Raw genomic sequence first — 129,817 nt, 5'->3', positions numbered from 1 at the left:
TCCGCTTGTTCGTGTAAACTCGGAACCTACGTCCAACATTGCGGTTTCCCGATCGTCAAGCGGAAAACGCAACTGTACTGTTCGCTACCTTCTGGGAAGAGGAGTTCTACCGGAAATGTACGAACTACACTTCGGCGGTTTCGGCGACAAATCGCCTCCTAACACAGAAGACTTCAGGACTAGTTCTTAGGTGAAATGGAGTCGCCCACAGCGGATTTTGGCGCTGACCATTATTTATCATCTTAAGGTACGTATTAGAATTGTTTATGGCATGCACCTGCGAGGAAATGCATACTCTTTCCAATGGTATTTGATTAATATTTAAAGTTTCTTCTCCTTTAAGCAGGAATAATGTGGCTATTACATATCTGATTTCAGGTTTAATATTAAATATTTGGCAGGTTTAGCGTGCAATACCCATCAAATAGTAAATTACGGTTCTTAATAAATTTATTTTGAACGTTTCTTTATTTTTGCAAAAATCACGGGTTTGACGTCCATACGTTTCAGTACGTCATATAATTAATGTATGCATTAAAAGGCAAACACAAAAGCGATGAGTACGGTTATTAAATAAATTTATAATGAAGGTTTCTTTATTTTCGAAAATAATAGATTTGACGCGCAAAGTATTAAAAATTAATAATTAATATATTTATTAATAAGAACACCTCGAATTTCTACATAGTATTCCAGCTGCTGTTGGGATCAGGTATCAAGTGTCATTTAGCAGTATATATGAGCATTTTTAACTTGAAGAGCAAGAGTGTGACTATAATATTAATATTACGAATATTCATGTTTTGTGGCAAATGATGTTTCGGCGTTTATATGTAAAAGACTTTATTTGGAGATAATCATTTTGTTATATTTTATGCCATAAATTGTGGTTTATAATAACTTTGCAAAATCACAAAAGTATATTACAGGTATATTAGGGGCGAAATATATTGATGTTGCTGAAAAGTTTACAATGTGTTCCAAGTAGCGTGGATAGGTACAGCACCAAAGTACTAAAGCACGCTAAATATGGGCATATAAACGCAAAGAATAGAATACTTTTTGACATTGAAACATTAACGCGGAAGACTAAAATGGGATGCTTGTAAGTTAACCTTAAATGCAAGGCACAGTTTGAGGTATATTGTAATGTACAAACACCGTTGTAAAAGACTGGGGTAAACTATATATATATATATAGTTTAGCCCAGTCTTTTACTTAGCACTTGGCATAAATACTTCTCAGCAGACGGCTTTTGTGATCGCCTGTTAAAGTGCTAACTGACTTGGGTACTTAAGCAGCACAATACCTCCCCCTTTCACATCCATCCCTAACACGACTATCTCTTTGAAAGTATTTTGATATATATATATATATAGTTTAGCCCAGTCTTTTACTTTATACCTAAAGTAACGGTGAGACCGTTACTTTAGGTATAGAAAAGTGAACTGATCACTTAGCCTCTCACCAATCTGGTCGTTCAGCTCATGCTGAGGTTCTTGTTTGCTCGCACGTGGGAAGGGCTTCCAGCAACTTGCAAATGGTCGTGGATTTCCCCCGGGCTGCGCTGTAAAAGTGAAATATTCTTGAGTATGGTGTAAAACACCAAACAGTTAAAGAAATAAAACAGCACAATTTATTCTGCCAGTAAACTTTAGGTATAAAGTAAAAGACTGGGCTAAACTATATATATATATATATAACTGTTATCAAAATACTTTCAAATAGACGTGTTCGCAAGGGACTTGCTTGAATGATAAAAAAACTTTTATGAGACTATTATATTTTTCCGGCCCAAGTCTTTGTGCTTATTGTCAGTGTGTACTGTAAGGATGGGTGTGAAAGGGGGAGATATTGTGCTGCTTAAGTACCCAAGTCAGTTAGCACTTTAACAGGCGATCACAAAAAGCCGTCTGCTGAGAAGTATTTATGCCAAGTGCTAACGACTCTCAGCTACATATTTTTCTACCATACTAAAACCAGCCACCCCACCCCAACTCTTCTGTTAGCTATTTTGTCCTAATTAAGGTTACTAAATGTTAACTATAATTATTATTTAAATAGTGATTTAATTTTTTTCATACTGATACCTGTCTATATAACATGTAGTTGTCCATGCATTGAAAAGCGTAAACTGGATTTAATTTTCATCTTATTCTTGCGGTTTATTTTTGACCGAAACAATTAGTCAAATGTATCTGGATTTATTGGCCACTGATGAGGAATTCTTATGAGTTTAATTTGGCGCACGTCAAGTGTTGCCAATCACTGCATATTTAGATCTAAATCTCCCACCACATCCTATCATATTCTCAGAAGAATCTGCGACAGCTACAAACTCACGTGATTTTAACCGTATGATATGTTGGCTCAAAAAACGTGAATCGATAGTGCCTAATTCTGGAAAAGGCCCAAACCTATACAGTTTTCGATGCAACTACTCGGATAAATGCGTAATTTAGAAGGGTGGTAAAAACAAGCGACATTTCCTACGTATCTAAGGAAATAAAATTCAACTATATTTGCCACAGCAAATAATCCAGAATCTATTACATTTGTATGTTGTTGTATTTCAGGTAATTTGACTATGAAATTGTTTCTACTTTGGCCCTACACGGCAGATAGATGCAACTGTACACATTCAGGATAGTTTTCGGGTCTCTTAGTTTATTGTCCAGAAGATAAATGCACTCATTTTGGTCTTTTTATATTTGTCACCCAGTGGAAAACTCAAGCGTGATGGATTTGTACAGATGGAGCTTGTGAAAACTGTCTATTTCAGAACGATAAATCCAACGACCAGAATTGTGGGCTCAAAATCATTTGGACTAAGAGCATTATGCCAGGATTTAAACCCTTATTTTCTATAATGAATTTATCCTGAAGGGTTAAAAATAACGTCCATTTATTATTCAAATTTGGGACTGATTGAGTGGTTTGTTACATGTTTATAGATCGTATTCGTTTTGATTTATCAGATTGCATAGCAAGATTATATCATGATTTATCAGCTGATTATAATTATCTGGAAGTACGCTTGAAATTAAATCTTTACTTCTACTTTCTATTGAATCTGGGGCAAACTTTAAGGACTTGTCACTATCACAAGTCCAAGGCTGTTTTCTACCGGAAGTTTTTCATGTTCTTTTTCGGCTTTTTTTTTTGTTAGTTGCCGTAAAGTCACCTGGTTTGACTTAGTTTGAAAAAGATTTATCACCTACACTCATTTTAAAAGCTATAATATGGTATCAGTGGGTTCTTGAGTGACACTGGCAGGGTGGTTTGGGATAGAGTTGTACGGTGCATTTTACCATCATTGCTTTCGACCAAAAAGGCTTTAACTTCGGAGCAAGAACAACGCGATAATTGTCTAAAGCCAGTTTTGCCATAGCCGTCTGACTGATGTTTTTTTGAGACGATATCATTAGGTGGATGATTTTCTATATTTTCCACATTGACATTTCTTTTAATAGTTTTATCATCTACATCAGCGTTTCCATTTACAGTTTCTAAAGTTTTCTCATCTTCGTTGTTGCTAAGCTGACTTCTGTGTCTGTAAACTCATTTTGATTCTCATCAAACTTAACTATTTCGTCTGGATTAATAATTGTATGAGGAGTTGTCAACTCATCAGAGGGAACTGCGACAATCTTGTGCTTTGATTTTAAGCAGGAGTTTCCAACCCCGCTTGGCCGCGTTGTATTTCCACCAAAATAGTAATTTTACAGGTGGTTCAAGCTGAGAAACATAGCATCTAAAGGGGCTTATTTCCCAGCCACAGGATTAAAACCAAACAGAACTTTTGAAAACAAAATAGATAAGTGACTTAGCAGGTAAACACTGACACGTGTGAACTGCAATGTAACTTTTTCATGGTAATAATACAAATGTATAAATGTTATCAACGGCAGACACTGTATGCTCAAGAGCTACACAGAATACAAAACTATGAATGTACATGCCAAGGTAAAATTCATGGCATGTACAGAAAATGAAATGGAAAATACATAACAATTAATACATTTACTGCACTTTTGAAATAAAAACCATCCAGAAATTACCATTTCCACGTTTATACATGTAAATTTTTTATATAAAAAAAGTACTGTCAATAAATCCAACCAAGACAAGTAAAACGTGTAGTAAAAAAACATTAAGTTATGAACAACATATACAAAGATTCTGCCATACAACGTTATATCGAAGTTTAATATCAAAAAGACACATTTAAATAAATAGTACATGAAAAAGAAGTTTGGCACTTAACAGAATCCCAACGAACGATACACAACGCCTGTGTTGAAGTTTTTAATTCGCATGATTTCCGTTCATGGAATAACAGTTTTATTTTTTTCAATTTTTTTTTTGACACATCTGGTAACTTTCGACAACAAATGAATTAGTGGAGCAACTGGAAATGATTTTTGGATTTTTACATTTAGAGTTAATGTTTTAATGTTAGCATTTGTTTTTTACATTCAGGATTAAAGATATTAGCATCTGTTGTGATTTAGATACTGAAAACGCTCATGGCTGAAATTTTCCATTTTTTTTAATACATACTGGCGGCTATTTGAATCTCCATTTTCTTATCTTTCCTCAAAGTTAAAGATGAAAAACAAATTCTAATTATAAATACTGCATTTCACTCAAAGTTTATGGCTACTTTCATGTATAAAAGGGATTTTTGTGAAGTTTGATTACTGTTTTATCAGAAAAACTTAAGTGTTGCATCACATGTTTCATTTTAGCTCTGAGAGTGAATTTTAAAGATAGATATTCAATACCTTAAATTTGACAAAATGCATAACTTTTTGTGAGCAAAGAGAATCAAGTTTTCTTAGTTCCCTCAGATTAGGGGATTAACTCACCCAGGGGGATTAGCTGCTGTGAGTACACATGCCTCTGCTAAATGTTTATTGCCTCCTACTAACATTTGTCTGCATACTTTAAGCCACAAGTAACCCCCCATGGTGGCATCAGGGAAGGACTATATAAAAGCAATGCAGCAGGTTTTGCACAGACCTTTCAAGATAAATCATTAACACTTTTATGGAGCATTATATTTTGTTCAATTTTATACATAAGTAGGTTGATCTGTTCCAATTGAACTGGAAGGTGGGGACATTGAATACTTGACTAAAATTAATTTGCAAACCAATTAATGACATAGTTTGTTACGCATGAGGCTCCTCCAGAATGTTTGTTCTTGGTTCCTTTCTGTTTTTGAGAAAGTTGTCACGGTGTGGTGAAAATACTTTCATTTCTCACTTTTTTGCCAACACAGTGCTATGAAAATTTTCACACATGTAGTCGCATAATTGAATTTTTCTGAAATTACATTTTGTGAAGTGCGAACCAATTGGTCAAAGGTTTATACTCCAGTAAACCGAAAATTAATCAGAATTATGATAATATTTACGAATGTATTCAAACTATAAAAATATAATAAAAATCCAGGTTGAAACACATTTGTTAGCTGAAAGACCAAACTCTAGTGTAAATATATTTATTAAACATGTGTTACATTCTCATTGATAACATAATTTTAGAAAGACAATATACACCAAGAGATGATCCCAAATGCCAAGCATACAAAGATTATTTTCAAGTACCCTTTTCTCTGCAAAGAAAAATAAAAAAAAGTATTGAAGACACATTTACAACTAGCTTTTCGCTCTCTTTCATCTGAACTTGTGTGATTGCATAATTACGTTTTCTCCACTGTAATCTTTCAGTGAAAAGATATGCTGAAGCTTTGTGTTCGTGTGAACGCATGCAGTGAATTCTTTCTGAAGTTCTTAACCGTTTAAAATCCACGATGCTCTCCTGATGACTGAAGCTTTGTTTTTTGAATTCTAGCATGTGGCAAGGGGAGGTGGTATTGATTCTACACTGCATGCATGCTTCACCTCCACCCCCCCCCCTCCCGCCCCCCAAATTATCAGGTGAGTGGATTCAATGTTTGTTTTCTTTCTCCAATCATGCAGAGTGTAGTTAATGTGTGGTAATGTAAACAAACCTGTGCGTAATACCCTGTTTGTAGTTTTGTTGTTTGACAAGCAATTGTCCTATTTTCTATATCATATATAGATATTCTTATATTTATATCTTCTGTATATATAGGGGAAGGGGGGGGGGGGGGGGGCTTCCGTTGCTGGATCGCTTAGCACGTCCAGCGCGGAGCAATGACCCAGGAGTCTCTCACCAACGAGGTCGCAGTGAGTTCATGTCGACCTCATACTGGCTTTTTCTTCCTCCGTAGGTGGGAACATCTGCCAGCAACTTGCGTATAGTTGTAGGTCTCCCTAGGCTCAGCCCCGGATTCCTCCCACCATAACGGTGGCCGCCATCGTATATTCTTGAGTACAGCGTAAAACACCAGTCAAATGCTTAATAAAATTTTGTACATGAATAGAAATATATGTTTGATTTCATAAATCTGTGATATCTGAAAATATTTTTACTTTAAAATAAATTATTGTCTTTGAAAAAATATAATTTGTTCGCATACAAAATAAATGCTATAAATATTCTTTCGGATATGTAGGTGTTGAAGCGGTTATTATTTACTTATCACTTAGACTTAACTGGAAATAATGGCAAACTTTGTAAGGTGATATGTTGTCTCCTTTCCATTATATATATATATAATAGCCAGTGAAGTATCTGGAGTAACCATTTTGACATTTATATATCTGAAAGTATGTTAAACACAGGAATCATAATATACTTAATATATTCAAAGACGGGAACATCTCCACGTCAGACATCTTCTAAGATTAATTTTAGCAGAAAAGTGAGGCATGGACTTGAACCAGAAAGTGACACTTTGATTTGTTAACTTTTTATATATTCATATTTAATGTCCTTTAATCGATATTGAACGACCAGTTATATATTTTGTATGCGCTCTCATAATGTGTGAAATAAAATGAAATGTAAACATAGTAGCCTAAGCCTAATATTTAAATATTATACCTGAAATCCGATATGTAATTGCCACCATTATTCCTGCTATACAGACAGGCCATTAAAGTCCGTTTCCTTCTTCATGAACGACCCGACTCTATGTTTCACATTAATCGCCGGCCGCGAGCGGTCGTCTTTAGAAATTTGGCAATTTTCGGCAAATAATGGTATAAGGTTTTATATGGTTTAACATATAAAGTATGTACAGACAGACTAAGTCACTCTACGCACCCAGAAAGTGGTTTTTATATCGATTTACCCCGCCCTTATACCCTAAATTGACAGGCGTCATTAGGCCGTCCTGTAAAGCCAACTTGTATTTTGTAATGTATTGTGACTGATTACAACTAACAATAAGGACATGGATATCAAAGTAGAAAAAAATGTGCTGTATAAATCCGAAAGTTTTTTTTTTCGAATTGTGACGAAAATCCTCTATATATCATTAAGTTCTTATTTGAGAGTATATCAAGAGCATTTGGGTAACGGAGAAAGTTCTGTTTTACAGGGTTGTCCCCCCTTAACTCCATCAAGGCGTAAACAAATCGCGCCAGCGGAGGACAAAATGTCGCAATGAGAAACAACACAAGCTGACTTGTGCTGGCTGACTTGTGCTGGCTGACTTGTACTAAGCTTAGTGACTTGGGAGATAAGTTATCGGTATATAAGTGCAACCGAAAATGGATCGGATACAATTAGAGGATCACAACCTTACCTCGGTGGAAAGTGGCCCCGAATCAATCTTTGAACTGTTCAAAAGTGAAGGTAGCATGCTGTTGTTGTTGTCGTGTTTGTTGACGTTTGTAAGGATATCGTCAACATGACTGTTTTATACTTATGCTGAAGTTAGTGAGAATTTCCTCCTTATAAAAAATCTTAGGGTTTCCAAATAGCGTTGTTAATGGTGAATTATGGTCGTGTTTCACCTACATTCAAGCGCACAATATAGTCCTTCTCTTAGATATTGTACACCTATAACAACAGGGGCTGCTGTAGATGCTGACTTTTCCCGTGAGAATCATTGTGAGCCTGCCGACCAGTTTCATCATTTTCCTGTCAGAACTTTTAACTGTTATAAATTCGGTGTGCTAACATTCCTTGGCATACCTGCTCTGCTCTGCTCTGCTCTGCTCTGCTCAGCCGGGAGTACAGACCGTAACTTGCAGTTTTGCCACGCAAGTAGGCCTAGTTTGGTAATCAAAACTTCTTACCACGTTGCTTAATTGGACGTGATTCTTATCATGGCCACTTTGAAATCGCTGAAATGTACTACTCAAAACTTTCTGTATTCTTTTAAGGCAATATGTTTGAAAATTACTGTTGATAACTTTGAAATCATCTATTCAGAATTGACTGTTTCGTGTCAGTTGCATTGTTTTAGCTGTTCTATGGTATAAAATATGATATTTTCATAAAATACAGGTGTAGTGCCCTGGCTGGACACATGATTATTGTTGTACATGATAGTGATACAGTACAGTATATGGGGCCTCCGTGGCTCAGTTGGTTAACGCGCTAGCACAGCGTAATGAACCAGGAGTCTCTCACCAATGCGGTCGCTGCGAGTTCAAGTCCAGCTCATTCTGGCTTCTTCTCCGGCCGTATGTGGGAAGGTCTGCCAGCAGCCTGCGGATGGTCGTGGGTTTCCCCTGGGCTCAGCCCGGTTTCCTACCACCACAATGCTAGCCGCCGTCGTATAAGTGAAATATTCTTGAGTACGGCGTAAAACACCAATCAAATAAATAAATAAATAAGTACAGTATATGAGAAGTGGAAAGAGAACTGCACATTTCAGTTCATGTCAATGTCTTACTACATATCTAAGTTAATCGTTTTATATAATTATATATAATGCATACATTTGCTGTTTGATAAGGATTATTTTGAGCCTTTCATCATTGTGGTACAACTTTGGTTGAATACAACTTTGCAGAAATTTGACACCCCTTAATAATGTTGTACAGTTATGGTTTTTTAACTTCTTTATTTTGAGGACTCATGGTTATCAAATTTTAAAAATATTTCGTCTTATAGTCTCATGATATGTCAGTTCTTGTTTTTGCTTGTATTTTTTAGGTCCTTGAAGCTGTTAATATTGCAAAGCACATTTCAGTAGAGCACAAAGGAGCAGCATGGCAGTTCTGGAATGATGTGTCGTCAACATTAAAAACTGTGACTGGAGCTGATGCTGTGAGCTTCAGAGTGGACAGAGCAGACTTTGCTTCACCTGGGACTCACTTGGACCATACCTACATTCCGACGGTTGTTGGTGCGGAAATCGTTGCTTCCACACCTGATAATGATTACGAGGATAATGAATCGCTGTATCACTCAGAGAGCATACCTATGCAGAGATAACAATGTCGTCAGAATCTAAGCAGAAGATTGAAAAGGGAACAAATGTAGATGATAGTCTGTTATCCACATCCAGAGAATCACTTGTGAAACCAAGACGGACTAGAGGAAGGCCAAGAAAAACTATCCAGGAAAATAGTAATGATCAAGTGCCACATGTCACAGATGTGGATAAGTTAATTGAGGCCATTGCAACAACAAAAGTTGAAATAAAGAGTCAGAAAGAGTCAGAAAAATGCTACTTATGCGGACTAAACATTGAACCTCAAGCACAAAATCAGGAAGGTAAGAGCAGAAATCTTTACCATGTATACTGATGTCTAAAGTTATTTTAGTTACTGGTAAGAATGTGGAGATATTAAAAAAAACTGGACATTTCAGTGGCAAATTACGTGCATAAATGTCTTGTCTAAAAGGTAAACTTTTGATTTAAACATGGAAACATGTCTATAATGAAGGGAGTTGACATCGTTTGTGATCATCAGAGGGGTAATGCATGTTTGCTGTAAAGTCTACCGGTCAACTGCCTTCCATTTTTTGTGGAAGGCCCGTTGGTCGAGTGGTCTAGACGGTTGACATGTATTGCTGGCAGTTTGGTGCCTGACTCTGAGGTCGCCGGTTCGAAACTCGCAGTGGTCTTAGCCAAATTTCAGCACTAGAATCTGTGCTATATTCAGAAAGTGTAATCCCTATTAACGATAATACTGTTACTTAATCCACTTTCTAAATGACATCTATACCTATTTCTAGATAGCCCAACATAAAAAATATGTTGCTTGCATGTATAACTAAAAGGATTTAAAAAAAAAAGAGAAATATAGTTCAGTTTCCAAATGATTATGATGATAAGTTATTCATGCTAACCATTTTTCAATTCATTATTAGTTTATACTGTCTAATCTGATGTTGCCACATTATCCAATGTCAATATCTACACTCATTCTACAATAAAATTAACATGCTTTGTGTGAGTGTGACCCGTTTATGCAGAGGGCTGCTTTTGTGATACAAGATTGTATAAACTGTAATTTTGAAAACAAGAAATTTTGTTTCTGTAACATGATTATCTCTAACATTACAGATGTTGGAAATAAAGTGTAGCAAAACATGCTTTTAAATCAGTATGTGGGATTTATTTTTATTATTTATACATCAGTGAAATCCAGTATTTCCCTCACTGATAAAAATGATATCTTCACTGGTTAGATATCACTTTTGTTATTACATTTTGCTATTACGCTGCTTGACCCATGACATGATGCATCTCAAGGCCGTGCACTTCCGTGCAATATATAGTTCACCACAAAAAAGGTAGAAATTATTCACGTGCTTAATTTACATAAATACCTATATTGCATTAGCATTAAGCACCTTTGTAGAATGTATAATTACTTACAGACAGCGTTTAAGACTGTACAAGGGTTTTGTGAGCGTGGACAGTAATGAAATTGCAGGGTGTATTAATAGAATCAGGAAAACAACAAAGATGGCACATTGCTTATTTTTTTCACGGATGCAACAAATAAACTAATATGCATTTGGTATACCTGCAGAGCTTCGCATCTCGTGGGTTATCATTTCCACCTCACACTCAAACAATATTTATGGTATTCAGCCTTCACTGTGCAGTACCTCTATTAGAACATATATTCATTGGAATGTTATACAAATGCTGGACTGTGTTTATGTTTGCAGTGATCATGTAGTTGAGCAAAATGATCAACAGAAATTGTTTCAAAGTTTACTTTAATAGATACTAATTATGTTGTGTTTCAGCTATTCCTCATCCAGAAAATAAAGACACTTGTAGTGCGTGTGGTAGTGTTGTTCCTGTTAAACGAAAGCGCAGAAGAAAAGCTGTGAAAACTTCAGACACAGAGGAATTCCTGTGCTCTGTATGTGGTGTGAACTTTGTGTGTAAGCAAGATCTTTCTAATCATCAGTCATCGACCCACCCTGACCATAACAAGTAAGTATTGAATGGTGGGAATGATTTTGTGCCACATTAATGGCAAATCAGAACATAAAACATTTGCATGATTCAACATAACAGTTATTATTAGATTGCAAAGCATGCTCCGTTCTTTGTACTTTCATGTATACTCCAGCATCAAACTTCCTGGCTATTGCCAAAGGGAACAGCTGTAATGTCAGTAGCATTCTAACAGACCCCTTGCCCCTCTTAAATATCTCGGTCATTGTTTCACAGCCATATGTCCATCACTGTTTGACAGCCGTATCTCCACCATTGTTTAACAGCTATATCTCCATCATTGGTTCATAGCCATATCCATGTCAGTTTCACAGCCATATCTCCTTCATTGTTTCACAGCCATATCTTCATCATTGTTTCACAGCCATATCTATGTCAATTTCATGACAATATCCATCTCAGTTTCTCATCTATTCTCCATCATTTCACAGCCATATCTCCAGCCTTGTTTTCACAGCTATATCTCCATCATTGTTTCATAGCCACATCCATGTCAGTTTCACAGCCATATCTCCATCATTGTTTCACAGCCATATCTCCATCATTGTTTCACAGCCATATCTCCATCATTGTTTCACATCTATATCTCCACCATTGTTTTACAGCCATACACTGCCATCATTGTTTCACAGTCATATCTCCACCATGGTTTCACAGCCATACACTAATCTCCACCATGGTTTCACAGCCATACACTAATCTCCACCATTGTTTTTACAGCCATACACTGCCATCATTGTTTCACAGTCATATCTCCACCATGGTTTCACAGCCATACACTACCATCATTGTTTCACAGCTATATCTCACTCAAGGTTACATGGTAATATCTCAGTGACTGTTTCATAGCCATGTCTCTGTCACTGTCTCACAGGCATATCTTTGTGTACTACAATTTCATGTCGGAAGATGAGAAGTACAAGTGTCTGTGTCATTCGGCCTAATTGTGAACTAGCCAATTTAGTACATTTCTAGTTCCTTTTCTGTTCATGATTACATGTATCAGAGGAATTATTGAGACCTTAAGAACATTTGTTATTTTGTTTTTTGTCAGAGAGGAAAGGTTTGATGATTCTGAGAACATCAATACAAGTGATCCTGACTGGAGAGTTAGCAAGAGAAGAAAACGTTTACGTAGTAAGAAAGTTAAATCAAGCTCCCACGACACAGGGGAGTCTCCGAAGAAAAGAGGACGAAAACGATTAAACAACATGATACCGGGGAAAACAGCCTGCGATGTTTGTGGTGCTAATCTCAGTAATGAGTCAGCCTTGGAAGGTAGTTAATTTACACTAAGACTTGTTAATGTACCATTACATGTTTAAGGGTTTTGTTAACTTCATGAAGACATCATGATTAATTTGCTACTTCACCTGGCTAATATATCATGCTGCTCATAGGTCAAGCTGATATTTATGTAGGCAGTTAACAACTGCAAAAGTTATTGAATAAATATTTATTTTTTTGATATGCGCAAAGACTCTGTTATATGTCTATTTTGTAACTTCATTAATTTCAGGGTTTCTATTCCTCTCAGAAGCATTGTAGAAATGTACGATTTGTTTTGGTTTGTTTATTTTCACAGTGCACATGAGAAAACACTCTGGGGAGAAGCCGTTTAGTTGCAAGGAGTGTGGTAAAAGTTTCACAACGAAGTGTAATATGCAGCGTCATGAGAAAACACATTCCGGTGCAAAACCATACAAGTGTGAAGAATGCAACAAATGGTTTACAGAGAAGAAAAGTGTCAAAGTTCACATGAGAAGTCACACAGGGGAAAAACCTTACAAGTAAGGCATTTATTCTAGCATGTTGCGTCCATCATTAAATGCCACCTAAAACATATTGCCTTTTTAATAATTCAAAATTTATGTAAAAATAGAAACCTATTGATTGGTGAAAATTAAACTGAATATTTGGTCATGTGTTCGGATGTCGCTATTAAAGTCTTCTAGTTAAATTGTCAGATAATAGTCACCATATTTTGTGTTGGAAGTTGTGATGGACTATTCAACAGAGATTAATGTTCTTGCCGTGTTGTACGCTTCTCTCCCAACGGTTGAAGGATTATGTCGGTAGCAACTTCTGCGAGAGGAGCATAGCTGTGATGTTGAAGAACCATGTATCTGTCATGTTTCAGATGTAAAATATGTGACCGTAGCTTTGCTCAAACAGGAATTCTACAGTCCCACATGGACCTGCACACAGGTCACAAAGGCCATCTGTGTGATTACTGCGGGAAGGCCTTCCGCCAGAAATGCCAGCTGAGGATGCATCAGAAGAGGCATTTTGATAAACGCTCATATAAGTGTGAACATTGTGGCGCCTGTTTTGTTACCAAAGGTAACACCGTGAAATATTCTGAGATGGTTTTGTTGTAATTTGAATTCAAACATAAACGAATGTATAACAGCAGCTGAATTTTCCTTGTGGATTGGTGATAAGTGAATGAACCAGAATCATTGACTATATGTACATGTATAGTACACGTGTGATCCTCCTTCTGATCTTCTACATATGTACGTTAGAAAGCATGGGCACATAATCCATGTACATGTATCTATAGTATTGTTTAATTCTCCCACCTTTATATGACAAACTATCTCTTGGTGTGGTTTCTGTTGCGTTGGTTATATTAAATGTACATGGCTCATATGATTAAATGTTTGTGAAATCAGCAGTACACGTCAAATATATGTGTACATATAGAAATGGTGTACATGTATATTATTACTCCTTTATTATCTGTGTTATGTAGGAGATATGGATCGACATCGACTGAAGCATACAGGTGAACGTCCCTTCCTCTGCACCCACTGCCCAAAGAGCTTCACGCGAATGCAGTATTTACGGGAGCATGTGAACCAGCACACTGGCACCAAACCTTACACCTGTAAAGTCTGCAGCTCCTCCTTCCATGATCTATCCACCTATCACAGACACCTGAGAAAACACAAACTGGAGGCCGAAAGAAAGGTAGCTGTGCTATATTCTGGTGGAGAAAGTGAACAAGAAAAGTCTGAAATAACCACGGTATATTTTTCCAGTGAAGTTGATGTAGGGAGTCAGTTTGACTCCACTAACACCAGTGTTCACTCCCACATGCCACTCTCTCACAGTCTGCTGACGCAAAATTCATCTGGGGGATTTGAACTTGCATGTATTCCCCAGAGGATGCTGGATGAGGCGACAGGGCAAGCAAAAGAGGTTAGAAATGTTACCCAGGTTGAGGATTCGTTAGCTGGTGTTGGTGACACCGGCGACCTAGGTAACGTGACTGTGGTAGTGAAAGGGGATCAGGGCTCTGCCAAATCTGACGTCACAACTTTACTTTTGTCCCCTGAAGACTTGAACCATTTGCAGGGTGGGCGACAGGCTTCAGAGATAGGCCTGACAAATGTTCGAGAACAAGTGGAGGATGCAAGTTCCCTCCAGCATATAAAAGTCACAGACATTTCTCAGCTTCCACCTTCAATGCAGAACACACAACTAATTACGGCAACTAACAACGGACAGACCTCCTACCATCTTGCCTATGTGGAATCTGGTACTCATTATGTAATTACAGAGGATGATATATCCGCCATGAATCTCCTTGCATCTGCATCAAATCAGCAGTTATCTACACAAGCATTAGAATAGCGCTGTCCATCTGCAGATACCTACTAACAATTAAACAAAACATTTCCATTTGTGCCAGATATGTACTAGGGGGAATAGAAGATCTGTGCATGCACAAACTTTATAGCATATCGAAATACCTGTACTCCAAAACATTTTATCTGCCTCAGATTTTTATATTTTAGGAAAAAAATATTAACAAAGCTCACTATTTTGCTGGTTCTCTCGGTATACCCGAAATAGATGCATCAAGCTTATGAACCAATAAAGTATATTAGGTCTTGCCTCTATGTTGCCAATACATTTGCTCAAAATTCCACTTTAGAGCATGTCAGTATTTTTAAGTAACATGTAAATAAATATCTGACTGGCAACAGAATATGCTTGTTATTTATCTCAATTCACTGTAACTGCCCTGAGTAGAGGACAAGTCAGGCACAGGGAAACCTCTAAGCTTCCAGCCCAGTGGCAGCCCTGAATACTGAACAGCCTACTACGGGTATATGTATTAACAAATTAACAATAGTTAATGTTATGTATTGGTTCCTACCCTTTATAAAGAGTTACCAAGGTCATAAATAAATCTCCAGTCATAATTTGTTATTAAAAAGGTATGAATTTTAGGGAAACTCGTCCAGAAAGGCTATTGTCATATTAAATTCATTGCATGAATGGGTCATAGGTGATGACTGAACTACTTCTTTGTTCACGTCTGTATTCCAGTCGTGTTATGAGGCAGTCGCAAATAGCGCCTGACAAAACTTGCATGACAGTATGAAGTGTGGTCATGGTGGTAGTCACCAATTATTGCCAAGTTTGGAATTCTGTTTTTAGACATGTTTGAAATACCAATATAATTTGGATTGTTGTACAGGAGACAGTTCATGAGCCATAATAGCCAGACCTTGCACATTGTAACACTTTCTTATTGGATTTAACAACTAAACATCACATCTTAGGCCCTTAAAAGTGAAATTTACACTACAGGAGATACTTCTCTGATGACAGCAAATCTTGGTTTCTTTACCAAAATGTATGTTGTATTCGCACATTAGGTATGTTTCTAACCCTCTTATATTGTACAGTAACTCTTGAGCAGGTACACATTTGAGCGAGAGGTGAAAATGATAAAAGTGTCTCGTGGGTTATCATTTCCACATTTCATAAGAAAAATATTTATGATATTCAACCTTCTCTGTGCAATATTCTGTTTATTATTTGAATTGACATTGTCATGATTTTGTGTATTTGAACAAGTTTAACTGAACATGTTTCTAGCTGTTGACATTCACAGACTTGTGTATATAGCATGACGTTGCACAGAACGTCTTGAATATCAAGTCGCAGTCTTGTTGTGTGACATAAGAATGTTAAAGTTGACTGAATTTGTAATATGACGTCATTCTGCTGAGCTCCAATTGGGACATCATAAAACAAAATGTTTTTTTTTTTCTGATGTCCTGGTGTCTGGGTGTGTAATAACAAAAGTGATATCTGACTGAGCCAGTGTGAAATCACAGTGAAGGAAATCTTGACATTTCACCTTTTAATAGATAGTAATAAATAGTACATATCCAACAGTATGTGGAAGGACAGACTGTATTTCATACAAATATACAAAAGAATATTAAGAGAACCAGCATAACAATGAATACACTTGTTTGACATTAAAAAAATGACTGATTACAATTTCATTCTTTTGATCAAAATTGCCAATTTAAAAACACTCTCAACAACATATTCACTAGCCCCCTCAAAAATGTATATATTACTGTTAAATCATTTTGACTGAAAACAGAATATTGCATAGATTCTCGTTACATCAAATGAGATGTTTTTAAATGATCTTTCAAAATACAGGGACCCATTTTACAAAGCTGTTGAAACACCATGCCAAGGGCATTTACCACGGAAGTTATGTCGTGCAATATTTGAGTCTGCATTGAACAGGCTCCCGATACACCTATTAACAGGTAAATGAAATCTTAGTTAAGATTAACAAGACATACATTTGCTTCATGAGAAGTAATGTATGAATACAGCATCTTGTATTTGAACAAGTCAGAGTGAATACTCAATTATAACAAAATGATCACAATGTAATATCACAGTCAGTCTCAAATTTTACTAGCATATAAAGCCGAACTTAACAAGAAACAGGAAATTAGAGAAAATCAGTTATGACCAGTTACCCACAGACACAACTGCTTAAAGTAAAATATAATGAAAATAGAGTGACCTATTATCCTTTATTTAAAACTATACTATATAATATAGTCCAAATAATTACCCTCTGCAAAGTGTCAGCCTCGTGTGTACATATGTTATGATGTAATGTTCAAAACTGGTAATGCAGTTCCTCAAATACAGAACTTGCACACTTCTTTTAACAGTATAAATAGGACATGTATGACAGCAATTCTAGGTAAATGCAGAAAATTTGGTTCAATTATTTACCAAAAATCTCTGGTACAGCCGCTCTAATACAACCAACCAAGTTCACTTCATGTACAAGGTACAAGTATAATATTACCCCATTAGCAGTCAGCAAGTTTGGTGGTTTACTCTAGATACTCCTGTTTCCTTAACCAATAAACCTGATGCCATCATTTATGGCCAAAATTTCCGAGTAGGGCATTAAGCAGATGGCGTGTCGTTGAAGGTATTGTGTGAACAAAAACAATACAGTGACCCTTTTTTAAAGCTGCTGATAAGTTAACATATACATGTAGCATACGATCTACTACTTGAACACAAATTTGGGTTTTACCACGTAACATGTACTAGGTCGAACAGTAGGCCTATCCATTCCACAACTGTGAGCCGTACAAACTTCATCATGGAACTTAGTAATGAATCAAGTAATATTGACACCAATACTTTCTGAAAATAATCATTTGGCATTTTAGTATCACAAATAGAAGAGTCTGAGTTGATGAACTGCCCTGACTGGAAGTCTATCACCAATAGAAACCGGGGGAAAAGCAGCACCAGATTCATGACGATAGGTCTCAAAACAGAGAACAAATCCGTACCCAAAGTAGACCGGGACTGGCTCTTCACTGCACTTAACTTCTGCTACAATAGGTTTCAAACAGGGAATGAATCAGTACCCAAAGTAGACCGAGATCAGATCTGTGCTGTGATTAACTTTTGCTACAATAGGTCTCAAACAGGGAATGAATCAGTACCCAAAGTAGACCGAGATCGGCTCTGTGCTGTGATTAACTTCTGCTACAATAGGTCTCAAACAGGGAATGAATCAGTACCCAAAGTAGACTGCGAGCGGCTCTGTGCTGTGATTAACTTCTGCTACAATAGGTCTCAAACAGGGAATGAATCAGTACCCAAAGTAGACCGAGATCGGCTCTGTGCTGTGATTAACTTCTGCTACAATAGGTCTCAAACAGGGAATGAATCAGTACCCAAAGTAGACCGAGATCGGCTCTGTGCTGTGATTAACCTCTGCTACAATAGGTCTCAAACAGGGAATGAATCAGTACCCAAAGTAGACCGCAATCGGCTCTGTGCTGTGATTAACTTCTGCTACAATAGGTCTCAAACAGGAATGAATCAGTACCCAAAGTAGACTGCGAGCGGCACAGTGCTGTGCTTAACTTCTGCTACAATAGGTCTCAAACAGGGAATGAATCAGTACCCAAAGTAGACCGAGATCGGCTCTGTGCTGTGATTAACTTCTGCTACAATAGGTCTCAAACAGGGAATGAATCTGTACCCAAAGTAGAACGCGATCGGCTCTGTGCTGTGATTAACTTCTGCTACAATAGGTCTCAAACAGGGAATGAATCAGTACCCAAAGTAGACTGCGAGCGGCACAGTGCTGTGCTTAACTTCTGCTACAATAGGTCTCAAACAGGGAATGAATCAGTACCCAAAGTAGACCGAGATCGGCTCTGTGCTGTGATTAACTTCTGCTACAATAGGTCTCAAACAGGGAATGAATCTGTACCCAAAGTAGACCGCAATCGGCTCTGTGCTGTGATTAACTTATGCTACAATAGGTCTCAAACAGGGAATGAATCAGTACCCAAAGTAGACCGCGATCGGCTCTGTGCTGTGCTTAACTTCTGCTACAATAGGTCTCAAACAGGGAATGAATCAGTACCCAAAGTAGACCGAGATCGGCTCTGTGCTGTGATTAACTTCTGCTACAATAGGTCTCAAACAGGGACTGGATCAGTACCCAAAGTAGACCGAGATCGGCTCTGTGCTGTGCTTAACTTCTGCTACAATAGGTCTCAAACAGGGAATGAATCAGTACCCAAAGTAGACCGAGATCGGCTCTGTGCTGTGATTAACTTCTGCTACAATAGGTCTCAAACAGGGAATGAATCAGTACCCAAAGTAGACCGAGATCAGCTTTGTGCTGTGATTAACTTCTGCTACAATAGGTCTCAAACAGGGAATGGATCAGTACCCAAAGTAGACCGAGATCGGCTCTGTGCTGTGCTTAACTTCTGCTACAATAGGTCTCAAACAGGGAATGAATCAGTACCCAAAGTAGACCGAGATCGGCTCTGTGCTGTGATTAACTTCTGCTACAATAGGTCTCAAACAGGGAATGGATCAGTACCCAAAGTAGACCGAGACTGGCTCTGTGCTGTGATTAACTTATGCTACAATAGGTCTCAAACAGGGAATGAATCAGTACCCAAAGTAGACCGAGATCGGCTTTGTGCTGTGATTAACTTCTGCTACAATAGGTCTCAAACAGGGAATGAATCAGTACCCAAAGTAGAACGCGATCGGCTCTGTGCTGTGATTAACTTCTGCTACAATAGGTCTCAAACAGGGAATGGATCAGTACCCAAAGTAGACCGAGATCAGCTTTGTGCTGTGATTAACTTCTGCTACAATAGGTCTCAAACAGGGAATGAATCAGTACCCAAAGTAGACCGCGAGCGGCTCTGTGCTGTGATTAACTTCTGCTACAATAGGTCTCAAACAGGGACTGGATCAGTACCCAAAGTAGACCGAGATCGGCTCTGTGCTGTGCTTAACTTCTGCTACAATAGGTCTCAAACAGGGAATGAATCAGTACCCAAAGTAGACCGAGATCGGCTCTGTGCTGTGATTAACTTCTGCTACAATAGGTCTCAAACAGGGAATGAATCTGTACCCAAAGTAGAACGCGATCGGCTCTGTGCTGTGATTAACTTCTGCTACAATAGGTCTCAAACAGGGAATGAATCAGTACCCAAAGTAGACCGAGATCGGCTCTGTGCTGTGATTAACTTCTGCTACAATAGGTCTCAAACAGGGAATGAATCAGTACCCAAAGTAGACCGAGATCGGCTCTGTGCTGTGCTTAACTTCTGCTACAATAGGTCTCAAACAGGGAATGAATCAGTACCCAAAGTAGACCGCGAGCGGCTCTGTGCTGTGATTAACTTCTGCTACAATAGGTCTCAAACAGGGAATGAATCAGTACCCAAAGTAGACCGAGATCGGCTCTGTGCTGTGCTTAACTTCTGCTACAATAGGTCTCAAACAGGGAATGAATCAGTACCCAAAGTAGACCGCGATCGGCTCTGTGCTGTGATTAACTTATGCTACAATAGGTCTCAAACAGGGAATGAATCTGTACCCAAAGTAGACCGAGATCGGCTCTGTGCTGTGATTAACTTCTGCTACAATAGGTCTCAAACAGGGAATGAATCAGTACCCAAAGTAGACCGAGATCGGCTCTGTGCTGTGCTTAACTTCTGCTACAATAGGTCTCAAACAGGGAATGAATCAGTACCCAAAGTAGACCGAGATCGGCTCTGTGCTGTGATTAACTTATGCTACAATAGGTCTCAAACAGGGAATGAATCAGTACCCAAAGTAGACCGAGATCGGCTCTGTGCTGTGATTAACTTATGCTACAATAGGTCTCAAACAGGGAATGAATCAGTACCCAAAGTAGACCGAGATCGGCTCTGTGCTGTGATTAACTTATGCTACAATAGGTCTCAAACAGGGAATGGATCAGTACCCAAAGTAGACCGCGATCGGCTCTGTGCTGTGATTAACTTCTGCTACAATAGGTCTCAAACAGGGAATGAATCTGTACCCAAAGTAGAACGCGATCGGCTCTGTGCTGTGAATAACTTCTGCTACAATAGGTCTCAAACAGGGAATGAATCAGTACCCAAAGTAGACCAAGACTGGCTCTGTGCTGTGCAAATATTGTTTACCTGCTTGCTGAAACAATAGAATCCAAACAGGGAATGAATCAGTATCCAAAGTAGACAGGGACCGGCTCTGTACTGTGCTTAACTTCTGCTACACGACGAGCGATCTTCATCGAAGCTCTCCTGAAAACATACGTTAGAAGACAGTATTCAAAACTTTATCAACTCACCATTCACACTTTGAGTTACAGTTCCTATATAGTTACAGTTAATATATAGTTACAGTTCCTATATGCTTAAAAGCAAGTTATTAATGTGAAAGATGTGTAAATTCCTAGCAAATATCATGGCCACCAGCTCGACAAGGAACCTGTGAGGGAACACTCTGAAAGGCTAGATGTCTTACTTTGATATATTTTTGCAGTAGAGCATCGTCAGGCTTCTTAGTTGAGGGCAGCCTCGTCTTAAATACTTCAGGGATTTTTCTCTGCAAGAAACATTATTAAAGCATTTTTACATAAGAGGCAGCAATATGAAATGCAGACATCTGATTATAATTATGAAAATTGAATTTTTTAAATCAAGGAAAAAACCATCTTAGAAAAACCAGAAGTGTCCAGGATAAACCATAAACCCTTGCCAAGTTTCTGACGCACTTTTGCTCAAGCTATGTACAGACATGCACTCCACCTTGGTGAAATTACAACTGACAAACATCCCACAAAGAGTGAGAGATGAAGAATCTACCAATTTGCTGTCCAAGGCCACGTCTGAATGCGGGATTATTACCAGAAAAGAGAAAAAAGTTCTTAAAAAAATTCAATGCTTACGTGATGAGGCAACACCCACTGATGTCCAAAGATTGGATGTAATGACAAACGCCAGACAAGTATTGGATGCTCAAGTCTGTCAGCTGCAAACACAACAAAGGACAAGCATTAGGGTGAAGTATTTTCCCTAACAATTCAAAATAAAGTACATCTTTGGACAAATAAAGCCCACAATATAATATTTTTGGCGCTAAATTTAAGAAATAATGGCTTCAGTAAAACAGCAGTCAGCATTCACTGCATAAACACTGTTTATGCAGTGAATGAAACCATTATTGGTATTTTAGCACATGACCCATGCACAATTATTTTCACCAATTTTCAGTTTATAATCCCTTTCGTTTTTCAAACAGATGCCTATTCACCCCTTTGTTTTGATTACACTTCTCTGGTGTTGATCACTCCATGAATGAGCCCACTTTACAGAGCTACAGGGTCCACATGTCAAGAACCAATAAGAATAATGCATTTCGCACGTGATATGCCCACGCTGGTTGTTGGGTGGGTATCAGACATTCCTGAAGTTAGTCTTGGCGCGAAGATTTCAGTCGGGAGTGTTCTGATGTGGGAATAAAACTAAGAAAAGATCGACAGACGGCAATCATGAACGGAATATTTAGGCTAGCTAAGAAAGTGAGGAGTGCTGCACAAGAAGCAACGGCAGTCAGAAGTAGTGAATGCACTCGGTAAACTGTCTACACGTACACCGAGTATGTTACCATCTACAGACTCTTGGCCAGCTCGACTACTTTGTGCCGTCACTGACAGCGTGTACCTCGGGATCATGACCTGCATACTTGGATATTTTTGACCATTACTTGCCTATCACCAGATATTTGCTCGCCTACTGTAGCATACAAAGATCGGAAAACGAGGTACGGTTTTTATGTGGGCGCTGGAAAAGACTTTATTTGCCACATAAAATGGTAAAGACCGGACGTTTTTGACTTGACATGATCCTCAAAATTTTGATGCAAAGTTAAAATAAATAAATTAACATGTGTATGTAGAATTTTGTTGTTGCTTGTTCATTCTTCATAGTTGCTAAGTGTACATAAATCTTTCAGGCGGAGACCAAAGCCACCTAATCTCTATGCTAGTCTTCAGTACTTGGTCCATGGTAAATGATGCCCGGCAAGTCTTGAGACTCAAATCCAGTACACTCCTTTCCATTTTTTTTCACGTTTTTTTTTTCATTATCGTGAACTTTAAAAACACCAGGCTACCGGAAGTGGTAGAAGATAAGTGGCTTGGACCCTGGCAATGCTGTTGGATAACAGTTTTAATTTAAACTAGAATCAGTGTTGCCTATCTCTAGGCCCATACTGTCTTATTTTTCAGAACACAGATTTTTCGCTGCATAAACGCTTGTTTTAAGTTTCAGACTCTCAGCAGAGTCTGAAACTTAAAACAAGAATTTCTACACAAGTTATTTAGAACTTGATGCATATATTTCTGCCCAGACAGTAATCATCATAGATGAAATGGAACATCCAAGAATACATGTATTTGCCTACCGGGTAATATAAAGTTTGTAGATAAATAAAATAGATGTTTTTATCAGTTCAAATTTCTGAAATTCTTGCTTCCACTTTAGTTATTAGTTTCGTTTTGACATAAAGCAGGTTGTATGTTTAAGAACATTTTACAAAATTGCACCTATAATTTCTCGAGCTAGGCATGGGTCATGCTTGCCGGTTTTGCCATGAATTGCTGGCAATGAACTTCCCTTTCGTGAAACTCAGTAAAAGCAAACTTTGCAATTTATACATAATGGGAACAAGTTATTCATAATTTTAACCAGAGAAAAGGTTGCAACTAAAAGATGATCAGACCACTGGACAAATGAACACTCCTAAAGTTGATTAGTGCCTGATATAGGCTACACCAAGGAGAGTACAACCAGTGAAGCTACGACAGTGTGATCGCTGGCAAATGGTTACAAGTTACAATTGGTTACAATTCTGAAGCAGAATTTGGTGAAAAAAATGCAGTGATGTTAACTGCAATATATTAGATGTCACTGGTCTAGAATTACTCAAAATGCTGTGTTGTCATCACGTTTAAAGACATCAGACTACAGGTTACACGCACTGGACTACAGATACTGGACAACAGACGACAGACTGTGGACACTTAACTACAGACAACAAACTACAGACTCCAGATGCTGGAATAGGTATATTGCACACAGAGTGCTAGCTTCAACAAAAAGGGGCAGGGGGTGCATTTTCCAAAAAGGGCACTATTTCCTGCTGGCATCTTTAATAATGAATGTGATTAATAAACACTCTTAATCCTTTTAATTTTCAGGACGCATTAACTGGAAGTGATTAAAGCCGAAAATAGCAATTCTCAATTTTTCAGAAAAGTAAAGATATGTATGGGGTTCATTGGATGTACTAAACCATGTGGTGAAAAAATATTTATCCCTGTTACAGTTACAGTGCATACTGGACGGTTAAAAAGAGCAGAAAAGATGTCTCCAAAAGTAGAAAACTTGCAATATTTCAAAGTGTATATTCATAGCAAGTGTTTCCTACTTTAGGGGATTATCCTAAATGGCCAAACAAATAATTTATAGAGCTACTGATCATTAAAATGGCCTTATTTAGAACCTTGAAAAAATAACTAATAAAAAAAGCTTTACTTCTCATTTTAAATTAGAATTCAATGGGGGGCCTCCGTGGCTCAGTCGGTTAAAGTGCTAGCGCAGCGTAATGACCCAGGAGTCTCTCACCAATGCGGTCGCTGTGAGTTCAAGTCCAGCTCATGCTGGCTTCCTCTCCGGCCGTACGTGAGAAGGTCTGTCAGCAACCTGCGGATGGTCGTGGGTTTCCACCGGGCTCTGCCCGGTTTCCACCCACCATAATGCTGGCCGCCGTCGTATAAGTGAAATATTCTTGAGTACGGCGTAAAACACCAATCAAAAAAAAAAAAAAAAAAAAAAAAAAGAATTCAATGGAATATTACGCATGCTTGCTATATGTCTGTGTGTATCCATACTCCAAACGAAGTTGAGAATTTGTTATGAAAATAAAGCCAACTCTTATTATGCACTCTGACCTTTGGAAGTTTTTTTTTTTTTTGCAACACTGTACAACAGTGGAAATAATTTCTAAAATACATGAAAACTATTTTAATAAAAACACCATTTAAAGTTAATAAAAATCATGAAACTGTAGAGTATGCCCGACTTTTGAAAGCTGGATGGAGAAACATGAAAATATGATCCATATGAGTAAAATTTCTTCTATCACAAAACTGCATAACTGTGTTCATATCAGTTCTCTGACTGGGTGTGGGTGAAGTAGGTCTTCCCCCTGTAAAACAGCGGAGCTTAAATAATTCAACAAATTAAAAACACTCCAACTTGTCTAATCTTGATCGTGTGTGGTGATCCGCAGTCTATTCTAGTTTTAATTTTAAACACACAATGAGCACACAGATGTTTTATTGTCGAACTTGGGACCAATTTGACAGACTCAACTGCCTGAGAAATGAAAGTAATGAAAACGAAGCTGCCATGGGTGCATTTCTAACTGGTTTACTCATTGGTTGAATTGAGGTAACTGTCCAATGAGCATCACGGTTCCAATTATATTTGGCAAACAAAGATGGTGGGAACTGTGAACACCTAACAGCCAAGCATGAATACATCTGGTAATAAATTTATGCCTTTCCCACCAGGGGCAGGGCAGATAATTATGACCTACTAGAGGGGGCAAAGAGCATTTTAAGAGGGGTGTGGTGCTGTGCCCCTCTGATTGGTGCAAGTAGGTGATCTATGGCTACAGATGATGAAATACCAACACCACACACCACAAACACAATATATCTCCGTTAACATACAGTGTAGTAATGGGAGATATTAAAGTTGTTCTAATACAAAAAATAATGTAGAATATGCACTCTTCTGGAGAACACCAGATATTCACTCGCTTGCATTCAGTATAAAGATAACTCCATGAAACTCTTCTTACCAGTTTACAGCCACAGAGGTTAAGACCATTGATCATGCGACAACAAAAGGCCAAGTTCTTCAAAGCCGCATCAGTTAGCAGCTGTAAAGAAATTTGAAATGGTACATTTAACAATTTGCACCACACACAATCCTCTGTTTTCATACATTATGATCCAAAAAGATAACTACTGTACATGTATAAATAGATGGCAGGTAAATGATATTATCCAGTACAAAATCACATCAGACCTTAATGTGAACAGCAAGCTTAACCAATTCACAAGTAGACTTCATTGTACAATGTACACAGTGACAGGAGATAACTAAACATACCACACAGTGTGACAAGTCCAATCTCACCACATCTTTACACTGCTGGGCAAACTTCTGTAATCCCAGATCTGTTATGCTTGAACACTCTGACAAACTCACATCACGCAGGCTGAAATTGTTACCAAGGGCAGATAAACCCTGCAAAGAAAGGCAACACATGGCATCTTACATGTTTTTTTTTTAGCTAGAAACTCAGTAAAGTGTCTCTCAGCGTGGCCAACTGCATACTTTACTTTACACTTTAAATGTTGATACGACTGAAAATGAAAATTTAATTGCACGTCACGGGTATTTATTTCAAGGGTGTCTCACTGAATCACCACTGACCACAGAAGGAAAATGTAAGAAGGCACAGAAAAATGAAAAACACAACAAAACGAATGTTTAACAGAAAAAACTGACAAATATGATATGTGACTTGTATGTTGACCATCATATACCTGGTCTCCACAATTACTGCCAGATATGTCCAGGGAGACCACACTCTGCATCTGTCCCATCAGCTCTATGCCTGCCTCGCTGATGTGCTCGCAGAAACACACCTTCAGGTACACAAGGTTTTGGCATCTGAAAAAAGGTGACCGCACGTAAAAACTAAACAAGAGTTATGAGAAACACGTGGAAGCTCGCAGATAAGAGTTGTCAGAAAGTCACAGCACTTGCTTTAAAAAAAAAGTGTCATCAGAGCATGACATATATGTATTTGCCAGACCTCACATCACTGACAGTGAGTTATGATCAAAAAGTACATGTACATCTTCAGGTAATCAGAGCAAAACTTGCAAAGTTTTAACGCAGTGCAATGATTGCTACATCCCATCTACATACATCTTGCATATTTATTTATTTATTTATTTACTTGATTGGTGTTTTATGCCGTACTCAAGAATATTTCACTTATATGACGGCGGCCAGCATTATGGTGGGTGGAAACCCACGACCATCCGCAGATTGCTGACAAACCTTCTCACTCACGGCCGGAGAGGAAGCCAGAATGATCTGGACTTGAACTCACAGCGGCCACATTGGTGAGAGGCTTCTGGGTCATTACGCTGTGCTAATGCGCGAACCAAATGAGCCACGGAAGGGAGATAAAAAGAAAAGTTTAATGCACTAACAATGAGTTCAACTGAACAAAATGACCAATACCTTTGGCCACCACATACCAGATACATTAATTTATGCTGTTAAAGCAAAAAATGATGATGGTTCAGGATAGGTAAGAGCCTTACATCACTCAGTTCCTATTATGAATCTGACGAAACTTGGCACAACAAAACTCAACCCTTATGTATAACTAGTATACATGCAAAACATTCCATTTCGTTAATGGTAAAGTTTTGAACGAAAAAAAATTTTATGTAGCATGATAAAGTGATAAAGGAGAGAATCAAAATTGTCCCATTGTTTTTCTTGTCAGCAGATGAAAAGCTCCACCACAAAGCTGTTGTCACATGATCTGGGTCCGATGGAATACCAGTAGAATTCTGAAATGTTCTGAATAGTTTGCTCACACCTAAATGCTTGCTCCACATGTATGGAATATGCAGCTTTACTTTTACCTTACCTTTTATGTATGTTGACCATGGCCATATCTCCCACCCTGACACAGTTGGTTAGATTAAGTTCTCGGAGGGACAGACCTGCAGGACCCTCTGCCAGGTGGCGCACACCCGCATCACTGATCCTGGAATTAACAAAATACATTCGATGTAATCATGATGTTGGGAGTCTTACTTTATCTCCAGCTTATGTCAAACTGTAAAGTTAGGAGTCTCTCTTAGAGTGTGTACATATCAATGTATGCTTGTATGTATGCTCATTATATGGAAACTTTAATGCAACTTTAAAACGTCTCAAAAATGATTTTACACTTCAAGATTAGCAGCTAAACCAAAGTGTGTTCCCAGGTGCAGTGGGTTACACATTTCTATAACACATCCACTTCAGTAAAATAGAGGAATTTATATGGTACAAACCTAACACAATCTGCCACATTTAATACTCTCAGGTTCTTGCAATTGGCCAATGACTTTAAGGTGAAGTCAGTCAGTCTATGGCAGTCGGCTAAGTATACATGTTCCAGCTCCAAACAATTACGTCCAATCTGCTTCATACTGTGATCAGATATTCTTCGATTCCCTGACAACAACAAAAAAATAATAAGGAAAATAAAAATTTGAAAGTTTTTTGTATTACATGCTGACACCTATTTTATGGTTAAGACAAAATGACATTCCAGGTGATCATTAAATATTTCATGTACGTCCATATGTAACCTATATGTGATAAAATAACGTCAATTCTCCAAATTTCTTTACACAATCATAAATACAGGCAAAATAAGTAACTGAGTCCGTGAAAGTACCATCCACTTTGATCATCTTCAAATCTTTGCACTGGGCCAGCCTCTTGAATGTCTCGTCTGTAAGAAGCGGTGATCCAAGGAAAGACACATGAGTCAGACTCACACACCTCTCAAACAATGACTGCAAAGAAACCACAGAAAGTTTTGACATAGAATGCTATACATGTAAATGTTCTGATGCCTACATACCTGACAAATGGGTTCCTCGACATTGAGATGATCTGAATTTAGAATTATTTCAGGATAAACTGCCAGTTAGTAGAAAGTCATCTTGTTTCCTTGATATCACATTTGTCAGGCAAATTACAAATTACATGTTCAATGTATTCATAAATTGTGTGTATTCCTTAGGCATGTTGGGTACGAAACTTGTGTTACTGTTTCATTAAGAAGGTGTGATGGTGTTATACCATACTGAGTCACTCTCTTTACCTGAATACATTCATCATTGAGAGTAGGGAATTCATTAAGCATCAAGGCTCTCAGTTTTATGCATCCGTCAGCCAAATTCTGAAACCCGGCAGGTGTTATCTGAAAATTAAAAGTAACATGCTCACATATTCTAACATACTAATAGCAATACTAAGAAACATTCTCAAAATGCTGAGATGTGGACACATTGTTCTTTCTTTGTTTAAGGAAATTTATTTTGTAACACAAAATAATATACTTTGTTTACTGTATCTCTGCTGCTCAAGGAACTAATCTTACCAAATAGCTTGCTGTTAGATTATTTAAACAGCTGGTAAATAGGGGAAGAGATACTTGCTTGATCACAGTTTGCTTCCCTCCAACATGTCTAGTTTGTATGTACCTGAAGACATCCAGAGAGGTCCAAATACTGAAGTCGACCACAGTTTTTCCCACATGCCAAGTAGTGCAGCCCCTTGTCAGTGAAGTTCCCACAAAATGCTAAGCTTAGAAACTGGAGGTTACCACAATATCTGCAACCAAAAGCAACAAAGTCCTCTGCAAAATGGATTGTGCCCATGGTAAAATCTATATGTATTTAGTATTCCATAAGAAATCATTTTTGCAATATATCTCCCAAAGAATTCAATTAAACTGTGCACAGAGAAAAAAAGACATGAAGACAGATGAAGTTTTACATTAAAATAATCACCTTGTTTAGGAAAACCTTTATGTGTACGTTGTTTGACAAAGTTACATATAGTGTGGGTATACTGTATTTGAATAGCAAAAAAGAGTTTTTATGTTTGGCTGGAGAGCTGTGCCTTGAACATTTGTGGGTAAGAGCACCTCCCATTAACCATCATGCTTGCAGCATGCACTGTATCTATCAAAGAGGAAATCTATAGCTCCAAATCTGGAAAACTGATTACGGGGACTCAAAGTTATGACAATAATCATCTATCCAGCTATAATTGAAAATTTTAGCTCCAAAAGTTTCAACCCAGGCAAGGATTTGGACATACTGACAAAATAACCTATCAATGCACACAGATCCTGACCCTTTCCCACCTCCCCTCCCAATAAACACTACCTTCTCAAATTTTGATATTTGGTTTGACTTACTCTGATATGAACTGTAAAGAGGCATCTGTTATGGAAGTATGAGAAATATTGAGGTAGAGAAGAATTTTACACCCTGCAACAACCATCTTGAAGGCTGAATCCTAGAATACACAAAAATGACATAATACAAGACACCAGGTGGAAATGCAGCAACATCAAACAGTGATTCTATACCAACATTATAAGTTTTATGGCAAATTACACCTAATCTTTAAGCCATGAGTAAAAATTCAATTAGGACATGATGAACCGTTTTAAGAAAAAAAGCCTAGAAAATTAATTTTTTACAGATTGTGGAAGAGGTGTAAAAAATAGTCACCTCATTACCAGTAGGGGATAATCCAACGAAAGCACATTTCAAGATACAGGTATTCCTAGCCTTATCCCTAATATCAAAGTGGGGAGTACTTTCAAAATACATGTAGATGAAATCTGAATGAGTAGATAGTTTCCTCACTGTTAATCCTGAGCACTCAGAGAGATTGAGGTCCTGTAGATTGCGACATTCACTGATGCAGAGGAAAGTAGGCTTTTGCAACTTTCTGCAACCTTGTAAGTTCAGTTGCACCAAGTACGGACGACATTTTGCAAGTAATCGCACAACCACTTTATCTGTAACACTGTGAATAAGAACAGCTTTAGATTTACAATCATAATAATCCAAATGATTAAGAAAATCTTTCACAATATTTCATTGTTAATATTTTTCTTTGACACTCAATGCCAGAAAGTTTCCATCATCAACAGTAATGAAAAAAGAGTGAATTCTAAGAAACTCCTTCATAAATATTGATCATGAAAAAATCTTCATTAGATACAATAAAAATTTAAACTGTATGTAAAGATATGGGAATGACTGTATTACATATGCAGCAACAGGTAAAGAAAGGAAAAACATTGAATGCCATTGCAACGCGAAGAACCTGAAGCAGAATGCTAAACACCTGCCAGTATTATGACAGAAGCACGCTAAACTGCAAACAAAGTATAGAATCAAGAAATTTCAAGATTAGTCAAGATAACAAACATGTTTATAATTAAATTAATGATTATTTATATCATGCATTTTTACCATCACTACACAGAAGTTACATGTACTGAAATTTTCTGAGAAAAGTGCACTGAGGTCTGGTAGGATGATATTCTGCTAGAAAAGTGTACAGTTTCAGCATAAAAGTAATATTATGTGCTCTAAAATACTGACAATATAGAAATGGTCTGAGCTGGTACATCGATCAGTCTGTCACAGGTAATATTTCATCACAGCACATGTTGCTTAAAGCCACCATATCTCACCAATACTTCATGACTGAAAAGACTGAGGTGATGTGTTACCAATGAAATACAACTGTCTAAATGCTCAGATTTACAAAGGAGATTTCAGTGGATATCACACACAATGGATTTACTCCAGAAATTTCAAAATCAAAAGATAAAGAAGTAGAGAGATAAAAAAAGCTACTCTAGAGAGGGGATTTAGTGTAATTAGATTTTACCCATCAACCAGGCTGTTATAATGGGATATTTCCAAGAATATGGAAAAGAAAAATATCACCACAATAAAACAACAAAACTGCCTTTAACTACATATTTATCATACATAAACCTTGACTTAAAGGTTAAAGTTCAAGTTTATCTGTTACTTGTCATGCCAATCACACCAAGACATGTTTGAAATTGTACTGTGATTACAAGTATAGAAACCATCAACAAATTAAAGTATTCAAGTAAGCTTAACCTTACATTCAATTCAAGTATACATATTTCTATGAACTGTTATACTATTTAATCTCATACATACGTGTTCTTTACAGTTGACAGGTCCATCTATAATGAAGATGTAAACAAATTTTCATTAATTAACTAAAAAAAAGTCTCCTTGGATAAGTACAAAAATGTTACTGATCTTGTAACGGAAATGCAGATTATATTATACAATTAATGACAAGGAAATCTTGGCATGTAAACTTGTATTCACTATTCGGGTCATGATGATCATCTCTCCAGTCATATGCAAAAAATCATTCAACATTTGTTAAGTATGGCTATCAAACTGATACCACATATTTATCTGAAGTCCACAGTATCTTAGCCGTCTTTTAGTATAAAATTCTGTAGATGAAGTTAACCTACAGTAAATGACTGCAACTCATGTTTATACCTTGCTCCATAGCAGACTGCATAAGGTCAGCATTTTCCATGATCTGCACACACAGGCACAGCGAGAAAGATCAGTGATGTCCACAAAACTGAAAATCTACAAACAAAGAACAAACACATTATCGAATTGGAACAGGAAATACTCTGAATACAGTCAATTACTGAAGGTTCATTCAAATTTTTTTTTACATTTTATAAATTTGAAATGATTATTTCTATCAAAATCTATGTTACTACTAATAGGAAAACATGATATCCCTACATATCAAAAATGGTGGAACAATTACCAAGACAGCCACATTTTTGGGTAGCATGGAAATGCTGTCCTTAGCTTCCCCTGTTCCTTGCACAAACAGCTCTTCATCTTCCATATTTTCACCTCGTTCCAATTTCTGTGGGGAGGGAGAGAGACAAATCTCTTATGATCAGCCTTTGAGACAATGATCCTATGAAAATTTAAACATTTTGTGACAATTTGCCCCCAAGTCATGAAACTATCCACATAATTACCTGATCAATGATAAACATGGCATTACAATTACATGTCAGTGCAACAAAAGCCTCTAAAGTACACAACTCAGGCCATTTTGTAGAACGCCTCAACCTGTTTGCATGCCTTCCATGACATTTCAATTCTATTTTATCACATTTAGAAGTAAACCATCCTGCCCAGGCAATTCAGTTCTTGAGAAGCTGTGAAGAGGTCAAGATCAATGAAGCCAAAATAGTTTCAAGCAAAAATATGCTTTACTTATTTATTTATTTTATTTTATTTTTCATTGGTGCTAAACGCACAGCATACTCAAGACTTTTCTAATGATCTGACAATGGTCAGGTGTATGGATGGATGAAATCAGAATGCAAGTAGTAAATGGCATCTTATTGACCTCTGCGATACTTGATCAACAAAAGCTGACCTAAATCAAGAAGCCCGGATCTGAACCCGTGTCCTCATTGGACACGACAGGCTTATCGACAAAGAGAGATCAACACCTCAGCTAAATGAGCCAGAAGAGGGTCTAAAAAACCATTTCTTACAAGGCTGAAAAAAGAGATTAAGTCACTGGAGGATAACAAACTTACTGAGTCTGAAAGTAATAAAACATGTGTAGAAGCCAATGAATCTACGAGACAAATATTGTACATGGGCATATATCAAAGTATGTTTGCCAGTCATGCTAGACTCAGGCTTAGGTTGACTTGTACTGTGTACAACGGAGTTTCTTTTAAGAATAAACACATGTAAAATGCATGTTTAAATATCAAACAGCTGTTTAAAGCATTAGTTGAGTAATCATAAGCCTTGATTGACTATTAACATGGAACAATAGGCATGCATGTCGGTAATGTAAAATCCATCAACCACACACTGAATTAACAAACCAAACTCTGTTTTGTTTTTTTTCTGTTGCTCTTCACACTATTCTCCGGACACAACACTCTCCTTTGGTTTACCTACTGGCACACAATGCTGACATACTTGTTTCACTACATATGAAAGCTAGCATCTATGACAAGCAAATCCAAGGAAGGCATAATTTAATCAAAAGTTGATATATCCACCACACACCATGCAATGGAGCATGTTCCATAAATTGAAGGCAGTAAATGACATGAACCATTCACACAAAACTTGATTGGTTAATTATAGCAAAGCCTCACACAGAAAACTGCAAGGTCCCCATATACCAACAAGCAAAACAGCATTTGCAGCAAACACAAAATGTACCTACGTAAGTAAAGGCATTGGTATTCAAGCGCTAAAAAAAGAACAAAAAGTTCACAAAACATGAAATTAACAGCAATTCAGAAACCAAACTGAAACACACTATTGGCTTTTCTAGAGGTTTATGAAATGTGTCCGGTGTACTAGTAATCTAATCATATAGGTGCTGATTTTCAAAAGTTATGTTGACAAAAAACTGATGGCTATACTTTAGAAATTTAAATAATACCCAAAACATTATATGCTTATCCAAGAATGTAACCAATGTAAAAAGAAATGAGATATTGTAAAATCCAGTTTATTTATAGCGCTTTATTTCAAAACAGAAACAAGAACAAAAACATTTAAAACTGTATTTCTAAGGCACATGCCATTTCAAATTAAAAAGGTGTGTATATAATTTTTCACTTTTTCAGAAACTCACAAAAAACAAAACGAAAAATATGCATCTATGTGCAGTCACAAATGCATGCATGAAAACCTATTTGATGCAGAAATGAGAATTGGTGCACAGCATGGGTTTACAGTAAGCATAGGTTCAATCATCGGAACTGTTCATGGCAGGTGACAAAAATGTCATAATTACCATCAAATTGATCTTCAACAAGATGCATTCAACAAAGAAACAGAGAATTAAAACTACATGAATGTGCCTGTACATCAGAAACTAATTCTCAAATCATAAAACATGAAAATAAAATACTGAGAAAAGGTCAATAGTTATAAAAGTGTACTGAATTTATTTTTATATAGATCAGGTGGTTTGAGTAACTGTTTTGTTTTAATCAGTGTGAAACTGTAGCATTGGTGCTAAAGATAAAATAAAAGACTGAATTTTCTAAGCAGAAGACAACCATAAACAACATTTATATGGGTAGCATTTATTTATTTATTTGATTGGTGTTTTACGCTTTACTCAAGAATATTTCACTTGAACGACAGTGGCCTGCACTATGGTGGGAGGAAACTGGGCAGAGCCCGAGAAAACCCACGACCATCCGCTGGCTGCTGACTGACTACTTTGAGTAGCATAAAGGATGACATATATATGTTTCATTTAAATTGACACACTATAGCTGATGAATGTTGTGACAAATATCAATCAACACATCTTTACAGGCATCACAGGCTAGAAATCAAAACATGTATACTTCATTGTAGAAAGGTTTTAAAATCCTGACAAAAATCTTCCTTATACAACATTAAGCCTTGCTAAGAGAAAGTACCTTTAGTACCTAGACTGGCACATTATCATAAACCACATAAGACTGCATCATGTCTAAAGCATTTCATGTCTGTTAACATGCAGAACATTTAACCAATCAATACACATGATCAAGCCATAGGACTATGAACACAACAGGTCGCCACAGCGAGCTATAACATAGAACTAAGCCTGTCAACGTCTTATAAAATAATAAAATTTCCATTCTGCACAGCTGATAAAACAAGATTTCAACATGCAATCATTAATTTGCATTATTATTCACAAACAACAGCTTCTAATACTGATGTGGCTTACAACTTGTGAGTGAGAAGATGAACCTGCGATATACAAATACTACATGTAATAATATAAGCTTATATGTTATACTAGCTACATCTGATCTGAACAGAGAAATGATTTGTGGTTTGCCAACCTTACCAACTGTGCAGAATGCAACTGAAACAGTAACTGTAAGAAATCCACAAATCAACCATGTTTTTGTTACCGTGAAACTCCAACAAGTATTCATCTGCTCTAAAACCTGGAAACAAATAGCTACAAATTCTTAACCTATGAATGGATCAAGACAAACTGGGTGGTACAGCATGGCCCACTCTACAACTGTTATTGCAAATTTCATACTTTTTTTCCCAAGAGTTACTTTAATTAAAAAATACTATCTTTTTCATCACCTACAATAATAAAAACAAAAACGAATTCCCTACAGACTGACACAGATTCTGAATGATGGCCTAAAAGGTATTTGTCTCTGACCATTTTTCATTGATAGATCTAAATATTAAGCACTATTCCCTTTTACGTGAAAGGCAAGGTGACAGATGCAACATACTTTAATGTTTTCTCTCATAAGCATACCAATGTACAAATTCTATTAGTGAAATTTAAAATGCCTTTCAAAACTAACAAAAAGCCTCTTTACAATTTTTTTCAAAATAGGACCTTAGTTCTTGCTATCTTTTTTGAGTTGTGATTGTGAAAATGCCCACAAAAGCTTGGCAGCACTAGTGTCTCATCCTGATAAATGTCCTGCACTCATGTGATAAATATATTTATAAGATGTTATTACTAATAGGAATTCAAAAGGCAAGATTTTATAATGATAATATACAAGACGCTATCAGTATGACATACCTCAAAGTACTCTCTAGTCTTCCGTGCATCAAGTGTATGCAAGAACCATGCATCAAATACTAGCCTTCCCATGACAACATTATAAACATACTGGATCTTCTGGAAAGACACTGAAATAACAATACAACAATGCTGGTTGGGGCCTCCATGGCTCAGTCGGTTAGCGTGTTAGCGCAGCGTAATGACCCAGGAGCCTCTCACCAATGTGATCACTGTGAGTTCAAGTCCAGCTCATGCTGGCTTCCTCTCCGGCCGTAAGTGGGAAGGTCTACCAGCAACCTGCGGATGGTCGTGGGTTTCCCCCCGGGCTGTACCCGGTTTCCTCCCACCATAATGCTGGCCGCCGTTGTATGAGTGAAATATTCTTGAGTACGGCGTAAAACACCAATCAAAAAAAAAAAATAAAAAATCTTAGCTGGTTTGTTCTTCACATGCATTTATATTTTGTCCCCAAGAATTAATATAAACGTAAAGAGAGATTTAATAAAGATTTACTATGCCCTATCATTTAAGTGATTTATGATACAAATACTTTGACAATTGAACTTATCAACTGTATCATCATTACGATACTGTTCACCACTGTTTAACATTGTATCAGGTGAGTCAAGTACTTATCTGATAGTATTGCATATCAGCCATTTAGACAACTTAGAAAACAGCCCTTCCACAATAAAACTAGTTGTCTACTTGTGCTGAATATTAGATGATAACAGCACACATGTACTTAGTGTTATTTGGGAATGCACAATAAGTCATTATTCTACAAATATATCATATGAAGAGATAAAATGGCTGAATTTAGATAATCAGACTTACTTGCTTGTCTTCCTTTTCTAAATTTTAACCATTCCTAGAATAGAAAAACAAAGTACAATAAGGTAAACCTTTAGTAAAAGTGAAAAAGAGTAACTGTCCTGAGGAAAATGTCTCTGTAAAATTCAGAACTGAAGTTACTTTTACAGTTAAAGAATGACTGACTGAATTAATGAACGAATGAGTGAATGAAACCCTTATGTAAAGAGGGTGGCTCTTCCCAGAGGCCCTCTATAGCAATACATGAACATTAACAAAATACAAACAGCATATACAATTCCGTTTTTTAAAGTCATGAAAACACTAAGTAACAGTCAGTAATCACTACATCTATCAGCTTATATAAATATAACGGTTGAAATAATTTTTCAAATAACCTGACTTAAAAGCAGAAAGTAATGGTGCTGTGTTCATTAGATATTCTAAACTGTTTCAAGCATGACAGCTCACTGCTGTAAAGCTGTTTTTATAATAGTTAGAGTTATCAATAGGGAGGTTAACAGTTGATCTAAGAAACTTATTGTGTACTTCTGTGTTTTTAACAAGCAATTTTTTCAGATATGGATATGGTAAGACAAATCATACCATATCTGATGCGATCATAAACTGGCATCCAATGTAACTCTAGGAGAATTGGAGGTATAGAAGTATGTATTTTACAATCTAAAATAATTTTTAGCTGCTGTTTTTTGAAGATTAAGTAATCTGTCAACGAGGAATTGTGGACAAGATCCCCATACTGAATTACAGTAATCAAAATGAGGCAAAATATAGCTATGAAAAAAAGTTTTTCGTGTCTTCAAATATAGATAAATCTTGTTCTGCCTTAAATTTCCAAGAATGTTCAGAATTTTTTTACAAATGAAATCAATATGATCTTGCCAAAACTGTCTCAATTTCTGTAACAATTGTGTCATCAGCAAAGTTCTCAACATGACAAGTACATGTATTAATATACTGTGGAAGTTCATTTATATATATGATGAAAAGTAGTGGTCCAAATATTGAGCAAACACATAAAGCCTTCAAAGGCAGTAAAACATTCCTTGACATTGAAGTTGTGCAATCACCTTCCACTGGTTAAGACAGATTCTCAAATGTCTGTGAGCATGATGACGGGCAGCCTTTTCTAACTTCCTCTGGACAAGCTCTCTTTTCCACTTAGTACGAAGATGGTATTGCATCCATGCCCTAAACAAAATTAGTAGACAAATGAGAAAAGACCAGGGGTAATCTCCCTGAAATTTATACACCTCAATAATGGAATGCTTTACATTTTACATCAATACAAAAATATGGATGAAACACCCACAACACCTTGGTGTATGTAAGTTGTATACATGTTTATAGAGATTAGCTTACAATGACACACCCATGTGACATACAACAATCCTCAGTCAATGATTCTAGAATACCAGAATGAACATACCTGTAGCCTTTCAGCAACAGTGTTAAGTTGTAGTGGGCATATGCAGTTTCATACATTTCAGGTGTTGGCTGAAAAGACAATGGCAACAATGAAATGGAACAATGTAAAACCTTCTTCAACTTATAGAAGAGCTACAAATTTTAGTCTTTCACAGGAACAGGCTGATGCTCTAGCATGGCAAAAAACATGGTTCCCAGGATTATATCTCAACAAAAACCACCACTTATATATTGTTTCACAATGCTTTAGTTTTCTGCCCCTGAATGATCCACTTGCACCAGGAGTCACTTGATCTCAGGTGCAGGCAGTTCAATATGTGCAATGCGTCAGCTACACGCAGTAGTCTAAGAGTGGTTCACAAAATGAACACTTCGCCTTCAATATTATGCCACAAAAATGAACTCTGAAGTGTGTGTCTGGCATTCTTAAATACAGTGTACTAAAAATATTATCAATAGATGATTAGTTGCTAAAAAAATCATTTAAGAACTAGAATCCGGATGTCCGCAATACCCCCTTCCATCCACCAACATTTCCATAAAATAAAGCAAAAGAAAACCAAACACAACAGGACGTAATGTTGCTTGGTTTGGTTTCATGTAGATTATTTCATAGGCTGTTGATTGCACTACGGGCACATCCAGTTTGAATGGACAATGTAGCAATCACCAGAGACTATAGAGTACATAAAAATTCATTGTGGCTCTATGTACCAGGACAGGTACTAAGTTTCATGGAAATAGATTCAGTACTTTAGGAAATCTTAATACATGGAAAGGCACTATTAAGCAAATTCCTCAATGGGGGTAATTATGAAAATAATCACACAACTGCCACTGAACTTAAGCATGTAGAAGTTCAGATGACAAGTGTGGAGGTAATTGTAAAAATAATGACCCGATTGTCATTAGACTTAAGCAGGAACGTCTTCCTCATTGACACTAAACTTAAGCAAGTAGAAGTAGTGGAAAACACTGTTGCGCAAAGTCCTAAATGGGGGTAATTATGAAAATAATTGAAAATAATTACCCAATTGCCATTAAACTTATGCAAGTAGAAGTTCAGATGATAGGCAAGATGCATGGTAAGTTTTATTGAAATGGGCACAGTAGTTTGGGAGGAGATGCATGGGAAAATTCTAGGCAGTATACTCTCCACAAATCAACTTCACCGTCGGGGGTATTAAAAAAATAATACCCATATTGCTATTAACAACCTGTCAGATAATGAGGCAATACATAAAATTCAATTATGTACAGCAAATGATCAGTGGTCTTACCATATGTTTATCATCTGAGTAGAAGATGTAATCAAGGCTACTCTCAGAAATAACCTTTGGATGTGGTTTCATATCATCACTCACAAACATATCCCTGGAGTAAAAACAGACAACAAAACAGTATAAGATATAATTATGAATTTTATGGAAACAATGATTAGTTAATGCTGTTGGAGCCATCAGATGTTTCAGATGTTTATTGGGCAAGGGGAAATAAGCAATGCTGATGACAAATTGTCATCCTCATCTTAACATCACCACTTTCTGACATTTTGTTTGTGTAACAATGGACTATGGCAACATTTAATAACCACTATCACAATGGACAAATCAAGTGGGCACTGGCAAAGTACTAGTTTTTTTTTTTTATCATACTGACATTGTCTTTTTGTGAAAACAAACAGGTATCCGTAATATATGATACACCTACTTATAAGTAAGGCTGCCAATCAGTTGAGCATGTTAAGCACACTCTAAATTGACTACTGACTTATGAATTTACCAAGCTCACTGTGAGTACTCTTCACAGACAACTACGTTCTTTGCACATTTCAACAACAAATAAACACATAACATAACAAGTAAACCCCTACCACTGCAAACATCCCAAGCCACGCCTCTTCACATAAGCAATCTTTTGTATCAAAAAGTCAATCGGGTCATCTGGACACATGACAGCCAATCCTGTCAGAAGTGCCTGTTACAACAAAATTTCAAAAAAGAATTTACATAACTGCATCAGAAGTTGAAATACATGTATGGTGTGGTTAATATGACTTTTATTGGCACTGTTGTTGATGTTTTTATTGTTTATATTCATAATTACTGCACCCAATAAATTACTAATCCCCCAGTTATGTGGACACACTTGTGCTTCTACCATAAAAACAGTTAAAGTTTGGTCTTGGTCCTAATTTATTTATTGCTTAATACAGAATGATGAATATTACTGTATTTAGATAGACACAATACATATTTCTGATCAATTTAATCTGTTTCAGACCATTAGCTCTTGACTTATAAAGTCACATACATGTATTTGAATCCATCTCTTTTTTGCTTAGCTGGCATACGTAGCCTATAGTCAGATACAGGATGATCAAGTGCATATTAAAGTCTTTTTTTGTAATAATGTATCAACTAATAAAAAAAAATTAAAAATAAATTAAAAAACCCTCTGTACTCAAACTTGTTTCTTAATTCTTAAACTTACTCAAGACTTTTCTTATTTAGTCAAATTTACATTAATTTGTATTATTTATGTGTATTAAGTGTAATAAAACTAATAGAATACCTTGACTTATCAATGCAACATCTTATAACTATTATAACTTACATAAATTTATAAGCCAATTCGTTTGTTACACCTCAGAAAGAGAACTCAATTGTTGCGTTCAAATATATACCAAGAACACAACCACATGTTATTGACTAGAAAGCATACAACAACAACAAAACATCGCTACTACAAATCTTTGTTGGTTCAAAAGTTCTTACTTCGTACACATCCGGAAGTTTATTTGTGAGAAGGTACTCCCTTAGCTCTGGATGTAAATCCTTCATTGACGCTGCCATCCTGTCACGCTTAAGATGAATAAATAAAATAAAATGAGATGTTTGGATGCCTGATTTTTCCTTAGCGGCCTTCTCTAGACGCCATATTGTTTGGATATAGCAACCGAATACCCGGATGTTTAGTACCCGACACTCGTACTTTGCCAACAGTTCGTACTATTGGCCCAAACCCAACAGTACTCCTCATGGATGGCGGCTGCCCAGTGCTACTCCCCAAACCCGTGCAAAACCGCCCCTTTCCCTAATTTACCTAGCATCTGAGATGAATGCACTGCACTCAGTGCATTCGTGACATTAACTGGCAGTTGAGTACAAGAGCAGAAGAAGCGAAGTGTTTCATAGAAATATTACTGCTGAACATACTACAGTCTACAGCATAAACCAAACCGGTTATGGAATTCATATTCATTTTGATTCACAAGATTCAATTCTCCACATTTCTGTTGTTGTATTGTAGGCTATGTTACTGGCGTTTTGTGCGCCATTCATTGTTTTTTGGTACAATAAAAATATGAAATCTTAGTCAGTCTGAATTGTGTGAGTATTCTAGCAAGGCCACATTTGTATTTATTATGACTTGTTTTAGATAATATATGTTGGGAACGTTGAAGGTCTAGGCCTGTATACATCTATAGGTGATCCGAATCTGACTTTGCTGGACTTGGCCGGGCTCAAAATACAAAGTAGTGAGGTTAACAAATGTCACCGTATCACTTCATGGCATCGATCTGTAGCAGACACCACTGAGGTATATATAGGCCTACGTCCATGCAGATACACGCAGAGAGAAAAAAATCATCATTTTTTTGCAAAATTGTTTTAAGCTTTAACATCATATTAAGATTCCAATTTGGTTTCAGCTGAAAAAAAAATGCGCAAGCAGAATGTATATAATGAAAAAAAAACTCCAAAAAATAAAGGAACAAATAAGTTGGTGTTGGTAGGCCTATATATTCACATACCGAGCAAAAGCATGATCAGTCTATGATCTGGTAGACATTATTATTATTGTGAATAGTATCTGTGCTGATTTTCTGTAAATTCCACAATCTATTAACATTTATTAACAGTCCTGTCTTGAGTAATACTGCCCAGCCTACATCCATGAGCAGCACCTTCACAAGGGGAACAACAGCCGAGACTTGTTGACTTGCGGAAATGTACGAGTTAGAGCATTCATATGTTTCATCCAGCTGTGAACGACATACAGTAACTACTTATATCCGGCTTCTACCAGCTGCCATGGGTAAATATCACTAATATAGAGTGTATAGCAGTAGACAACGTTGGCGTGATGTTGAGGCTATCATCCATTGTCATGCCTGTCAGGTCGTTTACTTGTAGGCCTACAGGTCTTGCACAATCTTTAGGCCTACCTGTACAACATGCCTATATAGACGGATAGCTTCACGTTAATGACCTTTGTCATAACCGGGTAGGCCTATATAATTACAAATACGTATGATTGTAGTGGACATTTTCTTAAGTGATATAGACGACCAGAAACTATAGGTAAATTTATTTGTATATGCGCTTGATCGAGACGAAGGAATATGATCGACAATCTGTGAAAATGTTTACCTGGTAGATGTTAGAAAACTGAGTGTTTTTTTTTTAGACAGGTACCCATATATTGTATACCTGGGATGTATCATGCCGGTAAGCTTTAATGAACAGGCCGTAGTGATATTCATGTACATATGTGGTATATGGTTTCAAGGGATGTCTCATGATCTGTACGCCTTCGTGTATCTGATCGCCACTATATGGCTGAAATATTGTCGATGTGGCGTTAAGCCATAATCATTCATTCATTCGTGTATCTGGTCTTGTACGATGGGATAAGTGTCATAATTTACCCTCACCCGAATGATGCAAGAGTTTGGGATCTGATTTACCAAAAAGATGTGTTTTTATTGATTTAGTGATGGCATTTCCTCTAGTTCTGTTTCCTTATATCTTTTCCAGACAAACTTTATCACTTAAAGGTCAAAGAAATGGGCTTGTGGCTATAGATACGTACCCTTCTCTCGGTGACAAGATCGTGGTGTGTGAGTCTTCCGGTTGTTGAGGAAGCGGGTGGCGTCACCTTTAGCTTGGTATGTCTCGCATGCTGTCTGCGTCCAGTGGTAAAAGGGGTAATCGCTTTTATGGCTTAGCATGTTCCCAAAGCATGACGAGTTCAACCTCATTAGATTCCACTGGACGGCATCCAGTCGTGGACAACACATCGTCAGCAGGCGTGGATCTGTTTACCAAGAAAGATGATCTTTCAAGTTTGGACCAAAGAAAATATTCGGTCAGTAGCGGGAAACACCAGTTTAACCATCTTAGTAGGGACAGATCAGATGCCCGTCATGGTCGAAGAACTCGCCGTCTATCAAGGTACAGTTCCGATTCTGATGTTACCGAAAGTGACAGCAAAACAGGCAGATCGTGTCGCAGAAGAAGTAGATCCCGTATGTCCTCTGAAAGAAGTGGGAAACAAGGAAACCGGTATTTGAAACCATGGACTGACCCCGATACCAGCGACGATGGTAGAAAATCAGAGCACCGTGCAAGACGTAGATTCCGAAATGAGGAATTGAATATTGGCAGAAATCACGGAAGAACATCCGTACCTAAGAAGTCCACAGACCGTGGAAGAAAGCGCCAGGAATTCAGACAAACGATGACTTCGGATTCGGATTCGGACTGGGACCGAAAATGTGTGGTTAGGATGTCCTCTAAACACAGTGGAAAAGGTCGCTTAGGTATTACAAAAAGAATGCGTTCAAAGAGAAGTGGGAAGTCTGGTTTCGGATATTACGGAGTAGATGACTCAAGCAAAGCCAGAAAAGACGACCCAGGTAATTTTACCACTGACAGAGAATTGGTGATGAAGATGTTGAAAAGAGAAAACGAGCTAAGATTCTCGCAAGAAACTCAGTGCTTGTATGACAAAGGAAACGGGTTACCTGGGCATGCTTCAGTACCACCAGGATCCATAGAGGACAAGATACAAATACAGGTGCTCCGAGAACACAAGATTGAGCCTACATCCGCAAACATCCATCAGTACAGGTGTCTCAACTATCTCTTTAGGGACGATAAAACGGTATGCCACAAGCTATGGTATACAAAATCATTAATCCATATTCACGACAGATTTGTGCGATCTGAGAGTATAATATTTCTTCATTGTAGCATTAATTTCAAGCTCTTCGGAATAAGTCAAAAAACTATAAAGGATTAGACCTTCATAATAAAAAAATTATTTTTTTAATACGGAATATTTTATGGATATTTATGGATATAAACCGAGGACGATGTAACAATGGATGTGTTACTGGTTGGTCTTGAACACAAAGGAAATAATGATACTTACTGGTTGTTAGTTTATTTTGTACTTTGTCAGTGATAATCGGGTGGCAGTTGTATATGGCTTTGTATATAATAATGAGCCGAAATAGCACAAGAGCTTTATACTACACGTTGAAGGGAAACGTCTTTGTTGGTATACACATTCGCGTATCACGTTGTACACCTGATTATTAGTTGTAAACTAAATGCTGCAGCAAATCTACGTTATAGTGTTTTTATTCTGGACGTATATATACATGTCTGTTGGAATTTATAGTCCTCATTGTTGCATTACAGGTACGAGAGCTGGTGGTTTACATGAGCAAAGATCGCAGTCGAGAGGGCGACCTCCGCATGGGCGATAATTGTCCGGATGTTCCTTTGCTAAGCACAGACCTGGTCAAGCTCAAACTGACCGATTTGTTCCCAGAAGATGGAAAACCTCTGATGGTCTTTGCTGCGTCAAGAAGCTGACCTCCGTTCCAGGTTTGAGTTGTTCTTATTTCACAGCGATAATAAATGTGTAACAGTGGATATTTTAAGATTTCATTTCATACTATGACTTTTATTTCTGTATAATTGCTGGATGTGGTGTTTCTCAAATATTTATTCATATGAAATGACATGCAATTTTGGGCGCAGTTGAAGAGGCCTATAGGTAATTCTGATGTAAATCTGTACATTATAGCATAAATACGCCTATGAGCATGAGGTGTAGACTAAGTACAGGTTTTGACACTTCGATTATAACATCCGCATCATTGAAAACTTCCATACTTCTACTTCCAGGTAATTCTTTCGTTACAAGTATATAAATAAATTTTGGAGATTTATTGTGATGCTTATTTTATCATTGGAGCTGGCCTTTGACTTTGGATTTTGTTTCACCGGTTTATGACCTTAACGGTGATTTGCTTACTATCTGAAAGTTTATAGCAGGGAATGAATATTAAATGTACAAAATAAGATGATGCATCCACACTTTGTTCTTGAATGTGAATGTTCACGATTCTTGGTGTCAGTATTAGCAAGTTTGTGTTGCAGGTCTCTGTGCTGAACGGAGGCTTGCGTGAGCTTTACTTGCAGTACCGGCAGAGAGCTTCTTTCCTCATGGTGTACATCTTGGAGGCCCACGCTAAGGACGAATGGCCCCTGGGTGTGGAGAGAAGCTCATTGCCACAGCACCTCACCCACAAGGACAGGGTAGCTGCTCTCAGGTACTCATATAAGCATATATACGCTTATGGAATATTTCGGGATTATCTGTGAATATAGAAATTTGCTGTTGTGAGTACGTGTACACAATTTGAGTTTGCCTGCAAATTGGATGTATGTAATACACATAAACGGAAGTAATTTAGCTGACAAAAAATGTAAGCAAGCATACTTCATTAAAAATAATGAAAATCTGTTTTCAAGACAGAAATTTTAACTGAAAACCTGAAATCTTACCCAACACGCAAATTTTATATCAAAATGAAAAATTTGGCCTAAACAGAATTTCGTTCGAGACTCACGTAGCCTCATGAACTGTGACATTATAGAAACCACAAATGGTTATATCTCATTTACAAATAAATTTAGAGACGTGAGAGAAACAGCATTAGATTTCTCAGTGCAAAGAGTGACCACTTATGAAACCCAGAAATGACGTCGACTGATTATCGAAATCGAAGCAATTGTATACCCTTTACATATGACCCTATACATAAGGGAAATAGCATTCATTATGTCCATGCATAGATGCGTAATCTTTTTTTCCCACCATAATGCAGTTTAGTCTTTTTCTCCAGAACGGTTAATTCTGATATTTAATACGCAGATAAACATTTACATCTTTAAAACTGTGGAAATGCACTGATTACCGAATTTGTCTCGTGAGTAAAAATGTTTGGTTTAGAATATTATGCGTATGCAACCAGACGGAGAATGACATGTTATCACAAACTGGGTCTTATTTAGTTTCTGTGCTTTTGTCGCAAAGTGCGATCAATGTGGTAAAGTCCAATTTACCATATTTGTAGGTTACGTGACGGCAAACTTTTTTAGTTGAAACTTGCTTCGTTCAAAAGGTCATATATCTTTTGCCTACTTCTAAAATCGTTCTACCATATCAATAAATATGGGACTTGTAAGGTTTTCAAAACGTTTAAAGACCGATTTACTTTGTCATATTTGTAAGTAAATATTGTGTAAAATATCTTCATGTACGTTGATGGCTAGGAAGAATGTACACTTTCTAATTAAATTGTTTATCTCTCATTACATAAAAACACCATTCAGTCAGCCGGAAATGTTGTATAGGATGGAGATACCAGCTAGAACCCTGGCATCGGTGCTTTATAATAGCCATATTATTAATATTGTGATAAATACGAAATTAATCACCATAACGGGACAGGGTAGGAAACAAACAAAGTTGAAAACCTGAACAGTCAAAACTGTTCGTAAAACCTGTGATCGTTTGCCAGAACCCTGTACAGGGCTTCAGGTAGTAAGAATTTTTTGGTACGAAGGCTTGACTAGAAATGGCGATTTTCTCGCGGATGGCAACTTTTGACACATCTGTATCTAAGCCGAGTGGGTAATAAATATTAGCCAATGAGTAAAGAGCAGCACAGGGGAAATGCCTGTGTAAAGATTTTCGGGATATACTACCCGAAACGCTGGAAATCTTAGCTCTCTCTGGGCAATCTGAATGCTACGCCATCAGTTTGTGAGATCACGTTTAGCTTTATATTGGTCACATTCATCAAGTGGTTTCCTGAATAAAATTTTGCCTTGCATGAGAAAATCGAAACAGTTTTATCATTAATATTTCTTGCTTTATATTTTCCCACTTTGTCTCTCCTTGTATGTGCTAACGACTTACGGTGTATGTATCCTGGAGTCGAGCTATAAGGACACTTGCGGCTTAGTTCTGAGATTACACATCTGATTTTAGGAAGCTTTTGTCGGAGGACAAACATGGAACCTTCTCTGAAGATCTTAACTGTGAAAGCGGAATTCCCGTTGTTGTGGACACTATGGAGAACAAATTTAACGAGCTGTTCGCCGCTTGGCCGGAGCGTGCGTACGTGATCAAGAACGGTAAGCTGGACCTGATCACCTACCCTGAAGATGGCTACCTTCATGAGTGCGCCCGGAAATACCTTCAACAGCTGTAGCGGTCCTGTTGCGATGTATCTCTTTATATTCTCCGAACACCAAACTATATGTCCCAGAAAATATTTGAGGTATTAATACCTGCACTCAACTAGAACCTTTCCCTAGCACTCTCAACATAACCGAAAATCTGTTAAGAAACTATTCTTCAAGAAAAGAAGGGAATTTTATTAAACTGTTACTACCAAAATTAAGTGTGCTTATTTAAAGTTTTAATTTTGTGTAGAAACCCGTTTATGTCATAACGTGTACAGATTGATGTACAACTGTATTGAATTACACCATGTATAGTGAGTTCATCCAGAACATAGATCGTTGTAGATTCCATGACAGCGACAGATGAAAGTCTACGTATACATTTGTCTCTTGACCACTTTTCTGCAACGTATTACTTCACTTTTAAGTCAAGACAAACAACATGTTGGATCTATTTGTATCATATATTTAGCTACATATTTATGCATTGATACTTGTATGGCCCAGTCGTCCATACGTAATCCACATATACTTTTCTGTAATATGTGGTACATAATGTATACAAGTTGTACAACAGAAAGCAAAATATATATATGGATTTAATGACAGAAACAGATGAAACATGATAAACGTTTGTTTCTAGATGATTTTCTGTATATTTTCTGCATGCATTAACCGAATAGATAAAGTGGTGATAATGAATGTATTTTGTTTGTGCGTTTGCCTGAAATAAACTTCTCAAGCACCATTCTCAAACTGTCCATTGTTTCGTTTTGTGACTGATCTGTATAAATGTGTACCATTTTCCAACATTTGAAACAATGAATTGAGTTGCAATTAAAGGACAGAGGTATAAGGACTATATTTGATGACCACATGTTTTTTTTGTTTTTGTTTTTTTTTTATTGGTGTTTTACGCCGTACTCAAGAATATTTCACTTATACGACGGCGGCCAGCATTATGGTGGGTGGAAACCGGGCAGAGCCCGGGGGAAACCCACGACCATCTGCAGGTTGCTGGGAGACCTTCCCACTTACGGCCGGAGAGGAAGCCAGCACAAGCTGGACTTGAACTCACAGCGACCGCATTGGTCAGAGGCTCCTGGGTCATTACGCTGCGCTAGCGCGCTAACCGACTGAGCCACTGAGGCCCCACGATGACCACATGTCGGCATGCAGTCGATCACTCCAACACAAAACTAACGAGTTACATCGGTTTGTAAGCACGTGTGGTTTTGCTTTTCTGTCGACATCAATATATGTGAACAAGCCTCTGCCAGCCGGGCAGCTACTTTGTCATTATGAGTTAAAATTTTTAAATATGAATTTAGCTGGAGCATAAATCCCTCCACTAAACCGATCTTGTGACCTTGGTGACATTAAGCGATGTGCATGATCATTTGCGCGGTCTGGCGTTCAATGAAGTAGGGAATACGAGTGCGGCCACTTAATTGTCTTTCTTCAGTATCTTCATGTATAGGACGTGCACACGTGTGAAAGTTCGTCAGTAACTCGCCCTTACACACTGGCTCCATTGTTAGCCGCGGTTTATTCACAGGTGTTCAAGTGACGTTTGCCGGGTGTTCAAGTGACGTGTGCCGGATGTTTAAGTGACGTACTGTGTGTTCAAGCGATGCGTAACGGGTGTTCAAATGACGTATACCAGGTGTTTATGTGACGTACTAATTTCGCGGGTTCAATTTAAAAGTTGACTACTTTGAAATCGGATCTCAATGTCCGTAGTTCAACTCTCTACCATCTGAGCTATTGCGTAGTCCTCGTTTGCAACTGCTAGTATAAAAGCACTAGAAAGCTGGTCCCGTTAAACCGGCCCTTCTCTGGAAGCCCAATAAAGCCATAATCATATCATCCTACTATCTTTTCTCGGTACTGACACTTTTCAACAACAACAACACCGCGTCGAGCATAGCGCCTTTTATCCCAGCTATTTAAAACAACTAAAGACAAAAAGCGGATTAAATTTTAGACGAGCTACTGGATATATTTTTCAAGCAAATTCATTATTTGCAGAAATAATCAGAAAGAATCTATAAAAGCTTCTAAATGAGTTGTTTCATGTATATCCACAAAATTATTTATTTAAAGCGGTACACAGTATATTGCTGATGGGGATTTTTTTTTTTTGGCCTGTGGTATTTGTTCAGAGAAATTGCCGTTTTGAGAAAATATCATTTTCCTTCAGTCCTTCAATACATCAAGCTCTGCTGGTAAAATGTGTTTGAAGTGATTATGAACAGAAATTTGCAGCATTCTTTCAGGCTAACGTAAGTTAACTTATTGGGTATTTTTAAACTCTGTTCGATAAACTTACGAAATTGGTTATTTATTTATTTGATTTGTGTTTTACGCCGTACTCAAGAACCCGGGGAAAACCCAAGACTATCCGCAAGTTTCTCCAGACCTTCTCACTTACATGCGGTAAGGAAGCCAGCATGAGCTGGACATGAACTCACAGCAAATTAAGTTGGTTAATGCGAACATTGACGATAATACGAAGTAAACGTATGTGGTAAACCCATGTAGTTTGTCACGGCACCATAGGTATTAAGGTGAATTTTAATAATAACTGAAAAATTAGTCCGACTTAAGTCACTAAAACGGCAATTTCATGAAACGAATTACTCTTGCCAAACAACGAAATCACTGTATAAGTCAGTTACCGCCTTTGGCTTCGGCGTCCAGGCTAGATCACCCAGTCTTGGTCCTTTTTTGTCACGTCAGTCGATTCGCGACCTCTGCGACAAAGGATGGTCTGGACTGGGTGATCATCTAGCTTGAACACCTCAACCTCAGGCGCTAACTGTAACAGATGGGCGTTTTACCCCAAGTACTTTGGTTACTTCCACATGTAATGCTGACGGTCATCGTTTAGCAATAGTTCAGTATGACGTTATGTTGGGGCACGTCAACGTAGTTTGTTCATATGCCAATGTTTGTATGTGGTTGCGCGTAGCTTATCAGCTGAATTGGTATTGTTCTTATACTAGCTGCTTCAGCGCTGGAATGTGGTTCTATGCCGGGTTGAATTCATGTCGCGTTAAGTGTCGGGCACTTACATTGTGCTTTACCCGATGTAAGAATGTTGTCTAATTTGCATAATTATTTCTTGATTACGTTAACTTAAGCAATGCATTCATTTGGATAAATGACAATTATATTCAGTGTGATTCATCTTCTTAATATTGCAACGATGTTGTCAATAGTAGTGTGCTAAATTAAAGGAATATTTCATAGGTTCGTGCTCTGAATAGTTAGGTCGTGTAGTTTATATAAGGCTGCCATGACATTGGTGTTTGGTGTCTGTGATGATCTGATAGGTGTGGGACGGGCCATCGTCTTGGGGTGTATATATTTTGATGGTGTAGTGATTTTGGCCGATAGAGGACTATGAAGTTACTTATACTTTAAGTTGTTATGAGGATGGGCTTCGGGGGTTTCCATTTTTTACGTTCTTTGGTGGAATAAAGCTGAATTACCATCCCGTCTTCCACTCGTCAATTGAGGGCTCGTGTGTCAACGCTCTCCTGCAGTTAAAGAAGCAATCAAAATATATAAGTGGAAATAGTTTCTTGTTAAATGAAATTAATCTTCCCGAATCACTGGATATGTGAATGGTGTTGTCAGTAGAGGATTTTGACAAGAACATTGAAGTAAATAAATTCAAACAGAGAAGATTCCCTCACAGAAAACATGCATGGCATTCATCAGCATATATCAAAGATCTTGCAAGTAAATATATCTGCATCTTCACGCGCCACGTATGTAATGTGGTACACTAGTCAGAGATATATCTCTGTGGTACACGGATCATGAATATATTTGGTATATATTGGATAAAAACATCCAATTAATATGTCTGACGAAACATTTTGCGATACACTTTACTCTCTTACACTAACCGTACTAAATTCTGCATTGTCATGCTATACAGCACATTGTCTTATCCAACGTAGAAGCTAGACTGATACGGCTTTAGTACACATACAGTATATAGCTCGTCAACAGCTTTTTTCTGGGTCAAACGTTGTGATATCTACACGTATTTGTAGGACCTATAGCACCAGATCAGATCCATGTGTGTACATAGTATGTATAATACAGTGTCCTGTGCGGCACTGTAGTGGACTTTGTAGGTATACCTGGGGAGTAGCAGACAAAAGGGATAAGGAACACCAGGTGAGATTCATATCTGACATTAATAGCTGACACATATACTTCTGCGCGTAGGGTTTTTCATACTGAAACTGACGAATCCGCCGAGCTCATCGAACGTTTACGGTAGGTTTTCAGTGTTTGTGGGTTCCCGCTGGCTGCATGACAAACGTTTTTCGGAAAAATGTATGCCCTGCATCGGACGAACAATGTATGCTATGCACACACACATATATATAGTGTGGCAGCTATGTGCGACCGCGTGTTGATATACTATACACATGAAGTCTGCATATGACCCCGTTAGATTCGAAGAATACATAGCTTCTTTGCATCAAAAATTGATGAATGTATGATGTAAAATTGATGTAACTTCATTAATCATTTTAATATATAATGTAGTTTAATTATATATTCGGACGAAACAAAGAAGCTGAGATTCCATATACGCGGTATGCGGTTTGCGGTATACGGCACGCGGTACGCATGCGGTATGCGCTTTCTCTGATTCCATTTATGCGGTAACCTATGCGTTTTCTTTCATTCATGGTGCGTTTTTATCAGAGCAAACATGTCGCATTCCTCCATTTCACGACGTGTGGCTTTAGAGCAAGATTCAGACCTTGCCATAATAGCAATGTCATATAAGTTGTTGCAACTAAAGAAGCGTAAAAAGAGAAAACACCGATGGTGGGTCCACAGTATTTTGCGGCAAAGAGCTCAGCAGGGAGCTTTCCGAAAACTTGGTCTCGGAATTGCAGCTGGATGGAGAAAAATTCCAACAGTACTTTCGTCTAACCAGAGAACAATTCAAACAAGTTCCGACCACGTGTCGGGGAAACACCCCACCAGCGACGTCATTTCTTGGGATACCCTGTCCGGTTTTGAAAACGCATACCGCACCGATCGCTACATGGTGCGATTGATTTTGCCGTATACGTTTCCGCATGAAAAAACGGATCCGCGACCGTACCTATGGAATCATTGCAACTTATTTTAACTATTTCGATTTTTGCCGCGTACCGCATACCGCTACCCCATGTAAGGAATCTCAGCTTTAGGTTATAATTAAGGACTGATTGATAATATTGCTACAGGTCACACGTCCACATCCACCCACGCTTTTCATCGTTTCCCAACACTGTATCAATGCTGAGCATAGTTTCAAGGTATAACAATGTTGCAATGCACTGATCTAGCTCGGCCCGGCAGCGACGGAGGCAGTTACATGACGTCACATTCGTCATGGCGCGTGTCCGACTGACGTCATGGACAGTTCCTCATACGGTTTGCAAGTGAGCAGGTTCAAGACGAGTTAGAGAAGAAAGACTCATGGATGAATGATTGAAAGGTACCAAAAACGTAAAACGCGAGCATAGTATAAATATGATATATGCCATATATAAAGCAGAACTGTGTCCTTTATATTGCATAATATGGTGTTGCCATAACATATTGCGCCATGGATTTTTGTGGTATGAAGACCTTGAGTACAAGAGTCGAAGCGGCAACTTCAAAAATAAAAGTAAGAATTACTGTTGAACATACTGTAGCATTAGCAGATTGATAACCAGAATCTGGGATCAGATTCGTTTTGATAGAGGTCATCAAACGAAAGCGCGAGTACCACGAAAGCATGTTACTGATTGTTTCTTATATATTGATGAAATGCTTTACGCCGTGCCTTTTGTGCGTCTTCAAATGGCTTGCGCACAGTGCTCTGTTAGGAAATTGAAGGCCTGATATTTACTGCAACAGTTTACAAAATGGTGTTGCGAGAGGACGCACATGACACCCAGAACTTGGCGAAGAATGCATTTTCTATGAAGGGCAGACCTTAAAGTAATTAATAAGACTGTGCAACATAACACGACAAAAAAAATCAGGCTTAGCTGCGATAGGACTCGAATAACATTACATGTACATCGTAATGTTTGACAGATTAAAATGAAACTTAAGCGAAAGTAAAAGCATGTGCCTTAAACCATGGACAGTTATGTAAATATGTCGTATGATAATCAGCGGTGTGTACAAACGCAAGGAGGTCCGAATCTGCGGCCTTGAACTAGTCGGTATACCAGCCTGACAGCTGCCACGGCAGTGATGGCGGCCACTTGGTATGGGGTAAGTGTGCTGGAGATCTCGCGGAACCATTCCAGTTGTTGTTTGTGTGAACAGTTTTTGACTTGGGCACAATTAGGTTCAACTATGTACCCATTGTACCAAATCACCACAGTTTCTTACTAACTGGCTTAGCGCCATGCATGTTACGATTCAAGCAACGTACGAGTGTCAGGTCCTGTGTAAAATTGACAACTGTTGTGCTAAGCCTGGTGCCGGTACGCAAGGGTATCGAAGACAGCACAGTTGAGTTAATCGAAATGTCACCCTGAGTTTGTTGTACAGATGATTCCAACACATACCATGCTAGACAAGCTATATTTTTAACCTGATCATTTCTATAAAAGTAGTGTAAATTAAAATTCCAGAGTGAGAGGTCGATCGAAGTGGAGTGCAATCAACAAATGCAGACATATCTGTCATGTTTGAAACAGACCTGACTGATGTTACACACCCCCAACCTGGAATGCAGTCATAATACGTCTGTTCTTATGTTCTGTGTAGGAGACTTATGCCTGTATATTCACCACATGTATTATGCACCTTAGACTTTAAACTATAGCTTCTCTATACTGGAAAGAAGTATAGTCTGACTTGCTCGACAGATTTCAAGTTGCGTCAGAATTGTTAGATGTACTACCATGCATTAATGTACAAATGCACTTTCATATGACATTCATAGTCCGTTTGTATCTATTATTCTGAGATTAAATGTGCAACAGTACTCTGGCATTCGCAGGAATTTGAATCACATCAGAATCTCAGTGAATTGTGATGGCTGCTGTCAGTGGGAATCAATTGTTAACTAGGATTATGTAGGATAACTTAAAGAATAATGGTATGCTATGAAACAGATTTGCAAATAAGGGATCACATATTATTGTGATTGTCCAGTGTCAGGAAAAGTTTACCTGACATCAAATTAATACCGATTTGTCTAAATATTTGCATGATAAACGCAATAAAATTCAGTTTAATTCCAGGATTCTAATCTTGCCCTAGTTGCACAGTGTTATTAACCTTCAAATGCAGATGAAATCACATGCAGTAATATGGATTACATAAGGCTTGAAAAATGAATTGGTTTGAACTGATTACAACTGAAGGGTCAGTTTTTGTAGTTCAAACATTTTGAAATGAGTTTAACAATCATTTTTAAGTTTACGATACCATCCCAAATTATGTCAAAATTATGATGTACCAATGGGTCCACTTTAAAGGCTCTGTTTATTAGATTAAGTGATGGTAAAATATGTGGAATTTTCTTTGCATAATGGTGTGCATGTAACATCAATTGAACTTAATTGATATTAACTAATTTTAGGTTTGATCAAATATTTTCACATTTGCAATTTGCTCTGTTAAATCCAAAACAAAAAGAATGTGTGGTGAAGGCGAAGATATCAAAGACATTTTGTCTGTGTTTTGACAGTTAATGTGCTCCAGGCTGCCACTAGCATCCCTCTTGCATTTTCCAAAAAGTGTGAGGCCAGTATTGATTCGCGTGACCATGGATCGGGTGCCAGCTGCTGCTGAAGGAGTGCGATCTGCTAGCTCCTTTCTCCACGACAAGGCTTACATTAATGGGAAATGGGTCACAGCTGATTCTGGAGCCACTATTGAGGGTGAGCTGATCATCTGATCGCTTGTCCAATTGCTCTCGTAGGCATCCACCAAAAATTAAATTCTTGAGAAATTATCCATTTTTTTACACAAAAAATTGAATTTCACAGCAAAGCTTCACATTTATTCTTTATCATGTATTATTTTCAAAATAGACAGTAGAACAAATACTTTCTCCATTGACATTAAAAATCCTGAGTGTTTTGTGACTGCCAGGTATTGAATAGGTGCCTTTGGCGATTCAAAGCCCGTAGTATAAATTGTCATGGTATTGTTATGAATTGGAATTGACTCAGCATGTCTTTCTATTTTGGTGATTTTAATAGTGATACAGTTTGTATTTTTCCAGTTTATTGCTACACACTTACATTGTGGTGTTTCAGTTGTGAATCCGTCCACAGGTGCTGTGCTAGGCACAGTCCCTGATATGGGGGAAGCAGAGGCCCAGTCTGCAGTTGATGCTGCCTACAAAGCTTTCCAGACCTGGAAGGACACGACTGCCAAGGTATCTTATCAGTGGATCAGCATTATTAGTATTGTAGAATTTATTTAACATTTACAAACATGTAACCAGATTTGTTGTATTTGCATTTGTAATGTCATAACCAAACTGTGACGTTTGTTAGAGTATGAGCCATGTGTAATGCTCACAGCTATTAATACTTACGCCATATGTGGGAAGGTCTGCCAGCAACCTGCGGATGGTGGGCTCTGCCTGGTTTCCTCCCACCATAATGTTGGCCACCATCATATAAGTGAAATAATCTTGAGTACGGTGTAAAACACCAATCAAATATATTGAATAAATTAAAACTTACCTCTCACCAGTGTTGTTGTTGTTTTGGAATTATTATGAAAATTGTGATTATTCCGATGTCTGCCTGTTATGAACGTATATGTTATAATGTCATTATATATGGACAGGTAATGAAAACTATTCTTTGTTTGATCATCAGGAAAGAAGTGCTTTGTTGAGAAAGCTGTTCAACCTTATCGAAGAAAACAAACAAGAGTTGGCAAAATTGTTAACAGCCGAAATGGTTTGTTCAACAGTGTTTTGTTTGTAATTAGAATAAATTCCATTAAAAATTTGCAATTGACATTTTGCAATATGTTACTGATGCATTTCCTGGTCATTAACAGATATATCATATGTAATTGTTTATTTTTCAGATCTTTGGCACGTTTAACATAAAATACATATACATCATGAAACAAACTATTACTTTAAGAGAACAGTTGTAAATTCAGTAATTGATTGAATATGCATGTTAATCTCATACAGGAAGATAAATCTTTGTAAGCATCTTTTTTTTTTGCTTTTGATCATACCATTGTGTGTAGGCTTGTAAAGTATCATTGTTTGGATTGTGTGAAAACAAAAGTGCTGGTAACTCATATAGAATGAGATGTCTGTCTGTCTTTCAAACAGGGTAAACCTCTTGCTGAGGCTCTAGGTGAGGTAAATTATGGGTCGTCCTTTGCTGAGTGGTATGCTGAGGAAGCCAGACGGGTGTACGGTGATGTGATCCCTACTCCAATGAAATCAAGGAGATTGCTAGCTTTAAAACAACCCATTGGGGTAGCAGGAATGATCACACCTGTAAGTGTTAGGACATGCTTACATGTAGATAACATAAATGTTTTACATTCCTGCATATCAATAAACTAAATAAAGAAATACAGGTAAATGAAAGTGTATATTCATCATTTGAAGCTTTTGTGTAAACAGTGAGCTGTAATATGTGCTTATCACGATTTTTACCAGGCTACTAAGTTTTCTCAACACTAGAACTAGATTTCACTGACAGTTGTGTTACGTCCTCTTCTGTATTTATGCTCTCCTCTAATGCTGCAACCATTATGCATAGCAACATGACTTGTGGACTGCTTCGGTGTTCTGATGGTTAGAATCTACACATCGAAGTCGAGAGACCTTGGGATCAATCTTGTTTGGTCGACATATCAAAGACTTTAAAAATGGTACCTGTTGCTGCCTTGCTTGGCGCTCAGCACTGAAAGGTTAAAAAAAGAAACATGGCTGGTTGGCCCTTTGTCAGTATAATATGACCGGGTGGGGTGTCATGTGCGGTGTCATATCTTTCTTCGGTATGATACATCAGTGGTGGCAGGACTTGAACTCGCCCTACCACAGGAAGACATTATATATGTACACACACCTAATGACTCCTCGTCGTCATGTGACTGAAAAAATGTTACAACAGCTACAAGGCCTTACATTGGCTACGATGCTTCAGGGCGGCCTCTAGCTCCGATCACATCTCACCCGCAGGCTCAGTGTGCGAGCAAAAATCGGTCATCGTATCACCCAATTGTTAAGCTGTACAGGCTTTTACAGGATCTAATACAACCCTGGCATCTTTCAAAATATTTGTTGAAAAACTGTTTTACTTTTATGATATCCAGGTTACAAATTAAGAGGTGTGCATGTAGAGGTGATTATAGATTAATTCATACAATAGCTTCAGGAAAAGCACACAGTGGGTAGGCCTAATGCAGGAATTTGTCAGTGCTTTGCAGGGCATTTCAATACATAATCAGGGCAGATCGTCGTCACACGACCAGGACTCACGCGCCTGACAAAGATAGGCAGACTGCCCAACTTTAATGGTTTTAAGTAGAACTAGTTAAAATAATAGGCTAGTTTTTTAATGCGATTCACAAGCTAACATAGCAATAATATTGTGTCTAGAGAACATGCAGTATGATAATAAAGGCATTTCTCCTTTAAATATTAAGCCTCTTAAGCATTGATGTGTTTTTAAGTACACTATGTTCTCATTTTCAGTGGAATTTTCCAAATGCAATGATAACCAGAAAAGCATGTGCAGCTCTTGCTGCAGGTTGCACAACTGTTATCAAACCTGCTGAGGACACGCCTTATTCCGCCCTGGCATTAGCAGAGGTAAGATGGATGCTTAGTAAAGAACTCACCTGAAGATGCTGTCGAAAGTGTGTTAATGTTACATTCAGAAATAGAATCATTCACTGATGATGCCTTCAATAATTCCATCAAATATACTTTTTGTCAAAATATAATGCCAGAGCATTGTAATAGAACGCAGTGTTTAAATGAATACAGAAAAGGAATTCCAGTGGAACCATTACTAGATGCATTTTGTTTAAGATTGCTAACCTTTTGATGGATAATTCATCAATATTTTTTTTCAGTTGGCAGACAAGGCAGGATTCCCTCCAGGTGTTGTAAACATTGTGACGTCATCTCGAACTAAATCCGCTGAAGTTGGCAAGGTGTTGTGTAGTAGCCCCCTGGTGGCCACTATTTCATTCACAGGCTCGACCAATACAGGAAAGGTAAAACTCAGTGTAATGGTTTATATCTTGCATTAAGTACATTTATTGCACATTTCAGAATAAAAAATATCACACACACTTAATTACAACATAAACTGATTTTTGTTTGCATTTGTAAAGTAAAGTTATCCATTTTAATGACCATTCCTTTGTTACTTGCATTGTAAGTTAAGATAGAAGCTTTATATTTGGATAGTACTGCTACCAAGATATGGTATCTACAGAGAAAACATTGTGTTTGCCAAATCTCTTTGTCTGTTTGTGTGTCTTTATTACTTGTATATCTTGTGATATGTTCACATTGTAGATTCTTCTGAAGCAGTCTGCTGACACAGTAAAGCGAGTGTCACTAGAGTTAGGGGGAAATGCTCCATTTATCGTGTTTGACAGTGCTGACCTGGACATGGCCATCACAGGTGCTATGGCGTGCAAATTTAGATGTTCGGGACAGGTAAGCCTCATTGGAGGATTTTTATCCATCTAGGCTTCAAACTTCAGATTTACCAATTTAGATAAAAGATTTAGTGAGTATTAGTGTGCGTATAATCAAAATATTAAACATGTATGCTTATGTGGAAACCATAATTAAATGACATCATATTTCTCACAAAAAGTGGTTGTCATTCTCCAGTTCAATTTTCTCTGAGATTTTAGGTAGAAAAGGTTGATTTAGTGTCACAATTTTGTTGATGTAACCATTTTGCATGCAAAGTACACAAGTTTCCATGGAAGGGCAGATTCCTGGGCAAGGTTTGTATTGCATGGACGATCAGTCAGTTTCTTACCTCTGGTGATTTCCTGAAGTTTTCTACGTTCAGTATAAATTGCTTTTGCTGGTAGTGTTTTTTTTTTTTTTGTTTTTTTTTGGTCCAACATGGATTGTGGAGTAGTTTTTTGAAAAAAACCCCTTAAGTTGTTCTCTACTATAGCATGGTAAAGATGTTGCTTAAAAGTAAAAAGGTTTCGTGAAACTGGACTTGGAAGATGAACATCTCTCTATTGAGCTCATTTGTAACAGTGCTCTAGTGCCATAATTGTGTTTGATCTGGACCCTCAAATAGTCCTGGGTAATTCCACTTCTGATGAACCTTGTATACAGAGAGTTTGTTTTCTCAATCGTCAGACATGTGTCTGCGCTAACAGGATAATGGTACAAGAAGGCATCTATGACCAGTTCGTGGACAAGTTTGCCAAAGCCATAGAGAAAGAGTTAGTCGTCGGTGATGGATTTGATGGCAGCACCACCCAGGGACCTCTGATAAACAAGGCCGCTCTCACCAAGGTAAGGTCATAAGCAGTTCTGTGATACAGGTGATGAAAAGACGGGAAGTCAGTCAACTGTGGATATATATCAGAGTGCAGAAGTTGTCTATAGCACTATGTTTTCGGACAGAGATTGCTATGCTTCCTCAGTTAGTATGATTTCACGAAATGTATTTCATGTTCACACTTGAACTGATGGCATTTTGTGGAGAGATGCCATGGATATTGTACTGAACTGTTGACCAAAAAAAAATTGTTGCCTACTCAGGTGGATGAGCATGTTCAAGATGCTGTTTCTAAAGGTGCTAAAGTTGTCACTGGTGGGAAATTCCATGAAAAGGGGGGAAACTTTTACCAGCCAACTTTGCTGCGTGACGTCACAACCGAGATGAGGTGCCTAAAGGAGGAGATCTTTGGACCAGTAGCACCTGTGGTCAAGTGAGACGGCTTTCTTACAATATGCCTATTATGTGTCGTGCAATGTGTCTGAAACCATATACTTTAAGGACCACAAGGCTCATAATCATTACTCCAGAAAAGAATTTGCTATGAATACATGTTTGTGAATAAAACTCTGAAATCTGTACAAACTCTGTTTTATATCATTGTGAATTTGATGTACCTGGTAATATTGTTGTAAAAATTTCCTTTTTAGGAATTCATCTTCATTCATGTACAATTAAGCTTGTCTAACAATGTCGAACAAATATTTATACATCATACCAAATATTACAGAACATACTGTAGGCAGAATGTTTTAATCGGATCACTGGTATTATGTGTACTGGTACTGTATTTGTTTTACATGTCTTTCCAAAGTATAGAGACAAATGTCCCTTATTACATTATTCTTAATAAATGGATTCTCTTTGTCATTGTTTACCTGCAGGTTTAAGACAGAAGAGGAGGCCCTTGCTGTGGCAAATTCAGTTAACACTGGTCTGGCAGGTATGGTTAAAGTACAGTTCTCAATATTATTGTAATGTATGCATTGGCCCCATTATTACATTCTTCATGAAAAGCGAATGTGTGTAAACTGTGATTTTTCTTGGTACCTATACATGGTTAAAACAAAAATTTAAAGATTTCTACGATACTCTGGAAAGATGTTTCTTGATTTGGGGCAAGGTACTCATTTGATTAATAATTTGTTCATATGGACAGATATGCCAATTGACTGAAATTGCCACCACATGCATTACCATCCAGACCCTGTGGTTTGGACCTTGCACATCAACAAAGAATGTCTTGCTTAAGCGCCAAGCTATCAAGGGGAGACAAGCCAGTTTATATATCTCTGTTGTGTTTTTACAAGGGCAACATCCAATGGTCTCAAATCTTTTTGTAACGAGCATTATTTAGAATGTTATGAAAATAATTTATGACAGTTTGTATCCCTTTTTGTGTTCGTTTCAACAGGTTACTTTTACTCCAAAGACTTGAGCCAGATATGGCGGGTGGCAGAAAAGTTGGAGGTGGGGATAGTGGGGGTCAATGAAGGCGTGGTCTCTGGTGTTGAGATTCCATTTGGCGGCGTGAAGGAATCTGGGTTAGGGCGCGAAGGGGGAAAGTTTGGCATTGATGAATACTTGGAAATCAAGTATGTCTGTATGGGCGGAGTGTAATGGCCTAATGTCAACTATGTCAGTACAATGTGATGATAATACTTTCAGGTGCTTTCCTCAACTACACTTTACCTACAGACCTAGGTAGTTGTGTTCATTTTATATCATCCAGTTACCCATGATTTGTGCTTCATATCTTTCATTTTTGAAATATATGTACTTACATATACTGATATTCAGTGCTGTAAACATTTTTGCTAAATTTTATGTTTGATTACATATTTTATTACTTTAAAGATACATAATCAGTATTAGGCAAAACTTGATTGGGTTGAGGTGGGGTTGGTTGCAGAGTTAAAGTCTTCATGAACATAAATACAGGCCATGATGACATACAATAATTGGTGTAAAAATAGGGTATCAAATAAAAAACTAGTGATATTAAATTTCAGGTCAGTATAAATACAACCCAGAAAAAGCATAATTAGATTTTTTGTTTTTTTGATAATGTTCAAGGATGAGCAATTTGTCAAACGTTGACTGAATCACTTTCCTTGTATTACCATTTGTGCTCAATTCAGTTTGCATCATTGGTTACGAGTCATGGTATGACGTCACATGTAAGGCGTTAACTGTGAAAGTGTGGAAATGTCTGTCTATTAAAGGGTTATTACAATTACTGCTTTCTGTGTATAGATCAGACTCCAACAGTTTCAAAGGATGTGCGTTTAACGAACTAAAAATGTTTGAAATGCATGTAGAGTGTGTATTGTTTCTCTTTTTTACTGTTGAGGGAATAACAGTTAATTATGTAACAATAAAATCATTGCCCAGGACAGAATACAATTCAATTGTGTTTTTGTGTGAATCTGAGGACTGAATATAAATCAGTGAGAAGGCATTAAATAAATAAATGTTAGTGAAAAATTAACGGGGGAATATTCTTTGTTGAGAAACGTAAGGTTTCATGGAAATCATGTTGGCAAATCATGTTTTTTTGAAGTTAATAGTGATAGTCTAAAGTATCTGTAGTTATGAGATATTGAGTAGTTTGTGTCATATCTGAGCTCAAATCTGCTTTTGTATCACGGACGCATAGAAAACACATGTACTTTTCATTTACGTACCAATTCTCGGATTAAAGTTTTTCTCTCAGAGCTTACAAGCACTTTGATTTTTTGATTCATCAGGCTTGATAATTTATTGCTTTTTGCAGTGTTGTTGTTAGGGATGTGGGGCAATTTTTATGCCCACCAAAATATTGTGATTTTGTAGGAATTTATATATAAATAAATATTGGTGAAACCGGACTTTAGTAAATTTCGATGACTTGATGTGATATGGCATAAAGCTGTACTGTACATCAATACACTTGATGTGGTATAAATGCATTCAGAAGATGGTTTCAACCAATGTGTAATTCTCACTTGTCATGCTTGGACATACACAATATACAAAAATGGTGATCCGTTGCAAAGGACGTGAGTACATGTACATACTGAATACATGTAGATGGTAATATAGCAGCGACTATATTATGTATATGAGACTCCTTTTCATGTGTCAGTCCTACATGACTACGGCACTCCTTTTCATGTGTCAGTCCTACATGTATATGACACTCCTTTTCATGTCAGTCCTACATGAATATGACACTCCTTTTCATGTGTCAGTCATACATGTACAGGACACTCCTTTTCATGTGTCAGTCCTACATGAATATGACACTCCTTTCCATATGTCAGTCCTATATGAATATGACACTCCTTTTCATGTGTCAGTCCTACATGTACAGGACACTCCTTCTCATGTGTCAGTCATACATGTACAGGACACTCCTTTTCATGTGTCAGTCCTACATGAATGACACTCCTTTCCATATGTCAGTTTGATATGAATATGACACTCCTTTCCATATGTCAGTCCTATATGAATATGACACTCCTTTTCATGTGTCAGTCCTCCATGAATGGGACACTCCTTTTCATGTGTCAGTCCTACGTCTCAATCATAATCTTGCAGCTACAACCTGAAACACGGTGACATCCCACGAGTTTTTATTCTGAGTTTTCAATGGTTTTATTCGCGTTATGATTGTGGAGTGTGCTACGAACACACACCACACACTTATAACATGGCACATGAAAACTTTAAGAAAGACTTGAAAAATGGAAATATTTTGAAATATCTGACCCTCTTTATTGACAGCAATATGGGTTGGGAGGTTTTTACAGACGAACACCCCTGTTGGGGTCCAACAGATTACCCCCCAGAGCTACACAAAATATACAATCTGAAATAGCCGTTCACTAGATGCAATAACCTAATTGCAGTGGGGTTTGAAGTGACACAGTCTCAAGTCGATTAATAATACAACAAAGTGGAATAAATAAATCTTGCCAAAGTTTGCTGATGAGCTCTGGCAACTTTTTATTAGTTGCTTGAATATAAACCGAGATATAACAAGCTTTGACCATTATGGTGAAATTTCCAATATACATAAATACAGCTTAAAAAAAAATTACACATGAAACTATGAACTTGGAAGCAGCTGCTCTTGTTATCAAAAATGTGTTAACAAGATGCAGTAATTAATGTTGTATATATTCACATTTTGGTCATTTAAGGCTTCTCTGAGAGTAATAATACATTTGAAATACACATTTCTGGGCAGATGCAATATGATTCAATTATTTCACAAGCAAGTTTTGCCAAAATTTCAAATGAACACTCTTTTGTCTTTTACAATAACACCAAAATATCCAGTTCAAGAAGAGAAGATGTGCTATACATCTGTCAACATGATCTAAGCAATGCATGTGCTAAATATTGTAACCATGTGCTATGTACTGCTCGTCACATTTCTGTATCATGAAGGGCACCTAAATAATGCTGGATTCTGTGATCTAGGTGCGATTTCCATTTATCCTATCCCCCCCCATACACTGTTCAGACAAGGGCATGTCATATTTCTCTTTTAGTCCACAAAACTATTATGAAAGCATATGTCTGTAATTGACTTGTGAGCCACTGTAGAATATTACTCATCCTTCACACACACGATGTAATATGTTTGTCACAAGAAGGAAAAACTGCATCAGTTGTCTCATATCAATCCCATTCATTCAGCAGATCTTATTAATAAGCCCTCTTGTTCACCAAAAGTATAATTTTAGAAAGCTTTCGGAAACACATCACACATTTTCTTCTGTAATCTGTAGACATCATAGTAAAACATCACAAGAACTGACCAAGCTTTGGAAAGGAAAGCTCGACCAGTACCACAATACAGTTAAATACATCTTTTTACAAATGAGAAGAATAAGGCCACAAACAAAACATACGGCTACAATACCTATAATGTGATCAAATCAAATACACACACTCCCCAGAAACATATGGACATGTTTTGTCAGGATATAACAACTTCAGGTGAACCCAACATAATTACAGTTGCTTTGGAGAAGTACAGGTTTGGCTTACAAACTAAATGCTGGAAATATGACACAGACCATCATCTGAGATGCAGAGTATTGATGAGGATACAAAGATGTAACGTACTGATAACCAAATCAATCCACATGTTGGATGAGTCTTTCTTACCTTAATTAACTGGAATGATGTCAAAGTAAAGATGTCAATCTTCCATGCTGTCTTTCAACCCTAATCATAGTTTCCCCAAACAACTTAGCTATCAACACAATGAAACAGAGTTTGTTGCTTTTTCTTGTATAAGCAGCCAAATACTGCAGCTGACAGATTCAAATTTCAAATCAGTCTTTTGCTGCATATTGTATAGAGCAAGAATTCACCGACATTATTTCCCATGACTTCACAACACAATGTCCACGTTTTCAATTTGGACAGCTCACTGAGGAAATAGCCCCATCCTTAATACACTTACCATAGTTTACAATGCTACACATAAACAATGAATGTACAGATTTGTTTTATGGCCGTTTGGCCAATTCTTGCGACAGCCAATCCAGTCCCTCGTAAAGTCCAGTGCCTTGGGTAGCACATGTGGCCTGAATGTACCACTGAAAATAAGGAAAAAAGTTGTAACAGACAAAACATAGTGATAAAACAAAGCAATACAGGTACATAAAATATTGATACTGATGCATTTCATCCATTTTTAGTCATTTGGTAGAGTACCATGAAACTGACTGTTCACTGAATGTACCACTAAAAATAAGGAAAAAAGTTGTAACAGACAAAACATAGTGATAAACCAAAGCAATACAGGTACATAAAATATTGATACTGATGCATTTCATCCATTTTTAGTCATTTGGTAGAGTACCATGAAACTGACTGTTTACTGAAGAAAATTTAACATGCATTACAACATTCAAATTCCGAAATGGTTTGATGAGTCACAGGCAGCGTCCAAACCAGAGATTACACAAAAATACTCAACCTTTATTGGTCCAGTGCCTCTTGTCTGTAGCATGGGCAACACACTCACTGATTAAGCCAAGGACTTCTTTCAGGTACCCCACCCCCTTCACAATTATGACTGAATTAATTTTAATGTCATATTCTATACATGTAGGACACAGATAAAACAGCATACGTTACTCACACTTTTGTTTCGTAGCTGATTTAAGGCTAACTTCTCTGTTAATTCTGCAGCTGGCATAGCGTTAGGTAAATCCTGTTTGTTAGCAAATACAAGTAGGGCAGCATCCCTCAATTCATCCTCACTCAGCTGAAAAATCAAACGTTTGTATATTTACAGAAACATATCCTCTATCTGCAAATATTTTTTCTTTCACTTTGTATTAACTGGAGACCAATTCCAAGAAATAAAATTTACTTTTATTCAAGCAGAGTTCTTCAAAAAAAAAAAAAATGGTACATTAAGAGAATTCATATCCCAGGCCTGGGTTTCAAACTTGACGTGATTTATAATACACGCAATGACCAGCACCAGAGATTTCTTCAAGCACACACAACATTTACATGCTGATTTTTAAACTGGATTTAAGATTCTACAATGTGAACCTGCCTTGTAGTCCACTAGCACAGGGAGGGATTGTAAACCCCTCTAAAAGATAGTAACTTTTTGGAGTTACGATCGCAATGGCCGGCCAAACTTCACATTAAAGGCAGTCTGTATATCCCAAACGATCCAAATCTGAATACAATGATAAAAATGTATGTTTTATATTCAAACTATGAGTCTAAAACAGTATATAATATGAACATAATATCCACATACCATCTTCATTAGTTCCTCTTTAGCTTCCACTATTCTTTCCCTGTCATTGCTATCAACAACAAATATCAAGCCCTGAAAATAAAAAAAGGTAAGATAAAATGTATTCTGGCATGGAAACAAGCCAAGCTTGTGTAAAAAAAAAAACAAATATGAAGTTTGCTTTAAATCAAAGCTATGATATTATTATTATTCAATTAACCAGGACATTTTCTTCTCCTGCTGGGTGTGTGTGTGTGGGCTGGTTAATTGGATGGGTTCTCTTGCATATTGAACATGATGCAGTTCCCAAAATTAAGAAATGCAAACTGTAACAAACCTGTGTATTCTGAAAGTAGTGTCGCCATAGAGGTCTGATTTTGTCCTGACCACCAACATCCCATACTGTGAAGTTAATGTTTTTGTATTCTACTGTTTCCACATTAAAACCTGTAAAGAAAAAAAAAACAATTGTCAATAAAATATTGTGACCACATATAAGGTAAGAGGGCCCATATTGAACTGTCACATTTACTTCACGATGCTGACAGACAACTTGTACACAAGATGACAGTACAGCTGTTATAAGTGGCATTTTATCTTCAACCTCATCATTACTGACTGAAAGGTAAAGCTGTCACACTGGTACTGAAAAAATTAGGTACTCACCAATAGTTGGTATGGTTGTTACAATTTCACCAAGTTTAAGCTTGTAGAGAATTGTTGTCTTTCCAGCAGCATCAAGACCAACTGTAATAAAACATAATGGATTAACGTTAATCATGGCCACATCTTTACACTCGACCTAAGCACATAAATTTGACTTTCATGACAAGGTGAATTACAAACTTTGTAAAAAAAAAAAAACACTCTCAATGAAAAGTAAAAAGTAGGTCACTGGTAGGGAGGGTTAAAACTACTTGGATATCTTTTGTCAAAGATAATGAAGAGCCCAGAGACAGATTTGGCTATTCCTGCATTAACTAACTGGCTTTGAGAGAGTGAGTGCTTGGGGTTTAATGTCGCACTTAACAATTTTTCAGTCATATGACTACGAAGGAGTCCTCAGAGTGCATGTAGTGTGCTTCCTTGTTGCAGGACGGATTTCCACAGCTCTTTTATCTAGTGCTCCCCCACGGAGACGACTTAGTAAAGACAAGAAAACCGCCCTGCCCGAGCCATTATACTGATAAGGGTCAACCAGTCATTGCACTATCTCCTTCATGCTGAATGCCAAGTGACGAAGGTACAACTTCCTCTTTCAAGGTCTTAAATTTAACTGACCCTGGATCTAAAGCCTCCCGAAGCTGATGCTCTACGAACTGTGCTATAGGGGATGGTAAGTGGCTTTGAAGTCAATGATGTGTGTGGCAATATTCCTAACACTTGTGTAGCTTATGTAAACCTAGAGCATAACTGTCCAAGACAAATCATTCAAGAAGATTGGTCAAATCATCCCAGACCTAGAGTCATTTATTATGCAGGACATTGTCACTTCGCCTGAGATTAAGAACTGATGTAAAATTTATTCTCAATTTAATATTTATTACAGTTTCAACTTTTATAGAGATACTGGAGAAGATCAACATAAGTATCTCCATACAGCATGGTGTCTGTACACCTAGTTTACCAAAATATTAACTTGAAGAACATTCAGCACTGAACAATCTACATCTTCAGTAATTTCAACGTCAGGTTGCTCAGGTCTCCTGCTGAGGACTCATTGACAAATGTAAGGTGACTTGATGTCAGCTAAATTATAAGGTCAATCCAGTTACACTCAGGTAACTGTTTACTCAGGAGCAAAGCATCACCTTAAGTTACTAAGATCATGAGAGCTGCAATGGATGAGGGAAGGTAGACCCTGGAAGACACTGTCAGAGTAAACTTTTCGAAGTCACTACATGAAGCTGGTTGCTTGTGATTCTAAAGCAGAAATCTGGCAAGAATTCATGCATGTCTTCCTACAGTCAGCATCAGGGTATGTACATTTCATTTGACACATGTTGATTTCTGGAAATGTGCTATGTATTAAATTTCAATATATGTTGTTTTAGTACTTGCTTATCCAAGACCTTAAAAGTGTCTGTATGTATGCGTCACCCTGCATTTGGCCTTCTCAAATTTATACAAAACCCATAGATTCTGGAAAGTAAATCTGTCAAGTACACCACGCAGAATATTTTACACATATGCCGGCAATTAACATTTCAGTGGGAGGAAACTGAGCACAGCCTAGGGACACACAAGCATCTACAGGTGGCTGGAAGGCCTTCCCACGTACACCCAGATAGCAAGGCAGGATGGGCTGGACTTGAACTCACATCGACCACATTGGTAGCAGGATCTTTAGTCATTGTTTTGCGTTAAACAGCTAACTACTCAGCCCTTATTAGTTTATTATACTTTGTGTTTATCAAGCTTTATTAGACACCTGCTAATAGATAGATCACACCAATTTGAACAAAATATTTCTACATGATTTTGCTCTGGGACGATTTGACTCTACCCATTACGATACATTTATGTAATGGGACTGAGGGTAAAATTGTACCTCAAATGGCTCACCTTGGAATCATGTGATTTCACGATAACTCATGGGAGCAGTGAAAAAATTTATTGTACATTAACTATATTAATAATGTCCAAAAACTACACAGTTTCAGAGTATTGTAAGGCTGAGGTTGCTGTCCAGTGTGCTTTGTTTGTCCTTTTCCCACTTCTCACATGCTCAAGGTGAAAAGCAGATTACTCTATAATCTGGCATCACACACCCTGCCACGTGATGTATGTAGCAGTTGCATAAAAAATATCCCACCTTCATCTATCTAATGATTCTACTTTGATCACTTCCAAATTGCTCTAGTTTTGGCATCAATTCAGTTGGTACTAATTAGTAAACATGTTAATTCAGTTTGTTTAATATGTGGTACAAAACAGAGCTCATACGGTTTTTTGGGTCTGAAAAAAGAAGTAAATTACCTAATTCTTCCAAAATTTGGCTCTTGTTAGTTACTCCCACTTTACAGCTCAAACCTGAGATGAATGCACCTTCATGTTTGTACAAACTGATATCATACAAAATGCACATATTAATGTAGGAAAGGTAAAAAATTCCAATGCTTTCAGTTTTTATGAGAACTTAGAGTGCATAACAATGGAATAGGTCACATCTGCATTTCAGGATGCTCAACACTACACTCACCACAACAGGGCAGCCATGGTAAAATTAGCACCCAGTCACGGACAGTGGTATTTTAAGTTTGAGGTTGCAGCTGCTTTGCACAACCAATAAAACAACATTTCAAAGTAACACTTTCTACTTGTCATTTTCATTGTTTTTACTATCTGTCACTGTGAACGGAGGCATGATTTCCAATGCAGGAAATTCAATGAAAGACCGGTTCACTTTCCAAATACTTTACACTGTACACAGGCAGCATGTCGATTACAAGTTTCACAATGTTTATCCTTCTGTCACTTAAAACCACTTAATCATCAAGCTGTATTACGTTCCCCCCCTTCTGATGGAACACCTATGTGAGTTGTTGACTTGTCAAAGTATAAAATTCGAAACAGATGAGTCATAAGCAGAAGCTTTCTGTTATTTAGATTAATACATGAACACAACAGTTTCAGCCTTTCCAGTGATGATGTATTAATTAAGTCGAAAAGAAATTAAGCGAAGCTTAAGAAAATGAGCAGCAGTATTCAAACCTGAAAGGTGGTGTTGTTGTTGTTGTTGTTGTTGTAGAAGACACTGGCATAAACTTACCCATCAAGATTCGCATCTGTTTTTTGCTAAACAAACGAGTAAATAAATTAGATATTGTCAGCCCCATTTTCAATCAAGACGCCTCTAGTGAGGTCCAAAATTTTGATAACACGGGCAGCTGGACAGGCTTCCTGGAGAATGAAAAGGATCTGAAATATCAACGAGTTTAGACTCCGCCTGCCACGTCAATTTCACACACCGTGTTTTACGTGACGTCATGCGCTTTGAGCAATCCCGAGATGCATTTCGAGAGGTATGTCCCAGCTCACAGTCACAACATAAAGATTACAGAAAATGGCATGCGCGTGGCCAGAAAAATCTAATAACTAAGCATCACTCTACTGTGGCGTCTTGCAATATTATACTGCGCAAAAAAGGCACGGGCAGGCAAGTTTGTTGTTTATGTCGCATGGAACTTAGAGCTATATGCCTATCGGACTTACACTATCCTGCAGCTACACGTTGGCCTATACCAACTGCGCACGGAAACTTTAGGCCTACATACAATGCAATTTTCCTCATGTGTTTTGCTCGGCTCAAAATGATCTTTAAAATAAATCCAACCACCTGGACATTTTTCATAGGGCTTGACATATAGTTCATTTTAATGTTTACCTTTCTTTTTATGAGAGTTACTTAGCGTGGGCGGTTTTTGAAGTACAAATGTTCATCCCACATGTACTGAAATAATGGTCTGTTTTTAATAACAATTTTTCTGCAACGTCGGTTTTGTATTTTCATGCAACCGTGGCTGCAGTTGTCGTAAGGTTGTGAATATTGATTATTTCTCAAAGATTTTGCTTTTCCAGATCACAAGATATAGTGTCACGAAGTTATATATACCTGTTTTTCCAAACTGATAATGTGCCAAAATCACAAAATCAGGTTTGTGTAGGTTTGCTTGTTTTAACTTTCAGTACACATATAGAAGTAGCATATATTAATATGTATACAATTCTCCCATGGAAGGGCAAATCATCTACAGTGTAATTTGACAAAACAGTGGACTCATTTGTCTCCAAACACCATCGTTGTTTCCAATTTAGTGACCGTGTTTCCATGCGATGACGTTGCAGTTCTATTCAGCCCAAAAAACAGAATCATTAATATATTTGTACAATATATGCACTCATCGGTGTTGAGTTATTCATTTCATTATGGTTTATCGTCATTCCAAGATCACTTCACTTAGGACGAGTTGCAAGATTCATCAGTGAAGGAAAGATAACCAATGTAACCACCGACTTTGGCGCGTTACTGACAATTCCCCTAAATCAGACGCACGCCTTTTTCCTGATCCGAAGGCCTGATCAAAAAGTGCATGTATATATGTGAATGATATTGATTTCAATAGGACGAATAGGACGGCAAGTTTACCACCAAGGCCCAGTAAAAACATGGGTTTTTCTTTCCACCGATTCTCCTCCATACGAGTTTATTGCTTGTATTAGTCAATCTACACCAACCTTTCCCCGACATGCATAAATTTAATGTTGAATTCTGGATAAATTGTTGCAATGTTTTTTGTTGACAGTGGTTCTCCTGGCAAAGGCGTCAACAGTTGAGCTAAACGTCTATTTCAGTTTTTTTCAGGCAGGCTTAAATAGTCATTAACACCTCAATTGGCACATACGGCAGATACGGCAAATCGCCTCTAAGGCGATATAGCTCCTTCAGAGCTTCCGAGACCAGGGACTCTTGGTCTCCTCACGTTGAAATTGCTTCCTACGCCCCTGACACAATAACATTTAACTTTAAAAGGAATACCTGAATGAAGCAGATATAAAACACCTAATTGTCATTAGAAAATTAAGGCCGAGGATTAAATCATTATGCCTACTTCAAAGCTAGCAGGCTTTGAAAAAATAATAATAATAACTATAAAGGGGTTGTTACTCGATATGTTGGTTTATATCAAATCATTTTCAAAATCTGATATTTCAGTAGCGCGTCTTGTAATAATTTGAAGAATGGAAGGACATTTTTTTTTTGTTTTCGGCTTTAACAGAAGAGTCATTATTGGCGTTTGTTATGAAAATACTGTCCGCATTACAGGTATATTTGGGTAGCTATATACCTTGTTTTAGGAGGGGCCTCCGTCGCAATGAGAATCTCACCGCGCGTGCCAGCGCGCATAGTGAGCATCTCACCGCGCGTGGCAGCGCGCGCAATGAGCCTTCCATTGCTGTGTCCATGTTGTGTATAACCCACGACCATCCGCAGATTGCTGCGAGACCATCCCACGTTCGGCCGTAGATTATATACGACGGCGACCAGCATTAATTATGGTGCTGGCTTCCTCTACGGCCGAACGTGGGAAGGTCTGGCAAGTGAAATATTCTCGAGTGCATTTAGCAGCCGTGATTTGCACGATCCGATCTGAGAAAACAGGGTTAAATATCTCATGCACGACTGAGCTGTTGTAACAAGCCGTTACTCTGACAAAATATGGTCTAAGGGAGGTAACCTCGTGAAAACTTGACAGCATATATATGTTACGCTATTTATAATACAATATATGCAAACCTCTGAGGACAAATAAATGTTTTTATATTTGTTCAGTTTGTTTTATAGTCTTTTCATTTTCTTTTACGTGTAACCATCTGTTTTCTCTCCCTTTTTTTTAAAAGCCGACCTATTTTCGTCCCCTCCCTCGCGATCTTCCATAGGTCTTTCCAAGAGACGATCGGTTTAATTTGCAGTGAGCAGCCACGCATGGAATTTACCTTAGACCGACTTCAGTGTTATCAACAACAACAAGGTGTAAGAAGCCAGCTTCTCTGGGGGCTTGCCTGACCCCATAATATACGGTCTTTGATTGGTTTACATTTAACCTGCCAGCTAATAAAACAGCTGTTATCCAATCGAATGTACTTTGCCAGTCGAGATAACTGGCTGGCTGGCTGGAGTTTCAAAAAAGGGGAAGGTTTTAGTGTGACATGATACTACATATAAGGTTAATGGTCACAGCGATGTAGCAATTCCATTACGAGTGCCAGCGTCTTTATCAGCTACAGCTGACTTCCGTCTTCTGTACCTGAAAACTTTGCTCCAAGGATGGCTTATATTTTACTACCAGTATTTATAGATGGGTCTGCGCGAGGATCCTCGGTCCCCCAAACATCTTACCTAATGTTAAAAGTTCACAGCTGATTTGCTGGCTACAATCCTCTAATACCTGAACTTCTTAAAGACTTATTTTCATGTCATTAGTAACCGGCCACATGTACATGTAATTCTTTGAATATAGATAATAACACTCTGTAATGGGGGCATATCAGTACAACGTACAATATTAAATCTTATTCACGTGTTGCTTTTTTCTATTTTGAGGAAGGGCCTAAAGTCAACTAGGCCGGCTGGCCTCTTGATTTTCGAGACTTTCGATGTTTGAGTCTACCCCATTTAAACTTTGAGTGTGGCTTACTGGATTAATTTTCTCTGAATACTGTCGCTGTTTTTATCATTTAATTTTATACACGTATCAAGGGTTCATATAAACGTGTAAACGTATCAAAGGTGATAGGCTGGATTTGCACAAGGCCATGAAATGAAACAAAAATATTACTTTTCATCAAAGAACTCTCCATTCTTTCCTCAAAAAAGTTGATGTCCTGTTTATGTTTTTTTTTTTTTTTTGGGATCGCTAAATTTACTCCGCATACATCTGAATACTCCGAATCTGGAAGCCAAGGGCTCACAGGAACCTAGGCGGCGTCTGCACCCTGGCCTGGCTCCGCTCGCTCGGCTCCATCGTAAGGCTCGGTCGGCTCTCATCGCAAGGCTCGGCTGGCTCTCATCACAAGGCTCGGCCGGCTCTCATCGCAAGGCTCAGTCGGCTCTCATCGCAAGGCTCAGTCGGCTGTCATCGCAAGGCTCGGTCGGCTCTCATCGCAAGGCTCGGTCGAAGAAGATGCACTCCCCGAATTTTTTTTTTTTTTTTGCACTCTCAGTTTAACAATTCCTACCTAACACCATGTCGCAAATTCGCCCCTATGGATGGCAACTTTGCCCCTTCGCTTTATCGCCCTTGGTATCACTGGAGGCATACTGTGGCCCTCATTGGCCATCATAGTACATGTATATACTGTGTGTTCATAGGGAAACGCTGAAAACAGCGAATGTTTCGAAACAGCGACTAAAATAAGAGAGTCCCTCTTTTCAGATCCAACAGAGGCATGAGACGGGGTGGGGTGGGATGGGATGGAGTCGGGGTGGGACGGGATAGGATGTGGCTGGGTTGAGAAGCGCATTGGACCAATGACGTTCCAGGGTAAGGTTGTGTTGGGTGAGGCCTACATGCAGGGTATTGGGGAGGGTTATAACAGTGCGTGATTAAACCGTTGCCGGCCTATGGCCGACGAAGAGCAGTGGATCGTTTGAACTAGGCTATACCCCACAGAAATTGTAAAACCTGGTGTATATAAATGGGAAATAAGTGTGTGACAGCATGAAAAAATAAACCTGGTTCATTCTTTTTTGTTTCAGGTATGTGCATGAATTTTTTGTGAACTTAATTGTGAACTTAACTTTCTCCTCAGTTAGTCCTGGATGTATCATGGGCCATATACTGGCCGTTAATCACGAAGTACTGTGAACCGGTACAATACACACGTGGCATGCGGCATAACTGGGGAAGATCATGCAGTTGGGTTACCTCCCTTAGACCGCGTGCAACCCCAATGTGTAGTCATATATTGTATGCCTCCTGGTGATCTCAGTGCACCTGGACGCGGAATCAACCCTGTAACCTAAGTACAGTCCGATGCAACACGTATTTATATAGTGATTTAGGTTGACAGAAACACTGAACATACCGTGCTAGCTAATGAGAACCAAAAGTTTTCCGAAAAGCATGTTGGCTATAATGAAGGGTAATTCCATTTGGACGAAGCAGCATAGACAATTCACGACAGCTTTATTTAAGCTCTGTTACCTTTTCTCACTACTTGGTGACCTTTTATTTATATCAAAATATAGGTCTGTTTCTTCAACACCGACAAAAGATATTACACTTGACATTGTGATGGCATACTTTGCTTTGTATCGCAAATGTTCAATAATCAGCAATACTAGATATATTGGAGTAATTTCACGAATAAACAGAGACAAAAAGAGACATAAACCAAAAAATGTTAAAAAACCCCAAAACAAAACAAAAATAACAGTGCATCTTATATTGGCCTTCAGCATATTGATTTATAAAGCCTGAACGATTAACCCAACGGCCTGTACAGTCTTAATGCACCTTATGACTTTATTGATGCGTCATTTCTGGGAATAGGTACACCATAATACTCTGTGCTGAAAACTGGGAATGTCCCGGGAATGGTACAAAAGTCGGATGAGTCCCTGTTTTCAGAGAATTGTAGTGCAATGCAGTCAGGGGGTGGACGCGGTGTTGTGGGGAGGGGGTGGGGTCGGCAGGGGTGGGGGCGTCCATCCTGGGAGTATACATGTAGGTACACTATAATAGGCCTACTCTGTGCTGAAAACCGGGAATGTCCCCGGAATGGTGCAAAAGTCGGATGTGTCCCTGTTTTCAGAGGGATTGAGATTGAGGTTTTAAAAATACGTCGGTTGTAAAAAAAAAAAAAAAAGAAAAAAAAAGAGAAGAAAAGAAAAGAAAAAATCAGATTGTTACACGTTAAAAGAAAATGAAAAGACAAATTGAACAAATATAAAAACATTTATTTGTCGTCAGAGGTTTGCGTGTATTTTGTTATAAACAGCGTAACATATGTTGTCAAGTTTTCACGAGGCTACCTTCCTTAGACCATACCTTGTCAGTGGATCGGCGTCTACATATGTCGCGCTACAGGTTAAGAGGACATGCTTCCCTGCATGGAGATAAAGATCTCTGGGACATTATTCGAAATATTAATCAAATAGGGAGAGATAAACTCCAGATTCAAGTATGTACTCAGGAATTGTTACATGACTTATATATGATCTATGTATGTAAGTCTGTGCATGTGTGGATCCCGTGACACTGGAGACACACGACTTAATGTTAGATAAATCGGTAATTTTGATTAAAACAGCACGTACACCTGTGCAAATATATATATATATATATATATAATATATATATATATATATATATATATATATATATATATATATAAGTGATTTATTTTTGTTTTTTTTAAGTGCGCTCTCGGATGTGCGTTGTATATATGCTGCCACATACGGATAATACCCGTCCAACACGTACAAGTTGATGTAGGTTTTCTGAAATAAGAGAATGTCGCTGGACTGCGCCACGTGTCAAATCATTCCCTGCTTTCAGAAAACAATGCCGACCAAATGACCAGCGTAATATCAGACAACTACCATGATATTGTACATGTTATTATTATGTAAATGCTTCATTTCTCTGATCATGTTTTATCACATCTACAGGCCTGCTATCATTCCGACTAGATGGATAGGCCGAAAGGCCCATGCACGCTTTGCAAAGTCGCACCTTCTCTGGCATGGTTGAAAAACTGTTTCCCTTAGACCTGCTGTGAATCCGGGACTCATAGTACACTCTTTGCATCATCGACAGATAATTTTGACAATTTAATATTTTTTCCATATTATTATTGAAAGGCATTATTAACCGCAAATCCGAACATTCAAAAACTACTCTTTCATTAAATGACAAGACGCATTAAATTATCTCCCTTTGACCACGCTTAGCTCCACCCAAGAGAACGGTCGGGATGACGACCATGCCGGTAGCCGTATATGGTGTCTGAATCAGGATCATGCGATGTTCAAGCGTGTACACGGCTAACTCGCAACCTAGAAATTTGATTATACAGCGTATAGGAAAATACACTACTTCGACTACAAACAGTGCTAATTAATGAAAGCACAAAAGACACGCATGAAATTTCACTTCAGCAGGGCCGAACTGTATAGATACCGTACCAACATGGCCAACAGGGCCGGGTTGTATAGGCTGCCTACGAGCCTATACACGCTGTACACGCTGCCAGTAGGACCGAGCCATATACCCAGCCTACGGGATCGAGCCGTATACAGTGCCTACAGGATCGAGCCGTATACGCTGCCAGGAGGGTGAGCCGTTTATGCTGCCTGCAGGATCGAACCGTACACGCTGCCAAAAGGGCCGAGCCGTATACACTGCCTACAGGTCCGAACTGTATACGCTGCCTACAAGATCGAGCCTTATACGCTGTTTACAGGATCAAACCGTACACGCTGCCAACAGGACCGGGCCGTATACGCTGCCCACAGGATCGAGCGGTAAACGGTGCCTACAGGATCGAGCCGTATACGCTGTCAGGAGGGTGAGCCGTATACGCTGCCTGCAGGACCGGGCCGTATACGCTGCATACAGGGCCGAGCTGTGTACGTTGCCTGCAGGATCGAGCGGTATACGCAGTCTACAGGATCGAACCGTACACGCTGCCAACAGGTCCGAGCCGTATACGGTGCCTACAGGGCCGAGCCGTATACGTTGCCTACAGGATCGAGCGGTATACGGTGCCTAAAGGATCGAGCCGTATATGTTGCCTACAGGATCGAGCCATATACGCTGTCAACAGACATATACGCTGTCAGGAGAGATAGGTGCACTATCGGCTTTTCTGTTACCTCCCACCACCACAACCCCCATCCCATTTGATTAAGATGGTGCTAATTTTTCCTCTCCTATTTTAATGATTACTAAAAAAATTCATCTGTTTTAACCGAATTTTAACAGAATGTTTGTTTAACAGAATACGTCGCCAGCAGGGCCGAACCCATATATATATATATATATATATATATATATATATATATATATATATATAGATATATATATATGCCGCCAACGTGGCCGAACCGTATGTACACTGTCACAACTAGGCCGAGCCGTATATACGCTGTCAACAGGGGGGGGGGGGGGCGCATATACGCTGTCAACAGGGCCGAGCCGTATACACGTTGACTACAGGGCCGAGCCGTATATACACTTCAAACAGGACCGAGTCGCATATACGCTGTCAACTGGGCCGAGCCGTATATACGCTGTCAATAGCGCCGAGCCGCGTATATACACTGCAAACAGGACCGAGCCGTATATACGCTGTCAACAGGGCCGAGCCGTATATACGCTGTCGTACGTGGGAAGGTGGTCATCAACCTGCGGATGATCGTGGGTTTCACCGGGGCTCTGTCTACCATAATGCTGGCCGCCGTCGTATAAGTGAAACACTCTTGAGTACGGCTTAAAAGACCAATCAAAGAAATAAATAAATATATACGCTGTCAATAGGGCCAAGCCGCATAAACGCTGCGAACAGAACCGAGACATATATACGATGGCAACAGGGCCGAGCCGTATATACGCTCTCAAGAGGGCCGAGCCGTACAGAGGCTGCGAAGAGTACCGAGTCGTATATACGCGGTTAACAGGGCCAAGCCGTATAAACGTTGTAAAGCAATGCCGAGCCGTGTACTTGTTGTCAACAGAATCAAGTCGTATATACGCTGCCAACAGGGTTAAGCCGATCCTGTTGGTCTCACATATACGGTTTGACCCTCTTTGCGTAAATATACAGCTCGGACCTGTTGACAAGGCATACACGGCTCGGACCTGATGACTAGGCATACACGGCTTGACCCTGTTGACAATGCATACACGGCTAGGACCTGTTGACAAGGCATACACGGCCCGGACCTGTCGACTATGCATATACGGCTAGGACCTGTTGACAAGGCAAACGCGGATCAGTCCTGCTGAGAAGGCATGCCTGGCTCGGTCCTGTTGACAAAGCATGCGCGGCTCGGTCCTGTTGAGAAGGCATACACGGCCCGAACCTGCAGACAAGACATACAGGGCTCAACCCTGTTGATAAGCCATACAGGACTCGACCCTTTTGGCAAGGCATGCGCGGCTCGACATTGTTGATAAGACATACACGGCTCGGACCTGTTGAGAAGGCATAGACGGCGCAGGACCTGCTGACAAGACATAGATAGACGGCTCGGCCATGTTGACAAGACATGCACAGCTCGGCCTTGTTGGCAAGGCATATACGACTCGGCGCTGTTCGAAAATTATAGCGAACATGAACGATGTAAGATTGTACCCAAGACTATTTTCATCTATTTTTTTTTTTTGTTGTAGGAATTTTTGATGCGCTATGAAAAGATTTTAAAGTAAGACAATATATTATAGCCTTTTATAGCCAAATCAGTGATGTATTTTCACATTACTTCATGCTTATTTAAGTGAAAGGCCGTAGCTGACTAGTGTTTATGTTCACTGAAAGACTACCATTCAAAGTCTTTTAAACCGTCATTAAATATGTTTTTAGATTTTTTTTTCAACCCACTAAAAGCTTAATGGAACTTAGTCTTGATACAGCTTCAGCGCGTCTCGGTCATCGACAGTAAAGTGTTTAGTCAAGGTCTCTAATGTTGAAGTTATTTTCCGCATTATAGTGAAAGCAGTAGCCTGTGGCAGATTAAAATTGTGGACTTCGGTGACGAAGGTCCAAGTGATAAATAGCTTTTTGGGAAATTGGACAAACTGGAAGGATATTTTGTCCACTGCTTTAACTCCTGATACAGTAAGCCTGTTATATCATTCACAGTTTAAGTAGCCTGCAGACGCACGGTCGGGATGTACTGGTTCAGGATGCGCTGGTGATTTTGACCGAGTTAAGCGGAATTAGATACAATCATGGAGCAAAGCGCCACAGATCCTGGACACTCTGTCCATATTTACTTACAAGAAAATTGTACCGGTACTCATTGTAAAATGGAGTGAGGGCGTTTGGTGGAATAACCTTGACACACTAGTCTTTGCAGTAAAGAATGTATATCACATGCAAACTAAATGTCCACTTCGAGGTTTCTTTCCGAAGAAGATACACAACCAAAAGAAAAACCTGATTAAGTTTACGAATAAAAATTCAAGGTTTAAAATTGTAAAGCCATTGTATTCAAATTATTCTCACCTGAAATAAATGCTTATATTCATTAATAAAGGACATTTTTGTTGTTGGGAGACCGATCGTTTCAAGTACATGTTGTTAAATTCTGTATTTATGCTAAATCATTCTACTCATATTGAAATCTTTATATCACTTTTATTTTCCTGCATGGATTAATTACTAACAAATGAAAAGATGTTATACAACGATGAGATATAAGATATGCATCTAAGTATTGTTCAGATTAGCTCAGGCTTGCCCTGCTTTGTCATTATAGCAGTGTTTTCATTTCCAGTATCTTCCAGTATTTTCTTATTTGAAGTGGAAAGTACATGAAATATAGGCTATACTGAGAATACAATGACTTTCCCCTGGGGATGTATTTTTCCTGGGGCTGTTTTTAAATGCGAGATACTTCAGGCCCTGGCCATTGACTGCTGATATCGACACAGAGCCTGTTTTTAAGCCGTGGCCGTTGAGTGCTAATATCGATACAGAAGCTGTGTTCACTGCCAGTTATTTCAGGCTGTGGCCGTTGACTTCTGATATCCAGTCCCACCCAGGGACTTTTTGAAATGAAATTGCATATCTTTAGCTGGGATTTAGCGATAGAGATCCACATATCGTCAGCTGTGTCGACAGAGATCCACATATCGCCAGCTGGATAGGGACTGATCCACATATATCGTCAGCTGAGTGGGCACAGATCCTCCTGTGGTCAGCTGGACGGGGATGATCCACGTATATCGTCAGCTGAGTGGGCACAGATCCACTTGTGGTCAGCTGGATGGGGATGGCCCACATATATCGTCAGCTGAGTGGGCACAGATCCTCCTGTGGTCACCTGGATGGGGATGATCCACATATATCGTCAGCTGAGTGGGCACAAATCCTCCTGTGGTCAGCTGGATAGGGACTGATCCACATATATCGTCAGCTGAGTGGGCACAGATCCACCTGTGGTCAGCTGGGCGGGGATGATCCACGTATATCGTCAGCTGAGTGGGCACAGATCCTCCTGTGGTCAGCTGGATAGGGACTGATCCACATATATCGTCAGCTGAGTGGGCACAGATCCTCCTGTGGTCACCTGGATGGGGATGATCCACATATATCGTCAGCTGAGTGGGCACAGATCCTCCTGTGGTCAGCTGGATAGGGACTGATCCACATATATCGTCAGCTGAGTGGGCACAGATCCTCCTGTGGTCAGCTGGATAGGGACTGATCCACATATATCGTCAGCTGAGTGGGCACAGATCCTCCTGTGGTCAGCTGGATAGGGACTGATCCACATATATCGTCAGCTGAGTGGGCACAGATCCACCTGTGGTCAGCTGGGCGGGGATGATCCACGTATATCGTCAGCTGAGTGGGCACAAATCCTCCTGTGGTCAGCTGGATAGGGACTGATCCACATATATCGTCAGCTGAGTGGGCACAGATCCTCCTGTGGTCACCTGGATGGGGATGATCCACATATATCGTCAGCTGAGTGGGCACAAATCCTCCTGTGGTCAGCTGGATAGGGACTGATCCACATATATCGTCAGCTGAGTGGGCACAGATCCACCTGTGGTCAGCTGGGCGGGGATGATCCACGTATATCGTCAGCTGAGTGGGCACAGATCCTCCTGTGGTCAGCTGGATGGGGATGATCCACATATATCGTCAGCTGAGTGGGCACAGATCCTCCTGTGGTCAGCTGGATAGGGACTGATCCACATATATCGTCAGCTGAGTGGGCACAGATCCTCCTGTGGTCACCTGGATGGGGATGATCCACATATATCGTCAGCTGAGTGGGCACAGATCCTCCTGTGGTCAGCTGGATAGGGACTGATCCACATATATCGTCAGCTGAGTGGGCACAGATCCTCCTGTGGTCACCTGGATGGGGATGATCCACATATATCGTCAGCTGAGTGGGCACAGATCCTCCTGTGGTCAGCTGGATAGGGACTGATCCACATATATCGTCAGCTGAGTGGGCACAGATCCTCCTGTGGTCACCTGGATGGGGATGATCCACGTATATCGTCAGCTGAGTGGGCACAGATCCTCCTGTGGTCAGCTGGATAGGGACTGATCCACATATATTGTCTGTTGAGTGGGTACAGATCCACCTGTGGTCAGCTGGGCGGGGATGACCCACATATATCGTCAGCTGAGTGGGCACAGATCCACCTGTGGTCAGCTGGATAGGGACTGATCCACATATATTGTCTGTTGAGTGGGCACAGATCCACCTGTGGTCAGCTGGATAGGGACTGATCCACATATATTGTCTGTTGAGTGGGCACAGATCCACCTGTGGTCAGCTGGATAGGGACTGATCCACATATATCGTCTGTTGAGTGGGCACAGATCCACCGGTGGATGATCCACATATCGTCAGCTGAGTGGGTATTGATCCCCACATCGTCAGCTGAGTGGAGACAGATCCATCGTCGTATATCATCAACTTCGTGTGCACAGATCTTCATGTTGTCAGCTGATTTGGAACAGATCCCATATAGTCAGCAGGTTGGGCACAGATCTCTTATCGCCAGCTAGTTAGGCACTAATCCTCATATCGCCAGCTGGGTGGCACTAATCCTGATGCCATCAGCTGGGGAGGTTAATCCTCATATTGTTAGCTGAGTGTGGAGGATTAAGTTATAATTCTGTAAACATAATTCTGTAAACTTATCCTGGTCCGTATAGCATTTTGGAGCTCCATAAGCTGGGTTCCGAAGGCAAGAAACCATTGTCTCAGGTGTCGTCATGATTATTAAAAAACCAGTGGCATGCTGGATATTGGGTGGAGTTCAACGTGTTTTGACTGAATGCAACACAAAGTTGCCTAAACTGCTATCGACTTAACTGTAAACCCTGTTAGTGACAATGCCATATTTGAAATTGTTTACACGTTTTAGTATGATATAACCTTAATAAATGAATGTTATTATATCTGCTGTAGTATATGATCTCACGGCAGTGTGGATTTAGAGATGGATGTTCGGAAATTAAAGCCATGTGGTCTACTCGCAGAGGCAGTACTGTAGACTGTCTTACTGCGTTGAGTTTGTTCTAACCGCTTGTTGGTGTAGCCATTATAAACCAGATATACCCTCCACGCACATTGTCCAGCATGCAACTTGCGTTTGAATAATCATGACGTCACCTGAGGCAATGAGTTCTTGGTGTCGAAACTCAGCTTATGGAGATTAACATTATGAATGAAAAAAGTATTCTGACTGCATTTTCCTGCTAATAATAGGAACGTCCAACGTATCAATGTGTAGAGCTGGATCGTTACGTGTCGTTGTCTAAAGGCAATTTTGGTAGACAGTATGACTGATTTTACCTTACGGCTGAATATAGACGACTCTCTAAAAGTAAATGACTATAGAAGTCGGCGCTTGTTGCTGGTTTTGGTTTCTTGCAGCCGCTATCGTATGTACATTGGGTTTAGAAGAATTTGCCATGATGCCACAACCCGGGCAGAAGAACATGTATATTTTATATAGTAGATAAGGAGGAGTCTAGTTACCATCGTAACACATCATCGCCTCTGAATACGAAGTAGCCACTACAAATAAAACGACACATTCCATCGGAGACATACAAAAACTGACCCGTTGACAATATCTGGCATAGTGAGGTAATCTCTGTATATCGATTTAACATTGTAAGACCATTTTTGATGAATACCCGATGGGAGTAATTTGCACACTATAGGAAAGTTTCCATTGTCAAATAAAAACAATTTTGTGATGATGGTCTTTTGAAGTGTTAATACATTTATAGTTTCGTTGATAAATCTATAAAAAAGAAGTACTTTCTGCACGGCCGGTACTAAGTGATATGTCTAATACATTTCGTTATTTTGTTTGACGATTTATGAGCCAAAACGAATATAAAAAAATAATCGTATATGAAGTTTAAGCTGTTTTATTTACTTCAGAATATTGGTTTGTAGAATTAATGCCACTGCTTGGGGAAGTGATTTGAATGCTGCTCCACGTGTGTTGGTTAAGGTCCCTGAAGAGGAAAGCCTCTATCGTTATCCGGCCGTGTTTTCAAAGGTCGCTTTACGGGTAGCGAGAGGATATATTGTCCACGTCCAGATTAATCGGGCCTATAAAGTGGCCGTGAAAGGCTTGTCCATTAAGTCCCTCCACTGGACACAGCCGTGTCAACCATACAATAGAAATACAATTAAACGTAATCGCACATTGAATGCCTCGGTTAGCAAGCACTGCCACGCACGGCTCAGATCGAGGCAATTTGTTGTCACCGTGACGACGTTTGGGTCATATGACTCTGTCCGCCCGTTCGTGTGCTGTGTGTAGGCCTACATCGGGACAAGAACATTGCTTGTTTGTCTTAGCACATGGTACTGGTAAGTACTCACAAAACTATAATACAGGTGCCTTACCACAGGACTGTGTAACCAAATATGCTAACTTGGTTATGTATTTGAGGAAGCGATCAGCATTGTTACATAATGTTGACGAGTTTTCTGTTGTCTTATTATTCATCAACAGTTTTAATTATCAGGGCTATTTTTGCCATTGTGTATTGAAAATCTCAACTCGTGGTGATATAGATGATATTTGTTTTGTTTACAAAGACGTAGGTTATTTACGAAGACGAAAATAAACTTATGTATAGGCATTCACCCCGGACGGGCAACCTTATACCACCATTACTGTGAGCAGTTATACAGTGCAAAACAGCCCCCAACTTGGAAATGTTATTAATATTTTTTGGGACTCATTTAAACCAGTTTATTGATTTTCCATGACATATGTACAAAGTTTTGATATCGTCCAAGCTTTGATGAAAATTCTGTATGACTCCTAAGGTTTACGTGGGCAATCGTATACCTAAGAATTATAGCGTCTACTGGGTTAAAAGTCTTGCCTCACATCGCGTGGCACAAGCGTGAATAAATACTGAGATGTGAGCGACTCCAGGTAAATTGGTTAAACCCAATGTCAATAATAACTGGCAATGTCGGCTAGCTAAGTAAAACTTGGGTGTTGAGTTACATGTCGCCGATCACATATTGGATTGGCCCGTTTATAGACCCTGTGGTGAATCGTTCATGCGTCGATATATTAAAACCAGTGGCCCGTGTTACATATACTGGACTAATGTAAATATACCACCAAATCCTCAGCTAATATAACAACAGAAACTATACTGCTTCACCCCATGGCTAATCAGAGACTGTTGTGTCGATGTTTTGGGGAATATTGGTTTACATAAATTAAAAAAAGCGTTCGTGTCGGTTCATTTTTGTTTAGGTGAAATGTATCTATACATTGAACGCGATGTGTTTGATCATCTTTTTGTTACTGTACAGGTGATAACTTGTTTATGTTTTAGTTTATCATATTTTACAGATATTCCCATTCAGTATGTGTTTATTGTGTTCTTTAAAAACCACTTCGAACATTTTTAAATTAATTATTGATTAATTTAAAGTGATTTTTAATTAATTCATTCTACCTGACTGCAAGTTGGTGCCATTATTTAAGAATGAATACGCCGTTTATTTTGTGTTGGTTGTTTTTTCAACCAAAAGGGTAAAAATGATGTTATTGGATTTTTTTCGTAATTTCGTTTCATAATTTATTAGGGGCATACCGTCTTGATTTGCCCACCTTATACGGACACATTGCTGTGTTTTACAGGGCATGAGTTAAGGATGACGACGTTACCAAAGATAACCCCTCACAGCACCCACATCACCAGGGTGGTGAAGGCTAATCCCTATGACCCGTACCCCCCTCGGGAACTCTCTTTCTCCATGGACTGGGTGTCTATCCCCTCTAGGGTGAACCCACTTGCCCCACCACCGCCAAAAAGAAGGATAAATTCCAGCTGGGAAACAAGCGACCAACATTGGCATAACGAAAAACGGAGAAATATAATGCAGCAGAGAGAACACTTGCGCTATCACTCAGCGTGGTCAAAAGCGTTTTACGGGTCACCGGCAGACAGGGAGTCATACAGGTAAACTGCTGGCACTTTTCACATCTGTGCACATCTGCATTCTTCTGAAAATGCTACATTTGTTCAGAATGACCAAAAAGCTCCACGGTATGATCTTATAGGTACAGTGGTTTGCAATTTCGTGAATATATACAGGCCTTGGTTGATACGAAAGTCAGATGTTTATCCAATGTTTGAAAATAGATTGTTGTAGTGCTTTTAACTTGGGTGTGGGGGTGGGTGTGGGGAGTGGGGGGTGGGGGTAGCTGCACCATAATAGTTAATTGTGTGCTGTACATGAGATCTTAGCTGGAAAAATCCAACATCTGGAATAAAAGTTTAAAAAATATTCAGTTGGAAATATGTATGGACTGTACCGATTAAAGAGAAATTGAGAAGAACCATACAGTTAAGGGCAATGATTTTTTAAATTCCTGGTGCGTGTATCGAACACTTATAATAGGGTTTTTAGAGACCTAAAGCTTTCATAAGATATCAGTTTGCTTTAAAAGTACCCTGTTTGATCAGGAATTGCCGAGGCTGTAATTTGACAGGCGGTAATGGAGAGCAAACTTCTCCCACAACAAGTGTTAAGTGACGCCTTGGCGTTATCATGCAGTTTCTGGACCGGTCAGGACGTGTTCTCATTTTGGTAACCCCGGCGGCTGAAAAGATATTTGCACACACGTCAGATACACTCGATATTGATCAATAACTCAGTGGAATATACTGGCGCTCAGATCAATGTGGTGGGGAGTGATTTTTCCATAGATTGGTGACAGTTTTAACGCTAGTTCAGCCAGGGCATAATGTCTATCGATAAAATATATTGATTTATAAGCATTTTCCCTCAACAAGCCGATGTATGTGATTTGCTGTGTATGTCTGCGCGTGGAATAAAGCAAAAGAAGTTTTCAGAACATATTGTTATAAAAGACGTGTATGAAACATATATTCACACAAATTTACGAAACTGGCTTGTTGCTCTCTTGTATAAATGTTGAAATACCTTCGGCGATAAAGCAAACCCGGGGGCGTTTTAAAAGTTTTATTGGAATAAATATATAATGGCCTCGCTACAGATAAGTATGTCCTGAAAACGAAGACATAATTTTGTCTTAGAATTGAAATCATATTTGAAGTCATTTTCCTGACGATAGACAGATGCGGTATATATATATATCTATCATTTCAAAATCTTTACGAAAATTATATGTTAGGAAAAGTCCATGCACTGTATGTTGTGTCATGAGGCCACAACATCTCTAGTCTGCATATCTTGGAGCTTAAGAAATCCGTTGTTCTTTGTCTTTGGCAATTGTGACCTTATACGGCAATCGTTGTCTTGGATGCCAATCGATGTCTTGTATTGCAATCGGAGTCTTGTATGGCAATCGTTGTCTTTTATGGCAATCATTGTCTTGTACGGCAATCGTTGTATTCCATGTTGAAATCGTTGTATTGCTTGGAAATCTTGTGTCATGAGGCCACAACATCTCTAGTCTGCATATCTTGGAGCTTAAGAAATCCGTTGTTCTTTGTCTTTGGCAATTGTGACCTTATACGGCAATCGTTGTCTTGGATGCCAATCGATGTCTTGTATTGCAATCGGAGTCTTGTATGGCAATCGTTGTCTTTTATGGCAATCATTGTCTTGTACGGCAATCGTTGTATTCCATGTTGAAATCGTTGTATTGCTTGGAAATCTTGTGAGGATAAAAGACTACAGAACAGAGAATAAAACCATGCAGAGCAACAACGACCGTGTGATACAGTTAAGTGTGAATTTTAACAGTGCAAGTCCAGGTCTGTTTCCATGGTATTTATCACAGCTGTAGGTGGATTACATTATGGCAATACCTCAATGTTCTCAACACGATAGGCTTACTGTTTATCAGCTTTATGGAAAATAACACGACAGGCCTACCATCGATGCGTTAAAACCTCTGTGCACTACTGATGCCCCTGCACCTGGAATAATGTAACCTACGGTAGTACATATTGTACAACAGCAACAATCTGTTCATCACATATATTCGACAGTGTTATTTCTGTATCAATATAATCATGACGGATGCACAGGTTTTCCATAATTCGGTATACATCATATCACATGTACGACATTTCTTATTTGTTTTCCACCAGGAGGCATTTTCGTGAAGTTTTAAAACAACAGATGGATGACAAAGTGTCGAATCGACGGCAGCTGTTTTGCAGTAAAGTGAAGGAGAGCGAGCGAGCAGTGGAGTACGACAGAGAGTGTTTGCAGAAAGATGCGGAAAAATACCAGCAGAGGCACACTTACCTGAAACAGTTTAGGGACGCCAACAAATCGGTAAGCGTTTCCACAAAGTGTTGGAAATTCACACAACATAAAAATGTATCAAATTCCGATAAATTTTTCCGATGAAAATAATAAGCCTTGGGAATTCAGACTAAGGTATATGTTGTACGAAAAATCCAGAACAGTACAGAATATAAAGTACCACTATTCTATAAAATTTTCACGAAGCCAGGGAAGGTAGAATGTCATATATAGGGTATATAAAATCCTAGGAATATAAAGCATGGTATATATAACTTAATATATAGAACGTTTTGTATATAGTGTGTAGTTGTTGCACTGTGGATGTGACGACCGGAAACAATATAGCGAGCTGGTGACCGTAAATTCTACAGTCTAGAACGAAACGCAATGTCCAGTGTACATGGTGAAACACATCCCAGGAGAGACAATGATATCCTTCTGCTAAGGATCCAACATGGCCGCGAGTACGTCAGCCATCCTCTTTTTACATGAAGGACAACGTAATATCAAATTAAGTGAGTCGAGTCTGCAATCTGTTTTACACCAATATATGTAGCTCTCATACCATCAATCTCCTTACAGTACCTGTCTGCAAGGTTTTGCGTGTAGGCCTCCAATCCTTTTATGTACTATATTAATAAATGTTTGTTGTTTTCAGCTGATGGAAAGCCGACTGACCTATGTAAAGGAGAGGAAACTGAATGACAACATCAGGGAGAGAGAAGTGTTACGATACAACCCAATCAACTGGAGCGGAACTTTAAAATAACTTGCATGTGGATATATTAGGAACATTTATCTTTAATTATGTGGTCAGTTTCACGTAGAAAATAAAACTGTAAATGAATTAAAGATGTTTTACACAGGTTCGCTGGAGTTTTTCTCGAGATTTTGGGCACGGATGCGATATTCTAAGAATAAGAGTGGGTTTTATTTATTTTTAAGTTGTGATACACAAGCCTGTGGGAACACCAATGTTGATTGTTGACACGACATTACTGTTTCGAATATTTCGCTTAGTCGTCGACAACTACATGTATATAGTGACGTGCCTATTATGCAGACGCATAGAAAGACAAATTTCGATACACAAGAGTTTCCCGACATCATCAACGCACTGCGCATACGAAAAGGTAGACGCAATTTCTTGTCACAGCAGTCCAGTCTATGCGTGCGTCCATTTTTCAAACTGTCTGTCCGTCCGTCCGTCCGTTTGCCTGCACGTGCACGAGACTTGTGACTCTCGCTTCCCGTTACTGGACGTACGAGAGTATTGAACGACATTCTAAATGTGATTTGTTTTGTTAAAATATTTATATAGAGAGTTATACTTGTCGAGTCTGGGATCTATCTAAGATAACTTACAATCTATTTTCTGTGAATCGTTATTTGTACATGAAATTGTACATTGTACAGTATATGTGTATTATAATAAATATTTATCCGAATTGCAACGAATGTTTTTGACTTTTCTGCATGAAAGAATGTTCAAGAAATGCATGTAAACACTCCATACACTCAGAAAATTAATCTGTTAATTTTAACAGAAAATCTGTTGTCTAAGTGATGCTAGGGTGTATTCTGTTATAGTAACACAGTATTGTATTACATTCAACATAATATCCTGTTAGTATAATAGAATGGCTATGTTTAATTAATGAACTATGTGTGTTATTTTTAACAGAATAATCTGCTACAAGAACAGGATACCGGTACATTCTAGCATCACTCAGATAACAGACTTACTGTTAAATTTAACGGATTCACTTTTGACTGTACAATTTCATAATATTTGTAATAGTCTTAAGTATTACATTTTTATTTTTAAACCTTACTGTGGAATTCTACGTCATTCAGGAGTCGAGTAATATTTATCACTATAAACGTCAAGTAAATATGATAAAAGAAATCAAAATCAAAGTGTATCAGATAAATTCACTCCGTTCCAATATACGCTTAAGCAAGTGTTTATATAGGCTATACGATAACTTTTGACACCATGCAGATATAATGGTATGTCCTGACGCCAACATTTATTACACGTGGGCCTATTCTTATATGTTTAATGCATACTCCGTCATAGTCTCTCGTAGTACGCCTCGGTGAATTTCCCAGGCATGTATGGAAAGGCCTCAGTATATATACACACAGTACGTTGTGCAGCACATCACCAAAATAAGTGATGGTCCATAATATATACAGTATAGGAAAGCATAGGAGGCCACATGTGTGTCTCAGTTAGGTATATACTGCCGTTTATACATGTAATAAGTCAGCGCATGGGATTCTGAACTCTTCCCATATACGTGCACCAGCACCTACACTGTTTTCATGAACGCTGTATACCCGAATGTGTAGTTATCAGGAAACATGCTCGGTCACACCATACATGCTGTATATGTTTATGTATCAGTGGCATGCATGAGTGATAGCATACCAGTCACGCATCTATAAGCTACGTGATACTGCTACTACAGTGCATATACTGTGCAACATACTGCATGCATGCATGAGTGAAGAAAATAACTGTAGTGCTTCATATTTACATTACAAAAGACAGAGAGAGTAAAACCTGAGCAGCGATTGACGACAGTATGCTAGTTGCATATGGTCACTCGTTTTACCGTTGAAGTCTGTCCTCTTCTCACTTTTTATTTCAGTTAATGTTATGCATGCATCGCATTGCACAAAGATACGAAATATTAACATTCGCATTGAACATACTGCTGAAGGTATGCCTGGGCAATGTAATGATATAGGGCCTATCTAGGCTTATATACACCGGTATCCTTATCTACCGTCTACAAAATTTAAAATTTCTTCATTAAATTAGAGGACAAAAAGTCACATGAGAGCGAATAGTAAATAATTTTATTTATCTTTCCACACATACAGAAAATGTTGCACGATGTGAATTATACATACAAATATAGCCTTTTTAGTCCAGCATTTATGCGGATACACATATACAGGCCTATGCAGGAAAATGCAGCATATGCATAAACCGTATGCTCAGCATGCGGATTTTCACAGCACATATTATCTATCCATAATTGAGGCGGTATAGAGATAAGATACAATTGCTTTTTCAATATATAGCTCTGAATATAAGAGTAAATATTGTAGTGTAATCGCACATAGGCTTCTATGCAACTTGATGTGAGTTCTTCGTCCTGCTCTTCCAGGCCCTTCTATCCATTACAGATGGTTCTATCCATTATAGATGGCGGTACTTGCATGTCCATATTAATTATTTAAAAAAATTCCCGTGGATTTAATTCGCTAAAAGTCAGCCATAGGCACTTTGAGATTAATATCTGACAAGCTGACTGAAATTTACAAAAATAGCAAAAATCTACATATTTAACATGGGGTTAGAATATTTGAACTCCATTGCCCTGCCTATATAGTGTTATCCACTGTATCCTATTTACACTTTTGTCGGTGTTACAACTAGTGTAATTATTGGTCCATGCCATGTACCTATAAACTTTCCAGAAGCTATTTGAACAATAGATAAACGTACGCTAAAAACAATGCCAACCACAGATGATGGTGGTAGATTTAGTGGCTAGTGCAGTCATCAGCTTCTCAGACAGATGAAGGGTGACAGCAACTAGGTCTGTCAGAGTTACTTCCCGCCACATATTATCGTAGGTGGCGCTGCGTAAAATTGACAACATGGCTACTTCGTGAAACGTAATGTGACTTAGTCAGTGATCGTTGTAAGACAGATTTGGGGTTGTCAGTTGGCTAACAAATGTACTCCAGAATTAGAATTTGCTAAAAATTGAAAGTTCGGGGTAAATTTTGTCCTCAACGCTCTCTGTGTCCTGGAATAACGGAATTGGAATGCAAGCCATATGAGTTGGACTTGACATTTCGTCTGCTGCAACAAGTTTGACTGGCCTAACGAAGCCGGCTGTTCTCAGAGAAGGAATAAGTACCGCTATACTACCTTCACTCAAAGTGATTTAGGATAACCTCTCAGAGATCCACCTAGTGCAAGTGCCTGTCCATAGTTCATAAACTATTTAATTAAAGAGATATTAGAAACAACATATCACAATGGCAACGGCTGCCCCGAAGGGCTCACATATTGGCAAAAAGTTGATAGAGAATCTGCAGAGTGATTTTCGAACTTTATCCGCAGAAGCAAAGAGGAAATACAACCCAGTGAAAGAGGTGGGTATATCTTATTCTCCAGCGCTAAACACTTACATGGGCTTTATACACTTTTCATTATTTCGAGGAGATTGTATCGTCCTTATTATCACCTCTTCCCCCACCCATTCAAAACTCTGGCTTGCTGTGATTGACAGGTCCTTGACCACTGAGGTTACGCGTTCTAGTGCAGCTGTCCAAGGTTTACTGTGTGCCTTAAAGTATAATCCCAGAAAATAACTAAGTCCAAGATTGCGTTGAAGATAGGTTTGGCAAAGTGATTTCAGATGGCCCCAAACCATCGTTAGAGCATATTCCTTTTATAAACATGATACAGTTGCCATGCCAGTTTGTAACAGGGTTTAAGACAAAAATTACTCTCCAAATATGTTTCCATGACTTAATGCTTGCAAACACTTGCATGTTGCTTACTTTTTTGTGTGTCGATTTGTCACAAGCAGAATGTTAATGTGCGTATTTCTTAGGCTGGTTGAGCCTGAGATTCCGTGGTGATGCTCAAAGCGAACACAGGTACTGACAGACTCTACGTATTTTGACAAGGGTAGTTAGTTGCATCAGGTATTTAAATGCAGCGCTATCCTTGGCTGAAAAGAATTTTTGTCCAGTGTAACGTCAGAGCAATCTTGGACTAGACTAGGCCCTGAGTAATGATGTGTTGAATCCAGCTCATGTTGACTTGGCTGCAGCTTTAACCTGAGATTACTCTGACGTCAGAGTCAGCTCCATTTAAGACATAACACAGTTACACGTCCTTTTCAAGTATGTTGCGACTTTCAGTTCAGCGGGTGGTTTTGAGCAAAGAATCTAAGGCCCACCTAGCCTGAGAAATTACTGATCAACATTGTGCTTGGGAAAAATGAACAGATGAAAAACTAAGGAACATGAGTGTGTGCTAACTTAAGGTTGCGGAGACGCATTTGAAGATAATTTTTGTCTCAAATGCTGTGACAAGCTGCCTCAGCAGCTGTGTCAGGTTTTGAAATGAAACAAACTTATGCCAAACCTAATGTCAGGGCTATCTCAGTCTTTTTAATTTGTTTTACTTTATTGTTGCTGAACGCCATATTCAAGAATTGTTCAGGTGTACTTTGGCGTTCATTTTTGTGGGTGAAGGAAACCAGTGTACCAAGTTACTGACAAATGTATGATAGGTATGGACACCATATTGGTGGAATATGAGTGGTCTTCAGTGAACGTAAACTGCACAAACTGCCACTTGATACCCAAATGGCCCAACTGAAGTGAGAGGAGGGGAATGCTGGAGCTGTAAGTTAGTTGGTTTTTATCAATTACATTCCAAGGTGTCCAACCATAACACTTCAAACTGGAAGATTCACAAGTATGATTCAGGGAAATAAATTACTCACAGCACGCTAGTTCAGATTTGAAATGTTTGACATTTTCCAAAAAATGTAATCTGAGCAATTGCTGCAGGAATATTGTGTTAGAATGAAAGAGCAAAATTCTTATTGTCATAAAAGCATTCATTGCTCAATGACTCTCCATGGTATCATTGCTATCCCAGCAGTCTCATCCAGGTTGTTGTACTTGACAGACTTCAGGATCTGGTATACTGCATCGGTTAGGTGCATTTTATATGACAGATAAACTTTGACATTGTCAGTTGTAAAAACACATACGTGTGTCTGCGGTTCGCATCATTACAGCTCTTCTTTTCACATGTGAAAATGAAGTGAACTAACCTAGAATTTCACTATTGATTTTCATATGTAAAATCAAATGAAGGGAATTTGTAAAATTAAAAAGAATATCAGTTTGGTTGGCAGTACGGAATTTTATTGCAGACAACAGACCAAGGTTAATCTTGGTTTCTACCTTTGACATATATCGTCAACTATGCCTGCTGTGACCACATTACTGTGACCAAATTGTTGTGCAGAAAGGCGGCGGCTAGTCCATGACAAGTACAACGGCTTGGTTGTAACTTTATATCTGAATGCTAGTCAGGCACCAGGCTAGGTGCTGGGGGTTTCCCCAGGTACTACAAGTTTCCCCCAGTCATAAGGCTGACCAACATCATTTATAAATAAGTCAAATATTCTTAATTACAGTATGAAAACACCCATAAAAGATTTATTTGTAGGTTAATGCTAGTTGGCTCACAATTGTTTGTATTTTACGTTCATATCAGTCATGTATTATTCTGCTAGGTTTATCCTTTGGTTGAAATTTTTTTCATTTAATTCATTAAACAACCTTTTAAAGTAGGGCAATATTTTTGTGACATATTACATAACCTAGTTTTTAGTTATCTAATAAAAATAATGGAACAAAACTTGTAGTACGATGACTTATATTTCAAATTATGTTGCAGGCAGCAGAATCAGCCTTGTTGAAAATCAGGACAGTTCCTGAAAGTAATGATCGGGATATCATCTCAGGTAAAGATATTTTCAGATAACAAAAGGGACAAAGAAAACATTAATGTTTAGATATTTGTTCAAACATTTATTTAGTAAAATGATTAATTTCAGATTCTTATTGATTTAGATTCCGATTATTTATATATTTTATATCTTTGAATACTTCTGGCTATTTAACCCGGTCAGCTGTGGAGGGTACAGCAGATAAGAATAATATAAAATGATATGTCAATGTATTGTGGTACTGTAATTCTTCAACCTTTTCGCATGTTTTCAAAATATTTATTCAAGCCTATTCTGAGGGCATTATTTTGTGCAGTCTGATAAATGTATACCTTCTGTGAAGTCCTGAACTTGGTGAGCACAACCAGTGTAATTTTTTCTCCAAAATCTAATTATAAATGTGCATAAATTGCACTCTTTCATATGCGAAAAGTTTGAAGAAGGGTACTGGTAAACATTTTTGTCCTTACCCAGTAGTAAATTGCTCAGTATACCAATATCTTGTTTATTGACTTGTAACTTGTTTTCAGATTAATTTGTGAGGGTTGGCAGTAGTATTTTTCAGTGTAATTTCAGGGGAAGCCGTTAAGGTAGCAGTGGAATGTCACTCTCAGTATGAAGTAAAGTGTGATTTTCTGGCCTTTGCTAATAATACAGGCATTACTGAAAGTTGCTAAGTTTAAAAGTAAAACTTTCAGATGATGGTGGAAGTATTTTTAATTTAGTCAAATGATAGCCATTAAAGTGATTTATCAGTAATCTAGTGATGATAAATCTGTGTGTTTTCAACCTAGGCCTGTTGTCGATAAGCAGTGACTTGGTACATCCTTTGGTGCTGGGATGTGAGACAAAAAACCCACGGCTTGTACATGTTTGTCTCGTAGCTGTTCAGCGATTGATCTCACATGAGTCTGTGTCTGTTGTGAGTGGCTTTTTATTATTTCTTTTTAGAGAAGTGTGCAGGGGTAGTCTTTTTACTTGGGGGCCTCCGTGGCTCAGTCGGTTAGCGCGCTAGCGCAGCGTAATGACCCAGTAGCCTCTCACCAATGCGGTCGCTGTGAGTTCAAGTCCAGCTCATGCTGGCTTCCTCTCCGCCCTTAAGTGGGAAGGTCTGCCAGCAACCTGCGGATGGTCGTGGGTTTCCCCCGGGCTGTGCCCGGTTTCCACCCACCATAATGCTGGCCGCCGTCGTATAAGTGAAATATTCTTGAGTACGGCGTAAAACACCAATCAAAAAAAAAAAAAAAAAAAAAAAAAAATCTTTTTACTTGTACCTGTACCTCTTGATTACACCTCATTTTGTGTGTGTTACATAACCTAAATGTAATGTAATAGTATTCATGGGTTTCTTATGTAGCTGTAGTCAGAATGAGTGTGTTAATGCTACAGTAATGACAGTGGCCTTGCTCATTGATCAACACCTTAATCATTGATAATATTATCAAAGTGGCCCTTAATGTAGCTAATCTTCTGCATGATTTTGTGTGCCAAGCAATAGATAGTGTGTACATGTACATACACATCTATTCTGCTGGACTAAGTAAAAAAAAAATTTATAAATGATTTTTAATAACTTTTTTCCCTTTAGACTGCAGCCAACAGCATTATCAGTATGCTATGGCAACTAATGGAGGCCAGTCTAGAAGAGCTGAGACTTTTACAGACTGCCATTTTGCTGATCACTACGAACTCTGTAGTTCAACATGAATCTTTGGCAAGGGTAAGAGTCATTTATTAGCACATAAGCCAACTACATAATTTAGGTTGACCACAAACTTTGACTGCTAGGACGAACAAGGTATGGGTTCAAATCCAGCCATTGACAGGGGATTTGCAGATGTTTTGGAGGTGGTGTATACGAGAGAATTCTGCATCCTCTGTCTTTAAAATTGACCGCCATCATCTTAATGAAAAATTATAGAGAATGTCATTCGACAGTAAATAAAAGAAACCTTCATCTGCAGATTCCTACAGAAAGAAGAATATGCAATTAAGTCATTTACAGAGCACATCATTGGCCATTCATATATTTGATTGGTGTTTTACACCATGGTCAATAATATTTCACATAATAAATGACAACGGCCAGCATTATGGTGTGATGAAGCCAGGAAGAGCCTGAGAGTAACCCACATCCATGGCCATTCAATCACATTCAAATTTTGTTAACAGACATCAAACTGTATTTAAAAGTCTATTAATGTTTTAATTCCTTTTTCAGGCATTAGTTTTGTGTTTTCGTCTTCATTTTACTAAAGACAGCACAACCATCAATACAGCTGCTGCAACAATCAAACATTTGGTCAGTGTTGTTTTTGAGAGAGTCTTGGCAGAGGATAAGGTGCCATCACAAGGTAAGGAAACATGTCCTGTGGGTTTGGAGTCATTAATCAACTTTTCTTCGAGAAATTAAATGTTGATTGAACATATTAGTTTATAGTATGGTGTAGGTGTATTTCAAAGCCAAAACATGTAACATGGCTCCTCTCAGACCAAATAGGCTCAACTCCCCCAAACTGACCACATGGCCTTGGACAGTTTGAGCTCAGACCACCAAACCTTGACCAGTGAGGCTGTGTGTTCAGGTCAACTCCTACAAACTGACCTCATGGTCTGGACAGTGTGAGCTCAGACCACCAAACCTTGGCCAGTGAGGCTGTGTTTTCAGGTCAACTCCCACAAACTGACCACATGGTCTGAACAGTGTGAGCTCAGACCACCAAACCTTGACCAGTGAGGCTGTGTTCAGGTCAGCTCCCACAAACTGACCACATGATCTGAATAGTGTGAGCTCAGACCACCAAACCTTGACCAGTGAGGCTGTGTTCAGGTTAACTCCCACAAACTGACCACATGGCCTTGGACAGTGTGAACGTAGACAACCAAACCGTGACCAGTGAGGCTGTGTTCAGGTCAACTCCCACAAACTGACCACATGGTCTGAACAGTGTGAGCTTAGACAACCAAACCTTGACCAGTGAGGCTATGTTCAGGTCAACTCCCACAAACTGACCACATGGTCTGAACAGTGTGAGCTCAGACCACCAAACCTTGACCAATGAGGCTGTGTGTTCAGGTCAACTCCCACAAACTGACCACATGGTCTGAACAGTGTGAGCTCAGACCACCAAACCTTGACCAGTGAGGCTGTGTTTTCAGGTCAACTCTCAACTGACCACATGGCCTTGGGCATTGTGAGCTTAGACAACCAAACCTTGACCAGCGGAACTGCATTTTCAGGTTAACTCCCACAAACTGACCACATGGCCTGGACAGTGTGAGCTCAGACCAACAAACGTGAGCACTGCCATGGTTCTACCCAGTTTACAATCCCCACAAACCTGAGCACTGACATGGTTCTACCCAGTTTACAATCCCCACAAACCTGAGCACTGACATGGTTCTACCCAGTTTACAATCCCCACAAACCTGAGCACTGACATGGTTCTACCCAGTTTACAATCCCCACAAACCTGAGCACTGCCATGGTTCTACCCAGTTTACAATCCCCACAAACCTGAGCACTGACATGGTTCTATCCAGTTTACAATCCCCACAAACATGAGCACTGCCATGGTTCTACCCAGTTTACAATCCCCACAAACCTGAGCACTGCCATGGTTCTACCCAGTTTACAATCCCCACAAACCTGAGCACTGACATGGTTCTATCCAGTTTACAAACCCCACAAACCTGAGCACTGCCATGGTTCTACCCAGTTTACAATCCCCACAAACCTGAGCACTGACATGGTTCTACCCAGTTTACAATCCCCACAAACCTGAGCACTGACATGGTTCTACCCAGTTTACAATCCCCACAAACCTGAGCACTGACATGGTTCTACCCAGTTTACAATCCCCACAAACATGAGCACTGCCATGGTTCTACCCAGTTTACAATCCCCACAAACCTGAGCACTGCCATGGTTCTATCCAGTTTACAAACCCCACAAACCTGAGCACTGCCATGGTTCTACCCAGTTTACAATCCCCACAAACCTGAGCACTGACATGGTTCTATCCAGTTTACAAACCCCACAAACCTGAGCACTGCCATGGTTCTACCCAGTTTACAATCCCCACAAACCTGAGCACTGACATGGTTCTACCCAGTTTACAATCCCCACAAACCTGAGCACTGCCATGGTTCTACCCAGTTTACAAACCCCACAAACCTTTTGTTCAAGGCTTGTGCTTTTTGTGACCAAAAGTTGTCATTCATAAATAAACCAGTTTCTGCTTTATACCCTGCTAACTTTCTGTCTATACCTCTAACAAAAGCCATCGAAGGAAACTTGAGTCATTGGTGATTGTTGTTTCAGAGCCATTAGAAACAGTTTCTACTGAAGAACTCAAAGCAGGCAGTAAGTCACCACCCAAGTCTCTCAGACCTTGTGCAGGAGATGCTTTTCTCTTATTCCAGGTAACTGTTAATAAGGTCCTTCTTTATACTGTTTAATGTTTGTTTTTATCAGTACATTATATTTTTTGGGCAATTTCATCACTGTGAATACTTAGCCATTGATTGGTAAAGTAATATATGCTTATTTAATGAATCACTAATCGATTCATAGATAATTAGATACACTCATAATGAATGTCATTAGTGGGCCATTTGCGCTTGTTAGCGTTGCATTAATGTGTTAATCCTGCACTAATCCATTGTATCAATGTTGTAGGACCTGTGCCAGTTGGTGAATGCTGACCAGCCATATTGGCTTGTGGGCATGACAGAGATGACCAGGACCTTCGGCTTGGAGCTCTTGGAATCTGTCCTCACGACATTTTCTGAAACTTTTCTCAAAGTGTGTACTTTTTTCCGACACTCTTAATGACTGAAAACTTTATTCATGAAAGCAAAGTTACTCATTTTTCCAGATTCTGAGAGTTCTTTTGAACTCAAAAAAGTGTCTTGTGGTTTGTGTAGAAGGTGGGATGATATTCCACTTAAAAATGTAAGTTTCAGCACCAAAAGAAATATTTGATCACTTTTATTTCCTTAAAAAATGTGCTTTTTGAGTGAGAGCAAAAATAGATTCAACTACCACATTGCCATTAATTGTTAACTGAAACACTCTGGCTATTACAAATATATTGGCGATTTTTCTATTTCAGCATCCAGAGTTTAGTTTTCTGCTAAAGGAGCGTGTCTGTCCCCTGGTGATCAAGCTCTTTTCACCAAGTATAAAATATCGTCAGGGATTGCCTGCTCCCCCATCTCCTACCCCAATAGAGAAGCCATTTTTCCCTATCGTTATGCGCCTGTTAAGGATCGTGTGTGTTCTGATCAACAATTATTACAAATTATTGGTAAGTATTTATTACTGGTTACTTGTGACTCATGTATGGAATACAGATGTTTTGTGTAAGTCACATTTTCATCCTCCCAGTCTACTGGCTATAGCTTGTAGCTATACTGTAGGACGATTTTCATTGCCGGTCTCTGCCTTCTCATGGAAATCTAAGAGCCATCATATGAGTGCAACACTTGATATTTAGTATCATGTAACGGCAGTCAAATTAAGAAGTAGATGCAGATGTACAATGTATATGATGAAGAAGTCGATGTATTTGACCTGTGCAGCACTTTGCAGAATGGTTAAGAAAACTGGCAGTACTCAATATTGTGGAATTTCATATTGGTACAGCACAGTCAATAGCTGCATGAAGTAATAAATCTTGTTGTACTGTATGGCCTCTGTATGGTACTATATGGTACTGTGTGGCCTCGGTATGGTACTGTATGGCCTCTGTATGGTACTGTATGTCCTCAGGTTTGTAATGTGTGGCCTCTAGATGGTAACATGTGGCAGCCACATGGCACTGTGTGACCGTTGTATGATATTGTGTGGCCTCTTATGATACTGTGTGACCTCTGTGTGGTACTGTGTGTCCTCTGTATGGTGCTGTGTGGCCTCTTACGGTACTGTGTATCATCTGTATGGTAATGTGTGGCACATGGTACTGTGTGGCAGCCACAAAGTACTGTGTGGCCTCTGTACGGTACTGTGTAGCCTGGGTATGTGATTGTGTGGCATCTATGGTAATGTGCAACATGTGGTACTGTGTGGCCTTTATGGTACTGTGTGGCCTCTGCATTGTACTGTGTGGCCTCTGTATTGTACTGTATGACCTCTGAATGGCACTTTGTGGCCTCTGTATGGTACTGTGTGGCCTCTGTGGTACTGTGTGGCCTGTGTATGGTACATTGTGGCCTCTGTGGTACTGTTTGGCCTATGTGGTACTGTGTGGCCTCTGCATTGTACTGTTTGGCCTCTGAATGGCACTGTTTGGCCTCTGAATGGCACTGTGTGGCCTTTGTATGGTACTGTGTGGCCTCTGAATGGCACTGTGTGACCTCTGTGGCACTGTGTGGCCTCTGTATGGTACATTGTGGCCTATGTGGTACTGTGGGGCCTCTGCATTATACTGTGTGGCCTCTGCATTGTACTGTGTGACCTCTGACTGGTACTATGTGGCCTCTGAATGGTACTGTGTGGCCTCTGTATGGTACTGTGTGGCCTCTGTGGTACAGTGGTAAATCTATGTCATACAGCCATGAGGCATTGATTTACAAAGTTTTGTGAATGTGGCGTAAATATGGTACTTTATGTGCAGCCACATGGTAGTGTGTGGTATTTTCTGGTTTCAGCCACTTGGTAGTGTGTGGCAGCCACATGGTACTTTGTATGCAGCCACATGGTACCATGTGTCAGTGCATTAGGACTGTGATTGTGAGCAACATATTACTGTGTAGTAGCTGCATGGTACAGCTTAGTGCCACACATGTTGGGTGCTTGGTAGTATCAAAAGGCTGAGGACTGTTTGGACTGTTTGTGGACCTTTCGGCTCAGTCTGTGCAATAACCTTACAGTATGATGTGATGAAAGCTGCAGGTGTATTCTTATAAATATGTCGATGACAAAGTAACTCAGATACATAAACATGTCACTACGTTAGATTACACTCAAAGATTTGTATTCTTCTGTTTCAGGTGACTGAGTGTGAAATTTTCCTGTCCTTGCTTGTGAAATTCATGGATCCAGAGAAGCCTCTGTGGCAGAGGTGTCTAGCTTTAGAAGTCATTCATAAACTGTGTGTTCAGCCGGAATTGTTGAGGTAACTCTTCAACCTTATACTCCTCACAGTGGAAGCTTTGCTCTCTCTACTCTATTCACACAACACACAGCACATGACCATAGATGACACACAAGATTTGTATTGCATTTAACCTGATCACTAGTGGTTTGTGGTTTCTTTGATCTGCCTTGTTCTGTAACACTAACAATGGAACATGCAATTGATCATTTGGGAGGGCTAGTCAAGTAACATTAATGTACCATTTGTTTCAGCCAATGATGTGTCCTGAAGTGAAGTTTAATGAATATTAGAAAAGCTGAACTTTTGTTCCGAGAACTTCTTGAACTATTGTATTGGGCTGAAAATATTTAATAAATTTACATATTATTTTTATTTGTGTAACCTTTATGACCAAAGAATTTTCATTTAATATGTTGATTATCTCATCTCCTCAAATAACAGGTTGACCCAATCACTAATAAGGTACTGTACTTAAACATACCTGTATATGAGAGTGATTAACAGCTAGTTACAAAAATGAATCAAACTGACTTCCAAGTTTAAGAATATTGCAAATTTTGTTATACTCCATTAATAGTTTGTCTGTTTTGTGATTTTCAGGTCTTTCTGTCAAAGTTATGATATGAAACCTCATTCCACAAAGATATTTCGGGACATGGTGAATGTGTTAGGCTCTTTCATACAGTCACAGTTCATGAACTCTCCAGGTGGACCAACAGCTCAAGGTAACATTCTAATCCACCTGCACACCTGGGAAATTTGTTATTCATCAAGTTGTCTGCAAAATATCTGGAGACTGCATGGCGTATTTCAGTAAGCAAGGCATAATCTAGGTTAATATTAGGTCTGAAATTCAGGCACGCAGCCCTTTAGAATGCTTACCCAAAGTACTCTTTTACCAAAATTGTCAAAATTTGCCCTTTCAACCTTTCAAAGTGCCTCCTATGACCCAAAAAATTATTCCCACCCTGCAGATTAGAGTCTGGTAAGGTCCTGTCATATGTGGGAAGGTCTGGCAGTAACCTGCGGATGATCGTGGGTTTAGCACCCATCAAATAAATAAATAAGGTTGCGTTGCATATGAAGGTGCCAGTTCGGTCTTGATGCATACAGGTATAGAAATTAGAAGTTAAGTGAGCAGGACAATTGTCCTGTTGATCCCTAAAAGTTACCTCACATTATTGCAACTCACAGGACAAAATTTCTCCACTCTGAACTGTGGGCCTATTATCACTGTAAGATTAAACACACTGATAAATAAAAGTACATGGTCCTTCATGTGCACCATTCATTTAACATTACAGCCCTGTATAGAGCTCAGTTCTGATTTGTTTTCAGTGTTTTTTTCAGTGTTCCTTGAGCCTATGTATAGTCTTAAATATCATACAGACACATAAAATGTCACTCTGACCCATAAAATTCACGAAATGGGCTGAATTATGTGTGACTGAATGGTTACAATGCTTTTTTATCAGAGCCAGGAGGAATTGTTTGTCTACCAGCAGCTTATACATCGCTTCCAATCTTCTTTGAAGTATCATCGTATAGATGACATTGTTGATTTATTAGCTTCATCTTTGGGTCAGCTATTGATCCAGTAGTCAATTGCTTGGTAAACCCGGATTTAAGTATGTCTGTCATTTTGAGCAATCAGTGTTTTTTATTTTGCTGCCAACAACGACCATATTCCTAGAGTTGCTGTGAACTTCACCTCTTAATATGCGCCTTGCATGTCTTGGCTCAATGAAAAGCCACAATAAGGTAATGTATTTTTGAAGCAAGTAAAGTATTCTAGAGGAAGCCTGGTACATTTTATGGAAATGGGATTTTCCAACAAAGCGATATGTTGAAGTAAGTTACGTTTTCTTATGAATTAAAGGTGCCAGTTTGGGAAATTGATCAAAGTAGCAAAATTTCATGTATGTGCAGATTTCCATCGCCAAATATTCAACCAGACAATTGTCCATGCTGCACATAAATTTTGACGGACAAGACCATTTTTTTGACCGACATTTCAGAGAACTCAGATGTAATTTCGAACCCTGGCATAGAATTTAGCTATTGGAATTACAGGTAGACAGAAGCGCCTGTTTTCATCAAGGAATTTTTGTCATCAAAAAGTTGAATGCTAAAACTGTTAAGTTTAGTTTAAACTGAATTACCACAGAACAGAATCTGCAGTCAAAATTATAGAGATTTGCTGCATATATTTGAGGGTTTAATTTGTTTTTGAATTTATGGCTAAGGGCCTACTTAACCCTACACATCTGGCGCCATAAGCAGGATGTGCCTGTGAGAGTTGTATGACAAATGAAAAAACTTAACCATAAAAAGTAATTCAGACCTAAGCTGTCTAGTGTATTCCTAGACTAGGGTGTATTCCTTAGATTTGTGGATAAACTGGCAACATACTATTTACCTATTTGAAAAGAGCAGTAGTCACTCTGGCTTGGAAGCCAGTAAACCCCAGTTTGCAGAGATGAGAGATTTTATCTTCTCATATTTCATACTGGTTGTGAAAAAAAATTGGTTTTCTCAGGCTATGTGAAAACCCACTGCTGTACTGCACAGCTTAGAAAAAAAATTGTAACAGTAATTTCAAATCATCATTTTAAAAGTTTCATTTTCAAGTGTCATATTCCTCATTATTTATTTATTTGATTATTGTTTAATGCCTTACATAAGAATTTTTCTTTTGTACAATGGTGGTCAGTTTTATGGGAGGAGGAAACCGCTATGCCTGGGGCAAAACCACCAAACTTTGACAAGGAAATCATAAACTTTCCTACTTGTGACGAACACATTATATATAAGACTGTAAAAATGATCCAACATTTATTACAACCACCTAGCTTGGTCCTCCGTAGTCCTTTTATGAGAAACATTTCGCCTCAGGCAGTGTTATTGTTGTCAGCAAATGTGTACAATTTTGCTCCTTACGGTAGCTTTCAAGTGTGTGGGTAACCTAGTCACCAGCTGTTTATTTCAGTGCATGTTGAGAAAATCTGCTAACATGATATAATTTCTCTTGTTATAGTTGTCTTTCCTCATGCTGATTGATTTAGGTAATGAAGATTAATAAATCAAACAAGGTCTGCCAGCAGTCTACAGAGATTCTCTGCCCGGTTTCCTCCCGCAGTAATGGTGGACGCCATAATATAAGTGAAATATTCTTGAGTACGACATGAAACCTCCATCAAATATATATAAATATATTTATTTTGTATGCCATCTTTTTACCATCAAATTTTGTTTTCTGGCCAGTACACTTATCAAAATTAGATGACAGTTAGCGGTGCAAGTGTGTATTGCTGTCTCAGGGGAGTTATCTGGGCTTTCTTCCCTTGTCATTACAGCTAACAAATCCCCGGACGTTCAGGGCACGCCCCCTGCTTTGGTTGGTGGTTTACCTGTGGGGGGCGGGGTCACTCCACAACCCGCCTTCATGTACAGAGGGGTCTGGATACCCATCACCATGGCGATTCCACAGGGCCAAACCAAATCCATCTAGTAAGTAAAGAAAAATAGAAACAAAGCCTCTGCCGCAGCTCACTATTTTATTTGTTAAAGTTTGATCTTTCTAATTCTTTGTGACAGTGATAATATTTTGAGAGTATTTTTTTAATCCTTTAGCTTAAATTATTAACTTTTTGAGTGGTATTTTGGAAAATTACTTTTATTTTATTACATATTTTATTCTTAAGAGTCCTAATCATGATACTTGAGGACTCAAAACCTTACAAAACCCAGTATGTTCCCCAAATTCCACAATATTTTAAGTACTTAGCAGAAATGTGATGTCACACTCATCTGTTACAATGTAGTGTTACAATATTAAGTTTTGTTTTCGTCATTTGTGTCTGCGTGGACAGGTTTTTTATTATGGTTGCAAATTATGAATACACATACACAAATTTTAGGGGTATTTTGTTGATTGTGGATATGAATCATGGTTTTATTTATCTTGTCATTTAGTCCTTTTGTAATACATCTGTTGGTATCATTTGTAAATGTTTTGTCAAAAATGTCAAATTAATCTAAGGGCAGCATAAACATTTATCCGAAATTCTGTAAACTATTTAAAATTTTCCCCACAACTAAGTTACTCTTTTTGTAGGAGTCTGAGAGTTCTGTTTGTCTTTAAAAGCTGCATTGAGGTTTGTTTGGAAGGTAGGATGTTATCCTGCTGGAAAAATGTAAATTTCAGTACCAATAATAATATTAAAGACATTTATTTGCGTAAAAAAGTGGGCAAATATTTGTGGTCAAATTCAGCCGCATGTTTTGTTGTGTGTTTTATCTTCCCCATTGCCAGCTTGGACATGCTGGAGAAGATTGACTCCCCTCTCATCCCAGATGGGTATGGAGTTTCTCTGGCATTTTACTGTCTTCTGGATGTGGTTAAAAGTGTGCAGTTGCTCATAGAAGGAGAATCTGGTGAGGCACCTGCCAAAGATGCTGAGCAGAAGCCTGCAAAACAGTCAGAGCCATCTTCCGGTAAAACGAGAACTTTTTTGTTTGTCAGCATATTTTTTTTCAGGTTAGACACTTTTAGGCTTCAGGAGAGTTAATGTAAGTGATTTTCTGTCAAGACACTTACTTGGCTTGAGCAGTTCTACCCCATTTTAGATGACTACATGTACAAATTGTCACTGTTACCTGACAACTCTGGTGCTGTGTATTTCAAGATTATATAAAATGCTCTTAGCATGACAAAATTTAAGGTAAACATTGTTATTTGTGAGATTTATTTTTTCACTTGGTTTCAGAATTACATGTACATGTAGGCCCAGACTTAATTGGAAAAAATCCTGAGCCATATGTAAAAGGAGTGTGCTGAATTTATCTTTGAACACATGTACACAAGTTATGAGTTCAATTCCTGCAGTTGTTAATTTATTTTCAGCCTTCAGTAGAAAATCATATTATACAGGATAACATTGTAAAAAAAAAAATTAAATATTTTAATATTTGGCAACATTGAGAGTGCTGACACTAGCGTGACACATTTTGATGTGTGTTTTAGTCCTGGAATATTGTTCTCTTTCAGGCGTAGACAAAGCGTTCCATGAGGAGCTAGTGAACTCATCTTGGTGTGGAGTCTTGGCCGCCTTATCTCTGCTACTTGATGCCAGGTATATCCTAAAACCATCAACAAACAATTACTGGATTACATGTATAAATGATTGGTATTTATAAATCAGATTATGACGTGCTCTAGAGTTGTTATAAGTTATTCAAGCCATTTTCAAGGAAATGACCATCATGGATGCTAAAACAAAAACCCCAAGAGCATTGTTCTTTCTGGTTCGGTTGTTTGAGGTATTTGCTCCTTAAGCAGAGTACAGGTTCTTCAGTAGTGTTCTATTTATTGCTACCTATTTGCCAGGCTGCTGCTGAATGACAAGTACATTTGTCACTTCATCAGGGCATTGGCTCTTTTCCTCTCAGACATAAATCAGTTGGTGTTGTGTGAGTGAAATAATTTGTTTACTTCTTGGATAAAAGTGATACTCTGGCGAGATATGATGTTAGGAAAATAATTATATGTTTAAAATACGCATCAAGTAAATTGTATGTATTACTAGTACATCAACGGTGGAAGAGATTTGTTTTATTACAGTTTTAGAAAGTTTAGATTTGATGTGAAGTTTGCTTTATCAAACAAAAACAATGAGTCAGCATGTGTATGTGATAGCTGTGTACATTGTTGGATTGAGCTTCCAGAGATTGACAAATTAATTGTTACATATATGTACTATGATTACCATCTGAAAGCTGGTTTATTTACAAGTACTCCAATTTCAGCTATTTTGTGGCATGTTCACCACTGTACAGAACAATTTTTTCCAGCTACATGTGTTATTTTTGTAAAACAATGAACTGCATAAGATGTAGCTGAGTTTGAATTACGCTTAGGGAAATGTCATTAATGTAGAGACTTTATTCATCACGGACATTAACCGTACTGAGATTGCCACAAAAGTCAACACTGAGTAACTTCCCTTTGTCTAGAGTAAAAGAGAGGAAGAGAATTAAGGGCTAGCACCTGCTATTGTTATAGTGTTATTTTCAGTGGTTATCTTCTATGTGTGTGATGGTGGAAAAAAAAAAAAAATAATTCAGGAAATGTTTTGATCATTGGTGGCTGTGTATCTTGTTTCAGTACTGATGAAAGTGCCACAGAAGCCATTCTCAAGTCCCAGCAGATCTTTGCCAGTCTCTGTGGCAGATTGGCATTGAACACGCCACGAGATGCCTTTATTACAGCTCTCTGTAAGGCCTCGCTGCCACCACACTATGCCCTGACTGTTCTCAACACCCAAGGCGGAATAGCAGCTCTCCAGAAGTGTATGTACACAAACTTCAGCTCTTGTCAGAACCCCTGTCGTCCTAGTACTGACCATTCATGATGGCATATAAAGCTCTGCCAAGTCTCCTCCCATAACCTGCTGTTGAAATAGCGAAGTATCCTAGAGGTTCTGAGAGAAACCCGAATGAAATCTCAATAAATCATATCACAGCAAGGGTAGGCCAAATCAGAGATGGAATCTTTAAATATCATACAAATTTTTGTTGAATTTTAGGTCAAATACCAGTTATAACCCTAAATTTTTACTCTTCATTTTTCTGTCTGACAGATTCTGTGATTTTAACCTGTACATCTTGATGCATCAGTGGTGTGGTACAGGTTTTATAATTGCCCAGTCTTATACCCATGAATAAAACTGCACAAGTTTCTGTTTTCCCACTAGCTGAAATATTGGTTGAATGGATTTGCAATGTATGATTCATTGAGATATTGAATTGAACTTGACAGTGATGTGGTTGATTTGTACATGGCTTGGAGGAACACTCCTTGTACTGCACTCATTGTGGCTAAAAAGTCACTGCCTTCACATACAACTAGCAGTCAAATGAATTATTAAAAAAGTACAGAAAAAATGAAATATCGGTAAGTCTTGTTACTTTTATTTATGTACGGAGAAAATGAATATTCCAATAAATCTTACTGTGTAGAGTTCAGAGGTGCCACATCTATTTGTCTTTTGCCTAACTGTCTTGATCTTTTTTTTTTGGCTTGTGCATTATTTCAATTGGAGTAGTCCATATCAATCAATTTGACAGCCATTGGAGTATTTCTTTCATTTAAAGAGAACAGAACACTTAAAATTAATTAAATATTCACAGATGAATAGGTTATGAATTACAGCACTACTACAGTGTATTTACATACCTTGACATTTACATGCCTGGAAATATACGATAACAATGTACCTGTACAATAATGGAACCGCTTACCTGTATCATTTGATATTCACTGAATGGAAGCCAGTGTCACTGCAGGCCAGTGTGGGGGGAGCAATAACCCAGGAGCCTCTCACCAATGCGGTCGCTGTAAGTTCAAGTCCAGTTCATGCTGGCTAATGCGGGGTCTCTGTGGCTCAGTTTGTTAGCGCTAGCACAGCGTAATGACCCAGGAGCCTCTCACCAATGCGGTCGCTGTGATTTCAAGTCCAGCTCGTTCTGGCTTCCTCTCCGCTCGTACGTGGGAAGGTCTGCCAGCAACCTGCAGGTGGTTGTGGGTTTCCCCAGGGCTTTGCCTGGTTTCCACCCACCAATATGCTGGCCATCATTACCATTGTATAAGTGAAATATTCTTGAGTGGTGTAAAACATAAATCAAATAAATCACATTCTCTTGTAATAGAATTCATGAAGAAGGTTGTACCTGAGGACAAAAATTAGATTTAAGCAATGCAAAAGCCCTAGATATGTTAAATATACAGTTAATGGTAATGATGTCTTGTTTATTTCATTTGAACCAACAGCCTATGGCAGAACATCAAGCACAGACCTGCAGCAGTTGGCCACAGAGTCCATGGAAAGGAGCCAGGTTGTGGCGGTGGGAACCCCTTTGCCCACTCTCTCATTGCCCATTGGAGCACAGCAAGGGCCTGTCATGGTAAGTCAGTCTGGATGAACTTAAGCTAGCCAGAAACCAATTATCAGGAGTTTTTAAGTTTATCACCTGTAACATCAAACCTATCTACCCCCAAAGCATGCCAAAATCCATTTTGTATTCTCTAAAATTTCCTGTACTTAATATTGCTGAAGGGTAAGCAGGTGTGCCAGGGAAAAGAAAAGGAGAATCAGTTTGTCATGCCATCAGTATTGATGGAATGTGGTCAGGGCATGGAATAATTGCCAATGTGGCATGGATTCCAATGTGATTTACCTCACAGAAATAATATTTTAAGTGTTGTTTACAGACAACACGCAAATATATATTATTTGTTAACAGTGGGTATAATGGGTATGATTTGTCTGCTACTTCAAATTGGGAACAATGCTGTGAGACATTTTCAGTATGTCTGGATCAGTCTCACACTTGTGAACTTGGGAAGGAACAGAATCAGTATATCACTTGTGAGGCAACTGGAATAAATATGTCTGATTTAACTTTGGAAGTCAAGTGAACGGAATATAAATGTATGTCTTTAACTTAAGAAAATGGCTGAATTAATGTGGCTGGTTATAATAGAATGAATAGGTCTCTTAAAGTCAGTTGAACAGAATATAGATGTCTGTCTCTTAACTTAAAAAAAGGACAGAGTTAATATGCCAGGCTTTAATATCTGAAGAGGACAGACTAACTATTTCTGATTATAAGATGAAAGGTGAACAGAATTTCAGCTTGTCGAATTGAACAGAATTGGCATAGTGTTTGTGATAAAAATGTGTTAAGGCAGCTTGGAAGTGGTGAAGCTGCATGCAGTTTAGCTATTAATTTATCTTTTTACAAACATAATGAAAAAGACTGAATTTTGACTTTCATTGTATTCAAATGAAATTTGTGTGTGTATCAGACTGAATTATTAAGGATGGATTAGCTTGTACTTCAGTTGTATGGTTTGTGTGACCAGAAAAAACAACATATCTTAGCTTCATCCTGTATAAATACGCTGGATTTATAGGACCTCAACCGTGTTATTTCATTTTATCATAGCTAACGGCCAAAAACATCCAGTGCATGCGGTCAATCCTGAGTGTTGCTCATTGTCATGGAGGTATCTTGGGAACAGCATGGCACTTGGTGCTGACTACTCTTCAGGTAAGCTCTGCCTGCAGTTGTCTAGGTGTTATATCAAATTTCTTGTGTGAAATAATTCCAGCTGAATAAATTTGAAGAACACAGATCATACCAGCTGACCGGATTTAGCATCCTTTTGATTCAGAATACTCTCAGTTTCAGCATTTTAGATATGCAAATAACACGTAATGAAAATTTTATTATTTTTATGACCCCAATCTTCTGACTCTCCAAACCCTTTTGACTGTTTCTAAAAACCCTCTGTCAGGCCCTTTGTACCCAAAATTTTGTGTGCTGAACATAACACAATCCAGTTTATAATAAGTACATGTACGTCGGTTGGTTTACTAGCTGCAAGCTACTGTGGTGGCCAGGTGATGACATAACATTGCTTGTTGTACAGCACAAGAAGGCATTCCATGTGCTCAGATATATGTACTGATTGGCTGAACTTACAAGGCCATGAACTCACTATAATAAGGGCAAGACTTTACTTTGACAAGTTTCTAGGTAAACTGATCTGAGCGGCCTGTTTTGTGTTAAACCTCAGCATTACATAGTCACAAAACTAAGAGGAAATAAATATTTCCAGATAAATAATAAGTATATGATTTTTTTTACTAGTATTGTATTTGTGTATTGCTTTTTTAAAGTCTAAATATGTGAGTTATTTATTGGTGTCTTTGGAGAACAATTAGGACAGTTTTAGATAGTGTACATTAAACTAGCCAAGCAGTGCCATTTCTGTATCCCTGTAAATATGACAGTCCATATTAGTACATTAATGATCATTGTCAGCTTAAGCCCAACATAGATATTTTTACGGCTAGACTGATGCTGATGTGGTTGAGAAGATTGATTTGTTGCTTGTATGCTTATGAATGTATGTAGCTTGGGGACCTATCCTGATAGTTTCTGATGTTTCTTATGAGATTGTTAGATTGTAGGCATGATTTTGTTAGAAGTTTTATGATCTTCCCTAGTCAATCGCCTACGCCTCTGCACACTCCCCCCGCCCATCCTTTCACCTCAGACACACTCACATGCTCACGTTGCTGGAAACTCTTGCATGTTTTAAAACTCTGACAAAGTTCTGTCTTATACACTGATTTAAATCAGTGCTTTCTTTCCTTTGTAACCAGAAAATAATGTAAAAGAAAGGTGTATATCTTTAGTAGCCGGCCATATTTCTGAATTTGTCAGAGACAGGAGCCATTTTTCTGCTGAGAGATCCGCACTTTCTTTTGTGTATCCCTGTACACTGCATACATGTTTCATGAGAACCAAGAGCGACGGAAAAGACAAAGTAGCTGTAGTAGTCATTTTATTGCCTTCTGTGTTTTCCTTCCTTAAAGTATTGACAGCTCTGTTCACGAGGATGTGAAATGATGCTAAAAGGCCTTGCAATATTTAACAGTGAGGAAGGGGGTTTAAGGGATGAATATCGGTATCAGATTTAATGGATTTGCCACAAAATGTACATTTACTGGCATCCTTATGAGGTACTCATCTGATGCCTTAGATATAGATGTCAAATGTTGAGATTTCAACCAGTTTATACCCATACCAGTTAGATTTTTTTTACAGATTGATGGAATTTTTATCATGAATTCAGTGGATAAAGGGGAATTACATTGTCAAGGGTAGAAATGTGTACGTTGCTTCTTGAATCAAATGTTCCAGTAACCTTACATGTACTCTGAGTTGACTTTTAAATGGAAACGCTGATGGATGTCATTGTTTCTCATTTCCCTTGATAATTATAGTTTTCCCACTGAAAAAAATTTACGAAAATCTGCAAACCCAGATAAAATTTGTGTGAAATTTTAGTGTTATGGCATACTGTTGAGGGAATTGAGGGTTGTAATAAAGAGTATTAAATCTGTGGTGATTTCTCTTGTTGAGATATTGCCTGATATTTAATGGTGTACTGTAAATCTTCAACCTTTTCAACCATTAACATTTTCAGTGGAATTTATGCGTACAATTATCTTGAAAATCATATGTTTTTGTCATTAAACATGTAAGCTTCGTAGATCTGTGCAAATTATTTCTTTACACCCTATAGTTTTGTCAGAATGTTTCAAAATATTGGCGGCAGAAGCAGTTGAAAATGTTGAAGACTCAGATTAGTAGTCAAAGCTCCCGACCTCAGGCTCACAAAGTGATCTTAGACTAATCGTTCAATATTTTAAATCTCTTTAAAGTTATTATTTCTAATGTAACAAGATCAGCATAAACTCTTTGTAAGATATTGTATAACAAATTTCAACTAAAATAACAGAAACGAAAATGTATTAAATTTAATGATTGAAATTTTGGCTTAAGTTTAAGATGGCTCTGTGATCTCAGGGCTAGATCTTTTATAATTCAATTTGACCCAGATAGGCTCAAAACATTCAAGATGTGACTGTTTCAGAAGGTTGAAAATTTACAGTACAGCGGTATTAATTCTGTCTTACAGTTGTCTACAGAGGTAGATATAAATGGTGTAAGTGTTCCCATAACTGTCACTGTTAACTTATGTTGCTGATTAATCCAAGAAGGCTGCCAAGACCGGGGGAAGGGGATGGGGGTGGGGTGAATACGAGTCCTAAATGCTTAGTTGTCGTTAAGCTGATATATTGTCTTTGGTTTCCCTAGCACCTTGTCTGGATCTTGGGCCTGAAACCATCCTCAGGGGGAAGCCTCAAGGCCGGCCAGCAAATAATTGAGGCCAGCAATGCGGTCATAACCACAGCCGTCATGGCCGACCTTCCCGTGCTGTCAGCCATGTTGTCTCGCCTTTTTGAAAGTTCACAGTATGTATTTCCAGACCAGTCCATCTTATCTGTGGGAGCAGTCTCCAAATGTACTTATGTCACTTAAATGGGACATGATTAAGGCTTTGCCTCTTTCCCCGGGCGCTCTTCTGTAACTTTATAGGAAGTGACAGATTGTGCCATTGTGAAAGTTTGTGGCCAATTAACTCCAAGAGAATGAAGTATTGGAAACTTTTGTAATAGTAACCCAGGCCACTAGCACTAAACCAATAAAATGCCACGGCTTAGCACATGGCTTCCTCTTCCTCTCTGCGGGGTCTCCAGAGGTTGATTGGATAGAGATGTTCTCTCTTGATGTGTACATGGACATTCCATTGAGGTTGCAGCCTCCAGTTTGATCCCAAACTTGATGTCTGTGCCTTACCTCTAAAATCTTGACAGGTACACCCACAGGTGAGCAGGGTTCACAAAACTTGCTCACCTGGTTTTAACCATGCTTAGTTAACAATTCCTCTTCCACTTCTCCATAAAAACTCATTTTAACCCTCAGCAAATAGTGCTGTCTCACTATCAGTGAAAGTACTTAAATTCTCACAGTTACTCTGCTAATTTTACATGAAAGATTTTGAGGTTGAATCCCTTTTATCAAATATCAGTATTTATCCAATATCAGGGATTTATTTATAGAAACTTGTAGTACAAGTATTCGGTAATGACTGAATTTCTTTATCATGGGTTAAATTCTAGAATGTGAGTTTAAATTAATTTAGGCAAGGTTATGTCTTTTAAATGAAGTCATCTTGTTCAGTTTTTCTATAACCTGAAGGTTGTTTCTTCAAAAACAGGGCATTTGATCATTAGTTTATTCAGATATAGAAATTATATGTATATTTAAATAAATGCGTGGATATGGATTACAATGAAATGAATTGACCAAAATTATGGAACATATTCTGTCTTTTGCATCAATCGTGACATAGTGTTTAGAAGGATGTGTGTCTAGAGGATATCTCGTTTGCTCCTGCTTTACTAAATGTTACATGCATTAATTTTAGGTATCTTGATGATGTTGCCCTTCACCACTTAATTGATGCTTTGTGCAAGCTGTCGGTGGAGTCCATGGAATTGGCGTATTCCAACCGGGTGAGTGGCGTGAACTTTGTCGGATTACACCTTTTCTGTATTCTCCCCAATCATGTCTGGATTTCGTAGTCTTTTTAAGTTGCTTTTTCGGAATTGTCATATACACTTCACTTTAGAGATATTTTTTACTTGTCAAAGTTTTTAGGACATATAATTTAAATAAAAGTGTTTTGCCCCATGTGCAATCAGGATCATGCTGAACGAATTAAGGCAATAATGAATATCCCTCATTTCAACATTGTGCTTGCCAACTGCTAAATACTTCCCACAAATCCCCAGTATTTGGATTAGCAGTGGATTGTGCATATAGCTACAGTGGAAGGGTTCAAACCTGACTCAGTGTGTCCTCAGTCTAACTCTGGAAATTGCAGATGCTTTTCTTTTTTCGAAGAATCAAATGACTGTTTCCAACATGAATATTGTATTTTTCAACAAAGCGAAAACACAAATCATCTAAGACAGCGTGGTGGCAAGCTTACGTTTTGATTATTGGAAACTGGTAAATAGTGTAAAATGAAATTGTCATTTTCAAGTGTAAAGGGTTTTTGATTTTTTTTTTAAATTACATTTTCTCAAGTTTTTATTATTTGAATGTGTTTCATGCCATTAGGGCATCACATCCAAAAGAAACCTTGAGTGTAGAAACCTTGAGTGTAGAAGTTTACATGGGTATTGACAAGAAGTTGTGACATGCATTGGTTCAGTCCTCGTTTACACTGCTTACCTAGTCTGTCATTTGTTTAGTGATTTATTTTGAACAGCCATTTTTGCCTCGAAATTTTGCCAGAACTGAATCTCCATTGCACTAGTGTATGCTGTGATCTTTATTGGTGTATTTTACATAGTTTGTGGAACTAATTCAAGCTCGCGTGAATATGTTCATATGCAAATCACCTACTCAGTAGTGAAGACATTTCACCTTTAGTTAAAGATTATTTCATATGTATAGAGGGGTTGCTTTTACTTGGCTCCTTTAATGTCATATAGCTTGGTGTGTGTCAGTAATACTTCTGTGTCTGTGATAAAATTTGTTCTCATTTGATAGGAATGAGACAGACATTTTCACGACCATGTACCACGTAGCACTTAAGGTTACCTCTGATATTTGCACCCATCATTTGAAAGTTGATGTGCACATATAATGTTTGTGTTGTTTCATGTTGTTTATTATTCTTAGTTATCCTCTAAGGGGTTAACCCTCTAAGGGTTGTGTTTTTGTGAGAGAGCATCAAGCATCATGTAACAAGGTAATGGTTTCTGGAGATGGCAAACATTATGAAAATAGAAATGTCAAGTAACAAATGACTACTAAAAAGTAGTCATTTGTTACTTGATTTAATGTTTTTTTTCCTCACACTATCTGAATATATAGTTGGCATTCTGTGCAACTATCAATAGAAAATGCTGTGATAATGAGATTTTTTTGGGGGGGCGGGGGGGGGTGGTATTTGCCTTTTTATGTGAAGGTGGCAGCTGTATATGTGTGTATCACAAAATACATGGTGATATGTAGTTGGGTTTAGTTAGGACATATTTGCCGGCTGCTGGTTATGAAATAATGGAAGAAATGTCGCAGTATAACGTGTAATCATGGCCTGTCTGGGTTTAATGCATTCTTTGTTGGCAGGGTAGGGGATTGTAAACATTTGACATGTCAGCTGCTGGCCTTTTCAAAAAGAGCAGGATGATAAACTGATAGTCGTGACTTTGGCTTGTTAGCATCACCAGTGTAATGCTGTAGGTATTTGCGTAACTTAACATCCATGGGTGGTCATTTTATTGTGGTCTTGTCTGACTCTACCTCTGTAACAACCTGGCTGTTTTGTTGGGTCGAAAGAAGTCAGTTCACCTCTCATCAGGATCTTAGTTGTGAGCAGAGAACCCCTGCTAAGAAAGATCCAGCGAAGGGTGCCATTCCATGTCTCGTCAGCCTTTTTTAAATCCTGATGGCATTGTCAGCTACCCAGAACTAAAAACAAATGACGTTTTCCATTAGGAGAAGTTACAGCGCCCTGGCCTTAGGCATTCTGCATGTACATGTGTATACCCCAAGGCTATATGTGCCTGACACCATTCTTGACATAAGCCCATACGGCTTTTATCTGCTAAGATTATTCCGGTCATATATTACCCAGTTTGCCTTTAAGCTGACGTCCAGAATGATGCTCCTGTATGGAGCAGACAGATAAGGGAGTCAGGGATAAGCATAAATGATTGGGCTGGCCACTTTCCCCCATTATAGGCACACTGGGGATTTTTTGAAGCGATCATTTATTTTCATCAGTGTAAGATCCTAATACCTAACATGTAAAATGAGCACTGATGGTGGATCAGTCAGAACATCAGTAATGTATCCTCCTCAACTAGAAAGTTGCGATAACAACATACTTTTCTTCCCCTCTCCATAAGAACATTTCCGGTAATACTTATACATAAACTTGATGTATGGGAAAACTATGGGAGACTAACATAGTGTCTTTTTATTTCATGTGTCTGAGTGGTAACTGGTCATATAGGTATTGACCAGCATTTTGCATTTGTGTATTTATCTGTTTGTGCAAATGTCAGTGTTGTTTGATTTTTGTGTTGACACAACCTTTCAGTCTGTGTGATCCATATCAGTTTGTGGCTAAAAATACACAGTATTCTTTCTCATAATGGTCCAAGGATGTGCTTAGTGCACTAAAAAGTCAGTGCTTCTGTAAAAGGTCTCAAGTAAAATACTACACTACTGGATGATTAAGCCTTGACACGATGTCGACTCTATCAGAGCCATATCTTGGTGATGGAATACTTCGTAAAGAGAAGAACAGATGTATGAAGGAGAACTGACTTTAAGTGATGCAGGGGCCTCCGTGGCTCAGTTGGTTAGCGCGCTAGCACAGCGTAATGACCCAGGAGTCTCTCACCAATGCGGTTGCTGTGAGTTCAATTCCAGCTCATGCTGGCTTCCTCTCTGGCTGTAAATGGGAAGGTCTGCCAGCAACCTGCGGATGGTTGTGGGTTTCCCCAGGGCTCTGCCCGGTTTCCTTCCACCATAATGCTGGCCGCCTTCGTATAAGTGAAATATTCTTGAGTACGGCGTAAAACACCAATCAAATAAATAAATAAATGATGCGTAAAGAGCTCATATCAATTAGATTGCTGAAGACTGCATGAAATATTGCAAAAACATCTGAAACTGACTATGTGCCTTGCAGTTTAGCCAAGACCCAAAGGGTGGGCACCCAGTATGTGACCCGTGCCATCAAGGACCCGTTAACTATAGAAAGGATGCCAATTAAAGAATCCCACCTTCTTTGTTAGCGAGAATGCTTATGAAAAACATTTTGTTTTGGAGTTATGTCCCTTGGACAGTTTGCTGGATGATTGGTGCTCATGCACCTGGTCATATTTTCTATGAAACCCTGAAATGCTACTTGGCTTGATTAATATGAAACGTGGCAAATGTTATCAGTGCAGGGCCTGTGAAGATGTGTTCAGGCCTTCGAGGTAAGAAATTAATCATAGTGAGTCAGTCACAGCCTCTGAATTGTTGACCCACTTGTTAGATGTGAGACATGAGGGTGCATTCTCACTGATTGCTGATGATAAAACAGCAGAAAGCCACTGATGATTTGTGCATAATGGTACATATTGTAGAGAAAAAACACATAAGCTGCATTCACAGGAATTCTGGTTTGGAGAGTGCTTTGTTTCCAGTTGACCTACATGTAGCTGGGACAGATCTCACCAGTATGGGTGTCTTGTCAAATAAAGTTTTCCTTAGCTTTCACTTTCTTACATATTAATATTGTACTGATAATATGGACACACACACACACTCACACACTCATATATATATATATATATATATATATATATATATATATATATATATATAAATACACAATCTGATTATGATTATTTTTCTTTAGTTAAGAAAAGTTATTTTATGAAATTTTATGTAGTCGTTGTGGTATGATCTGTTCTGTATTCGTGCATTGGGATACCAAATGGCAATACTCCTATGTCTCGTGTCATTTACACAGGAGAGACAGTCATTTCCAGTTTTAATGATGTCACTTCAGGTTTGTTAAAATTCATTTTTCGACTTCGGTCTGTCGCATATTGCAGGTACAATAACTATTTTCAGAATGTTTTGTAGACAATTAAGTTAAAATCCTCTGAAGATGTTGTGTAACATCATTGCGACATGGTCATATAAAGGCCATTGTACTTTATCCTACTTGAAATGCTATTTATGGTGCAACAAAGAAATAGTAAAAAAACAGCTTTGGGAGCATTTTTGTCCAGTACTTTCAATGGTATTGACTTATGACTTCTACGTTGTTAGAATGTTTAGAACTTTAATGTTAGAATTACTGCATGTTAACTTTGTTGATTTATTTTTCCATTTGTTAGTACTTTTACAATGTCACATTCCATGCAGTACAGAATACATGTGTCTGTGTCAGCATAAATTTTAAGAAATTTATTTTTAGATCACATGCCAAAGTCATTTATGGATTGATCAACTATGGGAATGTGTCAAAAAGTTTATCTGCTACATTTGGAGTTACTGTACATGTAGTTATAATTGTTGTTTGTTTGTAAAAGTTAATCTTGTTTTTACCTGGACATCTTTGTTAGACTGCCAGAGCTGTTCCTTTATGGCTTCATCCAGTGAGAGGAAACTACAGTATTTATCAAGGTGTTACAATATCAGTGGTGAATACTCTATAAAAGCATCCTTAAGATGAACTTGTATTCAAAGTGTGAAAGATGTTGAATCAAGTCGTACAGAAGAGAAGGCCGGTGTGAAGAACATGCTGTGTCTTATCTCTCTCTGAGTGGCTCTACCCCCGAAGCCTGGTTTACACATACCATTACTGTGGCAGTGTGTGTGGTATAGAGGTCTGGGTTGCTCAGGTGACTTAGTCGGAACTAATCCCATGTCCAGTTGTTAGGGTGGTGACATGGCGAGTAAATCTTCTCCTTCAGAACTGCATTTGACCTTTTCTGGATTTCCTCCAGGGATTTTGTCAGAAATGGATTAGATAATTATCCCAGTATGTGTTTTTTCCATTGCCAAAGCCCAATGTCAGGATCAGATGAACCGATGTAGATAAGATCTAGCCTGCAGTAGATTTATTTACGCCAGCTAATTTTGCCTGTTAATGACTTTGCGGCGGTGGCTGATAAAGTCAGAGCCTATTTCTCAAGGTACTTTTTTTATTCTGGTCACTAATTTCCAAACCTGTGACTTGTCTCAGTTGTCCCTACTTTAATGTTTGGTGATGGCATGACTTCCCTTCATCAGTTCGAAATTCAAACGAAATTTAAACTGGGGGCTTGGAAGTGGGTTACAGACTTAGTTGAAATCCAGATATTTGCAGCTGTAGGATAGCTGTAGGATAGCAGGCTTACGAGACTATTTAAGAATTTAATTTTTATGGACAGCATTGTCCATTTCGTGAAATATTTACTTTAGAAGATTTGGTTGGTAGGCCTGGAAAGTAGAGTCATAATTTGTGGATAATTTTCATTATTGTGCAGTATATACCTGCGCATGTTACAATGCTGTGATTTGCCAAATGGTTCTGTAATGAGGCAGGGTCATGGCGCAAAGGAATGTTGTGCTTCTCTAGTGAACAGGTGTGTGGATTGGATGAGGGATTCGCTGTAGGTGCAGTTTTTTGATAAAGCTTCAGTTATTTTACTTCAAATTTGGTCTCTAGTTTCATGTACGTTGTTGGAGGACTATTCCTTCGCTTTCATGTGATCTTCTGATAGCATTTCAGTTGTTATTATTCTGGATTATATGGCTTTGTCTTTACAATGTTTTGATTAAGCTTAAGTGGAAATACTTCAGACATATAGTATTACATGTACAGTAAATAAACTGAAATGTTGCTCATGACTATAAAGATGCTCGGGTTTCCACATTCTCTTAGAATTGTCTGATTTGAAAGGTGTTTCATGGTTTGTTTTAATAACATTTGGTTGCCTCTTAAAATGCACTTTTTGCCAAATGTTAGCTTTATTAATGTAATTCCCCTATAAATCCTCCTAGTAAACAGTTAGGGCAGTGTATTCTGCAATGTTTCCAAATCTGATACATGTATCATATTCCCAACAAAGTTTGGTCAATGTGGTGTAGTTTTTCTTTGAGTTACACAATTTTGACTTAATTTTGTACAATCATTTCTTCTGAGCAAGAGGAGGACTTTGATGGTTTCTTGTTTGGAAAGATGTGACCATACTGTTGCTAAAACAGTTTTGTCTTCCTGTGTATTCAGTGTGGTACTTTATTCTGGCCCTGTGATGTCTGTTGTTTGGGAGGTTTGTGTTCATCTTGTGACTGAGACAAGGATGTGATTTTAATTTGAGTTCGCACAGGTTTGTGATTGGTGACTTATATTTTTCTGAACAATTTTAGTCATATTTTCCATGTGAAATATTTTTCATTCATTTGAATAACACAAATCTTCTCTTTAGCTGTCATATTTCCTTCCATCATTATACTTGATCTTACACAACATCTTAATGGGAATAAATTTGTACCCCTTCAGAAGGAAGTTTAGAATGGCTTAATAGCCACCTGTGATAATTTTACGAGATGATGCCTAGTGGTAGAATGAATCTGCTTTGATTCTGATTTTCCATATATGTGGCGAGATTTCATCACATTCTTTATCTCAGTCTGTCAGATCAAATGAACTCCATATAATCTCATTTGATTGAGCGAATATATAAAAATGGCTTAATCTTGTCACGAAATACTGTGAAAAAATGTGTTGCATTGTTTTGCTAAAGCAAGCAATGTTCTGTAAGTGCAATGTGGAAATGCCAAGGGAAGGCTATATCCCTCAGCAGCTCTACTACAGGCATTAATTAGTGGAGAGCTGACGTGAAAGGGGAAGCATGATGTCTCGGAGACTTTCACTGATATTCCATAAGTAACAAGCGTCTCTTTTACAAGACATGTCAGGAAGGCAAAATGACACCAAATCTATTATTCCCTCTGGAATGGAACAGGTCTATCCAGTGCGGTTGCAAACAGGAGCCATACATAGCCTATATGCTTGTGGCAATATTTGGATGGAGTTTTTGGGCTTGTATTTTCATTTCATCATCATGAGTTTTAGAACATGATATCAGATGTAAAATCAGATTAAGACACTTTCGCTGACAGGCTTCAGGATTACAGTCGGTTTGAATCGTCCTTGAAACAGCTTTCTGAATCTTAGAACAGCCACACAAAAATTGTGGTTGATGTGTTTGCGTGTGAACATCAGCACTGCTTATATCTCAGAGATAGAAGAGTGTTCAGCCAGGCTTTGTTATGGTGGCAGACTGGATGTGTCTGGTCGACGCCACGCGTATTTTAAACATGTAGCAAGGGCAATTTGCCCCGCGCTCCTGGCTCCGTTTTAGTTGTTATTTGTGATTTCATGACAGCAACTGCTTCCATGAATTTATTGCTGGTAAACTCACTGACATTCCCATAAAATAAATGTCTAATGTGCATATACATTGAGAAAGGAATTAAACCCAGTGTTTGTGTTTTAGTTGTTTTGTTTGTTGAGCATACTTGAGTATGTAAAAAATTCATCCAAATGAAAATTTTTTTATCTTTCACTGCTTTTAGCTTCCAGTATCACACAAGTGAAACCCTACATCAAGTTGAAAAAACACGCCATATTTAAAATTAAAAATACCATATTTGCATAATTTTATGAAAGTCAACTGGAGAGAAAATTTCAAACAATTTTTTTTTGATTAGACATACTAATAAATGTGGCCATGTTATTGATCCTGTGGATGGCTGCATTTCATTTGAAGTCAAATTTAAAGAGAGTTTTGAGTGATGAAACATTGTTATTTATAAGAAAAACAATGCAAACTGAGAATAATAACTTTGTAATTTGTTACAAAAGAACTCTCGCCAAGTATTAACAGATATTCTGCCCCTACTTATGGGTGTAGGATAAGTTAAAATACTTTTCTTCTGGCAACAGTAAGAAAAGCAGAGTTACAAAGAAAACCAGACAAACAAAAAAAGAACATTGAATTTTTTGTCCTAAGCCTGTAATTCTTGACTTTGTTTGTATTACTTAGTGAAACTTATTAGGGGTGATTTATATCATTTCACTCTTCTGTTGTGTTTGCCTTAGAAAAGACAGGGAAGTGGATACTTGAATAAATTTCAAAGGAGGTTGTGTACATTTGTTATTGTGAGAAAGTCAAAGGATATTAGCATCAAAGGTGTTTCCTTGGCGCTTCCCAAAGTAACTAACAGCCTTCCATCTAATTAGTCTCTAATTCATGCCATATTGTGTTTACATGCTGATGTGAGTTCATGTTTTGTTCAGTGGATTCTGTGATATTTCATTTTTAAATTTCAAGGGCATGTTGGATATAGGAAAGAATGGCTGATTGAACAATGCCAGAATGATCAGCCTGTAATTTGTTACCTAGAGTTATCTTTCCTGACATATCACTTGAGGGTTTTCACTAATAATCCCCACACAGCGCCATATGTGTGGGCATGGTGGCCCACCATTGGCATTACGAAGCTGATGAGCTAATCGTTCTGACTGTGTATGTAGGGAAGAAATTTTTACCCGGAGTCGTTTGGAGAGAATTCACGAGTGTTTTTCTACATTAGTTTTGAAAGATTAAGGTTTGCTTGTCAGCTTTAATCAATCTTTGTTAGATTGAATATTACAAGACAGACGGACACTGTTTTCCTAACCTTAGAGTCTTCAGGAAAAAAGCTGAGACGTGCTAAAAGTTCAGCTTAACAAAATCATTTGAGTGTCTACTAAATCATCCATGTTTTTAAGACGTTCGACAGAAAACACTTTACTAGTTCTGCAGTGACACAATAAAAATAAGTCCAGCTGATCAAAAAAGAAGTCTTGGTTCGTCTGAATTCTGATCATTTTATTGCTTTTTGCCAGACATTACAGTGCCATGATTTGTTAGTCCAATCAATCACAACTGAAAAACATGGGACGTTCTTTAGTACATTAAAGCATCTTTAGAATGTAAAAGAAAAATTGTCCTCCAAATTACTCCCAGTCATTTTGCTTCTGAGTTTGCTCCTTTTCTGGTGCTGGTCTTGGCTGAAAGCAAAACAAATCAGCAGAAATTATTGCTCACAGGCAGTTATTGTTCCTTTTTTCAGAACAAATTATGGAATCATGTTTTTCTCAAAGGTAGACTGGAAAATTGGGGTCAATCATTGGTGTACAGGTTTTTCTTCACCTATACCCATTAAAGGCAGACACAATATTTTATGTTTGTCTCTTGTGTTTTTGGCACAGATGTTTGTGATTAGCATCAATACTGCAGATACTTGTGTATTTAATTTAATATCAAACTGTTCATAATTGTAAAAAAAATATATGTACTTTTGAAGAAACCATTTTGTATGTAGAGATAAGCCTTATGTTAAGAATTATCAAGTGTTTTTTTTTTCATCTGAGATAAAGCAGATGATGACCTGTCTTTAACAAATATTTCTCCAACTTTGAACAAATTGTTCATTTGCTGTGTACAGTTACCATGATTGCTATCATCATAAATTTCCTTTCAGCTTGAGTCTGTCTTGTTCACGGAATAATATAGCCATGTGAAGTTGGTGTGATGTCTTTCTGAGTAGTTTGAAAATTTGGAAGGTTTGATGGCTTTCAAAATTAGTAGTCCAAATCTCAAAAAACTGGGTTACTTGGTGCTTGTCCATCGATCACTGTCTGTCGAAGAGATGATTAGCTGCATGCATAAGCCTAGAATTTTCTTGGCTATTGCATTGTTTTTAGTGTGACCTTGGCAGAAGGTTGTGTTCGATTGGTTAAAGGCGCTTACCTTTCAATAGTTGGGATACAATATTTGGGTTCAGACTGAGTCTTGGACAGGGACTTTGTAAATTTCTATGATCTTACTGGTTGTGGGGCCATGATCTCACTGGTTGTGGGGCCTTGTTGGGCCATGATCTCACTGCTTGTGTGGCCATGATTTTACTACTTGTGGGCCATGATCTCACTGCTTGTGCAGCCATAGTGACAATTTGTGTTTGATGAAAGTTGTGTGGATGGTCCCACTGCTTGTGGGGCCATAGTGACAATTTGTGTTTGATGACAGTTGTGTGGATGATCTTTCATAATGTGCATTGAAGACCTGCCTTCCAGATTTTTGGTGTGCAGACGTCATATGTATGATTTATGCCAGAACTTTGGTGTGCAGACATCATATGTATGATTTTTGCCAAGCGCTTTAATTTCCTCCACCAATGACAGTGGCTGCCATTGTACCATCAAATAAATAAATTTTTGTCTGATTGAATAAAATGTGAAATTGGTCTCCTCCTCCCTGCCTGCACCAAAATGGAGTAAATCTATGAATTATTTTGTTCTTTCCGTTACACAAGTACACAGGCTTTGCATTCTCACTTTGAAAAAACCTGTGATGCCATACTGAAGTATATGACATTTTGATATCATTTCATTGTTGGGCATATACCTAAGCAAAGCTTCTGAAACTAATAAACATAATGAAAACAATAACCTTTAATAATTGCTTGCTCTCCTGGTACCTGTATGCTCAGAAGGTGTCCTAGCTTACCATAAGCACCTTGAGCCCGGCACTGTGCATGCATCCCTTCTGTTGCCCTGTCGCAGTGTTGATTCATGCATGCAAGAAATGGCAAGATTGTGCCAAGTCTTGCAGGATCACCAAACATATCTGATCCTGCAATGTCAAGTATCCACCACTTTTTTCCATTTCTGATATGATGTACAGGTGTGATTTTATTGCTGAAATAGTATGTTCTTTTCATACTGGCAAAACTTGGTTAGAGACTTCTGCTCATGTTCGATAATGCAGCCCTATTTATAGTTTTCATTTGCTTGATTTGATGCTTTGATGATTTGATTTGAAGGTGTTGCTTCTGAATGCTATTATTTAAGCTTTCAGAATAGTTGGGGAATTTTTGGCACTATTCACCTTTAATTTCAATACATTCTTGTCCATTCCATCTAGCTGACGAGTGTATGCATTTTTCAAGCTAAAGCTTGACTGTCAGTTTGGCCAAGGTATAGAATGTATTGGTTAGTCTCTTCATATGGTGGTATGATAAAATATGAAAGATAAATATGTTTGAATTTAAAGGTTACATGTAAGAAAAAAGATTTGGGCTTCAGGATAGTGAAAGTTTGAGTTCAGTACTCTAGCCCTTTGGGATTAAGTGTTGCACTTTGTTGCATCACTTAACAACTATCAGAATGTTACATTTATGCAGGTGAAGCAAATGAGTGATTGCTTACAGTACTTAGGGCGCAGAGATAGCCAATCATTACTGTATAGCTCTGTGCATTTATTTGATTAGGAGATATTTCATCGAGTAGCTACCATTTGGCCTTGAGCATCTTAGTGTACAATTACCCCAAACACTTCAGCAATGATCATTTCTAGTCACACTTGTGAGCCAAAGGGAGAGACAGAAAATTAGACTTCATCAATAGGGTTTTAGGTATGGCTGACAAGATCTCATGCAAGTAATGGCTTAAAAGTCTTGTAATAATGTTAAGTATGAATTACATTAGGAATGAAGACTGAAAAGGTGTGAGGTAATTTACTGATACACAATGTAGGCTGTATTACAGGCTAGCAATGACAATTCATTTAACAGGCTGTGAAATAGGGACTTTCTGTCTTCAACACTTTATTATACTGAGGTCTAGATAACACTATAGGCTGTTGTTTTCCTGTTACATTGTGGCAAGAAAGGGTTTTTTTTTTAAATGAATGAAAAAAAGGTGCTGTACAAGGGGAGTAGGGGAATTGGTGGGTGTCTCATCACCATCTTAAAGTTAATACTCCAGATGTAATTTCTCAAACCAGATTGTATAATTTTAACGCAGAAAGCTGTCATTTATAGTAAAATGTGTAATTGCTCACACAAAATCACTTATTCCAATATTTTAAACTTTTTTGAATCTTAAGAACAGTACCAAAGTAATAATAAAGAGTAACAAATGTCTCATCTTGTTGGTTTGTATGTCCAGTCTAAGAAAAGAGTGAAGGTCAGAAACAATTGCTAATAATGGTTTATATGCGTTACAGTTCTGGCACTAAAATGGCTCCCAAGTGTCATTTGTGGTCACAAGCTTTCACTACTTTCAGCTGGATGAAGCAGATTCTGCCAGTCACAAATATCACCACGGACATTTATAAATTAGTGATGTACATGTACCTGGTGTAAGAGGAGAAGTAAAATTGGCCATTTTTCTGAACATCACCAGCATTTGCCTTCGTATTATTTGCAAGTCCAGTTGTAGCTTTAGTGTTTTCATAATTAATCTTAACACTTATCTGTATACAGTTATTTATTAGAGGTCTAAAATAGCTACTATTGAATTGGCTGCATGGAGGGTATTAAGTTGAAAGATGAAGAATTTTTCTCCTGACACATTTAGCCTGATTTTGTGAGCTCTCACCCAGTTAGGTGTTTTGAGTGTTGTTTTGATTTTAGGGTGATATCCTATTGGAAAAATGTGATATTTAATTGCCTAAGTACTCACATAAAAAAGTACTTTTGTATGTGAAAATTTTAGGTCATTTATCACGTTCAAAGCATCCTACACCAACAATAAATACTTGCGAATCAGATTAATTTTTGAAGACGATTGCTACATTTTCCCCTGGACTTGAGTGTGACACTGTAATCAGGTATGAACCATTCAGTGGACACACATAAATACATGTGGGTACAATCCAATCCTAACTTACCAACTATCTTGGATGGTCTATTATGATGGACGGATGATGGCCCAGCATGTTTAATTGAAGTCAGATGCTTCAGAATATCAACATTGTGGCCAGTGTAGTCTATGCGGAGCTTGTCTTTGGTGAGACACACTCACAGTCGAACATTTTTTTGACTCCCCCAGTTTTTCCCTCAGTGTTCATGCTTATGTGGCTTTTTGCAGCCTTTCACATTCGATGAAGACTACATGTCTTCCACCAATACAACATGCATATAGTTTGTACATCAAGCATGGGAAAGTTTAATAATAGCTAGCCAAAGATCAGTGAATAACCCCAGAGACTCCTGGTGTTCTTCACCTATAAATCTGACACTCATAGTAAATGAAAAATTCTTGAGTATGGTGTTAAACAAGAATCAAATAAATCAATAAATATATTAATCCATACAATTTTTGAAAATTCTGTATTCTTGAGATGGCAATAAATTATTAAATAGCAGATGTGGGGAGATTAATCAGTCTAAGTCTTGACGTTGTACTCTGGAGGCGACCTGGCTAAACCATTTCCTCTCAAGCTACCTATGTGGCCTGGCGATTGCTCGATCTAATTAATAATACAGGTGTGAGAGTGGCACCAAAGCTATCAGGCCTGACTCGACTTCCGTATTTAATTGAAAAAATGTTGACTGCACCTGCTGTTCTGTGAGTCTGCTTGGTAATGGGGTTTGAACTTTTCCTGTGATATACAAGTATACGCAAAGGCTCAGATGAGGGCGTCTTGTGTGGATGTGTTGTTAAGTGGGCAGAGGTGGGTGTTTGTTGATGGGGAAGTTATGTTAGATGTGGGACTTACTTGCTTGGCCGAGGCTTCTGAGGTTCTTGGCTAGAGTACTGAATTCTACCAGTTCAGGTCTATAGCCTCAGGAACCACAGTGAGGCCAATCTTACAGGATCTGCAGATTATATCCATGGATCCTTGAATGACATTCACCTATTGGTGATTAGATGGTCCAGATTAAAAATTGTTAGCTGAAGGGAGCATAGATCTAGTGCATTAAATAAGTGAGAAGTAAATGAGAAAGAAGCTTCCCTACTTTCATCTGTGTCCCATGTTCTCTTGTTATATACACGGACATTTATAAATGACTAGTTTTGT

At 38.4% G+C, this 129,817-nt stretch overlaps 8 protein-coding genes across 14 annotated transcripts in view; 6 read left to right on the top strand and 2 right to left on the bottom strand.

The window, feature by feature from the left end:
• Positions 1–9,053: 9,053 nt before the first annotated feature.
• LOC135470151 (oocyte zinc finger protein XlCOF6-like) lies at positions 9,054–18,417 on the top strand. The gene is made up of 6 exons (XM_064748926.1): positions 9,054–9,613; positions 11,105–11,297; positions 12,376–12,599; positions 12,907–13,111; positions 13,462–13,664; positions 14,080–18,417. The coding sequence occupies exons 1-6, from the start codon at positions 9,334–9,336 to the stop codon at positions 14,961–14,963; spliced, it is 1,989 nt and encodes a 662-aa protein (XP_064604996.1). The 5' UTR covers positions 9,054–9,333; the 3' UTR covers positions 14,964–18,417.
• Positions 18,418–20,816: 2,399 nt separating this feature from the next.
• Positions 20,817–41,528, bottom strand: LOC135471114 (F-box and leucine-rich repeat protein 13-like). The gene is made up of 24 exons (XM_064750176.1): positions 41,377–41,528; positions 40,473–40,576; positions 39,880–39,973; positions 38,601–38,668; positions 38,242–38,362; positions 37,175–37,208; positions 36,356–36,465; positions 35,709–35,744; positions 32,558–32,662; positions 32,272–32,367; positions 31,912–31,937; positions 30,568–30,730; positions 30,111–30,211; positions 29,389–29,518; positions 29,007–29,105; positions 28,575–28,695; positions 28,186–28,348; positions 27,774–27,893; positions 26,647–26,773; positions 26,207–26,344; positions 25,893–25,973; positions 21,910–21,992; positions 21,486–21,566; positions 20,817–21,262 (listed from the first exon to the last, which is right to left on the bottom strand). Exons 1-24 carry the CDS (start codon positions 41,452–41,454, stop codon positions 21,181–21,183), a joined length of 2,361 nt encoding a protein of 786 aa, XP_064606246.1. The 5' UTR covers positions 41,455–41,528; the 3' UTR covers positions 20,817–21,180.
• A 1,087-nt stretch (positions 41,529–42,615) lies between these two features.
• On the top strand, positions 42,616–48,791 carry LOC135470424 (uncharacterized). 4 transcript variants are annotated; one of them, XM_064749354.1, is made up of 5 exons: positions 42,616–42,700; positions 43,423–44,551; positions 45,094–45,282; positions 45,841–46,013; positions 47,741–48,791. In XM_064749354.1, exons 2-3 carry the CDS (start codon positions 43,556–43,558, stop codon positions 45,268–45,270), a joined length of 1,173 nt encoding a protein of 390 aa, XP_064605424.1. In that variant the 5' UTR covers positions 42,616–42,700; positions 43,423–43,555; the 3' UTR covers positions 45,271–45,282; positions 45,841–46,013; positions 47,741–48,791. The 4 variants fall into 4 exon arrangements, with proteins under 4 accessions (XP_064605424.1, XP_064605427.1, XP_064605425.1 ...); XM_064749357.1 differs by lacking the exon at positions 42,616–42,700 and adding an exon at positions 42,742–42,889; XM_064749355.1 differs by lacking the exon at positions 42,616–42,700 and adding an exon at positions 42,742–42,966.
• LOC135471081 (type I iodothyronine deiodinase-like) lies at positions 45,796–47,963 on the top strand. The gene is made up of 2 exons (XM_064750129.1): positions 45,796–46,013; positions 47,741–47,963. Exons 1-2 carry the CDS (start codon positions 45,796–45,798, stop codon positions 47,961–47,963), a joined length of 441 nt encoding a protein of 146 aa, XP_064606199.1.
• Positions 48,792–52,116: 3,325 nt separating the features above from the next.
• LOC135470139 (succinate-semialdehyde dehydrogenase, mitochondrial-like) lies at positions 52,117–63,175 on the top strand. Of its 4 annotated transcripts, none has more exons than XM_064748909.1 (12): positions 52,117–52,134; positions 55,664–55,856; positions 56,238–56,359; positions 56,811–56,894; positions 57,287–57,457; positions 58,664–58,780; positions 59,047–59,190; positions 59,498–59,641; positions 60,314–60,472; positions 60,722–60,891; positions 61,343–61,401; positions 61,873–63,175. In XM_064748909.1, exons 2-12 carry the CDS (start codon positions 55,667–55,669, stop codon positions 62,076–62,078), a joined length of 1,566 nt encoding a protein of 521 aa, XP_064604979.1. In that variant the 5' UTR covers positions 52,117–52,134; positions 55,664–55,666; the 3' UTR covers positions 62,079–63,175. The 4 variants fall into 4 exon arrangements, with proteins under 4 accessions (XP_064604979.1, XP_064604978.1, XP_064604977.1 ...); XM_064748908.1 differs by lacking the exon at positions 52,117–52,134 and adding an exon at positions 53,403–53,461; XM_064748907.1 differs by lacking the exon at positions 52,117–52,134 and adding an exon at positions 54,206–54,234.
• Positions 63,176–64,193: 1,018 nt separating this feature from the next.
• Positions 64,194–71,195, bottom strand: LOC135471539 (ADP-ribosylation factor 4). Its single transcript, XM_064750806.1, has 6 exons — positions 70,997–71,195; positions 67,891–67,971; positions 67,562–67,671; positions 67,246–67,317; positions 66,607–66,732; positions 64,194–66,058 (listed from the first exon to the last, which is right to left on the bottom strand). Exons 1-6 carry the CDS (start codon positions 71,061–71,063, stop codon positions 65,969–65,971), a joined length of 546 nt encoding a protein of 181 aa, XP_064606876.1. The 5' UTR covers positions 71,064–71,195; the 3' UTR covers positions 64,194–65,968.
• A 14,091-nt stretch (positions 71,196–85,286) lies between these two features.
• LOC135471766 (uncharacterized) lies at positions 85,287–90,573 on the top strand. Its single transcript, XM_064751095.1, has 4 exons — positions 85,287–85,324; positions 86,625–86,946; positions 89,071–89,260; positions 89,892–90,573. Exons 2-4 carry the CDS (start codon positions 86,639–86,641, stop codon positions 90,000–90,002), a joined length of 609 nt encoding a protein of 202 aa, XP_064607165.1. The 5' UTR covers positions 85,287–85,324; positions 86,625–86,638; the 3' UTR covers positions 90,003–90,573.
• A 2,364-nt stretch (positions 90,574–92,937) lies between these two features.
• The window catches only part of LOC135469729 (protein MON2 homolog), a 221,177-nt gene continuing 184,297 nt past the window's right edge, over positions 92,938–129,817 (top strand). Inside the window, 18 exon segments of the mRNA XM_064748295.1 lie at positions 92,938–93,418; positions 95,754–95,820; positions 96,600–96,727; positions 97,394–97,525; positions 98,027–98,159; positions 100,130–100,230; positions 100,487–100,612; positions 100,923–101,117; positions 102,802–102,926; positions 103,509–103,633; positions 106,265–106,418; positions 107,224–107,405; positions 107,959–108,043; positions 109,075–109,259; positions 110,740–110,873; positions 111,918–112,022; positions 114,645–114,802; positions 115,819–115,906. Of these exon segments, the coding sequence (XP_064604365.1) occupies positions 93,302–93,418; positions 95,754–95,820; positions 96,600–96,727; positions 97,394–97,525; positions 98,027–98,159; positions 100,130–100,230; positions 100,487–100,612; positions 100,923–101,117; positions 102,802–102,926; positions 103,509–103,633; positions 106,265–106,418; positions 107,224–107,405; positions 107,959–108,043; positions 109,075–109,259; positions 110,740–110,873; positions 111,918–112,022; positions 114,645–114,802; positions 115,819–115,906 (2,340 nt within the window). The 5' untranslated portion in view covers positions 92,938–93,301.

This window comes from Liolophura sinensis, chromosome 7 (genome assembly GCF_032854445.1).
Source record: "Liolophura sinensis isolate JHLJ2023 chromosome 7, CUHK_Ljap_v2, whole genome shotgun sequence".
Taxonomy (NCBI): domain Eukaryota; kingdom Metazoa; phylum Mollusca; class Polyplacophora; order Chitonida; family Chitonidae; genus Liolophura; species Liolophura sinensis.
This window is presented reverse-complemented; position numbering and strand designations above follow the sequence as displayed.

Excerpts from the sequence above, each read along its gene's own strand:
- LOC135470151 (XM_064748926.1), top strand. The coding sequence starts at position 9,334 with ATGTCGTCAGAATCTAAGCAGAAGATTGAAAAGGGAACAAATGTAGAT. Across the intron at positions 9,614-11,104 it reads TCAAGCACAAAATCAGGAAG|CTATTCCTCATCCAGAAAAT; the intron begins GTAAGAGCAGAA and ends GTTGTGTTTCAG. Across the intron at positions 13,665-14,079 it reads CGCCTGTTTTGTTACCAAAG|GAGATATGGATCGACATCGA; the intron begins GTAACACCGTGA and ends TGTGTTATGTAG.
- LOC135471114 (XM_064750176.1), bottom strand. The coding sequence starts at position 41,454 with ATGGCAGCGTCAATGAAGGATTTACATCCAGAGCTAAGGGAGTACCTT. Across the intron at positions 35,745-36,355 it reads AGACTAGAGAGTACTTTGAG|GTTTTAGAGCAGATGAATAC; the intron begins GTATGTCATACT and ends ATTTGTTTCCAG. Across the intron at positions 30,731-31,911 it reads CTGTCAACTGTAAAGAACAC|TGTTACAGATAAAGTGGTTG; the intron begins GTATGTATGAGA and ends TCTTATTCACAG.
- LOC135471766 (XM_064751095.1), top strand. The coding sequence starts at position 86,639 with ATGACGACGTTACCAAAGATAACCCCTCACAGCACCCACATCACCAGG. Across the intron at positions 86,947-89,070 it reads GCAGACAGGGAGTCATACAG|GAGGCATTTTCGTGAAGTTT; the intron begins GTAAACTGCTGG and ends GTTTTCCACCAG. Across the intron at positions 89,261-89,891 it reads TTAGGGACGCCAACAAATCG|CTGATGGAAAGCCGACTGAC; the intron begins GTAAGCGTTTCC and ends TGTTGTTTTCAG.
- LOC135470424 (XM_064749354.1), top strand. The coding sequence starts at position 43,556 with ATGTCTCGCATGCTGTCTGCGTCCAGTGGTAAAAGGGGTAATCGCTTT. Across the intron at positions 44,552-45,093 it reads TCTTTAGGGACGATAAAACG|GTACGAGAGCTGGTGGTTTA; the intron begins GTATGCCACAAG and ends GTTGCATTACAG.
- LOC135470139 (XM_064748907.1), top strand. The coding sequence starts at position 54,214 with ATGGCGGCCACTTGGTATGGG. Across the intron at positions 57,458-58,663 it reads TAGCAGGAATGATCACACCT|TGGAATTTTCCAAATGCAAT; the intron begins GTAAGTGTTAGG and ends TCTCATTTTCAG. Across the intron at positions 60,892-61,342 it reads CCAGTAGCACCTGTGGTCAA|GTTTAAGACAGAAGAGGAGG; the intron begins GTGAGACGGCTT and ends GTTTACCTGCAG.
- LOC135471539 (XM_064750806.1), bottom strand. The coding sequence starts at position 71,063 with ATGGGGCTGACAATATCTAATTTATTTACTCGTTTGTTTAGCAAAAAA. Across the intron at positions 67,672-67,890 it reads AACAACCATACCAACTATTG|GTTTTAATGTGGAAACAGTA; the intron begins GTGAGTACCTAA and ends TTTTCTTTACAG. Across the intron at positions 67,318-67,561 it reads ACTACTTTCAGAATACACAG|GGCTTGATATTTGTTGTTGA; the intron begins GTTTGTTACAGT and ends TTTTATTTTCAG.
- LOC135471081 (XM_064750129.1), top strand. The coding sequence starts at position 45,796 with ATGTTCACGATTCTTGGTGTCAGTATTAGCAAGTTTGTGTTGCAGGTC. Across the intron at positions 46,014-47,740 it reads GACAGGGTAGCTGCTCTCAG|GAAGCTTTTGTCGGAGGACA; the intron begins GTACTCATATAA and ends ATCTGATTTTAG.